At 40.0% G+C, this 144,179-nt stretch overlaps 1 protein-coding gene across 2 annotated transcripts; it reads right to left on the reverse strand.

The window, feature by feature from the left end:
• Nucleotides 1–18,797: 18,797 nt before the first annotated feature.
• LOC131229726 (protein ANTI-SILENCING 1) lies at nucleotides 18,798–73,976 on the reverse strand. Of its 2 annotated transcripts, XM_058225723.1 has the most exons (13): nucleotides 73,897–73,976; nucleotides 73,672–73,751; nucleotides 60,217–60,626; nucleotides 48,941–49,109; nucleotides 48,071–48,834; nucleotides 42,997–43,023; nucleotides 31,624–31,716; nucleotides 23,408–23,486; nucleotides 23,113–23,203; nucleotides 20,039–20,147; nucleotides 19,812–19,928; nucleotides 19,591–19,702; nucleotides 18,798–19,092 (listed from the first exon to the last, which is right to left on the reverse strand). In XM_058225723.1, the coding sequence occupies exons 3-12, from the start codon at nucleotides 60,577–60,579 to the stop codon at nucleotides 19,652–19,654; spliced, it is 1,863 nt and encodes a 620-aa protein (XP_058081706.1). In that variant the 5' UTR covers nucleotides 60,580–60,626; nucleotides 73,672–73,751; nucleotides 73,897–73,976; the 3' UTR covers nucleotides 18,798–19,092; nucleotides 19,591–19,651. The 2 variants fall into 2 exon arrangements, with proteins under 2 accessions (XP_058081706.1, XP_058081707.1); XM_058225724.1 differs by lacking the exon at nucleotides 31,624–31,716.
• Nucleotides 73,977–144,179: the final 70,203 nt, after the last annotated feature.

The following is a 144,179-nucleotide window of genomic DNA, read 5'->3' on the forward strand; positions in this document are numbered from 1 at the left end:
CATGGGTTTTGGATGGTTTGGATCCACATGATGGGCTCTGGTAAGGCCCATACGGTTGTGGTCGCATAAATGATTTTATAGGCTGCCCCTGCACACACAGCTCAAGTGGAGACACATGAGACATCATTAGGTGGCCCAACGTGGAAACATATGGAAAATTCAGGCTGCTTTACTCAGGTCCATATGACAAGACACAAGGTCTTCCACATTGAAAGTGCATGAGCATTTGGAAAGAAGGAAAATACAGAATGCTCACCATCGTCTTCTTCAAACTTGTAGTATATGTAACAATGGTGAATTAAATAGATATGCATAGTTTCTCCTTTCTGTGTTATTGTACATCCATGATCTTGCTATTAAAATCCAATAGAGCCTTGATGATGCATAAAACTCAAGAAGAGAAAGTCTCATCTTGATAGTCTTTTTGATATCGAATGGATTATCCTAAATTGCATAAGGATTTGGAAAGAAGGAAGATACAAAATGCTCATCATAGTCTTCTTCAAACTTCTAGCATAGGGAACAGTGGCAAATCAAATAGATATGCATAGTTTATCATTTCCTTGTGAATGTGCACATGCGATCTTGTTATGGGATGGACTGTGCAAAGCCGAGGCGTTCCCCACGTGGCTCATGTCAAGCTTTCCTCGAGAATAATGTCCCAAAACAGATGAGAAAAAGCAGGATATGTCTCATGTGTCTTATTCAAATCCAGTTGCGCTTTAATATATGGCATGGTCTCAGTATGAGATCGAATATTTCGTAACGTCTCGGAAAAATCCGTACAAAGGCCCGAGTACCACCTCAGGTAGAAATCACACAGGACCAAATCCTTTAGAAATTAGGCGGGAATTAACTAGTGTTAAACTAGCTTATCTGTGAAATTAACACTAATCACTTTAAATATGATCTGCAAGACCTAAATCGTGTAGAATCATTACCGCCGCATTACCTTAAAACTTAAGGTCAATCTCAAGTCCCGGTTGCTCTTGGGAGCGCTTCGAAACTCCGTATCGGACCTGGACCGCACGTCGAAAGTCCGGTAATTGCGAAACTATACAAATATGACCGCCTCGTTGGGCTTGACAACCATCCCGAAAATCAAGTCCTAATAGTATCCAGAAACGCACAACTTGAGCCCGGAGCGAAGTATGTGAGAAACACAAATACCTTTAAGAAATAAACTCAAACTTAAGTAAACTGAGTCATTCACTTGCAGGTCAAAATATAAAGATTCAGACCGTCAGAATCTGACCCAATTACACCCTTGGATCAGGGAAAATTTTCAACACATGTCAGTACATTTTGTGGCCCCGATCGAGTACTAGTGACCGTTGAACTGAAACTGGTCCGCCACGTTCGATCTGTAAATCCAATCGGACCGAAAACTCATCTTGACCTGGATCTAATGTCAGGAAACTTAAGTCCGACTGCACGCAGAAGAAGGGCCACCAAAAGTGCTCCGTTGGGCTGAAACAGATGCCCTTTGGATATAACCTAAGTATACCTTGGCCCTGGGGCCATTTCCATCAGACCTGGGCCTATATAAGGGCCTTAAACCCTCTCTCTCTCATCTCATACGAATTTGGGAAACCCTAGGAGAGAGAAGAGAGAAAAGAGAAGGAAAGAGAGAGGAAGTGAGAGAGGGTACTGGCGTTTGTTCTTGGGATTTAATCCTACCACTCCACACGCTTATCTATCGCGTCTGTAGCGATATTCTGGCATTTTCGACAGCGTACTTGGGTAAGAAAACCTAACCCTAATCTGTTTTAGGGTATCATATAGTGTTAGTGGTGAAATAGCTAACCTATTTCGTACTGTAGGTTGCCGTTGTGCCGTAAACAAAGACTCGGTATACAAACTGAGTTCGATACTTGTTTACCGGCATAAGGTGTGGACTATAAATGTTTAGGTTATGGTTTTCAAGGCTTTCAATGTCAGTAATGATTTATGACTAGCTTGATTGCTATCACATGTGCTTAGATACGAGGGCTTTCGTATAATACACATATATGTGAACTATGTTGATTTTAAATGCATTCCATGTGTTTGTTGAAATGTCTGAATGAGTATGGAATTATGATTTGTGCTTGCCATGATTTCTGATTGGGAATACTTGATTGTTGTACATATGGCAACTCCTATATGGAAGGATTTGCCATAATATGTGTTATAACTAATATATTACATGTATGTAATATGTGTAGTTTAAGTGTTTGATAAAATGTTTGAATGAGAAAATGCTTAATGTAATGTATCTAATGAGGATGTTGAGATAGGATTTTCGATCCCCTCATACGTAGTTACAGTTTCCAGTGTGAAGCCTATTTTACTACTATGTGATTATAGATGAAATGTTTATGTGTGATAACATGTGTATGATGTGATTGTTTAAATGCTTAAGTAAGATTTATATTTACACTAATTGTCACATGCTGTTATGGATTATTATATGTCAGCGAGATTATTGGAATGTGAGTGGGGCTACGATGTAGTCCAGGCAATCGGTAACAGATCCTGGGTTGGTGGCTGAGGTTGTTTCGCCACACCGGATGTGTTCAATGAATCCGAGTCGTACGTAGTTTGACGACAGTGGTTAGGCCACGCGGAATGCTTACGCACTCCATGTCGATCAAGTCAATGTGGGCTCGTACTGGTCGAGCTCGTCAAGTAACCCGATTGACCCAATGTATGTTCACCATGTATGGACGCTACTGCTTGAATCTAAGGTACCAAACTCACCAGTGGAAAACTCCTTTAACCTTGGTACCTCGATCTGCTAAGACTCATGAGCCGGGCATGGTGGTATGGGACACCGTGGTCGAGTTGTCAGCCTACGCTGGGGTGACGAGCCTCCCCGTAGTATCCAGTGAGCAACCCAGACTCGTGAGCCGAATACGGTGGTATGAGACACTATATTCGAGCTATCGGCCTATGTCCAGGTGACGAGCCATTCGTAGTAACCTCGAGCATACTCTAAGACTACGATAAGAACGAGTCTTTCCGTAGTAACTAAAGTATAAACTAGGCCTACACGATCAAGTGACGAGCCCTTTATAGTGACCTAGAACTACAACATCGTATGAGATTTGTTAGGACTAACGACCCTAAAATGGATCGTTGTTTAGGAATTGATATAGGGAGGTACCTTAGCTTCCCAATCTCTGTATGAATAAACCTAAGTAAGCAACCTAGCTAATCACGTTCATGCATTGCATTACGTGTGCAATACTTGTAACTATTTGACCTGGCAATGCGCTCATACTTTGGGGACCTAAAATGATTTATATATTTTATTCACTGATCACAGTCTTCCGCTTGTGTAAATTCAACTGTCCCTGGAGTATGATTTGCTGATTTAGCTTAATCTCATTCATGTTTATGTACTAACATGGATAACATCAAATTATCATTATCTATGTTACATAAGTGATGCGTTGGAACTTGGGAGTTGGGTACCTACTCGACCCCTAATTTTCAGGGTGTTACAAGTTGGTATCAGAGCATGATTTGGATTAAAATGGACCGGGGTTATGGTCGCATGATGTATGCTGACACATTTTGACGTAGAAGGGTGAGAGAAAACGTAGAAACAGGCTTCGGCTTCCCAGTTTCGCCAATTGACGAAATCAACCGAAATCGACCATAGAAATTGAACCTGTAGGCTTTTCCGATCACTTGAAATGATCCCAACACCCTTCTAGACCGTCAATCGATGGGTTTAAATGTAAATATAACTTGTCCCACACTCAACAAATTGAAAATATGTGAATGTGCAAAAGCTGAAACTCGAAATGACCCGAAACAGCTCAAAAGGGAGTCAGGGTCCAAACGGGGTACTTTAAGGGGGATCCAGAGTGGGACTCACACGTTTTTGGGACCCAGGGGGTAGGAAGACCTCGCCCCACTAGCGAACCCTCGCTAGAACAGCGAGGCCTCGCCGCTTGGCGGGCTTGGCCGGTGCGGGCCGTGGGGGTCGACGCCCCTAAGGCATTGTGGCCCACTATTTTGGGTTGGGGTGTTTTAAAATGCCCCCATAGCAGCCCCTCTTCATACCCCACCCCTCCTAGCTCTCCTTTTCTCAAGAAAACCCAAAATCTTCACTCAAATCTCCCCTCTATTCTCTCATTTTCTCATTTTCCTTCAAGATATACACCCCTCTACCATTTTCATCAAAACCCACCTCCTATCTCTCTCATTTCCTTTGATTTGAGTGCATAAATCTTTCATTTATGTCTCATATATCTCCAAGTCCAACAACCCATTCTATTTCCCCATATCATTCCACTTTCATGTCTCTTTTCGAGCTTGTGATGGCCATTTTCTCTATTTCCACGCTTCTTTCCCTCATGGGGAAGAAGAGAGCTCCTGTGGATGAACCCGGGCCTAGTCGCCCTACTCGTTCAAGGAGGCAGAGGGCCGCCCTGCAAGTTCAAGTATCGATCGGGAGATAAGGATGAAGTGGGATCTAGATCCTCAGGTTTCCCTCGAGAGGATCCTACTGGCGGATTTGTCTCATGGAAGATTTTAGGGTCGTAAGGTTCTTTTTGAAGCCCATGTGGATGAAAAACTCTTTAGAGAATATCTATTGATGGACCGCCTGTTGGGGCTGGGTGGGGTCCCATATTTGAGGGTGAGTACCGTGCAAATGTGGGCACTGTTCGAGCCTTCTACTCCCACATTCAAGAGCCTACGCTGGAGCCCTTGCAGTTCAAGATCCTAGTGGGTAGAGATCAGAAGGCCACAATCGACGCTAGGTTGATAGCTCGACTTATGAAAATGCTGCTTGGCGAGATCCATGTAAGTGAAAAGAATTTGAAGAGTGCACATGAAAGGGATTGCCGCACGCGTTTCCTTTGTGGCCGACAGCTTCATTAGCAACCAAACAATAGTCTCCTGGCGTCTAATATGACAGACGACTTCCGCCTGCTTCACACGTTTTCACATTCAACGTCTACCCTAGGTGGAGTAATCGCAGTGAGTGCACGCGTCTGATGATAGATTTTCTGTACCAAGTGGGACAAGGAGAGAAGTTGTGCGTGCTTACGTATGTTCTACGACAGATAGTTCTTACCGCACGCTCTACTAGATCGTCTGATTCGCTCTCATTCGGCCAACTCATATACATGATTGCACGTGAGTTTGGCTACAGACTTGGGGCGAAAATGCCAGTGCCGATCCATTACATCAACAAAACTACTCTCAATCAGATGAAAATTGGGCCATGACAGCGGCAAGCCCGACTTGAGGAGAGTGAGGACGAGACGGCTAGTGAGGAGTATGGAAGCGAGGAGGAAAGCAGAGAAGAGATAGAGGAGGAACAGGAAGAAGAGGAGGAGGCTCAGGACACGGATGAGAGCTCCCCTCCTACGACACGGGAGCATGACGCTGATCGGGCTGCTAGGAAAGCCCGTTTAGTTCGACTTGAGGAGGGCCAGGCTGCCCTGCGGCTGAAGATTATTGATACCCGAGCCCTCGTAAAATACAAGTTTAAGAAGGTGACTCGCACCTTGAAAGCTATCCTGTGCTGCCTGCAGGATAAGAGTGCCCCTCCTCCGTCGCTAGACTCGTATGTCTAGTCATCCATGCCTTCGCTTGTAGCTTGTTTTTGTTGTTGTTTTAGGATGTCTGTGTTTTAATATTAATGGGCCTCGTAGTGTAGTAGGTGGAAAGTGTGTTTATGTTTAGTAGTGGGCTTAGCATGGCCGCATGCGTTCCTGTCATAATTCATGTAGAACTTTATTCCATGTATTGTGACAAATTTTGTTAAATGAAATGCATGCCGTTTCTTTTACTATGAAGTGCGTTAAATACTTAAAGAATTGGGTATTGCTATGCTACATCTGACACGGGTTGCGCCCTATGCTATATTAGGGAAGGCCACCTAAGGCCACGCAGAGTACGGCACGTGATACACTTGACGAGTCGTTTGACGAGGCACCTCCCCTAAGCGATAGCCATACGGACCCCAGTTCGAGCCCGTCTCCCTCTGAGACTATGCCGGATTCTCAACCAGCCACTAGCCTCACTAATGGGTCGACACCTGTGGCACCAGAGCAGAACCGTGTGTCGACTTCAACGCCATGCATGCCCCAGTCTGCTCCTCTTACTGATAAATTAGAGTACATGATGCTCTTGATGCAGCAGTAGAATCAGCAGCAGCAACAGCAGTTCTTAACCTCCATGGTTGGTATCTTTGCCCAGAGTATGGGCGTGGCTCCACCTTCATCACCTATGCACCCTGCTAGGAACACGAATGTCAGCAGCACATATTCGAGAGATTCCAGCACTTGCAGCTTCCTACCTTCGCGGGTACTCACTGACCCGAGGAGGCCGAGTATTAGCTTGACCACATCTCTAAGATGCTAAGGTCGCTGCACTGCACTGAAGCAGAGCAGGTGGAGTTGGTCACCTTTATGTTTGAGAAGGAGGCCAGCCTTTGGTGGGATAGTGTCTTTCGGACTGTTACCTTCGGATATGTATGGACGTGGGCAGACTTTGAAACCCGTTTCCACGAGAAATACTATCCCCTTACTTATCACCACAAGAAGGAGAGTGAGTTCTTTCGCTTCCATCAGGGGGGCATGTCGGTGTCTAAGTATGAAAATAGACTCACGAAGCTGGACATATACGCTCTGTTGATATTGGCCGACAAGTCGATGCGTATGCGGTGATTTTCTGAGGGACTACGACCAGAGATCCGCTCAAAGATGTGTTGCGCTAGCATATCTACCTATGCTGAACTAGTGGACATGTCCCTGCGAGCTGAGCAGGATGGGGACAGGTTGTCCCGCATGAGGACGCCTATGGCTCCTCGGTAGCGTCCTGATCTTCCGAGTAGACCGTTCCTCGGCAAGAGGCCGCGCGCAGACTATCGCCGAGGCTGATGGCTTCACCTACCCTAGTGAGGCGACCTGATGTGTGGTGTGCCTACTGCAAGAGGCCTGACCACACAGAGGTGAACTGCTTCACCAGGATGAGAGATAGCGGCTTCTCATCACCCAAGAGGATCAATCGCCAGCTTCCCCAGGTTATATCAACACCACCTCTACGGTCGGCACCAGCTCATCCATCATTCCGGCCACCCGCACCTCGATCTAAGACACCTCAACAGCCTTTGGTATCTCAGCCCAACCGTTATCAGCAGGCGCGGGTACATACACTTACAGATGAGGCGTCTGATTTAGTGGCTACGGTGCCTCTAGCCTTCGAGGTCATGACCCACATTGAAGGTACTCCCATATTTCTGTCGGTGGACACCAAGTCCACTATTTCCTTGATATCATATTCTGCAGTCAAGCGCTTAGGGCTGACTATGACCCTGATGGTTGGGGTGAGAGTTTTCGTAGCACCGGGAACTTTTTCAGATGCCACCAAGTTGTGTAAGGGTTGCCTGATAGATCTAAGAAGAAGGACGATATGTATTGATCTGATTGTCACCACGATATACCATTTCAACGTCATCCTTGGTATAGATTGGCTTACTGAAATGAGGGCCGAGATCGACTGCGAAACCCGACTAGTGACAGCTCATGGACCTGACAACATGACTTTTACCTTTCCCGTGCAGGTCAGTTACCCTTTTCGAGTTCTTTGTTACACTTCCTTACTGAAGAAGAGCGGTGGTCGAACACTTGGGGACACACCAGTGGTTTGAGAGTTTGAGGACGTGTTCAGTAAGATACCTGGACTACCTCCTCGGCGCGAGATCGATTTCACTATCAACCTTGTGCCTAGTGCAACACCTATTTCATTACCGATGTATCGCACGCTTCCGTGCGAGATGGAGGAACTGAGGAAACAGATCGACGATCTGTTAGATGCTGGCTTCATACGGCCGAGTGTGTCTCCTTGGGGAGCACCCGTGTTGTTTGTGAAGAAGAAGGATGGGTCGTTGCGATTGTGCATTGATTATCGCAGGTTGAACCAGGTGACAGTGAAGAACAAGTATCCTCTGCCCAGGATAGACAATCTGTTTGGTCAGTTGAAGGGGGCACAATACTTCACGAAGATCGATTTACAGTCAGGGTATCACCAGTTGCACGTCAGGAATGAAGACGTGCAGAAGACGGCCTTCAGGACCAGTTTTGGATACTATGAGTTTCTTGTGATGTCATTCGGCCTTACGAATGCACCGGCCGTGTTCATGGACCTGATGAACAGGGTGTTTCAGCAGTTTCTGTTCCGATTTGTCATCGTGTTTATAGATGACATTCTAATATACTCTAAGAGTCGGGAAGAACACGAGGAACACCTGCAAGTAGTCTTGGGTACACTGAAGAAGAACCAGTTGTTCGCACAAGACAAGAAGTGTGACTTTTGGAAAGAAGAAGTCAAGTTCCTGGGACATGTGGTGTCCAAGGAAGGGATAGCCGTAGACCTTGCCAAGGTAGCCGCAGTTCAGGACTGGGAGCAGCCCGGTTCGGTTACTGAGGTGAGGAGTTTTCTTGGTCTGGCTGGGTACTACCGTCGATTTATTAAGGACTTCTCCAAGATTGCCAGACCGCTGTCTCAGTTGACATGGAAGGATCTGAAGTTCGCCTGAAATGAGAAGGCGGAAGCAGCTTTTAAGGAGCTGAAAGACAGGTTGACGTCTGCCCCTGTGCTAGTATTGCCAGATCAAGGGGTCAAGTATATTATATACACCGACGCGTCTCATGTCGGTTTGGGTTGTATCCTTATGCAGAAGGATAGGGTAATTGCCTACGCCTCAAGGCAGTTGAGGAAACACGAGGAAAACTATCCTACTCACCACCTAGAGTTAGCAGTCGTCATCTTTGCACTGAAGCTCTGGAGACATTACCTCTACGGAGAGGAGTTCGAGCTTTTTTACGACCACAAGAGCCTTAGGTACATATTCACTCAGAGGGACTTGAATATGAGGCAGCGACGATGGATGGAGACCCTGAAAGACTTCAAGCTCGAAGTCTCTTACCATCCTGGGAAGGCCAACCTTGTGGCAGACGCATTGAGCCGCAAGAAGGCATTGGCATTTGCGGCTCCACTGATGATAGCAGAGTGGGACATGGTAGAGTTTGTGTGAGACTTTGAGCAGAAACTCATGGTGGAGGAGTCGTATGAGGGCATCGCACATATTCGGGTACAGCTCCTCATTGATGACAGGATTATCGCGGCTTAAGCAGACGATGAGCTATTGGAAAAGATAAGAGAGCAGGTTAGTGCAGATGAGGACTCAGAATGGAGACTTGGCACGAATGGGGGTTTACGTTACCGTGGCCGCCTATGCGTCCCAAATCTTCTTGATTTGAGACATGAAGTTCTCGAGACTGCACATAATTCGAAGATGGTGATGCACCCTGGAAGTATGAAGATGTATAGCGATATGAAGAGATCGTACTGGTGGGACAACATGAAGGCCCACGTAGCGGATTACATGTCCTGTTGTCTCACATACCTGCAAGTCAAGGCAGAGCATCGCCGACCTCCTGGACTTCTTCAGCCCATGCCCATAGCTGAATGGAAGTGGGATTTCATCTCTATAGACTTTATCTCGGGATTACCGAAGATGAGGAAGGGTTATGATTCCATATGGGTGATCGTAGATCGGTTGACGAAATCGGCTCACTTCCTCCCGATTAAAGTTTCGAACTCAGCAGACGAGTTGGCCAGACTGTACATCAGGGAGATTGTGTGTCTGCATAGAGTTCCCTTGGAGATCGTGTCGGACCGAGACACGCGATTCACATCTATCTTTTGGACTCACATCCAGGAAGCAATGAGTGTGAAACTGAAATTCAGCACTGTGTTCCACTCACAGACTGATGGGCAGACGGAACGAGTGAATCAGATTTTAGAAGATATGTTGCGAGCTTACGTGTTAGATTTCAACGACAGTTGGGACGCTGTCTCCCGTATGCAGAGTTTACTTATAATAAAAGTTTTCAGACGAGTATTGGCATGGCTCCCTATGAGGCCCTGTATGGGCGCTCGTGTAGCGCGCACAGAGGTTGGCGAGAAGAACTTGATTGGCCCAGAGTTAGTTCAGGCGACCTCAGAGAAGATTGACATTATCAGGTGCCGACTTCTAGCAGTACAGAGCAGACAGAAGAGCTACGCTGATACGAGGCGGCGGCAGCTAAAGTTCGAGGTTGGGGACCATGTGTTCCTTAAAATTTTCTCCATGAAGGGAGTCCTTCGGTTTGGCAAGAAGGGGAAGCTCACGCCTAGATTCATTGGCCCATTCCAGATACTTAATCGAGTGAGGGCGGTAGCGTACCGCCTTGCTTTGTCCATTCCACTCGTAGGCGTGCACAACGTATTTCATGTATCTATGCTGAAGAAATACGTTCTCGATCCTTTCCACATTATCAGATGGGAGTAGGTACAGTTGAGCGAAGATGCTACCTATGTATTGCGACCGACGCATGTCCTGGACAGGAAAGAAAAGGTGTTGCGTAGCAAGGTTATCCCACTTGTGAAAGTGTCGTGGACACACCACACTGAAGAAGAGGCTACTTCTGAAACAGAAGCCGAAGTCCGAAAGAACTACCCTCAGATTCTCGAGAAGTACGAAAAGGTACTAATTTTGAGGATGAAATTTTTCTTTAAGGGGGGTAGATTGTAACATCTCGAAAAAATTCGTACAAAGGCCCGAGTACCACCTCAGGCAGAAATCACACAGGACTAAATCTTTAGAAATTAGGCGGGAATTAACTAGTGTTAAACTAGCTTATCTGTGAAATTAGCACTAATCACTTTAAATATGATCTGCAAGACCCAAAATCGTGCAGAATCATTACCACCGCATTACCTTAAAACTTAAGGTCAATCTCAAGTCTCGGTTACTCTTGGGAGCGCTTCGAAACTCCGTATCGGACCTGGACCGCACGTCGAAAGTCCGATAACTACGAAACTATATGAATATGACCGCCTCATTGGGCTTGAAAATCATCCCAGAAATTAAGTCCTAATAGTATCTAGAAACGCACAACTTGAGCCCGGAGCGAAGTGTGTGAGAAACGCGAATATCTTTAGAAAATGAACTGAACTTAAGTGAATTGAGTCGGTTCGCTTGCAAGCCAAATCTAAGAATTCTGACCGTTAGAATCTGACCCAATTACACCCTCGGATCAGGAAAAAATTTCCAACACCTGTCAGTACACTTTGTGGCCCCGATCGAGTACCGGTGACCGTTGAACTGAAACTGGTCCGCCACGGTCGATCTGTAAATCCAATCGGACCGAAAACTCAGCTTGACTTAGATCCAATGTCAAGGAGCTTAAGTCCGACCGCACGCAGAAGAAGGGCCACCAGAAGTGCTCCGTTGGACTGAAACAGATGCCCTTTGGATATAACTTAAGTATACCTTGGCCATGGGGCCATTTCCATCAGACCTGGGCCTATATAAGGGCCTTGAACCCTCTCTCTCTCATCTCATACGAATTTGGGAAACCCTAGGAGAGAGAAGAGAGAAAAGAGAAGGAAAGAGAGAGGAAGTGAGAGAGGGTACTAGCGTTTGTTCTTGGGATTTAATCCTACCACTCCACACGCTTATTTATCACGTCTGTAGGGATATTCCGGCATTTCCGACAGTGTACTTGGGTAAAAAACCTAACCCTAATCTGTTTTAGGGTATCATATAGTGTTAATGGTGAAATACCTAACCTATTTCGTACTGTAGGTTGCCGTTGTGCCGTAGACAAAGACTCGGTATACAAACTGAGTTCGATACTTGTTTACTAAAGGTGCGAACTATAAATGTTTAGGTTATGGTTTTCAAGGCTTTCAATGTCAGTAATGATTTATGACTGGCTTGATTGCTATCACATGTGCTTAGATATGAGGGTTTCCGTATAATACACATATATGTGAACTATGTTGATTTTAAATGCATTCCATGTGTTTGTTGAAATGTCTAAATGAGTATGAAATTATGATTTGTGCTTGCCATGATTTCTGATTGGGAATACTTGATTGCTGTACCTGTGGCAACTCCTATATGGAAGGATTTGTCATAATATGTGCTATAACTAATATATTACATGTACGTAATATGTGCAGTCTAAGTGTTTGATAAAATGCCTGAATGAGAAAATGTTTGATGTAATGTATCTAATGAGGGTGTTGAGATAGGATTTTCGATCCCCTCATACGTAGTTACAGTTTTCGGTGTAAAGCCTATCTTACTACTATGTGATTATAAATGAAGTGCTTATGTGTGATAACATTTGTATGATGTGGTTGTTTAAATGCTTAAGTAAGATTATATTTACACTAGTTGTCACATGCTGTTTTGGATTATTATATTTTAGTGCGATTGTTGAAATGTAAGTCGGGCTAAGATGTAGTCTAGGCAATCGGTAACAGATCCTGGGTTGGTGGCTGAGGTTGTTTCGTCACACCTGATGTGTTCGACGAATCCGAGTCGTACGTCATTTAACAGCAATGGTTAGGCCACGTGGAATGCTTACGCACTCCATGTCGATCAAGTCAATGTGCGCTCGTACCGGTCGAGCTCGTCAAGTAACCCGATTGACCCAATGTATATTCACCATGTATAGATGCTACTGCTTGAATCTAAGGTACCAAACTCACCAGTGAAAAATTCCTTTAACCTTAGTACCTTGATCCGCTAAGACTCATGAGCGGGGCATGGTGGTATGGGATACCGTGGTCGAGCTGTCGGCTTACGCTGGGGTGACGAGCCTCCCCGTAGTATCTAGTGAGCAACCCAGACTCGTGAGCCAAATACAGTGGTATGGGACATTGTATTCGAGCTGTCGGCATACGTCTAGCTGATGAGTCATTCGTAGTGACCTCGAGCATACTCTAAGACTGTGCAGAGATGACGAGTCTTTCCGTAGTAACTAGAGTATAAACTAGGCCTACACTGATCAGGTGACGAGCCCTTTGTAGTGACCTAGAACCGCAGCATCGTATGAGATTTGTTAGGACTGACGACCCTAGAATGGATCATTGTTTGAGAATTGATATATGGGAGGTACCTTAGCTTCCCAATCCTTCTGTATGAATAAACCTAAGCAACTTGGTTAATCACATTCATGCACCGCATTACGTGTGCGTTTGGCGTAACAGGTCAAGCACTGAGGAAGTGTTTCATGCCGTGATCATGAGATGAAGTCGCTGACGAAGCGCAGGCGAGGGCATGCATTATTATTTCATATCATTCTTGCATTAACAAGAGTACTTAGGACCTGATTGTTGTATTGCGTTATCATTACTACTTGACTGAATTGATAACATGTTAACCTTTGCTTTATTGTTCCATTGAGTTGATCACTCACTCCCACGTTACGGGAAGGTGTTTTAAACACCAACCAGACCCTGTTGTAGTTTCAGATGATGGCGCAGTCTGCGAGGCAGAGCTGGACTTTGAGGATAATGAGGAAGCATTCTCATATATGCAGTATTCAGGCGGGTTTCTATAGACCGTTCTGATCGACGGGGCTTCAGGGCTTATACTTGTAGTGGACCATAACCTTTGATATTTTGTATTTTGAAACAATACTTGTAACTATTTGACCTAGCAATGTGTGCATACTTTAGGGACCTATAATGGTTTATATATTTTATACTCTGATCACAGTCTTCCGCTTGTATAAATTCAACTGTCCCTGGAGTATGATTTGCTGATTTAGCTTAATCTCATTCATATTTTATGCACTAACATGGACAACATCAAATCATCATTATCTATGTTGCATAAGTGATGCGTTGGAACTCGAGAGTTGGGTACCTGCTCGACCCCCAATTTTTAGGGCGTTACAATTTCACATGCAGTCGGTATTATGAGCAGATACATGTCAAACCCTGGTAAGCAATATTGGGAAGCGGTGAAATGACTACTTCGATACATTCGATGTACAAAAGATTACGTTTTAACTTTTGAGAAGACTTGGGCCAAATTAGTTAGGTACGTGGATTCTGACTACGCAGGTAGTGTGGATTCCAGAAAATCTACTTCAGGTTACTCATTTGTACTAACGGGTGGAACAATTAGTTGGATGTCGAAACTTTAGTCCGTGGTGGCTCTTTTCACGACCGAAGCCGAGTATATGGCAGTGACGGAAGCATTTAAAGAAGGTGTTTGATTAAGAAGCATGATAAATCAGTTGGGGCTTCGGCAGGAGGCTGTGCCAGTTAACTGTGATAGTGAAAGCACTATCTATTTGGCTAAAAATTTTATTTATCACTCACGTACTAAACACATTGATGTTCGACAGGTGCTTGAAGAATGAGCCGTAACTCTAGAGAAGATTCACACCTGCGTAAATCCAGTGGACATGCTCACCAAGGTGGTTCCTTTAGAGAAGTTTAAGTTCTGTGCGACTTCTCTGGGCTTGGCAATGGTGTAAAAGGAAGACGAAGTGTGCACGAGAAGTGTTGATGGAACTATGATGCAGGACAGAGATAAGAGAAGTGGACAAGAAGCAATACGTTTGATAATTGAAGACATAAAGGAGATTGTTGTATTTGATTCTTAAATCGAGTTAGATACAGGGTCTGTCGATGCCATCGACAGTCTGTTCGATGTCACCTTTGATGGCATCAAACATTGCTCGATCCCATCGATTTTTTTGAATTTTCTTCAGTTGGTCGCTGAACTAACTGGTTACTTTTTAGATGACATCGATGCCATCGAAAGGATTAGTTCGATGCCATCGAGAATTTTCAAAAAATCATGTTTTGTCTCTGAACAATTGAGGTGTTAGTTCGATGTCATCGATGAGTGTTCGATGCCATCGAAGAATTAGTTTCAATGTCATTTATGAGTGTTCGATGGCATCGACAGATTCTGCGCAGATTTTTCGTAAAGATGAGAATTTGCAGATTTATTTTCAACTTCGTTTAGGATTCTTTCCAAACCTCTGTGTGTGTGTGTGTGAGGTATTCGGATAAACTTTTTTTCTTTGTAATTTTTGCTTTCATAGTGATCATCTATCACTGTGCCATGGGTTTTTTTTTTCCCAAAAGGGTTCTTCCACATTAAATTGTTGTGTTCTTCTTCCTTTTGCTTGATATTATTGGATTACTATCCTAGATTATTCTCTATTTGCTTCCGCGATCGCCCTAACACATATTTTGTTATCATCCCAAGAGTTTAAGAGCCTAACTTGAGACATTCCACTAATCTTTGTGCTTTCAGCATATTAGTTTGGTTTTTAACAATTAGCATTAGCTGGAGGACTAGAGAATAGTTATTATAGGTGGAAATGGCTACTTGGACAACCAGAGTGCAGCTCCTATAAATGAAAAGATCTACCTAAAAAAGAGGCCTAGTGAGTGCACTCATAGAGTTCACCCTTGGTTGCAGAGCTTGGTGGAATGTTAGGATCATAATAGCTTAAGAGCCTAACTTGACACATTCAGTTAGTCGTGAAGCTTTTGGTATATTGGTTAGGTCCCTAGCATGATTTTACTTCCCCCTTCTCACTTTCATTATGATTTTCCCTACAAAGTTTTGATGATGATGTTTTTTTAAAGAGACGAATCTAGGAGAAGAATAGGAAATGAAGCATAGCACACATTCTCCTTTTGAGTGGACGTGCCGTGGGTCTATGATGGTACTCTTCCTTTGTCCTCCGTTTAGAAAAGAAATTGTAAAAAAGTCCTGATGCATCAGTCCTATGGTGGTGGGACCCATCAGATCAACGGTATGGATTAGCTAAACATCGCTGCAATTGTACAAACTGATTCACCAGGATCCTACAATAATCTCCCAACCAAACTAGTCAAGAAGTCGAGAACACACTTAAATAGCAGTGGATCGCCCATATTAAATTTAGGGTCATGATTTAATGGGCTCGGTCATGTGAGGGGGCAAATACGTGTCAGACAACACATGTGTTGGAGATCTGGACCATTCATCAGATAGTGCACAATGCAAACATGCCAATGTACCACAAATCAGGATCAGGGTAGTACAATCATGAAGTGAACCATACATGTATAGTTGGACTTTCATTTCAACGGTCCATTTTTCTCTGACAACTCTTGTCTAGCTAACCTGATCGATCAGCGTATTATCTTCGAAAACGCTTGCGTAGTCAGGACGCGGATTTCCTGCGAAAGCCTTTCGCAGGAAGTTCCTGCGCAAGATTCTGTGTGGGGCCCACTACGATGTTTTTGAGAAAGCCACTCCGTCCATCCGTTTTAAGAGTTCATTTCAGGACATTTGACCAAAAATGAGGATGATCAAAAACTCAAGTGAGCCACGCGAGAGGAAATAGTGGGGATTTAGTGACCACCGTTGAAACATTTATATAGCTACAAAAGTTTTGTATCCGATTAATTTCTTGGGTTTTTCACTTAATCTCAGTGAAAATGACCTTATAAACGGTTTGGATGGAATATAAACATCAAGGTGGATCCTGGGAAGGTTTCAACGGTAGGAATTCCTTTCCCCACTGTTTCATCTGGTATGGCCCCCTTGAGTTTTGGATCCTAATCATTTTCGGTCTCATGTCCTAAACTGAGTTCATAAAACGGATGGACGGGTTAGATTTCTAATAAACATCACAATGGGCCCCATCTAGAATCCTTGCGCAGGAACTTCCTGCGAAAGGCTTTCGCAGGAAATCCGCATCCCTACACCACAGGGGGTGACCATTGGATGGCGTGGATGTACGACTTCATGTAGATAAGATCCAACCCGCACATCAGGTGGGCCACACCCTGTTAGGCCTTGATCCCGAACATCACATTGATCCAAAATTCAGGTGGGTCTCACCACAGGAACAGTATAAAATCTACCTGAAACTTCGAAGTTCATGTGGTGGACCACCAAATGCAAAAATAGAGTCATTTAAAGGGTACCTTCGTAGTAGGGAGAAGAGTCATGTGAATGGATTAGATGGCATATGTAAAGCATGGTGATTCCCATAAACAACTAACTATGGCGTCCCATCCCAACTCTTCCCTATTGTGTGGCCTAATAAGTTCTGGAACAGACCCAGTTTTTGGTTTCCAAGGTGAACAAGAGCAGGCGCACCTTACGGACGGTGTGGATCTCATGGACCTTCTCCCTCACGTGGTGTTCACTTAGTTGTAGGCACGTCTGTGTGACCATGAATGATCACAGTTTACCTTACTATGATAATGGCTTGGATCTCTCACACGTGCCGTTTGCCACCAGGATCCCTGACATTGTTCCAAACTGATTAGACGTTGGAGAGTCATTTGATACTCTGGCAGGGCACGACACTTGATAGGCAGCACTCAGAAATTGTGCACCTGGAGTAGATTATCTCAAGTTAAGCCGACTAAATTGTAGAACCCACTCTTCTAAAGTTACATTGATTAAGCAATCAAAACCTCTGATTGGTAGACACTTGTTTGTTAAAACAGGATGATTGAATATTTCATTTTTAACCGTCCAATAAATGTCCACAGTCAAATAATCAAATAAGCTTAAATTTTTGTTCATAACCAAGTGTGGCAATGGGCCAAGTAGCTTGCATTAACACATGAGCCCGATCAGGCATTGGGCCGGTATAGGCCTACTTGCTAGGCCTGTCGAACAGCCTTGGGCCACGTATGCATGGCACTTCATGAACTTTCATTTGAGGCTTGGGTCTAAATCACGAATTGCTATTTTAATCCCTACCCTATGGTTGGTTTTGTTCCTTCAAGATGTATATTACCTTGTGCAAATGTGGCCCCTTGATTAATGGATGGACTAGAACATTCAAGTGGAAAATAGGGGATTTATCAAGTCTCAATTTTTGTGGGTTGGTCCGGGCCTGTTATGCTTGGGCTGGGTTTGACCTAGCCTGACTCAGACCATTGCCTTCCTAGAACACATGCCTTGGAGAGTTTAATTTGAAATACTAGCATGCTACGCGTATCATCCATCATCTCTGCCAGAGTACCAAAGTTTTAAAAGAGAGATGATGCGTGCTGTTTTGATTCGGGCTCAGTTGGGTGGGCCTTGAAAGGATAAGAGTCCATTTTAAGTAGCCCGGTATCAAAACGTGAGATTGGGTTGGGAGCATGGTTTTAAGACTCGGATGAGAATTCTCCGAATCAACTCAGATAAAGGTAATACCCGATCCAGTTTCAACACAACAAGCTGTCCTGCTGATTCACTCGACTCGGGTGAGTCAAGGCAGTGAATGAATGAGACTTTGCAGAAGCACACAGGTAAAACACTCTGGGCCCCACTAGAAGAGGCATACAGATGCCTAAAGTGGCCACAATGTGGGATGCTAGCAATCCCAACCGCATGTATGAAGAAAATTGCAGTGGATGGTTCATGTGCCAATAATAATTGATGCATTATCGACCATTTTTTCCCCAACTTAACATGACTGATGTAAATCTCATCTTCAATCTCTCTGCACCATACTTCAAAAACCCAAAAAACTCAAAAAAGACTCCCACGTTCAGCGTGGACAGGTTGACTTGAGAAGACTAATTATAAAAATTGAAAATATTTAACATATTCGATATCGTAAAAGTTATGTAATAGTAGTTGAGATTGGGATTACCAATGTTGCTCCCAGCATATCTTATTTTAATTAAATCCAGCTAGCTAAGTGGAGTGACTCGGTTCAAGTCACACCAGGTCATGTCAAGTCAACCGAGCAACTAAGTCGCTTCGATAAGTCTCCCCCAAGCCTAGGTCAAGTCAAGCCTAGTATGGAGTTTCCAATAGACTTGATTCGAACCTGGGCTGAGTCGAGTCGGAGTCGGAGTCATGTCAAGTCGACTAAGCCAGTGAGTCCACGCAAATAATAATTGCACAACCTGCCTTGTTTGATTGAAACACCAAATCAGCAGTACGTTTTCATACATGCAACACAAGACAGACAATATGGTAAGAGAAATTGGCATTGAACTTAATTTCTAAGTTTACAAAATGAACTGCCAATGGTAAAAATATGCACGAGCATTCCCAAGGACCTGGAACCTCTGCAAAATCAGATCTGATTTCAAGATACAGCTTGACGCCAAAGGGAATATTTCGGTTGACGCTGTCCTATCCATTGATGCTAGACAGAGATCTTCTGTTTCGCAGACTAATCTTGAGCGTGTTAATAATCTCAAGGGAGCATGTTTCAAAAATGAAGGGTGGTCAACGGCATCCCTCTTTCTGCTCCCAAAAACCCCCTGTAGAAACACTCAGAACATTAGATCTGTGGGATGAAATTAAATTTTAGGATGATGTACTAAGGCCATGTTTGGAGAAACCATGGATTCCATGCCAAACAGCAGAAAAGGAAAAGGGTTTTCCTTCTATGCGACGATTTGTGTTGTTTAGATAGCAAAGAAAAGGTCACCCAACAATCATTACACTTCTAAGTAAATATTGTGAGAGCAATATGACATTTCCACTTGCTATCCAAACAAGAACTTAAAATTGGAATCCACATTTCAATAATTCTCATGGAAATCATTTGATAATTATTGTTTTTTTCCCATTCTTTTGCCCTAGATTTCACATATGCAAACATGCCTAGCAGAAAAGAACACATGTCTAAAACAAAATCAAAAGGATTTCAAGTGGACGACCATAGATGGTGGGAAGTCATGCCTGAACAGAAAGGTGTGGAAAAATAGCAAAACTAAAACAAATGAAACAAAAAAAAAAAAAATGGCTATACAAACCTCAGCAAATAGCATTAGTGATTTCTCTTGGCCACGAAAAGCCAATGATAGCATCGCTTGCTTACTTGCTTTTTAGACTGCTTCTCAGCTTTCTCAATTCCTCCCCTTGTTGCTACAAAAGACAAAACTCGTTTCAACTCCAAAAAAAAAAATCAAAAAATGAAAGATGGTCCAATAAAAAATATTGCTAAATGTGGAAAAAAAAAAAAAAAAAAAACAACCTTATACAAGTCCTTCCACCAGATGTCTGACTTTGCTTGTAACAACCTCCATTCCATGGCCATCTCGTATTCGATTGTGTTAGGCTGCGAACAATGGGATGTCGACACTGCTTTTTTCTGGAAAATACACAAGTGTTAAATGGAAGAAAAGAAAGGAAATGCCAAAAGCCAAAATGAAAGGGCTTATTTTAAAGAAGATTCACGAAAGGAGAAGCTGCAATAATCACCAACTCATCCCGTTGCATTTGGAATTTGATTTTGTCAATAAACAAATGGCCAAAAAATTGGGATTGCTTTCCTTGGACAACCGGGGTTCCTTTGCTAGCCACAAGTGGTCTGCAAACAAAACAAAATCCATGGTAATGACTCGATAAAGCTGTGGAATCATAACAGATCTCATGGACAGAATGGAAATTGGACAGCACATGTATATGATATCTGGATACTTCAAAATATAATTAAAATAAATAAGAAATCATGAAGTGACTATGCACAACTCATGATTTCTTTTTCTTTGGAGAGAAGGAAAATTATATTAAGAGAGACAAGAACAGAAATATCAACTAGAGGGAACCGAATTCAACACTCAATGTTGTTAGAGAGGTGTTAACAAGATTATACTTGTGAGCAGTAACAATTAGTTCCCATACCGATCCTACAAATTTTAATTCTGAGGATCAAGCATACAGGGACCAAACTCAGGCAACTCTTCAAAGAAAGGCACAAGAGTCTAATAGAAAGGTAATGTATATGTATGGTGTGTGGAGTGGCATCATTTTTCTGTGCAAGGTAAGGTGTGTGTGTGTGTGTGTGTGTAAACCTTGGACACTGGCACATTCATTGCCACTGAACAAGAGATTACCAGATAGGAAAAGGTTTCTCTCAACTCTATATGTAGAACAAAATGATAGAGTTTAATTTGCCCATGTCCCTGGTAGTAAAAATTGTCAGAAAACGTATACAAATAATAATTTAAAAAAAAAAAAAAACTAAATGGATTATACATACAGCGGATGTCAAAATATATAATAAAGCCAATGCTGTCAAAATCGTTATCGAATCACAAATCGTATTGAATTGCAAATCGTATTGTAAATAGTAAGAATTTTTTCTGATTTCTAGAAAATATCAAAACACCTGGAAAAAAAAAAGATCAAAAACTCATCAATCATCCATTTCCCATCAACATGCACCAAGAAAATTAATACATACCATGATATTATCAATTGAGAGCATCTATAGTAGATACAGTATACAATATCATGAAAGTAGAGAATTCTCATCTTTTTCCTATGTTTTGTTTCAAGATAACTTTTATAATTTTGTTTGAGGGAGGGAGAGAACGGATTATCCATGAAGAGGGAACGGATTCAATACTTGTGTTTTAGCAAGATTATCTGTGCAAGCAGTAACAATACCATCCTATGAATTTTAATTATGAGGATCAAGCTAACAAGATTATCCATGTGAGCACTAACAAGACCACCCTATAATTTTAATTCTGAGGACCAAGCATACATGATCCTCAATAATGGAACCAGACTTGGTAACAAAGTGCGTGCAGGGCGGGGAGAGGGGGGTTTAGGGGTGGGGTTGGTTTACAGTGGCATCAGTTTTTGTACAAGTTTAATGCCGTGTATATGGCACAGACATAAATAGACACATGCAAGTCATGATATGCCAGAAGGGTTACGTAATGGTCATAACTGTTATGGGGCCAAAATGGCCATTACAGAAAAAAACAACCTGCAACAGTCCCAAAACAGGTTTTTTTTTCACAAATAACAAGAGGCCATAACGGCCATTATGCCCCGTATTATAATGGCTGTTATGGACATAGTTACTGTTATGGAACACCTTGGTGCATGTACCACTTGTAAAAAATGTTGCTTGGACAGTGGCACATGCATCGCCACCAAACAACAAATTACCAGGTAGAAAAACAGTTTCACTCAACCCAACATGGAGAACAACATGATACGTATACATCCATAGGATGCTTCAACCCAACTGGTGGCTACTAAAACAACAGTAAATAACAAAAATAGTTTGAAGGGTCAGGAGAAAATAAATGTATAGGATTGTTTGATAGACTTGCTTTTCGAAACATAAGACGTCAGGGCACAATAAATGGATGGAGTGGATTGCTAATTCATCCTGCTGCCATGTGCACCATGCATCACACAGTTACTAGTACAACTGAAACAAACTACAAGGAAGACCTCCAAGATTCTTCACATTTCAAAATGCACCACCCCAGGTGGTGCATTTTGAAAGTCCCCTTCTGATGGAGGACAAGTAGCAACTTGCTCTAAAAGCTCGAATTGATAGAGCATGGCCAATCAATTCCTTTATCGTGTAGCCCAGGCCCCACATCGCATGAGTTGAGACATCGGCCGAACCCCCCTCGTGGGCCCCACTTAACATGAGTTCCGCTTCCCACGGATGGGGCCCACCTCACACAGAGCCAACCGCCTCACGCGGGCCGTGCACCCCAAGTGTGCCCCTGCATCCCACAGGCAACCCCACTCGAGCCTGGTGTGAAAATGCGCCTACATTAATCACATCCGGTGAGGAGTCTCGAACACGAGACCTCCCACTCTGATACCACTTTGATGCAGGACAACTAGCCACTTGCTCTAAAAGCTCGAACTGATAGAGCATGGCAAATCAAACCCTTTATCTCATTAGCCCAAGCCCCACATCACATGAGTAAGGACCTCGGCCGAACCTCCCTTGTGGGCCGCACTTCACATTGGTTCCGCTTCACATGAGCCACCCGCCTCCCACAGGCCGCCCACCCTGAGTGTGCCCCTGCATCCCACAGGCAACCCCACTCGAGCCCAAAGTGAAAATACCCCTGCATTACCTTCACTGAAATGGAACTTGTGAAAGGGAATCGCCACAAGCTTCAAGCTAACCAAAATAACCTATATTTTCACCTCGTCAATGTGTATCGAAATGTATTTTTAAAAAAAGTTTTCAGTGTTGATGTAGCTAACATTCAACTGTCTGATGTGTCTATGAGCATTGACGTCTGATGCAGAATCAGGTTTGTTAACACCAAAAACTCAAGTCTATATAAGAATATGCCAGTATTTCAACACTGAAAAAAATGTCTAAAAGTATGTGCCAGATAGATTTCTAGATCACAGATGAGAGTATAATGGTTCAGCCTTAAAAAAAAAAAAAAAAAATTACAGTAATGAGAGCATAAAATGTTCATGAAAAATGTGGACACCCTCAAGAAACTTCTCACTAGAATGATATGAAACATACAATATTTATGAAGCATGTATACCTTCCATTTGGTAGCATTAGGCATCCTTGATCTAACCTTCTGACTGCCATTTCTGCCGCTTCTTTTGTTTTAAAAATAACAAAAGCTCGACCTAGAACATCAACCAAGACAAAAAAACATAAACTTGCATCAGGCATTCAGAATGCAGTTCTTTAATTGAACATTTTGCATACACAAGTAAAATCGGACAACAAAATGGTGTGTCATTGACTATCCCAAGGAACAAAAACAAACAAGCACAATTTTACCGGGCAGAATGATTAAAAGTAGCCAGTCTTTTGCCAGATGGTCTTACCAGAATATGGGCTAGAAGTCATAGTCCGTTGTATCACTTTTGCAGTGCAATTTTCTCTAAATCCATGCCAAATTATATCCTGAAATATGAAACATAAAGATAATAAAATGAAATAAGCTGGAGCAAAGCCAACAACATGATGTAGGATCCATTACTCTATGCGACTTCAACATCGAAACATGAAGCTTGATGATTACAAAGATGAAACAAAAACTTTTGATCAAATACAAACCATGTGATGTACCATCCATCATTCAATGGATATAAACATAAGACAACCAAAGCAAAAAAGTAACGTAAATATGGATGGTTTTAATTACAATAATTTTAAAAAAATAATAAAAAAAGCAAAAAAGGTAAAACCCACAGTCACTTGATATAGAGTAATTTGAAAGTCCACGAAATGCCATTCAAATGTCATCATCATCACAGCCTTGTTGATGTAGAGCTGGTCGCGGACACTTTCATGTCCAAGATGGACCAAAGAAGACCCGATCGGAGGCAGAAGTGATCAGGACCGTCAGAACCCTAAAATAGGCATATCTCGCAAACCGGAATGAGTTATTCGACGTACCATATACGATTTTGGGGTAGGAGAAGCTACTTTAGCCACCCAACCCTGCTACGCCTGGTTGCCCACGTCGAATTTGCGAGATTCCATCAGATCGACGGTTGAAAGTCCATTTTAATTTCATTTTTACTATTATAGTAAGTTTTAGTTAGATCATAACTCTTGATCCTTTGAGCTTTAGGAGTCATGCCCAACATGAAAAGGGCTTAGAAAATTTAGGAGAATAACATGGTTAGGCCAAATTGGACACTTACTATTTTGGGCCGAAAAGCATGAAGTCTAGTAGAAATCATGACTGTCTATAAATAGTAAGTTTACTATTTATAGTAAGTCATGTTTTTTAGGGAGTTTGATTCTGAAACATTTTCCTAGGTTTGGTATCACTATTTAAAGGATTGTAAATTCGTTTTTATCATCAATCAATCTATTTTCGAATTTATTAGAATTTATTTCTATTTTCCATTTTCCCTCGTGGATTCAAGGAATCTCTGTGAGGAGTCTAGAGAAGCTCCGTGGATTCGGAGTAGTTATCCCCTTGAGGAAGACAGTGATTGACCTCATCACGTCCATCCCTGCATCACTTTTCCTAGTGGGGAGACCCTTCCGATTGGGGAGAAATATGGAGAAGGAAGACAGAAGTGGATCGCCATGGACGGAGAGAAGCAGGGGCACAACTTCCGTTCTTCGGCAAAGTACCGAACTCTACAAAGAATGTGTCTTCATGTTGGCGGTAGATTTGTGGTTGGTGAGTCTCGATCGGCTGAGATGGGGACACAATCTATATGATGTAGTGGGAGCACTTTCGTTCCATCCTTAGCTCCGAACCAAATTTTTGAGTAAGGGTCAGATGCCAAAGCTCCAACCGAAGAGAAACTTGTAGTAGGAAGGTATCAAAGGTTTTGAATAAGCTTCAGGACATGTGAAAGCATAACATCCTAGCATTTAATATTATAAATGATGCTTTTTTAAGACCTGAGGAATTAAATTCCATTTTAATTTTGAATTTGTACAAAGCGTTTCTTTCAGGTGTTGACACATGTCTATTTAATTATATTAATTCAATGGGATTTAAAATCAGAGAGACATCTAGAATAGAAAGTGATCAGTTTCTTCACACGCTTGCATCCTCCACATGTGTGAGAGATATGGTTTTCTCTGCTCGTGTGCTTAAGTTCTTCACGTGGAAGCTATATCTTAGTTATATATCCAGCAACATTGTGCCCTCAAACCAATATTTCCTTGTGGGAGCATATAACCGAATTAATTCATTGAAGGCGCGCGATGTCAGCAAGAACTCGGGAGGAAAGTCCAAAGTATGTGATTGAAGTTAATCAAGGCCTTCATTGATTGAAGAGGGAGTGTTGTTGGAATATCGAAATACGGATCAAGATGAACTCGAAAAGAATTTGTTGGATAAGGCGACCTCAATCACTCCTCTTTAGTACTCTCCAATGACATAACCAAGCTTTTCTAGCATGTCGACTTCAAGATACGGAGCATCAGGAAGAACAATTCACTTACATGGGTGAATGCACTTTAATGGCAGATCAACAGAGATGGTCAAAGGAGGTGATGGAGACAGTCGGAGGACTTATAGGGCTTTCATTTGGGGCAAGTGACGAAGATGCGTATGCGCTTCTACAATTTGTCAAACATAAAGGCTCATTCAATCAGCAAGAGGACCACATAGTAAAGAACAGGAAGACCCCCAGAGGATGGCAAGAACTTCAAGTTGGGAAGGTTCTATTCAGTATGATACGCCGAATAAGGTAGGTGGTCACAAGAGGGCTTGACGAGGTAAGATGGTTGATCAAAGATTGCTTTATCTTGGAATATTGGAGGTCTGGGATGCCTGGCTAAAAGAGCTTAGATATATAAGCTATGTAGAAAGAACAAGGTTGAGATCCTTACGATTTAAAAAACAAAGTTGTAGTCAATCGACAGAAGTATAATAGATTTTTTATGAGCGGCTTCAAATTAAGAATGGGCGTCTCTCGATGCTATTGGTTCTTCCAGTGGTATTGTTGTGGCTTGGAATTCTATGAAATGGAGAAAGGAGGATGAGAAGGTTGGAAAATTTTCGATTTCGGTTCTTTTACGTGATACTTCTTTAGGATTTCGTTGGGAATTTTTTCGTAAATGGTCCATGCACTCCTGCTCTGCATGAATTTCTATGGAAGGTAGCTTTCTGAAGTTTGTAAGAAATGGCATGAGCTGTGGATGGATGGAGGTGATTTTAACGTTGACAGATTTTTGCATAAGAAGTTAAGAGGGGGAAGGATTACTCGCAGTATGCAAAACTTTGCAGATTGGATGGGTTCACGTTGTCTAGTGGCAGTGTTGTCATGTGCGATCGCATATGCCATTTTTTTAGAAGGATTGCATATGCGATCCAAGATAGCATGCGATGGCATACTTTTCGTGCAATAAGTATGCAATCACATACTTTGCAAGTTGTGCTTTTTCTTTGGTAGATTGTAAATTGTATTTTAACAAAATATATAACTTATGTTATAGATGGTATAATAGTCTCAAACACTAAACTACAATGAAATAGGCAAAGGAACCCAATCCAATCAGTTGTAGTAATTAGGCATAGTTTTTTCTAGTTTTTTTACATTTTTTTCAATTTTTTTTAGATTTTTCCATTTTTTGCATATTTTTTAATTTTTCAAACAAAAATAAAAAGCTAGAGCAATATACAATCGCATATTCTAGTACGTGATGCCATATACGAACAGCATGTGCCAATTGCATACGATGGCATATGCAATTTGACGACATTGGTGGATATGCCATTGGGGGGAGCCAAGTTCACTTGGTCAAATGGTCGACAAAACCCGGTAATGTCAGTTAGATAGATTTCTGGTCTTTGCAGATTGGATTGATAAATTCCCTCTTGCTAGTCAGGAAAAGTTACCGAGATTTGTTTCTGATCATTACTGGAAGTAGCATGAAAGAATTGGGGACCTAGACCTTTTCAATTTGAGGCATCTTCATTATAGATCGAAGGTTTTCGGCAACTAGTTGTGGATTGGTGGACTTCTTTCAAGGTTGAAGGGTCACGACGGTTTTCGATTAAGCCAAAAACTCAAAATGTTGACAAAAAAGATAAATATCTAGAAGAAAGAAACTCTTGGGGCTCGTGAGTCAGTGTTTGAATTTGTTTTGCATGAAATTAATGCTATTGATACACTTGACGAATCTGGTCAGTTGACAATAGAAGGGGGTGCAAAGAGAGATGTTTTAAACCTCAATATTCTGAATTGTTAAAAGAAGAAATCAAGTTGCAGCAACGATCTCGAGCATTATGGCTGTCGGCTGAAAGAAGGTGACAAGGACATAATTTTTTCACCATATGGCTAGGGTAAGGGCTTGGGTTAACAAAATTAGTAGCATATGAGTTGAATGTCAAAGAATTACACCAAAAGAAGAGGTTTGCTCATCAATACTTCCATTCTATAAAAAAACTATTATCAACAGAGCAGTGGAATCGACCGTGGTTGGACAATCTGGATTTCTTCTCTCCGGAAGAGGCGGCAAGTCTTGAAAATCCTTTCTTTGAAGAAGTGTCAGTGACCATAGGTTCTATGGGTGGCGAGAAGGCTCCAGGTCCTGAGGATTTTTCTTCTTCTTCTTCTTCTTCTTTTTGTAAGTTTTGGCAAACGATGAAAGGATATGTTATGGACTTTTTTCATGAGTTCTATGAACAAGGTATCATTTCTAAACATTTGGGAGCCTCTTTTATTGCCCTTATCCCAAAACTTAAAGGTGCAGAAGAAATGAAAGATTTTCAACCCATCAGTTTTATGGGAGGATTGTACAAAATTTTAGCTACGGTGCTCGCTATAAGATTTCGTGGGGTATTATCAAAGGTGATATTTGAATATAAAGGAGCTTTTGTGATGGGAAGACATTCTTGACGGTGTCCTCATAGCAAATGAATGCATTCACTCAAGACATCAAGATGGGAGGGGTGGGTTGGTTTGCAAGTTAGACTTACAAAAGGCGTATGATCATATACATTGGGTATTTCTTGACTACATGCTTGCTAGACTTGGATGCAGACAAAAATGGACGTGTTGGATGCGATCTTGTGTTCAATTTGCGTATTTCTCGGTCTTGATAAATGGTTCACCTAAGAGATTTTTCAAATCTTACAAGGGAGTCAGGCAAGGAGATCCTTCATCTCCGTATCTTTTTATTGTAGTTGGGGAAGCCTTCAATGAGATGACGCAACAAGGAGAGGTGGCAGGTTTGATCAGTGGTTTCCAGGTAGCAACATTGGGTTTAGCATTAGTCACCTTCGATATGATGATGACACACCTATTTTTTGCAATGCCAATGAAAAGATTGTAGATAACCTTAGTCTGCCTTTGAAGTGGTTTCAGGACTTGGCATCAACATAAATAAATAAAAAAGTGAAATGTTGGGTATCATAATGGAGGAAGTGGAATAGCATAAATTTGCTTTGTTATTTGGGTGCAAAAAAAGGTTCTTTTCGGTCGACATACCTCTAGATGCCTCTTTATATAGGGAAACCTCCAAAAATTTAATGGGACAAAGTAATTGAGAAAGTGGAAAGGATGTAATCTATTTGGAAAAGCCGTCATTTATCTTTAGGAGGTCAACTCACCGTTATTAAAGCTACTTTTTTCTAATATGCTACTTTATGTCGTTTAAATGTCCGAAATCTATTTTAAGTAGATTGGAGAAATTGAGAAGAGACTTTATTTGGAGTGGGAGGGAAAATAAAAGAAAATTTCTTCTCAATTGGAAAAAGGTATCCAAACAAGTGGACAAGGGGGGCAGGCATTAGGGACTTGGGTCTTATGAATATAGCACTCATTGGCAAATGGTTATGGAGACTAGGATCTGAAGAGGGAACATTATAGCGGGGAATAATTGAAAATAAATATGGAATTCAAATGGGAGAATGGGGAGTTAAAGTGTTCTACCTTACATTGCACTTCTAATATTTGGAAAGCCATTGCCTCGATTGATCACATGTTTCATAAAGGAATTTATTTTTCTTTTGGATCCAGGAACGGAATTCGGTTTTGGGACGATGTTTGATGTGGTAGCAGATCTCTCATTGATAAACTCCCTAGATTGGCCAGAGTTGAGGTGGATAAATGGATAACAGTAGATCGTTGTTATTTTTTTAGTGATGATTGAGTGGTTCAGGCGCCTCCTTGTCAAAGGAATTTAAAGGATGACGAGATTGAAGAGTATGCAACATTAATGACTCGACTTGAATCCACTGTTCCTGCCCTTAATGAGAGTGATACAATGGTATGGTTTGCTCATATAGCTCAAGACAGTTTCCAGTTTGCTCCTGCTCTTTGTTGCAAGACCCATCACGTGTTTCCCACACTCATTTTCCTTCTCATCAGTGGACAATTTGCAAAGGAGGGCACTTCTCCTAAACATTTCTTTGGTGTAAGGAGGATGCGTTGTCATTTATCCATCCATTGTAATTATGCAAGATGAATCTAGAAGCATTCTTTGCTGTAATTTGTACCGAATGGGTGATGCCTAGAACTTTTTTTTTTTACACACACCCACACCACAAACTCACACCACATGGACACTTGATCCCACAATCCTAGTGTTGAACTGAGCCTATTTACCGCTAAACCATGGAGCCGAACCCTGATGCCCAGACCTGTCCTTGATCTTTTATGGGCCTGGCATTGGGGGGGGGGGGGGCGTGTGCTTGGGAAATCAACAAAAGCATCGTGGCGCTTATTAATCATGGCTATTTTTTGGGTAATTAGGGGGGCCCAGAAATGATCGTTGTTTTCATAATATGGATGTTTCGGTTGAGGATTGTATTTGTAAGATCACTCATTGCATTTTGGGATGGGTTCCATATGTAAAGTTGATGAACACTGTCCATCTCCATTCAGTGTTTCAACTGCAATTATGTTTCAGTATGTTTTTCTTTCTATTCTTTGCTCACTTCTTGCAAGTTTTTATCAAATTGTTGTTGTTTTGCTATATATATAATAAAATTTAAAAAAAAAAAGAAGAAAAAGAAAAAAAGCCTTGTCCCAGAGGCTTGGGGCCAGCTTCACAAATCATGGTTCACTAATCATGACATTCAAAATAGGAATTCTCATGATTGGAATCCGCTGGTGGGTCACTAGAAAGCAAGGTTAAATGTCTTTCAAATAGAGATAAAACATATTTGACCAAGACATGTTGTTCTGTTAAGATTCACCACATTGGTGAAGTAGATGAACCTTCATATACATCAGTGAATGTGCACGCTGATCCAAGCAGTCCATTAGAATAGAAGTCTAGGATAGGCCACTAACCACAGCTGAATTGATTGGATGGTATAAAAAATGCAAAAAAGTAGCCTACAGTGTCCCTTGGACGGCCAATAGGAGCCATCCACTGGAAGGTTCAAATAAACTGAAATCCGACGGGAGCTTGTTGGAGAACCGGTGGGGATATAGTCGGAGAAAACTAATCAGAAACTGTATAGGATGAATTGTGAAGGTGCACTGCGCTAACGAGAGATGTGATTCTGATAAAGCTGAAGACATTGTTCCTCCTCAGAATCCACATTTTCAAACTCTTTCCTTCCAGCATTTGATCATCAAACTTTCCTCCGGTAACTATTATTTGATGGGTGATTAAAAAGGATCACCCATGGGAATTGGCAAGTATCATGGAGAACATTTATGATCTTCGCTCAGATTTCGAATTCTATGCACAGCATGTGCATCAGAAAGCAAAGGCAGAGGCTGACACTCTTTGCAAGCAGGACGTTCTTAGAGACAACCCAACTGTTGGGCATTTGATTCCCCTAGAGTCGAGAGATTTTTCCGTGTTCTGTTTCAACTTTTCATTTCTCAGGGTTTATATAACAACATAAACTTTTACTGGCTCTAGATGGTCTTTTTTCTGCTTCTACTTTTCTCAATAATTTCATTAACAACTAAAAACAAAATCAACTCACAGTTTCCCCTACATCCATTTTTTTTTTTAAATGACAGTACAGAGATTAGATAAAAATTCAGTTGATGCCAGACGTAGTAATAAGTATAAACATATGATTAAGAAACTATGTGGACATTAAAATGGCAGAAAGACTAAAAGTACTTTCAGAACTCCTGTGATTGGGTTAATCAGAATCCTTCTATCCACTGTTAGAAAGATGTGGATTTTGACATATTTAAACTCATCCTGGTAAAGATTCAGAGGTCATGACTGTAATTTTTAGCAAGGTATCCAATAAGGTTAACAGTGGCCATAAGGGCTAGCTTTATGGCTGTTAGATGCGGGCCGTAATGACCATGTAACAGTCATTTTGTTTTTGAGGAAAAAGTTTATCAGCCCTGTATAGGCCGAAACACGCCCATTACAGCTGGTGTGTAACCGTTTTCAATTACCTTAATTTTTAGACAGGGACCTTGTTTAAAACATTTAATTATCATCTTAAGGCAATTTTTGCTTTCAATAACTAATTAGCCCAAAACAAATCACTAATTACATCATAAATTTTGGAAGTCTCTAAAACACTAGAAAAAAAATACCAGCTTGAAGCACATAGCAAAGATATCACATCAACTTCTTCAAAAACCAAAAGCTAAAGATATTTTATGAAGTTATTATGATTTATGATAGATACCTCGATTTCAGCAGAAGTGTATGATGGATCCAAATTTTCTAGCAGGAGAAGTGTCCCTTGCTTATGGGCATCCTCCATTCTCTCCTCCCAAGGCTGAAAGAATAAATAAATAAAAAGCCATGTGATAACCCTTTCTTTTTCTTTTTTTTTTTTGAATGATAAAAGCATGTGATAACTTGCTGCATGACCAAGCAAATGACAAAGATGGCCCCTAAAATTCATATCATGTTTGGGAGGGATCAAAAATATAGCAATAACTATATTCATTAACCAGCATTGAGCATCTCCATCAAAAGTACCACTAAGTATATATTATATTACTCAATTTGATTGTAGTGACTAGTGACATTCATCACCCGAAAAAAAAGAAAAAAAAAAAAACAAAGAAAATGCCTGCGTATATTGACGCCTTTAATTATCACATGCACAACACTTTTAAGACATTGTGTTAATTGTCGGCAAGTGGGGATCCAAACACAAGATGAAAGATTTTTAGCAAACAAAATTGTATCTAGTATGGGTTTCAACCCCGCTAGGAGCCAAACACAAATCCCTCGCAACACTCAAAAGACCACCTCGCAAAAGAAACAAAACAACTAACAGAACAGATTTCGTGCCTCCAGGGGCACTGCATCACTTCTCAACAACTACAAAGCACACAAAATCAAGGGATCAAAAACAGAGAATGGTTAAGGAGAATCATAAACTGAGGCCCACAAGCATGTTAAACTGGTGCACCGCATCGCTTCTCAACAACTACAAAGCACACGAAAAACAAGGGACTGAAAATAGAGTGAACAAGAAGAATCATAAACTGGGGATCACAAACACGTCATGCAAGAGGGCTATGAATCTCCTTGACATGAGACACATCTCCAGTTCTGGGAGAACAACACGTCTTGAGGCTGCATAGAATCCGGTCTCATATGCCAATCCAGCATAGCAGCCACAACTTTTCTTTAATTGTCTCTGAGTGCAATACCTTTTTTTTTCCAGATATTCTCCCATTTCTTCCTTTCAAAACTTAAAATTAAAAAAAAAAGTTGTTTCTTTTGACGAGCAGTGATGTATTACTTCACTGAAAATTGGGAGTTCATTTCTTTAATGGTTTTCGCACCTTTTTTTTTTTTTTTTTGTGGATTTCACTTCAGTGCTTCAGTTCTTATGGATTTGGCAATGACTATATTCTTCCTATCCCATCATCATCAAAACCTTATCCCTACTAATTGGGGTCGCCTACACTAATCCTTTTCCGCCATTCAACTTATCAAGGGCCATAACTTCAGTTAGACCAGAGGTCATCAAGTATTTACTTACTACCTCCACCCACATCCTTTCATGACTTCTCCTTGCCCTTTTAGAGCCTTCAATTTGCACTTGATCACTCCTAACCAGTGAAGTTCTTGGTCTCCATTGCACATGACCAAACCACATAAGCCTACTTTCCCTCATTTTATTACCGATTGGTGATACTCCCAAGTTCCCTGGAATGTACTCATTTCTAATTATATCCTTCCTCGTCTAGCCACTTGTCCATCTTAGCATTCTCATTTCAGCTACGCTCATCCTATGGAGATGTTGTTCCTTAACTGCCCAACGTTCTATCCCATAAAGCATGGCTGGTCTTATAGCTATCCTGTAAAATTTCCCTTTCAACTTGAGTGGTACACAACAGACACATTAAATTGGTGTTACACCCAAGTTCCCTGGAATGTACTCATTTCTAATTATATCCTTCCTCGTCTAGCCACTCGTCCATCTTAGGATTCTCATTTCAGCTATGCTCATCCTATGGAGATGTTGTTCCTTAACTGCCCAATGTTCTATCCCATAAAGCATGGCTGGTCTTATAGCTATCCTGTAAAATTTCCCTTTCAACTTGAGTGGTACACGACAGACACATTAAATTCCAAAGGCACATCTCCATTTCTTCCACCCCGCTTGAATTCTATGGCAACATTCTTCTCAATCTTTCCACTCTCATAAATTATCAACCCAAGATATTGAAAGTGGTTGTTTTGGGAAACTTCTTGGTCGGCAATCTTAACTAATTCCTCATTCTCACTACTATGTTATTAAAATTGGACTCTGTATGCTATGGCTTCTTAAATTCATGCAACATTTCAATATGTTTTCCCTTTATAACATTTCAATTGAAAAAGACCTACCTTTTTTTTAATGTCAAAGACTACTTTCACTAACACTTCTTTCTGTTTCACCATCCCATTTGCAAGAATTGTGATCGATGGATGTGATTTTTCAAGACATCATATTTTATTGTGTGCTTCAATATTTTTTAATGGCCTTTTTTGATCAACTTCGTGGTCAGCTATTTAAGGCAGATTGACTAACTTTTTCTCAGCACTGACAATTTATTTTGAAGCTTCATACAATGTGGAAGTGGCCCAAAAGAACGAGATTTCTCTTTAAAACTGATTTTAGGAAAATGAAGTGTGGATTACGGTGAAGGAAGTAGACTATTTGACCAGTTCGGGAGGACCGGCGGTGCATTGTAGAAGGTGGGTGTGGGCAGAAGTGTCAATTTTTGAGATGGAAGTCGTCCTGGTCTTTGATGCAGGGAATCCTTCTTGAGATCTAGTTCTCGGAGGTTTTCCGTGTAGTGGGTTCGTGCTTGGGCGAGGTGGTCGCCATTGACCAGGAGACAAAAACAGGTGCGGAGATTAGTGTAGCAAGCATTCTCATCAAGAGCAAGAAGGCGGTGGGGTTCCCAAACCATATTCAGTTGTCGGTAGGTTTGATTCCAATCACCCCCAAGGTGGTGCAAGGGAACCCTCTTCCCAATAGGGTGGGATTTGGAAGAGTAAGGAGGAAAAAGGGAGGTGGCGGAGTAGCGGTGGCCCGGGGGATGGAGTATCTTCTCCATGCACTTGCGGAGAACTATATGGACGAGAGGAGGCGTGGAAGACACCCATTGGTGGGCAGCTCGGTGCTGGTATAAAGACGGCTTGCGGATCAACACATAGACGATAGGTCGAGGAGACAGTAATCAAAGAGGCCGATTCTCTCGTTATGCCACGCCATTCAAGATTGGAGTACATGGTGGGACCCGAAGCGACATTGGCGGGGAGACATTTATTTCTCCTATCATGTGGGAAGGATTGGATGAGGATGAGAAGGGTGGTGGGCAGGAGTGAGCTAAGGATGGCCGCTCCTCCTGCCACTAGTTGGGGAGAAGCTCTCCTCCTATTGTGATGACATCAACGATGTTGAAGACTCGACACATGACAAGGAGATCATTGTCTTTGAGAATGAGATGGACTTCAAAGCAGCAACGTAGGATACTTCGCTGACTCAGGTAGGGAGAAATGGTCGACTTGGAGCTTGGTTGGCTTCCGAAGCAGTTGAGAGGAGATGGGTTGGGCATGAAGCTAACACCGAGATGGATCTTGAGGGTTTTGTCATGGATGAGGACGTGACACGTATTTCATAAACAGATAAGATCACTTGTCCATGGTGATTATAATCTCGCACTCATGCCGGTTTTCACTCGTGCGATGATGCCCCCTTCTCCTGGACGTCTCTTTCTTCTCTGGCACATGCGGCCCTCAGCCCTTTTATATATCTCATTACTTGCTTTCCCCTTGGGAGCCCTGTGGGACTTTTTCTGAAGGGGAAGATCGAGTGAATTCAATTGTTGTGTCTCCATCTCAAGGCGAGGGAGAGGGTGGCAACTTGGGTGCTTGCTCGAAGGAGATAGTCAAGGATAGACTAGCCCCTATGGAAGGTGAAAGCAAAGCTATTCTAAAGCTGGGAGCTCTAAGCTCAGAGTTCCTTCCTCTTGCTTGGTGCTCGGTCGGAGATCCAAAAGGAGTTTTGATGAAGGAATTACCAAATGGCAAGTTGTTGTTGAATGTCACTCCTCTTCAGTCAAGTGGACTTCTGGACAAGCTCATTCTATGTCTCTATTTCTTCTCAAGGACATAGTGTCGGGTTTTCTATCTATGAGTAAGGTGGACTCCTGGACAGGCTCATTCTCTCTCCCTATTTCTTCTCAAGGACATAGTGTCGGGTTTACTCTAGGTCTTCACGTCAGTTTATGGACCATGCCAGGCAGCGTAAGGAACCTATGTGGGGATGAGCTTCAATCTGTTCGGGCAAGATGATTGTGTCCTTGGTGCGTGGGAGGTGAATTCAAAGTCACTAGATTCCCTTTTTGAGAGACTAAATCATAGTAAGATCACTTCCAGTACGAGGGGTTTCTCGGATTAGGTATAACACAACGAAATAGTGGACCTCCCGATGGAGGGAGCTCTACACACATGGTCGAATAGTCAGGATAGTCTAGTTGTCTCATCTCAACAGATTTCTCGTATCAATGGATTGGTTTTACAAAGTTTCATATTTCCAAATAGGTTGGTGTGCCAAGACCAAATTCAGATCATGGACCGATCTTGCTGGATGTTGAGGAAGAGAATTGGGGTCCAAGACCCATTTGGTTTGAGCTATCTTGGTTAGAAGTTCAGGGGTTTTGCAAGACAATTTAGGATTGGTGGGCTTCTATTGAGGTGAATGGTACTGCAGGCTTTAAGTTGTGTCAAAAGCTGAAATTGTTGAAAAGTTTAATACACGGGAAAGGGAGGTCCTAGGGGTAAGGAGGCAGAGACAAATTTGATTCTTTCAAGAATCTAGGAATTGGATATTAAAGAGAAAGAGGTATATTATATGATGAAGTGAAAGTGAAAGATCAAAATTGAGCTTATCTTTTGTGAAGAGAGTTAAAGAAGAGATGCAATGGAGGCGAAGATCCCACATGATTTGGCTCAAAGAAGGAGACGAAGAATACAAAATCCTTCCATAATATTGCTAGTGCGAGAGCGAGAAATAACATGATAGGTGGTATTATGGTAAATGGCAACTAAGTGGAAGACAAAGCATATTTGTAGCTACATTGTCCAATTCTATAAACACCTACTTACTAGTGAAGGTTGGAAGCGGCCTTTGTTAGACAACCTGGACTTCAAAAGATTGTCGGATTCCCAAGCTATTGCTCTTAAAAGACTAGTGTTAGAAGAGGAAGTAAAAGAGGTTATGGACTCACTTGGCATGGGTTAAGGCCTCGAGGCGGACGGTTTTCTGATGGTCTTTTATCATGCATTCTAGAACAAAGTGAAGAATGATGTTGTTAGCTTTGTTCTAGAGTTCTTTGAGAGGAGGCGGTTCTCGAGAGAGTTGGGGGCTACATCTATTGCTATTATTCCAAAATTGAAGGAGTGGAAAATTTAAAAGACTTTAGGCCGATAAGCCTATTAGGATTTAGGGGGTCCATATAAGATCCTTGCTTCCAAATTCCAAGTGATTCTTCCTTCTATCATATCGGACAACCAAAGCGCTTTTGTGGCCAAGAGACAGATTTTGGATTGTACATTGCTTGCGCAGATTCCAAATTCAAAGAAGCAAATGCAAGGGTGGTTTGTACGTTAGATATTAAGAAAGCTTATGACCATGTGGATTGGGGTTTTCTTAATTATATGTTGGATCATCTAAGTTGCAGCCAAAAGTGAAGGTCCTCGATCCAAGAATGTATGAGTTTGACATCCTCTTCGATCCTTATTAATGGGTCTCCCTAAGGTTAGTGTTTGAAATATCGGTATCGTACCCTTGGGATACGGATACGTATCGGTTAGCACATGGGATATATCAGTTGTATCGCTGTTGTTGAAAACATTGGAAAATTGGTCAAATTTTTCAATGAAACTTCAATGGTTGTTAAAAAATATATCAATACACACTTATAAATCAAAACATTACAAAAAAATAAGTGGACTTAATACATTTTCTTTGTATGGGGTCCTAATCCACCGTTCTCTAACTGAATTGATGTAAGTATATTTAAAGTCTATTAATATAATTTATAAATGTAAGAAGACGTGAAAACACAAGCAATGCATTCAAAAGGAAAAGAATCACTAGACCAAGTTACATACATGCAATGTTCAAAATATCGATAATATCGGTATCGGCAATCAGCGATACGAAACCGCCTGAAAATACTAAAAAATTGCCAAACTTCCATTTATCGTGCGATATATCACGAAATATCATGAGAGATCGCTGATATATCGCACGGTAATGCCTAATATCGCATATTTTTGCGTAGGACTATAGCCAGGCGACATCCGGCGACATCTTATCCGCATCCCATCCAGAAATTCCAAAAATATATTAAAAAATTTACATATATAAATATATATATATATATATATATAAATCTCTTACCTGTTTAATCTGCCTAAGAGAGTAGCTTTCAACTCGATTTGGTGGCGGTCGACATATTTCCGGGTCATGTAAGAGAAATCTGTCGAAATCCGAAGAAATCTGAATATTTGGGCAAAATCCGGAGAAATCCTCTCCAAAATCCGGAGAAATCATCGCCGAGATCCAGAGAAATCATGGATTTGGGAGAGATTTTAGGGTTTCGGAAGGTCGGAACCCTCTCTTAGTCGAAAAAAAGGGATTTAGGAGAGATTTTAGGGTTACGGCCTTCCGGAACCCTCACTACGTCGAAAAAAGAGCATCCAAGCCCTTTTTACAGAATTTGGGTTGGTAGGTGTACGGCACACCATCGAGCTAACTGGTGTGTTGACGTCACCAAGTTCTGTGGGTCCCATCATAAGGTATGTGTTATATCCAAACCGTTCATCCATTTGGCGAGCTCATTATAAGGCTTGAGCTGAAAAATAAGACAGATCCAAAGATCAAGTGGACCACACTGCAAACAACAGTGGGAGATTAAACGTCTACCATTGAAACCCTTTTGAGGTCACAGAAGTTGTGGATCAATATGACATTTGTTTTTCCTCTTCATCCAGGTCTATGTAACCTCATGAACATATAGGCTGGAAAATAATAGTTATGGTGGGCCCTATGAATGTTTTAACAGTGAGAATCAATCACACTGCTTTTTGTGTTGTGGTCCACTTGATCTTTGGATATGACCCATTTCTTAGCTCATGATCTAAAATGATCTCTCCAAATGGTTGAACGGTGTGGATATAATAAATACATCATTGTGGGGCCCATATAACTTTGAGCTATCCGTACAACTACGCTTGTCTTGCCAGTGGTGGGAAGCAGATTGGATGGTAAAGCGTACTGAGTAAACTCTGTGGGGCCCACTATACTTCATGTATTTTATCCACTCCGTCCATCTATTTTACAAGATACTTTTACAGTTTTAGACCAAAAAATGAACATATCCAAAGCTCAAGTGGACCACACGACAGAAAATAGTGTGAATTAAACGTCTACCGTTGAAAAATCCTGGGGGGGCAAAGAAGTTTTGGATCAAGCTAATATTTGTTCTTTTCCTTCATCCATGTCTTTGTGATCTTATGAACAGGTTGGATGATATTTGTTCTTTTCCTTCACTATAGGCCCTAGGAAGGTTTCAATGGTGGAAATCAGTATTCCTCCTATTTCCTGCAGTATGGTCCATTTGAGCTTTGGATGTGTTTCAAATTTGCGCTCAACCCCTAAAATGAGGTGAAAAAATAGATGGACGGCGTGGATAAACCACGTACATTTATGGTGGGCCCAACAGAGTTTACTCAGTACGATAAGATCCAGTATAGTGCCAGGCGCGAATTAGGTGAGACCCCAGCCTCACCCAAGAACGCACAGCCCCTATTGTGGGGCCCGACTAGACGTGAGTATTCTGTATCCACTCCGTCCATCGTTTTTTCATATCATCTTACAGCATGATCTCGAGAATTAAGAAGATCCAATTATCAGGTGGACTATACTCAAGGAAACAGTGGTGGTTGAACACGGTGCCTTTAAAAACTTCTTAGGATGCACCTTGATTTTCCCTATATTTTATTAGGCACCTAATGGTCCTAATCTATTAATAACTTCACATAAGTTTCAATGAAGAAAAAAAATATTTATCAGCTTGATCCAAACTTGTGGCCAACTAATGGTCAATCACCATTGTTTCCTATGGTATGGTCCACTTGATTATTGGATCTGCTTCATTTTTTGGATAATGTCCTAAAATGATATTAAAAAATGGATGGACGGAGTGGATACTAAGTATAGTTGTCTTAGTTCAATCGAACAGCGCATAGCTTAGGACCCTATACAAAGGAAACCTATTATGTACACTTCTTTTTTGAGATTTTATGATTTAAAAATGTGTATTGTGGTCTTTTTAAATAATCCTTGAAGTTTCATTGAAAAATTCCACAATTTCCCCATGTTTCCCAAAAAGTGCAATAAATTACGCGATACAAACGATATATCCCGTGCGATAGCCAATATGTATCTATATCCCAATGGTGCGATACATTGCGCAATACTGATATTTCAAACATTACATACATGTTTGATTTTATGTTTGGACACGAAGTGCAACCGATTTTTTTTTAAATTTTCTTTTTAAATTTTCCGCGGCTCGGCACATCTCCTCCAAATCTCGAAATCGAAGCTCCCAATCCATGATTTTTCATGCAAAACATGAAAAATCATTGATTTGTAACAAGTTGAAAATTCATGGATTTGTAACAGGTTGACACTTATTTAACATGATTTACAGAAGAAGAAAAAAAGAACGAAAATGCTCACCAGATCAAACATGTGGGATATATCCCACTGCTTGTGCGTTTCATATCGCACAAGTGGGACACGATATATCGTGGGATATATCGGCCGATATCATCGATACTTAAAACACTGCCCAATGCTATTTCAAGGGCTCTACAGGGTTACATCAACGAGACCCTTTATCCCCCTTCTTGTTTATGGTGGTGGCTGAAGCTCTAGTAAAATGCTCCTTGAATGTTAAAAAGTGGACCTTATGTAGGTTTTCAAGGTGGCAGCATCAAGTCCCATGATTTCCAACCTCCAGTTTGCATATGCCACCATCTTGTTCTACAAGGCAAAAGTTGAAATGATTGACAACCTGTGGAAAATCATCAAATGCTTTGAAGTTGTTTTAGGTTTGAAGGTGAACTCATCGAAATGGTTGGTGTTTGTTGTCAAGGGAGGAGGTTAGCCAATTTGCAGAGACGTTCGAATATGGTATGGGCTCTTTTCCTTCCGCATATTTTGGCATGTCATTGTGCATAGGAAAGCCAACGAAGCGTCTTTGGGACAAAGTTGTTGAACCAAGCTTGCGGAATCAAGATTTCATGAACCAAGGTTTATTGAGTAAGTGGATTGGCAGTTCACCACGGAGGAAGTCTATCGAAGAATGCGATGGCTAGGAAGTATGGGACTAGCCCGAGGGGATGGGGGATTAAAGATTCATTGCTTTATAAAGCTTCGGGTTTATGGAAAGCAATTTTTTGATAGCGGGCAAGTTCAAAGGTGTCCTTTGCGATGGGGGGTCAAAGTCGTATTCAATTATGGGAGGATTTATGGCTAGGTGACTACATTCTTAAGGTGGCCTTCCCGAGTTTAACCTTCTTAATGCCAGATAAAAAAAATTTAGTTGCTCGATGTTTTTCCAAATCGGGCGGGAGGTAGTTTAGGCTCTCCTCCCTATCGAAGAGGTCTTTTGGATGAGGAAGTGGTAGTGTTCATCGGTCTTCTGGAAGGGATTAAGCTCGTTAAGTTTGAGGAGTTGGAGGACTCGGTGGTGGCAGGGTCATAGCTCAAGGAGATTCTTCGTCTAGTCCTACATTGTGCTTACTACCTCTCCCTCTCCTCCTAACCATGGATAATCAGATTAAGCGAGCATCGGTGCTTCCGAATACATGTATATCGAGTGCTTACTACCTCTCCCTCTCCTCCTAACCATGGATAATCTGATTAAGCGAGCATTGGTGCTTCCGAATATATGTATATCATGTGTATGAGGGACGCTAAGTCGGTGAATCAATTATTCCTCCATTGCTTATTTGCGAGGAAGATTTAGGTTTTCTTTATTTGGAAGCTCAGTGTTACTTGGGTGGTGCTAGTCTCGATTGCAAATCTTCTGGGGCTTGTGGCTCTAGCAGCTTTTATGGGCCATTTGGAGAGAGAGGAATAGGTAATGCTTCGAAAATAGAACCTAATCAGAAAGTTTAATTATTCAAAAGATTGCCTCTTGGGTGGTCGATTGGGGTTCTGACGTTAAGGATCTAGATGCTTGTGTTCTTCTTGCCCTCCTGGGCCTGTAATTTTATTTTTATTTTTTGTTCGCTTTGTATTCTTTCCCGTTTTCGTTTTGAAGCAACTTTTCATTAAAATTGTCACCTTCAACAAAAAAAAAAAGGAACACTATTAGATCGGGCCCGTGCAATAGAGAGAGAGAGAGAGAGAGAGAGAGAGAGAGAGAGAGAGGAAGTGGTTTGTGAGAGGTCGAAGGGAATGGAGAAGCAGTTGTAAAAAGGGAAAGGGATGATTTTGGTACTATTGCAAAGCGTGATGGCTGATACTCAAGTACTCTAGAATTGTACTTGTGGCATAAATTCACTTGATTAAACTGTCCAATACATGGAGAGCCCACAACAATCATTCAAAATTTAGATTGATATAACAATTCTAACCTCTAATTAAAGAGGATTTCTTTGTTGAATTCAGACAGTTAATTGTTTCATTCTTACCACCCATTAAGTGTCCACCAATCATCCAGTCGGAAAATTAAATCAATATAATTTCAGTTTAAGAGCGATCTAAATTTAAGACCCATGACTAGGACGGCTTATTTGAATTAATTATATGCACATGTACAATTTCTTTGTGCCTACATATTAACCATCATACTCTGCAAAGTATCAAAGTTTTTCTTGAGGTAAATAGCTGGATCAGAAGACCGTCCTACTAAATTATAAATTACCTAAATGGCTTCTATTTTGGCCCAAAATCCTTCTCATGTAATTTAATAATGCATAATTTTAGCAATTAAATAAGCTAACCGCATGCAAATTTTTGCACCTATCTACTCTCATTATATTTAGTAGAGATAATATTCAACAGTGGCAAATGTAGCATTCACCCAAAAATACTGACTTGTGTAGTAGACTATCTAATGGCATAGCTGTATCACAAGCCTTTGCGTTATTGTCAAATGGCGTTGGCATGGCTACAAAGAGTCTTCATAACCTTCATTTATATAAACTAATTAGCAAGCATTTACCAACTTTCTCCAAATATACTAGGATCACTTTTAGATTTGAAACAGACAACTGAAGAAGCACAAAACCAACCAAGCCAGAAAACTGGATCTGCTTAGAATTACTGAGATGCAGAAAATGTATAAGCCTATCAAATTAGACTGAAAAAAGCTAACTGAGTTTAGTAAAAATGACAATCGAAGCCATGAATCATCATATTAGTAAACAGAAATCACGCTTATTAAAACTTTTTCTTGAAGGTTCATGTGCAAAAATCAAGAACAGGCCATTTAATGTATGAGGAAAGACCACTTACAAGTCCTTTGAACCATTTGCTTCGATCCTGGAATAAAAAAAATTTTAAAGAAAAATGAAAAGAACAAAGAAAATTAGTAAGGGCAAGACCATAAGCACAACTTGCATGTTCAAAAAGCAAAAGCAGTTATGTACGCAACTGAGGCTTTAAATAAACTAACCATACTCATACACGATACACAATATTCTGCAACAAGAAAAACTTTTTTCAATACAAGATAGCTACAATACAGAGAGGACCAAAACCTTGTTGAAGAAAGAAATAAATAAACCAAATCACGGCATTCGACATCAGTGAAAGAATGCCAGCAATAATTGAAACATTTACCCAAGGAAAAGAAGCATGGGTTATGTAGCCACTCCAAGGGTTTAAGAACTACATAAATGATAAACACTCCACACACGCAAAAAAAAAAAAAAAATTTGAAAGCATGACAAAGCATGTAACTACATCTTGTGGTGCAAAGTCAATACTCACACATATCACAAGTTCTCTTCTGGTGACTGTCAAAAGGCTTCTTATATGCAAACATGTGCTCTGGCATAAGAATACCACCATACTCCAATTTATTGATGAGCTAAGACTTCTTTTTTTCTTTTCTTTTCTTTTCTTTTTTTTTTTTTTTGGGTGGGGTGGGCAAGATAACACTACCAGGGATTGAACCCTGGATCACTCACACACACTGCAGTCTCCACCAGCTCATCTAATGAGCAGTAGTTCTCTCTTTTAGCTTACAGAGCTTCTGCTGAGTCTAACTTGGATGGCAATTGTGGAAAGGTATGGCAAGCAGAAATATCTCTTGGATAAATGGGAGTTTGGAACGAAGTAAGCAGCCTAATGGAAAGTGGAGGGATGGCCATTAAAGACCCGTCTTTCATGAATTGTGCTCCTAGGCAAGTGTATGGAGATTTGGATACAAAGAAAATTCCCTAAACAACTATATAGGACAAATATGGCCACCATAAGCTCACCAGGAAGCTAGATGTTGTCACAGTTGTTCACTGTAGGACATACGCCCAGAGGTTATCTGGAGAAATGCACCCAATATGATCTTCCTCCCTCTAATCCATGGACCCCGAATCATGAGAAGCTCCCTCTAATGATGGCGATACACCTCCAACATCCTTGCAGAAAGACTCCCCTGTCTCAACTAGAGCTTCCTTCAGCAAACAAGGAGTGGACTGACTTCGGAATATAAGAAGCAGTTTAGTCATCCACATTAGGCACTAAACAATCGTGCCCAAAAAAAATAAGAATTAGCACGTGCAGGTGACAAGACAATAGCACCCGACCCATCCCCCACACGTCTCAGATTCCAGCCGCTCATCAGATGGCAAACGTAACGTGTCAACCCAAGAGAACCTTTTGCAGGTTCAATACCTGAGCCTCCACCTAAAACGCGGCTCGGGAGAAAGCACTCAGGCCCCGATGCTCTTGCAACCAGTGTTCAAAGCATCGGTATCGCTACAAGTTTCGCTGGCCGAGGATACAGAAACAATATCGATATCGTCGATAACTAAAAATGCGGGAAAACATGAGAAAAACGGTGGAATTTTCAGCGAAACTTCAAGAGATGTTACAATGTACATATTTGCATATTTAGAAATTAAAAAATTGCAAAAAGAATGCATACATAACAAGTTTCCATTTAATTGGACCTTAAAAGCATATGCTATTGTAAGAAATTAGTCCAACCATCCCATCCAGCCTATTTAACCATCCAACCTTTCATCCAAAAATCCATCTATATTGCAAAATATCAACAACACATGATATTTCACCAAGAAATCATCAACAATTGAAAAGGAATCTCAATATGACGCATGTTACGATATTGATAATATCGAGATATTATTATTAGTATCAATGACAAATTGAACACTACATACAGCCATGTGCCCATAAAAAAATTGAAATAAAAAAAATTCTACTTAACAAAATTATAATGATATCAATACGTTGGCAATATTACCTAAAATTTACATATTCAAAAATATTGGTTATACATTGGCGATATTGATGCATTGGCAATACAAGTGACACCTAGAATTTACATAGTTGAAAATATTGACGATTACATTAGCGATATTCTTAGTTGGCAATACCTAGCGATACATTGCTAATACCTGGAATTTCTGATACTATCAGCGTTATCGGTATCACTATTTAGTGTTTATCGATATCGTTGAGGCGGAGATAAAGATAACATCGATATTTTTCAATAATATCAGAGATAATTCAAAACACTGCCTGCAACACACATTTCCTTACCTACCTCAGCAGGATACGATCTCTCCTCACCTAATCTATCTCCACCAATCCCATCCTTCCACACACACCCTCCGTCATCTGCAATAGCGAAGCATCGAAGTTGTGTACCTTTCTCCAGTACAACCCAACCACTGTAACTGTCTGATGTAGGCAGTACCTCTCCTTCTCCAAATGTCACCCCAACAAAGTCGCCCCCCCCCCCCCCCCCCCCGGAGCTCCAATCATTCCTCTCCTACCACCATTGATATCGTATTAGGATCCCTCGAAGCCCTTTTTCTTTTAACACAAATTCTTGCTACCCCCACCTACTTTCCTTCTTCCATCACTTAATCGATGGCCACCACCTCACCTAAGTAGGAGCTCATTACAAAGAAGATGACTTGGAACCACGACTCTTAACAGAATCCCCCATACCAGAAACCATGACTCCTCTTTACCAAAGTGAGAATACACCTCTCACTTTTTTATCTTCTTAACTGCCCCAGCTCTGTGCATGGCTCCCGCAGACATCAGCACATCCAGATTCATCTCAAGACAAGCGTGGATCTAGACCTCATTTTCTTCTATTGGCTTGATCGTATAGTCATCGTTCGACCACCCGTATCTCTCTTTAATCCAGATTCTGACCGGAGATAGGGAGGCATTAGGAACAATCTCAGCAACTGCGGACATTTGCATTGTCTCTGGTCTTACCCGAATCTTTTGATTATCACTGGATCCTTCCACCGAGATCCACCCCTCTTCCTTTACTCTCATCTCCACCCTAAACGATTGACCTCAAACCTTCTCTACCAGCTACGATTGTCCTCGGGCCCACTACATCTTTAAAGGATGAGATGCTCCCCTCCCCGATTTTGATAAATCCTTCCTTTACAACTCAATTCCCACCTTTCTCCTATTCCACCTTGTTGTCTACATGTGCTTCTATTCTTTCCCCAGACATGTTTGTTCTCTCCCTGCTCTTGAGCTCAGATCCAAATCTCACCCTCCATGACATTAGCTGTTGACCTCCAAAACTTTCTCCATGAAGGAGCTTCACTGCCTGAGTTAACTCATCCTCAAAGCTCATTAGAACAAAGGTAAAACCACAATACACCACCATGAGATGATCCCAGGGGATTATTACCTCCATCACTGCTGCCTCTCTACTGAAGACCCTAGCGAAGTTGATCCAGAGCTAGCCCTCCAGAAAACCAGGGACAGAGGGTCGGAAATCCAAAGAGGTTACCCCAACACCATTCTTTTCCAACCCACTGTCATTCATGCTCCGCATATCTTTCCCTCCTTCCCCTTAATTCACACCCCTATCACACTTTTCTCCCTTATGACTCTACTCGATGCCTTCCCTTACGAAATTCCCTCAATCATTCCCATTTTCCATCAAACAAACATTATCCACTTTCCTCCGCCAATCTCGAGTAGACTTGGGATTGAAGATGGAGATGTACTCCAACCCCACTCGAAGATCGATGCTCTCTCTCAGATGCTTGACCCTCGATGCTCGCTCATGTAAGAATTAACAAATTAAGGCACATATTCATAACGTTCTTGAATCTTTTCACCCTCCACCACTCTATGGATCCTATTACACCTTCTAAGAGCATTTGCGATTCCATGGATGAACTTGGACCCAACCCAAATACTAAGGACTGGATTTGGGGCCAAATTACAAACCAGAATATTAAATGGGTTAGTCCAGATTGGCACATGTGAAGCATCTTGGGCCAGCAAACAACTATATATATAAATAGCAGATTCATATTAGCTCTGAATATAGGAAAAAAAAAAAAATTTGATAAATACATATATAATCAATCCAGCATTGCCATAGCTTTTCCCAACTATTAGTTCAGAATATAGAAAAGAAAAGCAAAAAAAAGAAGGGGGGGGATACAGATATAATCAATCCAGCATTGCCATAGCTTTTCCCGACTATTTGGCATCAGCATGTTTCAAACAGATAAGGTGTAACAAATTCTTTAAAATGGAGTGTCTTTGGTACATACAAAAGTAAGCCACCAGTCACAAATGAAGAAGATGATTCACATAAGATGCATTATGTCGAAAGCGACACAATGACGAGGATAAAAATCAAACTAGAAAGAAATATTTTCATCTTCTAGCAGAAAAAACAAACTAGCTCAATGATCGATGACTAAAGCAGATTTCAGACATTATATTGCATTTCCCACTGTTAAGAAAGAATCAATGATCTAAAAATCGATTCCTTCATTGAGAGAGAGACCCTCCCATTGCTAGTTTGTATAATTCAATAGAATTTCTGATTACCAAAAAAATTAATCTGCCTCTAATTCAGAGGTTCTAATCAATGTAGGTTTATCATTAGCTCGGAAAGCTCTAGCCGTTGAAAACAGCTCTGTTGGTTATAATTCAAAAATAAAAACATGCTTCCTCATACTTTGGAAGATAGGAATACAGGTGATGTTGCATCAACAATTCTAGGATCATAATATCGCACAAGCATTGCCACAACACTCATGCAATAAGAGGTGCTTCAATGATTCTTTCATGGTAAATGATACTCATTTTCCATTTAAAAAAAAGTAGCCATAAGTAAATAAAATGGGAAAAAAATGAAATGATGACATCAAGAGCTCCCGAAAACATAGATTAAAATAGCTAATAAAACAGAAACAACTATTTTCTAAGTTCTCAAATCAATTGAACTGTGGTAAACTATTATAGGTAGATCTACTTACACATAACATCAAATTAGTTAATAATCTGACATTCAAAATACAATCTCTACCTTGGAAGCAAACACTAGCAATTATTGACTTACAGCATCTGGCCTTCTGGTGACTTCCAATATTTGACCATCAGTTCTGATGTCCTTCTCTAGTGCAACTGCAGCAGTTTTATGCAATGTTCCATCAGACAGTTTGGCTTTCTTCTCTTCTGGCCTCACTTTCTTGGAAGTTCCCTTGTCCTGTCCAACAGAATTGTCAACTGACCTGACTTTTGATTTATCTTCAGAACTACTGGCAGGAGCTTCAGAAGTCTTGTCATACTCCTCATCAGATTCAACTCTTAGCTTCAGCACGCTATTGTCCGACTTCTCCTTATCAGTTGCTGACGGAGGAGAAACATTAGACTGCAACTCAGAAGGTTTAGCTGAATTATCAGTGACCTTCAATTTCTTGGAAGGCCTACTGTCAAGCTCATCTGAATCTTTAACAGGTTTCAGTTTCTCTTTATCTTCTGGCTGACTGACAGGAATTTTACCAGCCTTGCCCTCGTCCTTCTCAGAATTAGTTCTTTTTCTTGGTATGTTGTTGTCATCTGAGAATGGCTCCTCTGAAGTGCCCTTTCCAGAATTAACCAAAGAAGCTTTCGAGTCTGCATCTTTTACCACTGAACCTGTTGCACGAGCAGGCTTTTCATTGTTAGTTAGATTTTTCAGAGCTTCTGCTGAGTCTAACATGGATGGCAATTGTGGAACTGCATTGCTTGCAACCACTTTCCCATGATCATCTTTCCCAGTTACTTCAAGTTTCGGAATATCAGCAGATGTATGTCCTTCTTTCCTATTAAAAATATACCTGACTGGCACACATCAAAACAACAGAGTTTGTAAAACACACAATCCATTAGCACCTAATTAGAATTGAAGTCATAGGATAAGTGACGCATCCCAAAAAGATAAACATACCCTCAACACCAGCTATTTTATCTAAAAATTTATCAGATATTGTACAGTTCCCCACGTCAAATGTACGAAAGAAGATGAAGTCAGCCATTTTCATTTCTTCGTTCGAAGGTTGTGGATTTCTCTCGTCCTTTGATGTACAAATCACATTGCATTTTCCAGCAATGACTTCCTGAATTAATGTACATAGAACATTAGTTTCACACCTACACTTCAAGCATATACAACCCCTGTAACAGTTCAAAAAAAAAAAATTTGACCGAAAAATTCAGAAAAAATATCTAGAAAATCTAGAATCATGTAAATATTCCAAATCTGTATCCATTTTTTGTTTTGAACATGTTTATGGTAGCATAACGGTCCACTCTTTAATGAGAGTGTTGTATTGGGTTGTCTAGTGAATTTATGAACATGGTTGTCTCTAATGTTTACACATCACAATCAAGCATTAGAATTAGAAATTGGAAAAAATGCACATATACCACTTTTTTTTATAGTTTGAAAAAATTGTCCTCAGAGATTCTATTCATCCAAATTGCTTTAATCTACTATTGCAATCCTAAAAACTATAGTACAAGTGGCAAAAATCTATTGTAGAATGATGTAGTAAAGTTTTTGGAATGAGGAATGTGGAAAAGTAGGGGGGGACTTACATAGAAAAAATAAGTGGCCGTTTTTCAACTAGTATGGGAAATTGGTCATTATGCACTATAACGGCCAATGCGGTCCCAAAAAATCAACTGCCCCATTTCACCCTCATATCGCATAATAGTCACAGCCATTACCTATACATATCGGCCTTTACGGCCGTATCGTAACAAATACAAAACACCACCATGCCCTTAAATGAACTAGAAAACCAATGGATACCATGGATATACAACACATACATCACAGTGGGCCCCACGGTCAAGAAAACACCTACAAGTGCATAGAGCTGGGCATCGGACCGAGTCGGATCGGATTGGGTCCAACTCGATTCGGTCCGAAATCTACATGGGCTGACCCAAACTCAATCCGATCCAGGACTGAGTCCGGGACATCTGACTCGAACTGATCCGATGCACAGTTGGCCTAACCCGAACCGAGTCCGACTCAGTCAAGGAAACCGAGTCGGATCGGGTATGATTCGGATCGAATTTTTTAACAGTGAAAATCATTATCCTCGCTGCTATTTTCGGTGTGGTCCATTTGAGCTTTAGATATGATTCATTTTTTTCAAATGCTCTAAAATGATCACAAAAAATGGATAAACGGTATGGATATAATAAATACATCATTGTGGGGCCCATGTAATTTTGATCTCATTTGAGTCATTCGTATGACTCGGAGCTCGAGGCGCGTCTTCGCTCATCTTTGCACGAAACGTATCTACACCAGCTCTATATTAACGAGACGCGGATTAGATACTGACAGGTTGAGTAGAAGTGACGTCACCAAGTTCTGTGGGCCCCACTATGATGTATGTGTCGTATCCACACCATCCATCCATTTTGAGATATCATTTTAGGGCATGAGCCAAAGAATGATGCAGATAAAAAGCTATGGTGGACCCCACTACAGAAAACAGTGGTGAGAATGATTCCCACTGTTGAAACTATCCTAAGGCCCACCGTAATGTTTATTTGAAATCCAACTTGTTCAAAAGTTAAAAAAGACACGAAATAAGGGAAAACACAAATATCAGCTTGATCTAAAACTTTTGTGGCCTTTAGAAGTTTTTAATGGTGGAGGTCACTGTCCCCACTACTTTCTGTGCAGGGGTCCACTAGAGCTTTGGATTTAATCCATTCTTTGTATATTGCCCTGAAATGATCTCTCCAAATGGATGGAAGGTGTGGATACAAAACATACATCATGGTGGGGCCCACAGAACTTGGTAACGTCACTTTAGTAGGGACTCTCGCTGATCAACCTATCAGTAACTAATCCGCGCCCGTGTTGACGTGTTGTGCACGTAACTCAGTGGGCTCGTCTTTGCACGACACGTATCTACAACAGTTGGCAGCTGTAAGCTGCTGCCTGTGTTGACGCGTTGTGCACGTAACTCAGTGGGCTCTTATCGTACTGAGTAAACTCTATTCGGGCCCACCGTGAATGCATGTGGTTTATCCACGGCGTCCATTGTTTTTCCAGATCATTTTAGTGGTTGAACCCAAAATTGATGCATATCCAAAGCTCAAGTGGACCATACCACAGGAAAAGGCAGAAGTATTGATTTCCACCATTGAATCACTCCAGATCGGATCAGTCCGGATCAAATCCATTCGGTGCGGATTTCGGTTCGGATCTGTCCGGATTGACCACGATCCAAACTCGATCCGATGACCAGTCGGATCTGACTGATCCAACTCGAACCGCACCGATCCAGGCCTTCGGTTCGGTTTGGATCGAGTTAGTTTGTGCCCAACTCTACAAGTGCATGTAGCACCATACGCCATTGGAGTATTGAAAAAACATTTTAAAACCTAGTTGTGAACAATGTTGTCAAAATCATTATTGTATTGCAAATCGTAATAGGGGTTAAATCATATCAAATCGCAATTCTTATCGTAAATCATAGGATTTTTTTTATCTTCTTAAAAATATGAAAAATATTTATAAATATATAAAAATTAAAAACTCAAAAATCATCCTTTTACCATCAATATACACCAAGTAATACCATGTCATGATAGTGTTAAAGGTTCTTATCTTTTAAGTTTTTCTTGAATTTTTTCTTAAAAGCATATAAGGATCCTTTAATAATTTAAGTTCTTGTTAACTTTCTTAAATGTAAAATCACGTTGGAAAAGCGTCATTTGATTCTATAGACCGACGAAAAAAGATGTTTTTATTTCTAACCATCATTACACAATACATACAAACCAACATGATCGTAACCATCCATAAACACATTCCAAAAAAGTCATAAATCAATTCGGTGTTTCAACTAGTTAAGAAGTAAGAAATCATAAATAAATAAATAAAAATAAATAAAAAATGCTATGTGATTTGATGTTGAAGAGAGAATACGTCATTTAATCACTTATAAAGAACAAAATAAAATAATTTACCTTTTCTAAACGATTCCCTTTCTTAAGGGATTTTTATCTAAATGATTCTTAAGCCCCATCAATTTAAAAGACATAAAATGAAAGCCAAGTGAAGCTTAAAATAGAAGAGAACAAGTATAATTTCAATCGTCAATCAAGATTTGAATCGTAACTCATAAAATTCAAATCATAAAATCGTAGGATTCATATAAAAGGGATTTAAAGGTGGGATTCAAATTATTTTGCCTCAGATCCAACTCAAATCGTAGTATTTTGACAACACTGGCTGTGAAAGGGCAACATATGCACTTGCCTTTAAAAATGAGAGAGACAAAAGGGTAGGGGGAGGACAAAATAGGGAAAGAGACACACACACACACACACAGGGCAGCACTAGAGGAAAGAAGAAGAAGATTAAGCAACAGCAGTAACAGAAGAAGAGGTATGCATGTATCTTTTCTATTTTTAATCTTTTAAAAATACGTACAATTTTTCAACTTTTTTCATTCTCCTCCATTACGGGGTAACAGCCGTTATGCTGTAATAGCCATTACAGTCTAAAAATCCACCTTACCTATGTTTCGCCCCCTTATTGCATAAGGGTCACGGCCATTACCAACATGTAATGGCCGATACAAGCGTATCATAACCATTTTGGTACACCCTACCTCCATAAGCTCTTCCCCCAAACAGTCGAGATCCTAGCAACCCTGCATTGACTCCCAACAGTTTCCCCACATTCATAAATCTAGTGAGACATCTCAAAACAATGAGGAGAACGATTCTCCTTCCTCTCATGTCACCACATAAGATCTATCTACTCTTATGAGAGGTAAAGATCTGGTGAGAACAGAGGAGCCATTAGCTATTACCTTGATTCTTCCCATTATCAACCCTTCTTTGTAAATGGTTCTAGGATCAATTCCAACGCATCCGCAAAGCACGAAGTAATATCCAGAAAAGCCTCGCAATCCAATGCATGAAGAGGGAAGCCTAGAACCTTGATCTGCATTGCTTGGCCGGATGTACTAGCTTCCACTCTATAATATGAAATCTCAAAGAATGGGCCAATATCAATTGAAGCCTAGAACCCTGATCCACACCGCTTGGCCGGATGCTAACTTCCACTCTACACTATGAAATTGCAAAGAATGGGCCAACTCCAATTCTCCTCTTTTCTTATAAGAATTTGTTAGCCTACCTATCCATTAGAAGACTACATAGAAAAAAAAGTGAAGTTACGAGGGTGTTACGGTCATTAGAAGCCGATGCGGGTCATTTTACCCATAACAACTGTCACGACCCCAAAACGCATAATGGTTGGCACTATTACCGTTACACAACGGCCATTAAGGCCATTATGGCACCCCATGTTATTAAGTCCTTCACAACTATTTGAAACTTCCCCTCAAAGGCCTCCTAGGCTTTAGGAGGCAGAGATTGAGGCTGAAGGCCCTTTCCCCCTTCCGTCCTCTCCTAGCATATGATTTAGTAGCATCTGATCCATTAGATCTCTCCTCTAAATACCAGGCTCCCGATGGAATGTTATTCTCCTTTTGCCTCCATAAGGGTAATTAACTCATATCCATATCCCAAAGCCTTCATTGACTTTACATCTGGCATCCAACTTGGAGCTCCCAACAAGTCATTAGGCACATTAATTGCTTCTTCATCTTTGTTCAGATACCATAACTAGATTTAAGCAAAACTCTGGGGAGCCTCATTATTCTCTCGCAGGGGATAACTATCTCTTTTCTTGCTTTTTTCTTTTTCTTTTTTCCTTTTTTAAATTCCTCAAAAAGTGAAGTTTGTCGCCTTCTCTACATTCCAAAACAAAATCAACCACAAATACAAAGAATGGACCACGAAGATCTTTGATCTTCTATCTTCTTCTTCCTTCCACTCATTGGCACCAGAGTTCTCATTTCATTCTTGCTTAAAACTAAAATTTGCATTAGAAAGCATCAACCAGCTCTTCCTACAACAAAATCATTTGTAAATCCCTCTAGGGTGCATGCTTAATGTGGTACCTTTGAAACTTGTCATCCAACAAGTCATCAAGATTCCAAGATTTTTTTTAAAGATAACAACAATTTTATGAAGAATATTGCAAAAGCGACAAAAGAATACAAGGCACCCCAAATTTTTAATGAGAGAGAGAGAGAGATAGAGACAACATATTGGCATCTAAGGTTGCACTGACATGAACGGCCCACCCCGAAACAAGAAAGTTAACCTTCCCAATGACCTCCACACTAGGATCCTCATTGTGAAAGCAACACCCATTTAGAGCTCCCCAAATAAACCAAAAAAACAACCATTAAGATCAACCTCCACTTTGCTTTTACAACTCCCCCGAGGCCTATCCCAAAGAAGGCTTTCAACGGTCCCAAGCATCACCCAAGCTATCTTTAACAAGCCCATAAAATGCTCCCACACCCTTTTAGCAAAAGAGCAATACAAAAAAAAAAAAAAAAGTAAAAAAATAAATAAAATAAAATTCGATCTATTAGTTCAACATCTACCATACACATAAGACAAACATTACGGAGAACCAAGGATCTCATTTGTAAATTATTGACGGTAAGAATCCTCTTCCGGCCCAGCAACCAAACAAAAGCCACTACACGAGGGAGAGCCTCCATAGAACCAATAAAGAAATGAATAAGGCATGCCAAGGCAAAGCGGCAAGGTACCAATCAAGCCTAAAAGCAACCTAACGAAAAACCTTCCCAAGCTATGTGCCGCCCAAACCATCGAATCCCCCTTGCAAGGAGAATGACAAGCTTTTTGAAGAAGGCTAAACAATTCGGCAAATTCGATAGTCATCTTTAGACATACTGTGGCACAGAGGATTCCAAAAGGAATAGCAAGACACCATAAAAATGAAACCATTTGGAGCAAGAGAAAGGACTCTAGGAAAAAGATCTTGGCGAGCCCTATCATCGCACCAAATACCTACCCAGAATCGAATGTGAAGAACGTTCCCAAGTGTGAAATTAATCTCCTTGCGCATTAAATGCTCTGTTACCGGAATCGCCTTCCACATACTAGAAGCCATGTATAAGAAGGTCCTCTTAACAAACCACTCCCCCACCTACGTGCCATACTTGTGAGCCACAATCTCCCTCCATAACTTACCCCCCTCGAAACCAAAGCTCCAAACCCACTTGCCAAGAAGAGCTAGGTTCATATTCACGAATTTCGGCTCCTCCGTTGTCGATCAACTTGCAGACCTCATCTCATTTGAGGAGATGAAACTTTCTAACGTACTTGGCCCCTCTCCAAAAAATACCATCTCAGCTTTTCAAGCCGCACCAGCACTTATTTAGGGCATTTAAATAGAGACATGAAATAAACGAGCATATTGCAAAAAAGCCAACTTAACAAGTTAGGCGACTTGCCATGAACAAATATCCACACTTCCGCTTGTCAACTTCCTTTCAACCACCTTGTTGCAGAGATGCTTCATCGACTTCCCAATGCATAAAGGTAGGGAAAAGACACCGACTTACAATCGAAGGTGCAAGCAAGGTTGAATAAATCAGCATGGCTAAGATGGGTTCTCAGCATCTCGAACTTGAAAACATTGATCTTCAAACCCAACAGTCTCAAAACAGACTAGATTCTTACGGAGATTATCTACCGAACTCCATCATCTGACGCTAACTCTCTAAAAATGCCATTGTCCTTCCCTTTCCTAAGCATCATGCTAAGGGCCTCCCGATTACCACGAACAAATGGGGGAAGAGAGGGTCCCCTTGTCTTAGACCCCCTGACGCTTTGAAAAAACATTTCGATGACCAGTTAACAAAAATAGAGAAAGAAGCTAATTGAACGCAAGCCCTAATCCAACCCCTCGACTTTTCACTACACTCCAACCACATAAGCATATAATCGAGGAATTCCCAGTCGATATAGTTGTATGCCTTTTCAATAACCAATTTTCAAACTATTCCACTTCTCCCTTCGTCCAAAGTCAATGCACTTGTGAGCAATCAGTGCGCTATCCAAAATCTATCTATGAGCCACAAAGGCACCCTGATTTACGGAAATGACCTTACACATAATCCTCTTGAAGCGAGAATTTTAGCCAGAATTTGGTACGGCCCCCCAGTAAGACCAGTCGGCCTATATTCTTTAAGAAACTCTACCCCTTCTGACTTAGGGATCAAAGCCATGAAAGTCGTCCCCAACTTAAAAAGACATACGTCACCACAATTTTGTAATGAAATCCATAACATCTGTCCTAACCACCTTCCAAAACTTAGAATAGGAAAGCCATCTAGCCCAGGGCTCTCTCTGCACATGGATTGTAAAGAGTACCACCTTATCCTTCAAAAAAGGATCATCTAAAAAGGAGGCATCCACGCTAGGAAGCTTCGAGATTTCAAGAGTCCAACCGCGGCCTGTTCCACGATCGATGGATAAAAGCTCTGCGTAAAATTGAACAATAGCCCTACAAATCCTATCTATCCATGGTTCTTAAAGCATCCAAAATTAAACTAGATATTCTATTGTCGCGTGCCCTGGCACTAGCAATGTTGGGAAATACCTAGCGTTCTTATCTCCCACTTTTAACCAAATTGCTCTCAATCTTTGCCTACATTTAATCACCTCTTCTAATAAATCTAGCTAGTGGATTACGTCTGCCATCTTTTCATATTCTGCTTCTCAGGCCCCAAGCATCACTTTCTTCCAAATGATAATTTTATACTTCACAAGCTTAAGCTTTCTTCTCAACCTGAACCGCACATACCCTTCCACTGCGAACAAGGCCCGCCAATAAGCAACTAGTTGATTGAACCCGTCAATTTCAAACCTAAACGGCCTAGGTCCCCAATTCTCGTTAGTCACTTCAAGGACAATGGGACGATGGTCTGACCCTATTCTCGACAGGTAGAGCCGTACACGAGCAGCAAAAGCTCGGTAACTCGCTCGACTCGGCTCAAAAAAGTTCGACTCGACTCGGATCGAAGCTGAGTTTGAACCGAGTGGAGCTCAAAATGAGTTCAAGCCGAGTTCGATCTTGCCCCAACTCGACTCTGCTTGACTCGGTACAGGTATATATATCCTTCAAAAAAGAAAAACCCTACCCCACCTTTAGGTTTATTTGGGTGTTTTTTTATTTGGTTGCATAAAATCTCTCCATTTTTTTTATAATTACCATTGTTGGGTTTGATTGGATTTTGCAGCCGGTTTGGTAGTCCGCTTCTACAAACGATTGCAGCTGTATTGGTATTTGGAAAGATTTCTTTCTTTTCCTCTTTTTGTTTTTCTATTTTTGTTTTGCATGTTCTGATATTATTTTATTTTTTTTTAAATGATTGATCTCTCTCTCTGAATTGGAGTTTTGAATTTGGGTCTAAATCGATTTTGATGGTGATTGTAAGTCCTGGTGATGAAAGTTCCCTGATCGTCGATGTTATACTCATGGGATTCTATTAGATTCGTTTAGAATTTTGTAGTCAATTCCTAACCTAAGTGAGATTGTGATTATAGTATTTTTATATTTTGTAATTGGGTTGGATAACAAGTGGTTTTTGGCTCTTGTTTCTATTCATTGGGTTTTCTTTCAGCCGTTCTGAGAGATTGTTTTTGTATCTGATTGCAAGGTTTGGGGCGGGATTCGTCACGTTCTGAGTTGTTTGGATCATGGAGAAAGGAGAATCCTAAGGTCCAGGCATGGAACGGTAAACATGCAACCGCAAGTTTGCAAAGAGACTATTTCAAGATAATGTTTCATTTTTCTTAAGTCGTCAGCTCCAGGTAGAAAAGATTTTCTTTCTTTTCTTTTATTCTTTTGTTTTCTTTTTCTTTTCCTCCCTCTCTTCCTCCCTCTATGTCAGCTCGAAATCTGCTCGAACTCGGACGAGCCGAGCACGAGCTGCTGTTCCGAGCTCGAAGGCCGAGCCGAGCCAAGCACGAGCTGGGACTCGAGCAGTCCGAGTCAAGGACGAGCTGGGCAAAGCCCGGCTCGTGTACACCTCTATCAAGCCACACTGACAAACCAGAGGAAATCTATCCAATCAGTCCCCTGGGACAATGGTCAGACCCTATTCTCGACATATCGTGCCCACCCCCCCCCCCCCCCCAAAATAATGATAATAATAATAATAAAAACCTTAGACTTTTCATGAGAAAATCGCACCACATTATACACAAGGGCTGTACACAACAGTGAAAGCCCATGTAAAACCAAAGGAAATTTCAGAAAGAGAGGGAACCAAAGAAAAAAGTCGATCTTCTTCCATGCATCAGATCTCCACGGATGTTCCAAGACTATATAATCATTGGAAACCAACTTTATCCAACCTCAACCCAAGTCTCACCCAAACCATCATCCACTGGAAAATACAGCAAGCTCAAATTGGAAGAGAGTTCCACGCCTCCAGCCTCGGGCCGGCTCAAAGATGAGCATGCCCTCTTCGCACTCCCACAGAGCACCGAAGGACACCTGTCAACTCCCTGTCCTCCCCCCACCCACTCCACCAGTCCCCGCCTCGCATGCAACCCCTCCCTCCTTAAGAGCGCCGCGGGACCATCAAATTTGTACTCCATCAGCAATGAAGCTTTCGCCATGGCTGCCCAACGCACCACACGCCTCTCTTCTCTTCCAAACATCTCCCCATCTCAGCAAACACGACCCTAGGACCTTTTGCACAAGAAACTCGAAACGCCCATTTTTTATCATCGCAGTCACAAAGCTCGGGGTTGAAGAGGCCTTCTTCCTCCTAACGCAAACCCTCACCACCCCCAACTCTCCACTTTTTGTTTTTGGGTCGATAGCTACTAGTTTCCCCAAACATGCCGCGATCACAAAGAAAAAGTCGCGGAACCAAAATTCCAAAGGGGCGCCCCAGATCACAAACCAAACCACCTCCAAGTTGAAGTTGGAGAAATCTTCCCATTTGCGAATGTTTTTAATCGGCCCGACCCTATTGTAACACCTAGAAGAAAGCACCCTCTCCAAACCATCTGATCAAAGCCCTATCTAGATGTCATTGTTTCCAAATGGCTTAAGCGAATAGTACTCTGAAGCCAAGCCACAAAATTCTAACAGCCAGAGTTTGATAGAAGGAAGAGAGACATCATCTCCTATTTCATCAACTAAAGAGTTCCTCTCAACGTCTCCCACGATTTTTCAACAACCATCGGATTCACCCGAACCTGCTTTACATTCCCTTCATTTCCCAGCAGAACCATTTCCTCTCTATATTTTTTGGTCCCTTCTCGTGCCGAAGATTCTCCATTGGAGCCGTAGTCTCCACGTCAGAATTTCCCAAAACCTTTGTTGTTGTGTATGGTTGCGTCCCCCCAACAACTGCACCCCTATACAAAGAAGCAAAGGAAGCTCCTCTAACTTTCAAAGTGGTCCCCCACTCCAACATAGCCTCCCCACCCCCCTAAAAAAAAAAAAAAAAAAACATAGTCAGAAACTCGTCCAGCTTTCTTCTTCCTTCCCAATCTCTCTGTCTACACCAGCTTTCTCTATTAACAGTCGTCCATGCTCCCCCTCCCTAATCTGCATCTTCGTCGTGCACGTCATCCTTACCACCCTCCCCCACCGGATGCCTATACCCCCACTAATCCCCTACACCATTGCTCCTCTGTACATTTTCACAAGCGAGCTTCCCAACCCCCCTTCACTTACCTTCTTCCTACACCATTCCTTCACCGGCGTCATTCCTTATGCCAGAAATATTTCTTTATCATTGACAATGAGACTTTACTATTACTAATAACAATAATGTATTGATTTTAAATGCCAAGAAAAATAAGAACCTTCCTAGACAATTTTGAAGGGCAAATCTAAAGATAAAGCAACATGGTGTTTAATGTCTATCGTTACTTGAGCAGACAAGGGTAAAAACCTAACAAGAAAAACAAAATCTTAGTTTAAAACATATATATCTATGAATTAAATCCTCTTCCCAAAGAATGTACGATGTTACGGTACCTGAGGAAAAAATGATTGATGATGGATAATAACTTGTTATCAAGAAAATTAAAAATATAGGAAAATATAATACAGATCTCATTTTCACTTAAAATTTACCATAGACGAGACTAATAAACGATACAAGTGATGTGCTATTATGCCCCAACATACATCTAGTATGCCCTTGTTGACTCAAGGTCCACCAAAATTTGCGGAATTTGGATAAAAAAATAAACAATCCAACAATAAAAGTAGAGGAGAAAAGATCAAAAAATGAAGAGTTGATTCAAAGATCCAATTACCAGAGGATTCACATTGGCAAGCCCCATGCCTTCACCGCATGCCAAGAATATCTCGTTCTCAAGTGCGTGGTCATCTCCCAACCAATTGAGAAGCTCAATTGGGCGAAAAAACCAAAGGACCTTTATTTTCTTCTTACGATTTGGTTGCTCCCATAGTTTGATAAGCTTCCCGATGTAAGGCTCTGGCTCGCCTTCCTTGTATAAATATACACAATCATAAAGGACGTACTCGATCTCATCATAAGTGAATGATTCATAAAATTGGACTTCTTTTTTTGCCCCACCAACTCCTCTCTTTTTACCCCATTTGAATGTGGGATTATCTCCTTTATCTGTTTCTTCAAGATGAGGCATAGCTGGCATGTCTCCAGAGTGAAGTAGATAGACTCAACTTGGTTGTCTTTGAGAACCTAAAATAAAGAAATAACAAAAATCTTTATGGCGGTAGAGCGAAGATTGTAAAACAAAGTTCAAAATGCAACCATAAAGAATTCTAAAGAGATTTAACTATTGAAGGATATCAATAGTTTGATTGAAGTTGAGCAAGGATAACAGCAAAGATCCAAAAGAAAATTATAGAAGCATTGTGTTTGATCGAACATGGTATCAACTATCAAGGCCTTTCAAAGGCTTACACGCACTTAAATAGACCCAATTAACCCTGGTGAGAAGATTGTGTTCCAAAAAATGACTTAAGAAGTAAATGTACCCCAGGTGGCACAGAAGATAGAAAATATTGTCATGGTCGAACAAAAACTAAGTGCTCGGATACAAGATTAGGATGGTAAGACCATAAATGTATTATGAAACACGCCGGCAAAAAGAACCTAGTTGATGTCATCATGTAAAATGCCACAAAAAACAATAATGCATGTAACGTATCATGAGCATACATATTAATCCCCTCAAATCAAAGGACACAATTAGTAGACTTCCCAATCATGACACAAAACTTCGTGCAAAGGTTTTCAATAGAGTAATTACATCTTCCATGATGCCTCCCAACACCTCCTCTTCAAGCTCTGACATAACAAGGGTACAGTGAGATAAACAAGGGAAAATCCTTGAAGCTTTCTCTCCCGATATGGATGCGGCTATAAAAGGTTCCCATCGGTCCTTTGTTTTATTTTTCTACTTTGTTTCTTCTCGTTTTGATTTCTTTTCAGAGAAGAAGTGTTTCAAAGCCATTTCCGACAAGATCTACATCAGATTCAAAGATCAAATCCTTTTTCTTGCATTAAATTGAAGGATATAAGATACCGGGCTCGGTTTTGCAAAATTTGAAGGAAAAAAAAGGTATAAATATTTTGTTTGTTATTTTAAACTAGAATCCCATTAAAACAAGATTAAATCATTTCAATCAAATTGTGATTGATTTGAACTTGATTTGGGGTTTCATCTTCTTTTTTACGCGCGAATTTTTTGGAATTTTCATAAATAATTTTAAAATTACTTTTTTACTGATTGTTGTTATGATGCTCGAGGAGTCTTCTAATACTATGGATCGAATGATTTAGTCTCGATTTGGGGGTTTTTTTTTTTATTTACGCACAAACCTTCAATAAATTTCAAAAATAATAAATTTCATTTTTTTACAAATTGTTGTTATGATGCTTGAGTCTTCTAATACTATAGATCTAATGATTTCACACGCATTGATTAAAAAAATCTATATTTTTTTCTATTTCAGGGTTAATTTTTTAGAAAATTTCTGAATTTTTTTCAAAATTTGTTTTTATACAAATCATACAAATGATAGATCTAGGTTAATATATGTTTGTTTGAACATAGATCTACCATTTACAAGCAGATTTAAATTAGTTTCTTATATTCAACAAATTTTTATCCATTTTTTAGGTATTTTATGAAATTTTTCGGGAATGATAGATCCATGTTATTTAAACATAGATCTAATCGACATTTGATTGGAAGTGCATTGCATAACTTTTTTGGGGAAGGTCTCATCCTCAACGGCCGTGAATTTATATCGACAATTTATACCCAAAAAAAAAAAATCAACAACACACCTTACAATAGGTCAACCCGTCAAGACAACATTCTTACCAAAGAATGTTCAGATATACAATTGAAACCACACAAAATTATAGATTCTTGGATATCTCATTTTTTTCATATTTTTCTTCTTTTCTTTTTTCTTTTTCCTTTTTTTTTTTTTTTTGCTTTGATATGGGACAATACGACCTCGATACTGATACACGACGTCATATCGTATCAATTTATTTTGTTTTTGCCAGGCTGATACGCCTGCCAATACCGACATTCAAAATCATGGTGTTGGCATGCAATTGAACTAAATAGTAATCAAATTTCATACCACAAGTTCACAACCACTCAGTCAATAAATGTTAGTAGATGGCACTTGAATATATTGCAACAAGCGGATGTTTCCTAGATTAACATAAATCAAATTTGACAAAACGGCTGCCCATCAATGGTCTTGTCAAATTCCCAAAGCGTATTATGCTATGATCAGTATACCAACTGTTGTGCCACATCCTACCAGCACGCAAGACCTCGACATCAATTCTCATAAGAGGAAGAAACTTGCATCAACCATCCTTTGTTGACAAAATGAATGCCATTGGAAAGGGAAGCAATGCGATCTTTGATATTGTGAAGTCTTCCAGACACATTTGAGATTGAGGATTATGCTAACTTGGAAATTTTTTCTGTTGAGGTTGAAGGGTAATACTAATTAGTTAACATACATATGCACTTGATCTTTAGAGATTCTCTTTGCTTTCCTCATAACCTATTGCAGCATATGTGATCTTCGATAGGAAATTTTGTAATATGTCATTCTTCTCATAACCTAAGACTATTTTTAACATATACAATTTTTATGAACTTCAACATTAACTTTACTCGATCTGACATTAATTTAACTATCAATCATGTCAATCACACGTCTTTGTACCATCTAGAAGCAGTGGAGCAAACATTTCAACGTAGGCAAATGATTTCTTGTGGCTTGTTCAGTTGTCTAAACCTTCTCTATTTTGGGACATACATCATGGAATTGAGTGAGACTGATCCCTTAATAATCACAATCCACCAATGGCCTCCATATATATCTCAGATCCACTCCATTTGTAGGACAGCAAGAAACAACAAATTGCAGCACATGACAATGCAGAAATGGAACACATGTCCATGCCTAGTACAGTGGATGAGGTTAAATGAATGTAAGACTCCTGGCCCCAATTAATTTTGTCATCTGTTTTGACACGCAGGTACCACTGAGGTGTTAGCAGGTCTTGCCCGAGAGGGGAGGGGAAGAGAGAGAATAAAGAAAAAATTATGAATTTCAGCATCTAACTGCACTCAACCTAACATTGAATTTCCTATCAGCCGGTCTGTCAATCACATGGCTTTCTACCATCTAGAAGCAGTTGAGCATACATTCCAACATAAACAATATCTTGTGGCTTGTTTATTTGTCCCAACCTGCTTTTCGTTTTGGGACATTCACATGCATGGTTGACTGAGATGGATCCCTTAATGATCACGTTCTGCCAATGGCTTCCACATTTACCTCAAATCCGTCTCTTGGACAGCAAGAAACAACACATTGCAGCACATTACAATACAGAAGCTGAGTACTGTTCCATGTGTAGTACAATGGATGAGCTGAAATGAAAGTAGGCCTCCAGATTGTTGTCGTCCATTGTGAATGCATAAGTGCAATTGCAGTGTTAGCAGGTCATGTTTCTCATCCCCATCTATTGTGAAAGCATAAGTGCCATTGAGGTGTTAGCAGGTCTTGTTTCTCATCCCCCAACCCCAGCAGTGAACAACAGCACTCTTATGTTCGATAAAATCTAGACATCTGACTGCCTTAAAAGTTGAATCTCTCACATGGAGTGGTTAATAACCCTCCACAATATCTGTATTATGGGAAGAAGGAAATGGTTAACCAATTTTATGTCCATTGTGACCTTTTTTTTTGAGAGAGAGAGAGAAGTAAAATTTTACTAGAAACCGCCAAAAGCGGGAAAAGAATACAGCACAGCACAAGGCTACAACAAAAAAGAAAGATCAGCAGTCTTAGCTGTTTTAACATAAGGAGCCCACTCCGCAACAGCACTAATCACAGAATGAATCACCCTCTCAGCTGAAGACTTCTTGTTTTGAAAACACAGGTTGTTGCAGGCCTTCCATATGAACCACAAAATTCCCTGAATGACCAGCTGCCACTACGCTTTCGGAGTTTTGCCCCCTACACCCCCAAGCGAAGCCCACAACAAATGATCCACCGACTTCAGCATAACCCAGAAAATATGAAATTGGAGGAAATGATCCCACACTTTGCGGGCAAAGGGACAATGAATGAATAGGTGGTCAATTGATTCCACCTCCGCCATACACATTAAACGAATGTTCAGAATCATAAGAGACATTTTTTGGAGGCCATTTGACTTTTTTCTTCAAACTCCTTGGAACTTCATAGATGCTACCTAGTTCAGTTGCCAAATTGGTGGATGGCAGGTCCTGAACCCCATCCAAGCAAAGATGGAGAGTAATGAGGAGGCTGCTTCTTTTCAACATTATGCGGACCATATGGAAGGAGAGAGAAGCTACAATTTCTAGCGGTGAGACTGCGATGATGATATATTACATGAGTGAGAATGGCTTGTGGTAAGATTAAGTTCCCTGTAGTCGGAGGTTTTCATCTGGAGTCAAAATTAAGCCCTTATTTTTTGCACTTTTTAGAGATGAATTAATCTCTATTATTCAAGAAGCAATCCTTGGTTTATGTTGTTTGTCAATAGGGACTGGGCCGGCCAATGCTAAATTGCCATGTTTGGAAGGCAATAGTCTAGAGGTTTAAAATTAGCATATCCAAGAGAAGGTATCTGCAAAGAAACATTTAGCTTTGGAGGAAAGGCCTCATTTAGAATCAAAGGCCAGTGGTCAGAAGATTCCTCAAAGCAACATATAATTTCTATGCTTGGCATTTCTCAAAAAAAAAATAAGAAGAAGAAGAAGAAAGAAAGAAAGAAAAAGAAGAAAATCATTGCTTGGCTCTACAATTCAAAATGAAGGCGGGGTTGGATGAAGGAGAAATGCACATTAGAGCATTGTCTATCACCCACATGCCAATGAAACATAGAGGAAAATTAATGTGAAACGAATCCACATCCTCATCAGGCAAGTGGTTGGACCTCAAAACACACTTTCAAATGATGCCGGCTTGATTTTGATTGTGACCAGCACTACCTCGGACTTCAGTTCCACCTATTGAAGATCATTCAGTATACAATGTAGAGAAATATATGTATTTATGTATTCATCTGCACTGTTATTTGTGGCTTGCATTGTAACATGTATAAAAGGAGAGTCAATTAAGGCTAATACACAACATTCAGCCCTATACTCCGACCACAGTGCTCCATGGAAAATACCCATTGCGAGTATTGCAACCCGATGCTTCCTAATTCATTTTTCACCGAAAGTTTTTCATTGCACTTGTTCTGTTCACCTCTTAGGACCATCTCGGACCAAGCTACGCCCTCAAACTATCAAGTGTGTATTTTTAGGGTATTCGAACTCCCAAAAAGGCTACAAGTGTTACTGCCCTGTTAGCCAAAAAAGATATGTTTCAAAAGACGTTTTTCAAAAACACACCTTACTTCCACCTACAGGACAAAACAGTTGCATCCACTATTCCTCCTCCCCCTCCACTTATTGACCTTTCTTCAAATGAAGACGTCTACACTCAAAAACCTACTAAAGGGCTGACAGTATATTCCAGACAGAAGAAAGACCCAGTGTTGCCAAAGCAACACCACTCTCCTCCACCCTCCTAAGCAGATATCATGGAACTTCCAATTGCCTTTTGTAAAGGAACGAGGTCCTCCACTAACCATCCCATTGGTAATTGTGTTTCATACAAGTTTTATTAATGCAGGGGCATTTTAACACCAGACTCGAGTGGGGTAGCTTGTGGGATGCGGGGACACACTCGAGGTGGGCAGCCCGCGTGAGGCGGGTGGCTCGTGTGAGGTGGGCCTCACCTGTGTGAGCCGTGTGGCTCGTGTGAGGCAATACCCACGTGATTTGGGGCCCACAAGGGGGGTTCGGCCGAGGTCCTAACCGATGAGATGTTGAGCCTGGGCTATGAGATAAAGGGATTGATTCGCCATGCTTTAACAGTTCGAGCTTTTAGAGCAAGTGGTTAATTGTCCTGCATCATTCATTCTCTTTCCTATTAGTCGTATCTATGTTCCATATGCATTGTTTCTACTCCAACTAAGGTTGCAGATTCCATGGTTAATCCCAAATGGAAAGCTACTATGATATACAAAATGTCTACCTTAGAAACAAATAATGTGGGATTTAGTCGATCTCCCACCCAGGAAGTTTGTTGTTGGATGCAAATGGGTTTTCACCTAAAATGTAAGTCTGATGGCACTATTGACAGACATTCTGGTTTTCAAGGGCTTTACATAGAATATGGAGTTAATTATGAAGCATTCTATTCTCCATCATAGCTCATCATAATTGGCCCTTCACCAGCTTGATGTGAAGAATGCCTTCCTCCATGAAGAAATTTATACAGCTTTACTCCTGAATTTTGGCCTAAAGAAGAATGGCAAAGATTGCACTCTAAAAAGCCATCTATGTTCTCAAACAATCACCATGCGCTTGGTTCAAGAAGCTTGGCTATACAATTTCTCAAATAAGCTTTACATAAAATACCCATGATCATTTTGTATTTATAAAATAGGCATACAACTATGCTTGTCGTATGTGTTGGTATCATTCTCACTGGAACAAGCACAAATGAAATTCTAGTTAAAAAGTTTTTGGCCACCTTTATTGAGATGGACCTCGTACAACTAAAAAACTTTCACAGCATTGAGTTGCTCAGTTAAAAGTAGGGATTTTCTTAGACCAACGAAAATATGTGATCAATCTCCTATCTGGATCCGAGTTACTCGGTGCATAGCCTATCAATACACCGATTGAAGTAACTCATAAACCTCAAGACCGCCAATTGGAAGAAATTGGTAATCCCGGCATGTGTTAACTAGAGTTGTACACGAACCGAGTTAGCTCGGTTAACCCACTCGACTCGACTCGGAAAAGCTTGACTCGATTCAGCTCGAAACTGGGTTCAAGCTGATTTTTTGAAATCCATATTTCGAGCCAAATCCAAGCTAGACCAAGCTCAACTCAACTCAGCTTGGAACTTGACTCAATTCGAATCAATTCCACTCGAATCGGGTTCACTTAATACAAATATTTTGAATATATATATACATATGCTCAAAAGATCGAGCTCAAGCTCGGCTCGAACTCGACTCAAGCTGGCCCGAGCTGCTAACCGAGCTGATCTGGCCAGTCAGGCTTGAGTATCGAGCAAAGCCAAATTTCGAGTTGGGGTAGCCTATTGGCCGAGCCGAGCCGAGCCGAGCCGAGCTAGGCAAAGCTCGACTCGGTTCGACTCATGTATAGCTCCAATGTTAACGGTTGATTGGTCGCCTTATTTATATCAGCATTCCATGTCCCAATATTGTTAATGCCTTGGGGACTGTCAAGTAATTTAAGCAACATCCTTGTCATCACCATCTTGAGGCAATATACAAATTTCTCATATATTTAAAGGCTACTCCAGGGAGTGGTCTTCTTTATTGAAATCCTTCCATGATGCTGATGGGGCAGGATTGAAATCCGATCGCTACTCAACAACTGGATATTGCACATTTGTTAGGGGCAACCTTTTCCATGGAAAACTAAGACACGGTTGGTTGTCGCCCATTCTTATCACAAGGCTGAATATCGTGCAATGGCCCAAGCAACATGTGAATTAATATCATGCAATGGCCCAATCTGCATTGCGACTAATCCTGGTTTTCATGAACATACGAAGCATATCGAGGTTGATTGTTACTTTGTTCAAGAATTGGATGCCAAGTTTCCTCATACTCCATTTGTCATTCTGAAGGCTAGTTTGCAAACATTTTTACGAAGGCATCTTTGTCTCTTCGCTTCGGCTTCTTATTGGCCAACTTGATGCATGACATCCATGCACCATCTTGAAGGGGAATGTTAGAGTACACACATCTGTGCACGTGCAAAGTACCATTCAAGTGTGCAAGTGTATGCAATTCGGTGTGTGCACAGACTACCGTATTGAAGCTCCCAGAATTGTTTATCGTAGATCTCAATTATCTTGTATTTTAAAAGATTAGCTTGCATTTCAAGCTTTATCTTATCCCTGGAAACCAAAATAATATATATTTTTTTTTTTGAAAGATGATTTCATTAAGAAGAAAAAAGGAAAACAGCCTGCTGAGATGGCAGGAACCGAACTACAGACCTAAGAAGAAAAAATCGCAACCAAAAAGATCCTTAACATTCGAAGCCCACTCGATCATGTACCGTTTAGCCTTTGACGCAACCATCCCAGCATGGTTGAAGGAATTCCTGAAGCATCTATTGTTTCGTTCTCCCCAAACAGACCACCAGACGGCGAGAATGGCCGTTCTCCAAATAGAAGTCTTCACTTTTCCCAATTTCACTCCATGCCACGCCTGAAGAAGCTGGTTAACCTCGCTCAGGAAACACCAGTCTAAGTTGAACCGCATCAGAAAATCAGCCCAAATGGACTGAATAAAAGAACAGTGCAGGAGCAAGTGATCAAAAGACTCTTCAATCCGCATACAACAAAGGCAAATGTTGGGCAGAATCATCCCTTTCCTTCTTAGGTTATCGACAGTTAGGATTCCTTTTTTTCCGACCAACCAACTGAAAGCGAGAACTTTTGGGGAAGCTGGGTATTTCCAAAGGAAAGAAATATTTGCCTTGGGGATGGGCTGCTGCAAATGCATCTGATCATATAGGGATCGAACAGAAAAGGAGGAGGATTTATCAGGTCTCCAAAAAATGCTGTCCTCAGACGAAGGGGAAGGGGCAGCTGCATATATCCTCTCTAGAAGGCCCGCAAATTCTGGAATCTCCCAATCTTGGAGGCCCCTCCTACATTGCACGTTCCAAACAATTTTCCCAGCAATAAATATGACCTCCATTAACGAGGGGAATATTCTCTCTACTTTCTCTTTTTTTCTAGATACAAATGTTCTCCTTTTCCCTTCTTTTTTTTACACACACAACAACACCCCCATGCACTCACACCATAGTGGGATTTCACCACAATGAGTACTCGAACCCTTAACCTCGTGTTAAAACTCTTGTGAGTCTACCACCGAGGCATGAGTAAGGACCCAACCTTTTTCCTTTCTTTGACTTAACAAATTTCATGGGCACAATGATGATGGTGGCCGTATGGGTGGTATTGGCCATGTCAGTGGTAGTTTTCCTACTAGTGTTAAAATAAAATTTCTTGCTCTCATTGCGAACGACCTTTAGCATACGAGAAAGACATGACGGGTTCTTATTTGCCATCCTCGAAGGAAACCTTATTCTACAAGTGTTGACATCAAAAGACCTATTCACATAACTTGCATGTTACAAATTCTCAGAGTTGGTCACATCTATCATGGATAAAAATCCCTAGGTTGATCATCGTCTTATCATTCATGAGGGTGCTTTATTTCTACTACCTCCTGCAAATCAATCTACACATGGTGAAACCAGTGAGTGCAATATCGATAATATTGGCTGATATTATCAGTATCGCACGTGTTAGATATAGAACACCGAAGCTGCAAGACTTTCATAGGAAGTCGTTAAATTCAATTTGGAGGGTGAAGAATAGGCACCGGGTGGCTCTAGGCTGGATTGGATCTGTTGGGGGTATAATGGTGGCTTGGAACACAGAGATGAGCGTTAAAGAGGACTGATGGTGTGGCTCTTTCTCCATTTTTGTTGCTCCAAGGGATGTATCTTCAGGATTCATATGGCATATTCATTGCAATTTACGAGCCGTGTTTGGCAGTGCCTATGTTCTAGTTGTGGGAAGGGCTAACTATTGTAAGACAGAGGTGGAGGTTGCCATGATGTGTGGGGTTGACTCCAATGTGATCAGGTTCACCTATGCTAGGTCAAAGGGCAGTCGTGTTACTCAAAGCATGATGGATTTCTCTTATTGGTGAGTCATCACAAATTGGTTGATATCCTACCAAGAGGAGTCAGGTTCACCCAGTCGAATGGGCAAGAGGCAATATTATCTCGTCTTGACATATTTCTAGTTTGCCCGGATTGGATGGGGAGAGTTTCATTCAGTAACGAGGTCCCCCAAGGCCAGTATCCGATCATCAGCCAATCCTCCTTTGAGGTGGAAGAAAATTGGGGCAGACCCTTCGTATTCAAGCTTTTCTATCTAGAGGTGGAAAGCTTCTCAAACATAGTAAAGAAGTGGTGGTAGTCCTTTGAAGTGGAGGGTTATGCGGGGTTTAGAGAGAAGATTACTTCTAGGAAAAGGGAGTTTGGGGGGGATAATGAAGTAGAGGTTGACAATATTTTAAGGGACATCCAAGTTCTTGATGTCAAGGAAGAAGGGGGTTGTCTTTCGAAGGAAGAAAGAGCAAGACATGCCAAACTATCATTAGATTACACAAACCGAGTCTAAGAAGAGGAAATCAAGTATAAAAATCACGAGATGTGTGATTAAAAGGAGACAGCAACACGTGATTCTTCCATATTATTGTTAACGCCAAGGCACACTAGTGGATGGGGAAAGGATCGAAAAGAAAGACAATGTTTTAGAGACTATTGTGCAATATCACAAGAATTTGCTAACAAATGAAAGGTGGAAGCAACCGCACTTGGATAATTTGGGCCTTAACCAATTGTCTGGTGTGGAAGCTAAGTCCCTTGAAAGACCAATGACCAAAGAGGAAATCAAACAAGCAATGGGGTCATTGGGAAGGGATAAGGCTCTGGGGCCAGACGGATTCCAAATAGCCTTCTTCTAGGACTTTGGAGTATGGTGAAGGACTTGGTTAGCTTCTTTAAAGAATTCTTTGTGAAAGGGAAGTTGTCGATAGAGTTACAGGCTTCTTTCATTGCTATAATCCCAAAAGTTGAAGGAGCAGACGGTTTGAAAGAATTCAGGTGTATCGGTCTTATAGGGGAACTTATGAGCTTCTAGTAGAAGCCCTTGCTTCCAATATTCATGATAGTTCTTCCTACAATCATCTCGAATAACCAGACTGCTTTTGTAATGGAAGGTAGATACTAGATAGCACTTTGGTTGCTCATGAGTGTATCAACTTCATATATAGAGATGGCAACACGCACGTGGTATGCAAGCTGGATATTGAAGAGGCAAATGACCACGTAGATTGGGGTTTTTTTAGACTACATACTTGAGAGGTCGGTCTATGGGCACTAGGCAGAAATGGAAGGTATGTGTCCAAGAACGTGTTTGGTCGACAGCAATATTAATTCTCGTAAACGAGTCTCTCTTTAAGACGTCCAGAGGCCTAAGGCATATGACCCACTCTTCCCGTTTTTGTTTGTTATGGTAGGTGGAGCTCGTACATGGTTTTAGGGTGACAAATGAGGGTGTTCAAATCTCCTAGCTCCAGTCCATTAATGAACTATCCTTTAGTGAGAGGCTGACAAAGCTTTGGTGGATAATCCACGGAAAATAGTGAAGTGTTTTGAGGTTGTGACGGGCCTGAAGGTGGACATATCAAAGAGTTAGAAGTCGGGGACTCGCGTGTCTAACAAAGAGGTCTCAAGGATGGTGGATGTGTTTAGGTGTAGGGCCAGATGTTTTCCATCAAATTATCTCGCCCTACCTTTGTGAAGTGGGAAACTGGCCAAGCACCTATGAGATAAGGTAGTTGATAGGGGGGAGTGGAAGCTTACTATTTGGAAGAGTCAATACCTTTTGTTGGGAGGACAAATTACATTAATTATAGCCACCCTATCAAACATGCCCCTTCACTTCATGTCTCTTTTCAAATGTCCACAATTGATCCTGGATACGCTAGAGAAGTTAAGGCGTGACTTTCTGTAGGGAGGGGCCAAGGAAAATAAAAGTTTCATATGCTCAAATTGGAAGAGGTTTGCGAGCCAAGTGTTAAAGGGGGAACAAACATAAGGTGTTGGAAAATATGAACCTAGCTATGTTAGGAAAATGGTTACGGAGGCTTGGTCCAAAAGAACGGAGAACATGGCAGGAGGTAATAGCTAGCATGGGATTTATGAAGGGCCTCAAGTTTGTGAAAAGAAATTTCCAATGTGGCTCCGAAGTTTAAGGAGGGCGTGTCTTTCACCCTAGGGGAGAGAGGGCGTATTCGCTTTTGGAAAGATGTGCGATGTAGGATAGAGCGCTGCAAATGGACTTTCTTAGGTTAGCATGCCTATTTCCAGAGAGGACTGTCACAGTTGCCTGTTGTTATTACATTAGTGATGGTGTGGTGGTCGCATCTCCTCCATGCCATATGGGGGGATTTTGTTACACTTGTAAACCGGCTACAAGATTGTTACCCATCTTTGGGGGAGAGGGACAGGATGGTGTCGCATGCTCACAAGTCAAGGCGCTTCTTGATTCGCTTTTTCTACAATCTAATTTGGAAGTCATAATTGGGCAAGCAAAGTGTTCGTGCTTTTATTCCTAGCATTATGGAGCCCTCTTAGGGTCGTGACCTTTGTGTGGTTGGTGGGAATTAAGAGGGTTCTCAATCAACAATCTCCAAAACTGATCCATGAATCTCCCCGATGTTAATGTGATGTGCATGAACAGTGCGAAGTTGGTTGATCAACTCTACATTCATTGCCCTTTAGTCCGAAAGGAGTGGGAATCCTCTCTTCAACATTTCTTGGGTGATGTCAGAGTCAATTGTTTACTTCCTTCCAGCATGGCATTAGTGGGAGTGGGAAGGAAGGCACTTTAGGAGATTTGGCAGTCAGTCCAAATGGCAACTCTTTAGGCCATTTCAAGGAACGAAACAACTAGCACTTTCAAAATAGCAATTCTGTGGAGGATTTGGTGAGGAAGTTTAAGGTGGCTATGGTGGAGTGAGCTTCTAACTTGGAAGTCGTGGATGTTTGTAATTTGCTTTCTTTGTTTGGGCTGTAATTCTTTTCCTACCTTAACTTTTTCTTAGCTGGGCCTTCTTAATAAAATTTCGTCACCTTTCAAACAAAAAATAGTCTACATTTGATAGAATTAGTACCAAGCATTTGTTTGATTCGATGAAAAAAATAAGACAATATGTAAAAGAAAATTAACAAAAACTATACTAAAAGCATCTAAGAACTTCTAGCGAGGGCATACATGGTGACCACGAATTCCTCGAGTACAAGAAAACATTAGCATAACTATTTTAACCAAAAGAAAATTAACATAAGGTTAACTTTGTTGGTATTGAACAACCCCATATGTAACCAAGACCCCATGATGCCTCTAGTGAGGGCTTACATGGTAACCACGAATTCCTTCATTACAAGAGAACATTAATATAATTATTTAAAACCAAAATAAAAATTAAAAAGTAGCAAATAGAAGGATACCTTTGGCAGTATTGAACAACCCCATATGCAACCAAGACACCATGATGCCTCTCATGCAATATCCAACAAAAGGGCACTTCCTAGAAAGAGACAACAAAACTAACTCACCACAATATTGCAAAAAGTGTCTTTCAAAGAAACTAGGCACAAGCTGAGTGCAAGCACCCCTCAAATGCTCGAAATATGAGAAGCATTTTTTCCATTTTTAAGCAAATAGAAGGATACCTTTGGTAGTATTGAACAACCCCACATGCAACCAAGACACCATGATGCCTCTCATACAATATCCAACAAAAAGGCAATTCCTGGAAAGAGACAACAAACTAACTCACCACAATATTGTAAAAACTGTCTTTCAAAGAAACTAGGCACAAGCCAAGTGCAATCGAATGCTCGAAATATCGAGAAGCATTTTTTTCCACTTTAAGTTGTTTTATATCATACATGCTGCATATAGATACGTATTGATTTTTCAAATAGTTTTAGCTCTAAAAACAAATCTTATGACAATGAAATGAAACTAATTTACGAGATTACACCATTTAGACAGTTAATACAGATTGATTTTTTAGTAGTTTTAGCTCTAAAACTAATTTCAACATAGTGGAATGAAACTAGTTGAAAATTACACTTTAGACATTCAAATGGTTAGTGTTTAGATGCTAGTGTTCAATGTATCATCAGATGCCATCAGTAACTCAGGTCACCAATACGAAACTGGGGGGTATCCAAAAATTATAGTACTAAATTGATAAATCATCAATAAATACCAATCACAATATCAATATTATTGCAATATAACATCAAGAAGTATGTGTTCAAAATGCATAGTATTGATCAATATTAGGGACAACACAATAGCGATATTTGCGATGTTCGACAAAAGAAAAAATCCAAAAAAAAAAAAGAAAGAAAAGGCTTTTACTCAAATTGTTTTCAAGATTGTGTTTGTTTGTGTATTTGAACAACTCCACTTGGGTTATTTCACATCAAAACACAAATTTGGTGGAGAATGCAGAACTCGGGCCAAAAAATCCTCAAAAAAACTTGTTTGAATCCATTTTTTCAATAGATTAAGAAAACAAGTAAAATCCATATACATGCACAAGTTACACATATTGACATGGATTTCAAATAAGAAATTTCGATTTTGAAGGTGGAAAATAGGAGAAATTGGGATATTCCAAACTTTTGTCGTTTTCACCCTTTAAAATCATGGTGTGGAGTCTCTTGCTCGTTAGATGAGCTAGTAGAGACAGTGTGGTGTGTGAGAGTCATCCAGGGTTCAATACTTGGTAATTTACCTTTCAAAAAAATCATGGTGTCAAAAAGATGTGGTGATTGCTCGTTTTATTGCTCGTATTGCATGACATTTGATATGAACTCATTTTGACTATAACTATATCACACATTGGTTATTGCCGACAACACAATTTGATCACTAACACTGGAAAACTATTGTGCAAAGTTTTTCTTTGTTCGAAATGTTTTGAGTTTGTTAAACAGCCACATGGTGCTAATTTTAAGGGCCTATAAGAAGCCAAAATGAGAAGAAGAAGAAGAAAGATGAAAGAGAGAGAGAGAGAGAGAGAGAGAGGATATAGCAAGAACATGAGATGCTTAGAACCAGCCCTCTTATTTATAATACTAAAATCATGGGTGGGCCCTATGGGCCTTATTATATGGACTTATGAATGGGCCCTATAGGCCTTATTACATGGACTTGGGCCCTATTGGTCTTATTACATGGACTAGGACCCAATTGGCCTTATTCAACTATCAAACTTTCAACACTCTCCCTCAAGCTGGAGCATCCTAATGAGGCCCAGCTTGGAACAAGGGCTAACATAATCAAACCTAAAAAAGAAAGAAATTCTTCGCTAATATTCCCCATCAAACTCAAGGTGCTCTTAAAAGAGGAACTTGAATTTAAAGACGCACATAAAAAAATTTAAAAGCAAAAAAAAATAAAATAAAAAAGTAAAGGTTGTGGAGATGACTAGCACTGGCTGTGACAAGAGGCAAGCAAGCAGATGAGAAGTGAAGGCGACAAGAAAGCCAATTACTTCAGGCAAATAGGCACTTCTACAACTTCAATGATGTGAGCCATCGAAACAACCATCCAGCACAAACGAATTTGAATCAACTGTCCAACTCAACCAAGGCTGGTCCAACTGCCCAACGCATAAATCTAGACAACTATCCAAAACAAATAAGAATGGACTAACTGTCCAATATAAACAAACGAGTCTATATCAACTATTCATCTCAACCAAGACTAGGCCAACTGCTCAACAATCAGAAGTTCGAACAACTATCCGGAATAAATAAGAATAGACCGTCCAATATAAATAACGAGTTTGAGCCAACTGCTTAGAGTAGACAAGCCCATTACAATCATAAGTCTAAGCTAAGGCTGGGACAACCACCCAGTCCAAACAAGCCTTAACCAACTGTCTGGTACATAAACGGTTGGGCCAACTACCTAATATAAATATTGATTACATCACATATCTTGGCAAGGAAAGCCTGAAACGAAGAAGCTACAAAAGACAATCCAATAAAATACCTCCAACCTAGACATCCAATAATACATCCAATCATTCAGCAAAAGATAGCAAATCCCTCAAAAAAATTCTTCAAAAAGGGAATGGAATAAGGATTTTCAACTAGACAACAAAAAATCGGCAAAGGCTTCAACTGCATATCAAAGTGGCTTTAAATCTAAGAACACATGATACAAAACCCTAAAAAAATCCAGCCGTAAGCCATCCCCTTCTCACAAATCATGAGTCAATGAGGAAAAGGCCTTACGACTCTCAAAACTAAAAAAGAATGAAAAAAAGAAAAAGAAATGAAGGGTGAAGGTTAAAGGGTTAATAAGAGATTGCTGTTGTATAGAGAAGGAAAGAGGGAAAGAAGAAAAAAAGATTATGATGGGAAGAAAGGGAAACATCACTTATTGAGAAAGATTAGAAAAATAAAACTCGAAGTTATGAGGAAGAAGGAAAGGAAGAAAAAGAAGAAAAAGAAAAGGGAAGGAAACGAAGGGAACTCTTGTGGATTAGAAAAATATGCCTTCATAGAAAAAATTAGCAAACCCTATCCAAAGCAATACCTGCTTCAACAGAAAAAATCCATTAGACCCTAGCCAAAGCAACACAAAAATCTGCAGCAACGGAAAAAATTAGCAAACCCTAGCCAAGGTAACACAAAAATCTTCTTCAATAAATAAAAATAAAAAATAAGTAAACCCTAGCAAAGGTAACACAAAAAAATCAACAAGCCCTTCAGAAATTTTTAAAAAAAAAATTATATATTAAAAAGAAAAAAGAATTGTAGAAGAATAAGAAAAAAGAAGTGAAGGGAAAAGGAGAGAGAGAGAGAGAGAGAGAGAGAGAGAGAGAGAGAGAGAAGAGACAAAAACCTAAAAGAAGAAGAAACCCTAGGAGCACTTAGGCTTTGATACTGTGTTAAACGGCTACATGGTGCTAATCTTGAGGGCCCATGAGAAGCTACAATGAAAAGAAAAAAGAGAAGAAAGATGAAAGAGAGAAACAATGAGAAAGAGAGAGAAGAGAGATAGCAAGAACTTGAGATGCTTAGGGTGTATTGAAACCCTGGCCCTCTACTCTTATTTACAATAGTAAAACATGAATGGGCTTTATGAACCTTATTACATGGACTTGGGCCCTATGGGCCTTATTCAACTATCAAGCTTTCAACACTTCCCCCTAAAGCTGGAGCATCCTAATGACGCCCAGCTTGGAACAAGGGCTAATATAATCAAACTTAAGAAAGAAAGAAATTCTTCTCTAATGGAGTTCGGAGTGTGTAATCATGAATCTTTAACATCTCCCTAGCTTTGAAGAATTCCACTATTTTCCTTAAGATTCCCTGGTGTTTCCCTCAAATTGCGTGATACGTGATATTTCCTAATGTTTCCCGTGATATTCTCATATTCCAAGAGCGCAATATTAATATTTGGAACACAAATAGACGCCGCCTCAAAAACTTAAATCTACTCAAACAATTATTTTTTGGATTAATAGATGATTTTATTAAAGGCCCGCTTGAAAACAAGACGGGAAAAGAGACCACAAATAATTCCAATTAAACCAATCAATGTCAACACAATTTGAAGGAACAACCAAAAGTAAAATCCAAGGCAAATAAGCAAAAGCAAGTTATGGACCAAACTACTAATAAAACTAGTAATCAACTCATAATTATAATAATAAAACTAGTAATCAACTAATAATTAATCAAACAACTAAACTCACCATCATCATCATCTAAAAGCCTTATCCCAACTAATTGGGGTCAGCTACACAAATACTATTATGCCATTCTACTCTATCAAGGACCAAATCCTCAATTAAACCATATATCATCAAGTCTTTTCTTATTAATTCCACCCATGTCCTTTGGGCAAGGGGCTTCCCGTTACCCTTTTAGAGCCTTCAACGCATCTCAAACCAACTTACTCCTTCCAATAGGTGCAATCAAACAACTAAAGTAGTGATCATTAACCAAAAGCTAAAGCTACGAATGACATAAAAAGTTAAAGAAATCAATAAACCAATTCCCAACTCCCTTGACACAAATTTGAGGTTTACTTAAAATAAAAAAATAAAAGAAGAAGAAACGGAAGCTCAAATTGCTTTGACGAAGTCCAAATTAGAGATTTTAGAACACTACTGGAAGAAAGAAATCTAGGGAATAAAAAAAACCATGAAATTTGGGAGACCAAGGTATTTTTCGTAAATCAAAGCTCTAACCTAAAAGAAATGCAAATTTGTGCTCAAAGCCATGTTTAAAACCCCAATTTGAGAATGGGACCTGTGAACCAATATGTCTCGCCGACAAGACTAATTTGATTTCGACAAGTTGCTTGGATGATAAACTAAAATATTTCGAAAAAGCCACTCGGACAATACACTAAAATGCGGGGAAAAATAGAAAAAGATTTAAAAATAAGACGAAAGAAAATTTTGATGATCAGCAACTTTTCCAACCATGGTCAAAGGAGGTTTTGTAAGCCCCCTTTAAGTATATCAAACCATTAAATCCTTCCAGCCTTAAATCATTACCAGCATCATCAACTAAGCTTAATCCCAATTAATTGGGATCGGCTACATATATCTTATTTCGCCATTCCACTATATCAAGGGCCATAACTTCAGTTAGATCATAGGTCATCAACTCTTTTCTTACAACTACAACCACATCCTTTTCAGCCTTCCCTTGCCCTTTTAGAGCCTTCAAGTTCTACCAACTCACTCCTTTTAACCGGCATAGTTCTTGGTCTCTGTTACACATGACTAAAGCTCTAAGTCTACCTTCCCTTATCTTATTGGTGCTACTCCTAAGTTCCCTCAAATGCATTCATTTCTAATTCTATCCTTGTTCGTCTTGCCTCTCATCCATCTAAACATCCTCGTTTCAACTCCACTCATCCTATGAACGATGTTCCTTAGCCGCCCGACATTTTGTCTCATGCATTGCTGGTCTTATAGCTATCCTATAAAAGTTCCCTTTCAGTTTGAGTGGTACATGACAATCACATAAACTCCATAGGCAAATATACATTGCTTCCACCCTACTTGACCCTTATGGGCGACATCCTTCTCAACCTCACCGCTATCCTAAATAATAGACCCAGGATATTGAAAGTGGTCATTTTGGGAAGCTTTTTGGTCAGCAATCTTAATTAATTCCTTGCTTCCGCACCTAAAATTACGAAAGTTGCACTCTGCATACTCTGTTTTAGTCCAATTAATTTTAAATCCTTTATATTCTAACATGCTCCTCCATAAATCTAGTGTTGTTTTTACACCCTCCCTCATCTTGTCAACCAAAACTATGACATCTGCAAATAATATACACCATGGGATCTCTTCCTACAAATGTCTCATTAACTCAACTTATCCATAACCAATGCAAAGAGGTACAATGCTCAATGTTGATGGTGCAAGCCTACATTAATTGAGAACTCACTTGTCTCTCCACTAGTGGTCCTCACATTTGTTAACACTCCCTCATATATAACCTTAATCATGTCAATATATCTTCTTGAAATTCCTTTCTTTCCCAACACCCTCTAGGTTAACTCCCAAGCAACCCTATCGTATACTTTCTCTAAGTCAATAAAGACCATGTGGAGATCATTTTCCACCCTTAAATGGTCGCAAAAAAACCCAAAACACCCTTTATATATGGGAAATTATCTACTGCAAATGGTGGTTGTGGGCCCCATCGTGTTTGTCATTGACATCAACTCCATCCTTCGTGCACAAACTCATATAGGGAGCCATGGGCCCAAGAATCATGTTAGACCAAAACTCAAGTGGGCAACAATAGTAGGAATATTTGAGAGGGGGGCGCCCACCATTGATTTCATGGACGACCCACTATGTCATGCACATGCCATCCAATGCATTCAAATGAAACATCTAGCCTGTTAAACAAAACAAATAGCATTCAAACAAAATATATGGGCCGTTAAACAAAACAAATAGAATCAAAATAGATAATGGTCGTGCATTCGAGGAACGAAACAATGCCATGGTAAGGAACCTCCTTGTCCAATGGTAATAGGTAATTAGCTAGGCAACTTTGTACTCTTTTTATTCCAAAATGAGGTTGTTGAATGGATCCTACTAGCATTGTGTAACCTTTTTTGGAAAGGTGAAGCTTGCCATAGCACTACCAAATTTTCTCTTTAATTCAACCCCCTTCCATAAAATAATTCCACATATTTATAATAATAATAATAATAATAATAATAATAATAATAAAACGCATGCTACTGATTGGAAGGGCACAAAATTCATCAATTTGGAAAAGTTTTTAACTGCCAAATTCATGAATTATTTAAGCATTATGTTTGGTTAGCCTTTATTGATGAAGTCACTGCCCAATTAGCAAAAGTGGCATAAAACATGAATGAAACAATTTATAATTTAAAAGAAAAAAAGAAGTTCCTAATTTCTCCAATTCAAAAAAAGTTGGGAAATTACAGGCTTCCAAGGATTAAGCTTGAGAATCGTACCCCACCAACCACAAAACATCCATACCTAGTCATTGGTCAAATGGCCATGAATGATCTATCAAAAATGTTTGAGAGGGATAAGCAATCAAAGATGGACCCCACATGATGAAAGGTCCAAATAAATGACCATTTCTAGTATAATCGATATGAACTGTCAAGTTTCCGAGACATTGCTATGATCATTTGGGCCATCACACTGTGCCCACCAAGGTGTTCCGTAACCGTAACGGTAGCCGTAACGGCCACCACCATTACCTTTACGATACGAGGCATAATGGATGTTACGGCCCCATAACTGTCGTTACGGTCTCTCTTTTTTATTTTTTTAGTTATTGAAAAACCCTCGAAAAACATGTATCTACCCCGTAATATTGATTAAAAAGTATAAAAAAAACCTATATATGTCCCGTAATAAACCATTACGAGACTATTATGGCCTTTATAGGGGATGTAACGTGCCGTTAACGGCAATTACAGGTCATTTTTTTCCATAACGGCTGTTACGGCTGTTACGACCCCGTAATGTGTAACGGTTGCCACCATTACCTTTACGGCCCCGTAACAGCCTTTACAACACACCATGGTGCCCACAGTATCATTTTTTTTTTCAGATTTTGGGTTAGCAATTTGTTCTTTTAAATATTTTTTTCCAATTTTGGGTTACAACTCATTTGTCACACCCATGGTTTGGGCCATTTGCATTTGGCGCGATGAGACTAGCCTCAAGGTTATCAATTTGTGCTTTCTTTTTTCCAATGTCGTACCCACGGTTTGTGTCATTTGCGATTGGACCAAACCAATGCGATTAGATTAGTCATAAGTTGTCAACTTGATGTTTTTTATTTTTTCCAATCTTAAGGTTATCAATGTGCACATCTTATTGTTTCCAATATTGCAGTTACAACAAATTTGTCATACCTACGCCCCACCATGTGATTGGTCTCACCAAATGATCTCTCCCTTCTTTTCTCCACTTGCATTGCATGTGCCATTCCCCCAGTATGGACAATGCAAACGGTAGGCTCTGCGATGAAGATCAACTGGAACAATAATCTGGAACATCTGTTAATCAGGTGGGCCACACGGCTGGAATCAATGGAACCAACAATCTGACTCAACATACAGGCGTGGCCCACACAATGACAAAACCTTCCTGATTTTTGTGTCAATTGATCTACATGGTGGACCTACAATGCACAAGTTTTGAAATGGCCCAGCCACATGTGTAGGCCATCACTGCCAACACGGGTACAAAATAAAAAATAAATCAGCAACAGAAATACAAAATATAAAGAAACACCACTGTTGTATGGACCAATTGCAAACAGAGCAGACCATGGGTATGGGTATGATGCATAACCCCACGAATCAGAGTAAAAAATCAGAGGAAAGAAAAAAAAATAATACAAAGAACCCCAAATAAAAGATATAGCATGATTTATTACCATAATCCCAAAAATTAGAGGGAAAAAATAGAAAATAATACATAAAATAAATAAAATTGCATCACCTTGTCTTCTTCTCCTTCTTCTTCTTCTTCTTCGTCCTCCTCCTCCTCCTAACCCAAAAAAATAAAAAAATCAGCGGAAAAAACAAGAAAATACTACAAATAACCCCAAATAAAAGAAAATACCATTCAAAAATCAGAGAAAAATAAAAATACTACAAATAAAATAAATAAAAGTGCATTACCTTCTTCTTCTTCTTCCTAACCCAAAAATCAGAGAAAAAATAGGAAAAAAATCAAAGGAAAAACAGAAAAAGAAACAAGAACCACAACAAATAAAATAAATAATTACCTTCTTCCGCTTCTTCTTCTTCTACGTCAACTTCCTCCTCCGAATTAGGGTTCGCGAGCGAGCGAAGGAGCGAGAGAGATGTCCGGTGAGAGTGCGAGATTAGGGTTTCGCCGGAGGATTTTGTGTAAGCAGAGGGGTATAAGAGAGGGAAAACATTACCGTACCTCGCGCAGCTACATACGTGGGAAGCGGATTGGGTGGTGATACCAACACATCCCAGCGCTGTGGGGCTAATCTTCACGTATATGCTTCGTAGCCACGCCGTCCATCTGTTTTGTCAGTTCATTTTAATGTATCAACCAAAACATGAAGCAGATCAGATGCTCAAGTAGACCACACCATAGGAAATAGTGAGAATAATAACACCCACCGTTGAACCCTTTTTAAGCCTACTGTACTGTGGTGTGGTCCATTTGAGCTTTTTATCGCTTCAATTTTTGGTTGACGCCCTAAAATGAGCTGGCAAAATGGATGGACGGCGCTGATATGTAACACATACATGACAATGGGACCCGCATGTCACCATCCAATCCACTTCCACGTGGGAGAGTCTCTTAAAAACTAAATCCAACCCGTCCATCAGTTACATCACCTTGTTTGACCTTCGCTTCAAACATCAGCACAAGTGGCCACCTCATAAGTTCATTCCTAAAAACTCGGTAATCACTTTGTATGGTAAACGGATTGGCTACTCCCCCTCCCATCTGCCCAGTGGCTGCTGGTCGGTGCTGCGTGGGCCCCACCATGATGTATGTGTTTCATCCAGTTTTACAGGTCATTTTAGGGCTTGATACCAAAAATTAGAGGGATATAAATCTCAGGTGAACCACACCACAGGAAACAATAGTAATTGGGTATCTACCATTAAAATCCTTCTAAGGCCCACTGTACTGTTTATTTGACATCCAATCTGTTTATTAGGTCATGGAGGCCTAGATGAAGAGAAAAAACAAAAATCAGCTTCATCCAAAACTTTTATGGCCCTCAAAAGGTTTTTAATGGTCAACGCTCATTCAACACTGTTTCTTATAATGTGGTCCACTTGAGACTGGTATATACCTTATTTTTCGTCTAATACCATAAAATGATCTGTAAAAATAGATGTACGGAATGGATGAAACACATACATCATGGTGGGGCTCACATAGCACCGATCACAGCCATTGGCTGGTGGCAGTTGGAGTAGCCAATACGTTCCCTTTGTACGGCACAACACCAAAACCAACGGTAATGATCTATGCCAGGTTTTTCCAGCATCCGGCGTCCCGGACTCATGGATGGCCAGGTGAACATGATGCAGCGTACCCTCTAGACAGGTGTACCCTTTAAAAGGTAGCTCGCAGCGGAGCTCGTGCAAATGGTTACAAAATGACAAAAGTGCACTTGAAATGGCAATATCCAAGCCAGCGCACCATATGCTCTGATTTAGTAAAATCCCTGTCTTCTTCCAAAAGTGTATTCATGACCTGTAAAATTTAGGTTCAAGGATTGGTTGGCTGTTTGTAACACGAGATAAGTCAGTATTAAATTGCATTAGATGAAATTAACACCACTGTTAAAAAGTGATTATGTGTTTGAAAATATCATGGTATTTTGACCGTCTAATTTCACATTTGTGTTCAAAATTTTCAATTAGTAAAAACATTGTTTTACATGAAATCAATATTTTGTAAATGCTAGAATTGTGATTAATGGATCAAATTTTACAACTAATGTCGGTCATGTTGCACTCAATTCAATCAAAATAGATCACTCGTGTGATCAAAGGTTTAGATTTGTCATACGTGTGTGAGTAGGAAGTGCATGCAAATCAGAGTTTGCTTAACTCCCCATTTTTTGAGACAAATAGATTGAAGACCGAGATTGAAGATCCGAAGTCTTCTCGTCTACCAAAAATGTGCTCCACTCAATTGATTAATGATAGGAAATAAAGTTAATCACTCCTAATAAGTTTTTTTATATGGATTAAGGACTTATTCTTTCACTGACACTTTAAATTTAAAGTAATTTCCAAATGAACGAAGATACACACTCAAATTAAATGATACAAGATGTTGTCGATTTCATTAATATTGTTAGTGCACTTATTTATTAGAGAGTCAGTTGAGCTTTTTGAAGCTAAAGACCAAAGAAACATCAAGACTATAGCATCAAGTTGGTGAAAAATGCACACCCTAATTCATAGCTCAAGTGGTAGAATGAGTGAAAGATACCTTATTTCAACATTGAGGTCTTGGTATCGATTCCCTAGTGGGGGTGGCTAACAGTGAAGTGTGAACTAACAATGGGTGTACTAACAAGCTAAACACCCCCCTCCCCAAAAAAAGAAAAAAAAGAAAGTGAGTGAAAAACAAGTAAATAAGGTGCCTTGAGACCTTAACCTTGACTTAAAACAACTATTGAACATCTAAATGATCACGGCCTAATAGATAAACATTTGATTGTGCGATCGATTAAGCTGATTTCTTCCCTTTTTATCGTTGAAACTTAATTTCTTTATAGAGGCATATAGGCATTAGGTAAAATAATGGCTTTTTAGTAAGTTTGAGGTCCTAATGTATCACAATACTTACCAACACTTTTAGGCACTCGCCTAGAGGGATTCAAGTAATCTTGCATGTGTTTAATCACTCTAATGAGCATTAGCATTTCAAGCTCCTTATGAATATAATATTGTTTCCTTGCATTCTTTATATGATAGATATCAATCCAATAGGAAAACATTTGTCTTTCAAACCTCGAAAATGTCAATCTACGTTAATCTCCATTTAAAAATCAATTAAGCATTTAGTTATAAGATATTAAACCAAACCCCTCCTATTATCTTGGTAACTTCACTAAAGCATCAATTGCAATGTAGTAGATTTAAGTGGAAGAATACCAACTTTAATGATTGAGGGAGCACAAGGGGAGTTGATTAGAGTACGGGAGAGCATCGATCAAGCAGCACAACCGTGGCACATCAAAAGGGCTCAATTCAATAAGAGAATTGTCAACTACGAAATCTATACTCTCTTTCATTGTGTGAGATTGAGAGTGAGAGTTTGTGACCCAAACTCGAATAGGTTCTTGTGTAAGGTTGAATTTACCAGATACGAGTGTGTATGTGTTGGTCTCTATGTGAGCCTCCAGCTGGAGTAAACGTGTGTCCTTATACTAAAACCGAGGTTGTTAGTTAGCTGATAGAAAACAAACTAAAGTCTCTTACGAGAGCCTCCGGCGAGAGTGTATGTGTAGATCCTTGTGTATGGCTATAAAGGTTAGAGGTGAACTTATTGAAAATCTCCAATAATGAATACCAGTACACTCAAGGAGAGTGTTCGTTGGGAGCAGAGTAGGGAAATCGAACAACCATATATGCTTTGTGTGTCATGATTATGAACTATGTACATTCTATTATTACTTACATGTTTGATTAGTTAAATCATTTGAATGTTTGAATTAGAGTGTATGCTAGGCATCTAACTTGTAAAGCACACACAAGCTCACTATCTCTTATATACTAATTGTTTCATTGACATGTTTTGAATAGTCTATATGATTGGGCCCACTATTGACTTGGAAGTCTTAGTGTTAATTGTCTTATTTAATTTAATTGGTACATTGATATAATTAGGCAATTGTGTTTTTAAATTGCATAAATTTTAAGTGGTCTTATTCAACCCCCCCTACAGGTCCTAGCCATTCATTCTATAGCCTCACCAAGCTTTTATGTGTCGTGGTAGATAATCCACACAATTTCAATTGGTATGAGAGTTGGTTGCTCTTCAAGGATTTAAACTTCTAGAGTAAGATCCTAAAAAAGAGCTTTGGAATCATGTCTAACAATAGAGGATGTTGTGACACGAAGAGTTCATCTTTTGACTCTATGCATATAGGTAGATTTTTATAACAATCAAAAGAAACTCAGTGTCACATTTGCGAGGGTTATGGTCATGATGTATCCTCATGTCCAAATATATTGATGATATTGATGAAGCATGAGTTCAAAGGATGATGATATTGATGAAGTCAACTCTGAGCACGAAAGGACTACTACAAATGAACAAGCAATGGAATGGGCTAAGGTGTATTCATCTCAGTCACTTTATGTTTGTTTAGTTATAAAATATAAATATTGTTATAGCAATGGAATGGGCTATGATGATGAAATTTGCTTTTGAATTTCACTGAGAAGTTCAATTTATTCTGCCCAAATCACTATTGTTATTATCATGAGTTTCTGTTTGATGATTCTCTTGAATGTCTATGAACTTATGCACTATTAAGGTTTTAAAAAGCAGTCTAGGTTTAATTTTAATACTTCTTAACTCATTATAAATATTAAGTTAATTTCATTTGCCCATTATGCATCAGTTCGCATGAAACTAAAGTAAGCAGATTCACTTCCATCCAACTTCTGCAATGGACCAAGTGATATGCATTCCTCACTATTAGACAGGTCACATGTCTTGTATAGCCGATTCTATAGATAGACAATGTATAAGTATAAGATTTTGTATTTATCATTTTACCTTTTATAGTCGTTGTAAAACTCTATATATTCAACCATTCAGGGTTGTCTCAAATACACAGAAAAGCAAAGGAGAATCATTTTTCTCAAAGCCTTCATTGTTTTCGCTTTGTTTACATGGCATTAGAGCGATACTAATCCTAATCTGGCATCTTCTTCATCATCGGCACCACCGTCTGTCAGATCCGGCCCTCCCTTGTCAGATCCGGCCCTCCCCAAGCTTGTCCGATCTTCCCCAGGCCTGTCACCACGACCCTGTGCACGCACCTGCGCACGTCCCTGCGCACCTCTCTACTGCATCCGATCCCTGCGCACCTTTCTGCTGCATCTGATCCCTGTTGCATCATCTCCTGCTACATCCGATCCCTATTGCAGCATCTCCTGCTACACCTACTGGTGCACGTCCTAATCTGTTGATCTATTGATCTATTGTTGTCTACTATTGCCTCCGATCCTTGTTGATCTTTTGTTGGTTGTTGTTCTGATCTGTGGTTGCAAGGTACTTTCTTCTTTAGCATCGTTCTTATCTCTTCTTATCTATGGATAAAGACTCACGTACAGAGGGCCCACGATGTAGTTTCGATGGCACCAACTACAATTTATGGGCCATCCACTTTTAAAGTTTTCTTAAGGATCGTGGTTTGTGGGGACTGATTGATGGATCTGTTTGTCCCCGCTTCCACCAATGCCGACAGAATGGCTAATTGGGAAATGAAAAATGGACGGATTATTACCTGGATTCTCGATTCGATCGATTGATCAATAGCTGTTGGCCTCACACTGCTAAGGCTATATGGGAGCATCTCCAGACAATATATCACCAGAGTAATGCGGCTAGGTTATATCGCCTGGAACAAGATCTGGTTCACCTTACTTAGGGTAACAAAAGTATTCAAACTTTTTACTTTACAATGGTTACAATTAGGACAAAGATGGCTATGATGGATCCAGAATTCCCAAATGAGTTAAAAATATTCCACACAATGAGCGAAAGTGCGCAAGTTAGACAATTTCTTATTAAAACTGCGTTCGGAATTTGAGCACTGCAAGGCTGCTTTCCTGAACCGTATCCCAACTCCTTCAATGAATTCGGCTATTAATGATTTATTAGTTGAGGAACAATGACTGCAGGTCCTCTCTCATGGGACATCTTAGGGACCATCTAACCTGACACTTGTTGTATCCATCTCTGCACCAAACCGTGGTTCCACTCCTTTAACTTGTCGCGGCTGTAACAAAGTGGGCATGTCGTCACTCAGTGTAAAGATTAGTGCGCTCATTATCAAAGGACTAGTCATGGTATTCAGTATTGTCGTTCACGTGTCTACGCATCCTCATTCGGCCGTGGACGTGGTGGTCGAGGTAGTGACCGTGGTCGTGCTCTTTCTGTTACTTCTGCGACTACTTCCGACCATTCTGCTAGTGATACTACATTCACTGGTTCTGTTGAAGGTTTTCCTCACCTTTAACTCCTATGATGCTCCAGCAAATCGTGCAGGCCCTTTGTACGGCCGGTATGTCAGGTATAACATCATCTTCTCTATGGTTCTTCGATTCCAGTGCTTCAAATCATATGACTGGTGATGTATCACATCTTCGCAATATTCGTCCCTACACTGACAATCAGGCGATTTCTACTGCGATGGCACTAAACTACCCATTCAATCCGTTGGCTCCTTAACTTTCTCTCCTTCTGACCATCGCCAATTTAACCTTTGTGATGTGTTTCATGTCCCTAAACTCTCCTCAAATTTAATTTTTGTTAGTCAACTTACATCTAATAACTGCTTAGTTATATTTCTTCCAAATTGTTGTTTTGTGCAGGATCTGGTAACGGGGAAGGTACTTGGGAAGGGCAGGTGGCATGGATGTTTACACGTGTTGGACTTTCACCCATTCGTTACTACAGCTTATTGTTTCTTCTCTTCCTCTTCTTTGGATATTTGTTCGGCAAATAAAATGTGGAAACTTTGGCACTTTCGCCTAGATCATCCACATTCTGATCGTTTGATTCATCTCTTTTCTTCTGGCATGTTAGGAAAATTTATCTTAATAAAAGTGATTTGGATTATTCTTGTTCTTCCTGTTGCCTTTTAAAAAGTAAGTGTATTCCCTTTCCTCTAAGTACTACAAAATCATCATATATATTTGAACTGGTGCATACGGATGTCTGGGGCCCTTCCCCAATTATGTCTCTCTCTGGACTATGATATTATGTTATATTCATTGATGATTTCACCCGTTACACCTGGATTTACTTTCTGCACTCTAAGTCACAGGTGTTTGAAAAATTCAGTAAAAATTCAAACTCTCCGCTCTGACTCAAGGGGAGAGTATCTCTCCACAAATTTTCATGCATATCTTCAGGGTCATGGGATTACTCATTAGACCACCTGTTCTGATACTCCACAACAAAATGGGGTGGTTGAATGGAAAAATCGCCATATTGTTGAAACTACCAATACCTTAATAGCAGTTGTGAGTGCTCTTCATTCCTTCTGGGTAGAAGTTATGATGCATTCAGTCTACTTGATTAATCGGTTGCAAACCACTGTCCTCAATAGTAAGTCTCCCTACTTTATTCTCACCGGTTCACTTCCTACATATTTCACATTTCGTGTTTTTGGTTGTGTATGTTATGTTCATCTGGCATCACATGAATGTAACAAACATTCTCCAAAATTAGTCAAATGTATGTACTTAGGATTTGGAGAAACTTAGAAAGGTTTTCGTTACTATGATCCGGTCTCTCGTCGTATACGGGTATCACGGTATGTTGTTTTTCTTGAGCATATTGTCTTCCATTCATCCGTTTCTCCTCCGCCCACACCAGACTCTCCTGGTCTTACTATTTTTCCTAATATTCCGGTTGCATCGAGTACACCTCCTTGTCCACTGCAGGTTTATTCACGACGACCACGTATAGATCCATCACCTACTACTCTCCCTACTGTATTCGTAACGGATTCAGATCTTAATTTGGTACGTCGTTCCACTCGTGTACATTAACAGCTTGATCGCTTAATATACTCCATGTCTGCTATGAATACTACCCTGGATATTGTATCTATTCCTACTTCATACCATCAGGCAGCCAGTCATGATTGTTGGAAAAAGGCTATAGCAGAAGAACTTGCAACATTAGATGATAACCATATGTGAGACTTTGTTACTCGACCTACTGACCAACAATTAATTGGTAAGAAATGGATTTATTCTGTGAAACTCAAGCCTGACGGATCATTGGATCGATACAAAGTTCGGCTCATCGTTCAGGGATATAAACAGGAACACGAAATTGATTATGATGAGACATTCACTCCTGTGGCCAAGATGAAAACTGTTCGTACTCTTCCGGCAGTATCATCAGTTTGCTCTTGGCAAATCACTCAGATGGATGTGAAAAATGCTTTTCTTTATAGAGACCCTTAAGAAATAGTATATTTGAAACTTCCTCCTGGATCTTTAATATCCATGCCAATAAAGTCTGTCGTCTGAAGAAAGCTCTATACGGTTTCAAACAGGCCCCTCAAGCATGGTTCCAACGATTTCATGATGTTGTTACAGGAGCTGGCTTTACTCAAAGTGGTCATCATCCATCCTTATTTTTGCGCACCACTGAGCATGGAATCATTATTGTTCTCGTATATGTTGATGACCCACTTTTAACTGGTAGCGATGATACTGACATCTCGACATTAAGGAAAGTTCTAAAGTCATCTTTCAAGACGAAGGACCTGGGTCATCTGACATACTTTCTTGGACTTGAATTTTCACATTTTATACGTGGAATCCTGGTCAGCCAGTATAAATATACCAAGAATCTTCTTGCTTTGGCCTCCTTAACGGATCAGAAGACAGTTCGGACTCCCTTGGAACTTAACGTTCAATATGGTCGTGACGATGGTGAACTTCTTGTGGATCCCACATTATACCGCCGTTTGGTTGAGAGTCTGGTTTACTTAACAATGACTCACCCTGATATTGCCTATGCGGTCCAAGTTATTAGCCAATTTGTTTCTACTCCTTGAACTCTTCATATGACTGCAGTATTGAGCATCTTACGGTACCTATGTGAAACTCTGGATTGATATTTGTTCTTCTCCTTCACGGCCCCTCTGAACCTTCATGCTTATTCAGATGCTGATTGGGCCAGTTGTACTCTCAAACGCAGATCTACCACTGGCTATTGTGTTTTTCTCAGCACTTCTCTCATCTCTTGAAAGTGTAAAAAGAAGGCCACTGTTTCCAAATCAAGCACAGAAGCCGAGTATAGAGCAATGTCAGCAGCTTGTAGTGAAATTATCTGGTTCCGTGGACTTCTTTCTGACTTGGGCGTTCATTTACAAGATTCTACTCCACTCCACGTAGGTAATCTAAGTGTCATTCAGATTGCTTCTAATCCGATTTTTCATGAACAGACAAAGCATATTGAAGTTGACTGTCACTTCATCCGCGAGAAGTTTCAGTCTCTGCTCATTTCGCTACCACATGTCGCATCTCGTGATCAGATTGCCGACATTCTTACAAAGTCCCTCACTTTTGCATGACACTCATTTCTAGTTAGCAAACTATTACTTGTCGATGACCAGTATTAGTTTGAGGGGAGATGTTAGACAGGCCACATGCCTTGTATAGTCGATTCTATAGATAGACGATGTATAAGTAGAAGATTTTGTATTTATCATATTACCTTTTATAGTCGTTGTAAAACTCTATATATTCAACCCTTCAGGGTTGTCTCAAATACAGAGAAAAGCAAAGGAGAATCATTTTCCTCAAAGCCTTCATTGTTTTCGCTTTGTTTACACTTGCAACTAGTACAATTCAACAACCAATAAAGCCTAACAAATGCATATAATATTTATCAGATTCGATTACGCTTAAAATCATTGGAAATTGGCCTTTTTCTTTCTTTCATTCTTCTTCTTCTTTCTCTTTCAGAATTATGTAATCCAATTTATATTAGTAATCTTCAGTTCTGTATGACAAAATACAGTTCGTGATAATTTACAAACGTTTCCTTTTTATTCAATGGGCATGAATGCTTAAGAGGACATTGTTTTCCCATTCCTAGTAGACCATAATAATCAAAAGGGCATTTAACATTTTTAGAATTACATCTTTGCATGGATTTTTTAAGAAACTAGAATTGTTTGTCATTTTCTTTTCTAAAACTTTGCCAGATTATTTGTTCATTATTTGGTGCATTTTTAAGAAATGTAAGGCATCTTTCCAATTGAGAATGTCCTCACACCATTCGTTTGGTTTATTAATGTTTTTCAAATTTAATAAGATGGAAACAGGTGTTTATGTAAAAGCTTTCATCATTTGTTCTACTTAATGATAATTTCATATGGAAAGTAACACACTGGAAGCTTCCAACATTTTTACTACTGCAATAATCATATATATATATATATATATATATATATATATATATATATATATATATATATATATATATATATATATATTGTCATCAACTGATTATGGAGGCAAACAGCCTAGAACCTCTCCTGTATAACTTCGCTTTGAATTCTAATGTAACCGTCCAGACCAAAGCACTAGGTGCAATGTCCTGTAAGTAGATGGCATATGTTTGATTTAATTGCTACTTTATGGACATAAAATAGAGTTATTGTATGAGATTCTGAAAAGAATCTCATACTGTAACGCCCTGAAATTCGGGGGTCGAGCATAACTCAGCTCCCGAGTTCCAAAACATCACTTATGCAACATATTTAATGAAGGATGTATGTTGATTGTATTAGTGCATAAAACATGGAATAGATTAAGCCAAAACACAGATATGATTCAGGGATAAGTAAATAAAACAAGCGGAAGACTTATAGGAAAATATGTGTACATGTGTAAATCCCTGAAGTACATATACAAGTCAGGTCGAATAAAAGTGTTATTTAACAAAATTATAAGTATCAAGTTACATCATTTCAGATCCCAAAAAATAATCCCAGAGATCCCGCGCATCAGACCGAGGCTCGCTAGAACCCATCTGAAAACTGCATATAGGAGAAGGCAGCCTCGTCGTCATCCAGCTCCCGCTCTGCCTCAGATGTCGCATCCACATCTGCAACATCAGAGCCTAAGACAGAGTCTGGTGGGTGTTTAACACCGCCCCAGAAACGTGGGAGTGAGTGATCAACTCAGTGGAACAATAAGGCACTAGTTAACATGTTATCAGTTCAATCAAACAGTAATGATAAAGCAGGACAATTAAATAAATCCTAAGTACTCTTGTTAATGCAAGGATGTATGCAACATGATGCGTGCCCTCACGCGTACACCCTCAGCGTCTTCATCTTACGTTACGCATGACATCGCCTCAAAGTGCGCCACATCTACAAAGCACATGCAAATGCGGTGCATGGATATGATTACCGAGTTGTTATTAGTCCATTTCATACAGCAGGATTGGGAAGCTAAGATACTCTCCTCATATCACCATCCAAACCATGATCCATACTAGGGTCGTCAATCCTAGACATCTCATACGATCATATAGTTGAGGTCGTAGCAAAGGGCTCGTCACCAATCAATGCACGCCTTTCACGCCCTTACTACCACAGTTCGGCTCGTCACCTCCTTGCGGTATCCAGGTATGCTCGAGGTCACTACAAAGGGCTCGTCACCAATCAATGTAGGCCGACAGCACGAATATAGTGTCCCATACCACCATAATCGGCTCACAAGGTTAGTTGCTCACTGATCACTACGGGGAGGCTCGTCACCCCAGCGTAGGCCGACAGCTCGACCATGGTGTCCCATGCCACCATGTCCGGCTCATGAGTCTTAGCGGATCAAGTACCATAGTTAATAGGATTTCACTGGTGAGTTCGGTACCCTAGATTCAAACAATAGCGTCCATACATGGTAAACATACATCGGATAACTGGGTTACTTGACGAACTCGACTAACACGAGCGCACGTTGAATTGAACGACATAGAGTACGCAAACACTCCGCGTGGCCAAACCACTGCCGCCAACTCTAATACGGCTCGGGCTCGTCTAATACGTCCTACGTGACGAAAGCAATCTCAACCACGAACATAGGGTCAATTACCGATTTCCTGGACTAATGCATAGTCCCAAACACCTTACGCTACTACAGATACTCATATGGAATGTAAAACAGTAATGGAACAGCAACTCAAATCATGGTACATACACATCTGAAGAATATCAACTTAACATAAATGTAAGCATAGGAGATGCTTGAATTTAAATAACATGGAATGTAACTTGCATAAGGGAAATCATGCGCATCAATAGGAGTATTGAGAATCACTTCTCAACGCCCACAATTAGTGTAATTAGTTACACTTAAATCATTCATGCATTTCTACCAACACTTAGCATACATGGAACAACATACATGACGTATGTTGGAATACATGTACTTAGACAATTCCTTTTACCAAGGAGTTGTCATACATGCACCTAGCATACATACATGACAAATAATCATGGCAAACACAAGTGCATATTTTATACGTATACGGTACTTTATAAATACACATAGAGTACACAAATCTCAACATAGCACATGCATATCAGGAAAGCAATGTAAACTCAACATTTGGCATGTGAAATCTCATCCATAACAAGAATAAATTACTAACTGGGATTGAAAGCCTTGAAAACCATAACCTATACACTTAAAGTCCGCACCTTAAGCGAAGAAAGAACCACCGAACTGATTTAGACGAGTTGTCTTCGTCAACGGCGCTAGAATACCCTAAAACAAGGATATAAATGAGATACAATAACACCAAGACTAATCTAAGCTCTAACATAGGTTAGGGTTAGGTTAACTTACCCCAAAAGAACTCAGAACCGTCAGAAGAACGATTCAAAGCGAAGATTCAAAGATGAAGAAGAACAAGGAAGAATCCAAGATGATTCACCAACTTATCTCTCTCACTTTCTCTCTCTTTTCCACTCTCTTTCCAAGCTAGGGTTAGAGAAAATCGTATGGAAAAGAGAGCTAGGGTTTAAGGACTATAAATAGGCCTTTACTTGATGAAAATAACCCCAGGGTCAAGGTATACTTAGGTTATAACCAAAGTAAGCCTTTCTCGATCCAACGAAGCACTTCTGGTGGGCCTATAACCACGAAAGGTCGGACTTAAGCTCCTTGACCATGGATCTAGGTCAAGCTGAGTTTTCATACTGACCACACTCAATTCAACGGTCACGGAAACTCGATCAGGTCCACAAGCACTAGGATATGCCTGGGCCAACCATCCTGATTAGAGGGTGAAATTGGGTCAGAATCCAACGGTCAGATAGCTTAAAATCGTCGCGCAAGCGACACGACTTAGATTTCCATAAAAGCTTAATAAATTCCAACCGTTCTCACACTCTTCACTCCGAGCTCAAGCAAATCGACCCAGAACATCACATGGACTTGATTTTCGAGGAGATGGTCAAGCCCAACTCGGTGACCGCAACAGCCTAAGATCATCGCCATCGGACTTTCGACGTGCGGTCCAGGTTCGATCCAGATCTTCTAAAAATTCCCCAGAATAACTGGATTTAGCGATGGATCCCAGGTTTCAGAGTAACGTAGTGCTCACTAATCCACACATTTAGAGCCATGCAGATACAATTTAAAGTGATTGATGCGGATTTCACAAGCAATCGAGTAAAGTGCTAATTACCTCAAAACAACTACTTAAGGAAAGATTAGCACAGAAAATTCCAAGGTCGTTACACATACAGTTGACACTTATACCTCCCTTTTCGAAAGCTAGCAGCACTACTGATTGCTGAACCCATTGTATGTGGTAGCATCAGTAGCAAAGCGCTAGTTGCACCGCCATCAGTTGATCCAATGCCAGTTGACAATATTAGAGACTTTTAGGAATTGTGATAGGGAGCTAGTTATGATCTCGATCAAATCTCTTCAGCAGCTGATTCGGATCCTTCGGCAGAAGCACAAGTGGTCCGGAGCAGATTACGCTATTTCTTTCGCAGTCAATTAGAGATCATAAGATTCAGTTGAGTTTGTTGATCATGATAGCCATCCAAGCCACATAAGCATGGTTCCAAAATCAGGCAGATTCTGCCCTGCCGGCGGGAGAGAAAGCAGCCTCTGGAAATAATATATTGAGAAATTGAGTTTACCAAAGGAAGATTGATAGCTTTTCCAGTTCGGGTTGAGATCTCTACCCTTTGGTCTCTTCGTTATCTCTGCTACTGATGGTTTAGATGCTTTTGCTCGGACAACTAAAGAAACATATGGATTTTAAACTGCTTCCACCCCCGCTACTTGACTTTTGTCTGTGCCTATGTCCCTGCTACTGGATCATTCACCGACTATGCATACGGCTTTACAACCGGTCATGGATCCAGAACTGACGGGCTCTAGATCTCGATATGGAGAACGAATCGCATCTGAATCTACTACTTTTGATGCTCGGTTACAAAGTGGTGGTTATGCATTTGGATATTATTAATATCCTAATAAGCTTATAATATGTAATTGGAATGGTTCTATAATGCTTTTCAATAAGTTTATAAAAAGGTAAATTGGATAATGTTGTTCGTTGCATCCACCCTGTTCAGCTAAAAGGAACATAAGCAGTCTCTGAAGAATGCAATATGCTTTTTAGGAATGAGCATGCCCCAAGGTCCTTTTTATTCAATGATATAGAATTCAAAATGGATTTTATAGTATGCTTGCGGTGTGTTGTTGACAGGCATGTGATAGTTTTTTTAAACTATTCATCTCATTTATGTAAAATATGAGAGAGAGCCGGTTACATAATCATTGTCAAATCATATCAAGCCTTTAGATGAATAGAAAAAAATGATATTTCTCTTAGCTGATTAATTGTTGTTGAAACTGCCTTTCAAATTTTTATATTCAAGAAAAAGTACGAAAAAGATATGGCAACTGTAGCAAAGGGAGCTATCCAAGAGGCTACACATAATAAATCAGATATTATTTTTGTAAATACAGCTAGGTGGATGTAAGAAACTATCATCTAGGATATCTTTGGGGTTAGTTTGTTTTTATTCTCTTTTTCTCTTTTGGTAGTTGGAATATTTTCCATGAGTCTTGCATTTCTTCATTGATGTACATTTAGGTACTCAACTGCATAATTAAATGTTACATTTCAAGAAAATGAACAAGTAATGAGAGCACTTCCCAAGCTCATTTATTAAATAACCCAGATCTAGTTCTTTTTTGTTGGAGAGGCAATGTTGGGAAATGACGATATCGATCAATTATCAAAGCTTGATCAAGCTTAGTATTTGTTGCAAGTTTCTTGTACTCGTGTGCACATCTCTATCCACTTGATTGAGATCATGTTTAAGATTGATGAGATTTTTTCCCACAATTTTTTATGATTTATTTAGCTAATTGATGACACGTGTGGATTGAGCAATTTTCTTACCTTGTACAGAAATTAGCGGACCTTTTGAATGCACCTAACGCTAGATTGATTGATGGCATTGTACTCACAAAATTTGATACCATTGACAACAAAGGTATTTCATTGTAGGTTTTAAGAGCTTTGTTTAATGCCGGATGTATTTTGGAAATCGTATCTATATCTGGATTGAATCTTGTCAGTACAAAGGAAGCTTTGCTATTTCCTTTCTCCATTTGAAAATTGTATCTGTATTTGCAAAACTATGTGTCTTGAATTAAAGCAGTTTCATGATTATCGCTTATTTACTTCTGAATTTGAGCTAACTGTACAGTGTTTATGATCTAAGTAACCAATGGGTTCTTGGTTGTCTATTTATATGAAAATGCTTAATAGAGTATTTTAATTGTATTTTTGTTACAGAATGAAGTCAGGAGCGTTAATTGAAAATTGATGTTAAAGGCATGGATTTCATGATCCAAAGTCTCCAGAGCACGGGATGGACTCAAGAGAACCAATAATGAAGATTTTACACGCCTGAGATCCTGAGGAAAGCAAGGCAAAGGGGCCCGAAAAGGGTCCAGAATGCAAGATCACATGGTTCCCGCTATCCGATCAGTTCGAAACTTCATACATGGGATGAGGGCCGTAAATTAACCGTACATATTAAATTTCAGCCATTGAAGAGCTCGGGAAGTGGTCTAACGGCCAGATCAGCCCCTTAATTCATTAAGTGGGGCCCGTTGGATATCTGGATATACATCAATTTTGGTCCTGACGGTGGAAATAATATGAGAAAAAGGATGGACGGTGCGGATTTCTCGAAATCATCACAGTGGACCTATATCTATAGCGTGTGTACACAGTGCACATGTGCATTGCTTGAGCACCGAACGGACTAAAGTCGGTCAGCAGCGCTGACCCGACTTTCTTATTTCAAAAACGGAGATTTCCGTTTCAGCGCGCGTAACGGACGGAAATCCGTTTTTTACGGACCGCTATCGGTAGCACGTACGGTTAATCTAAACCGTTCATCGTGTAGAAGGGCTCAATATCTACAAAACCATGTTTTCCGTTTATGCTCATGCGTGCACACGTGCGTGATACAGAGGCCACAAACAGCCGTCTTGTGGACGCTCAAAACCGATTTTGTTCGATTTCTTCTCCTGGCGCGCCCACGCAAATTCAAAACCATCCATATTTGAACGAAATCTCGTCCTTTATCCAATGGACGGGGTGGATTTCCCGAAAAGCTTATGTGGGGCCCACCGAGCATCACAGCGGACGTGCGAAGGCTTACGCACATCCGCGAAGAACCGACTTTCGGGCGGTTGTGGCCCACCATCTTCGATCAGATGGAATGATCCGATCCGTCCATCGTGTAGAGGGCGTTGAGAGCTTCAAAACCATGTTGATATTCCTCGCCCATGCGTACACACGTGTGCGGTGCAGAGGCCAAAAGTAGACTGCCCCGGGCGTTCAAAATTGATCTTTTTGTATTTTCTTCTCTGGGCCGCACTAATGGACCTTCAAAACCACCTATTCTTGATTGAAATTTCGTCCTGAATCCAATGGACGGGGTAGATTTTCCAGAAAATGCCTCTGTGGGGCCCACCGATCACGGCTGTGAAAAATTACACTTCGAGTCCTTCTACGACTCTGCCACCGACCCCAGCCATCCAGCAGCGAGTTTTGGACGTGGGAAAGTCATTCAGAACGAGGGGATTCCAGATCTGGAGCAAGGAAGAGAAGAAAGAGAAGAAAGAGAAGAAAGAAGAGAGAGATCGATTGGTTTGGTGTTTAATTTTTATGAATTTTATTTAATATTTTTTCATGAATTTTATGGGTCACTAATCTCTCAGCCTAAGGCTGAGATGAAGCCCCTAATTTGATTAGCTCTTGTATTGGTTGATTTACTTTGAATTTCAATTAATTTGTTTCTTTCTTTAAGTGGGCTTTATGGGTTTAAATTCTATACTTCTCCATCTATGAACTTGATTAAAGTATATATATGGATGTTGTTTGGATGCTTATTATAGGTACTTGTGTCTGATCAAGAACAAGTTTCATATAGAGTAAGAAACAGTGTGCTTTAATGAATGTAGATTCAATGTACCCGACCAAGGATATGGGATATGTCATTCATGGCATTGCTTAAAGGAATTAGGCAGTTTGTATGCCCGATTAAGGACACAGATTGTGCTTTCTCTGTTTAAGTGGTATCAATCTAGATCAAGGTGAATCAAAAGACAAAACAAGGGTTAGGATAATTAGGGGTGGATTCGAAAGTCCTAGTGCCCTCTCTCGATTGAATTTTCTTCCCTGTTCTTAATTAATTTTATTACATAAAATTTTGCTTACTAATTCATTCCATTATTATTTTGATTAGTTAAGTAGAATCATAGATTTGAATTGTGACGACCAGTCCTCGTGGGAACGATCTCGTAATACGTCGTATCTACATCCGATTCGTATACTTGCGAGTTTAAAAATCATTTAAATCATGTTGGTTTAAATAAAACATCACTAGCCATACAGTGTTTGTTATTTAAGTAACCAATGGGTTCCTGGTTGTTTATTTTACTTTGTTTCTTAGCTATTTTGTAGCAGCAGGAGATTTCTTTGACTCCTAGATGTTTGCCTTTGTGTGCGCTTCAACCTGCTTTTCAACATGAGCTGGACAAACAGGAGATGCCCAGCTAATCAGAGCTAACTGTGTTAGTTGTTGCAAGCCCAATGAAACCAGACCTTGGTTTTGATGGGGTTTTCCTCCTTAGTTCAGAGGAGATGTGGTGCGGATCGGATGCCACAAATCTTAGCATTACCTCGCTACTCGACCAGTCGAGTGGTGCTAGACTTAAGGTCTAGCAAGCTATTTGTTTTGAAATTCCGTGGTGCTCGACCAGTCGACGGTCAGTCAATTGGTCGAGTAGGCTGCTTGACCAGTCGAGCACCCGGCTCCACTAGTTGAGAGTTACGCAGATTCAGTCTGGATTTGGTATAGACTGCATAAATTTGAGGCAATTTTCACAGAGGTACGAAAAAGAGTTTCCTAAACTATAAAGAGGGGTCCTAGGGTAATTCTAGGGCAATGCAAGGGTGTTTCCTAAAACTATACAAAGGGTTTCTAGAGGGTTTTAGGGATATCAAAAGGTGATAGAAGAAAGAGAGAGAGGAAGCTTGTGAAAGGGAGGATTCTGCTCGTAGATGTGATTTACTTCGCCGTCATGTCTCAGTGCTTCTACGTCCTAGTGATCGGTAAGATCTCTCCATTTTTATTATTCTCTTATTGTTCATCTACTCCTGCATGAGTGAAGAAGGTTTGATCCAAGTGGTGTGTGCTTGTGCTCAGTTGTAATATTCTACTTCATAGTGAATTGTTGCTCTGGACTAGGTCTCATGGTTTTTACCTCTTTGAGGGTTTTCCACGTGAAATCCCTTGTGTCATGTGGTTTATGCTTTGATTTATTTCATTACTTTATTATATCCCGTAATATTGAGGTTTTGGGAGGCGAGATCCCAAGGTTTTTGTGCAACGCTCCCAACAGGTTTTTCAAGTATGTTTCCTTGTAATACCTTATGTCTATAAGCAAATGTTGATACAGTAGGGTGCATCCATAGCTTGTTTAAAATTTTTTATATGGACATATAACTTTTTTGTTGGTATTGTACTTTTATGAATGGATTAAAATGAATGTTTATATTTGTTAAATGAATGATTGATTATACACAGGTTTATGAATGGATTAAAATGAATGATTTAGCCTCGGTTGTTGAGAACTAAGGTTAAAAGTTGAATTTTGCCTCATTTTTATTTGTAACAACAAGGGATTTCTTTGGCTTTTAAGATTTTTATTTTAAAATGGAATAGCTATGACTCTAGTTCGTAGCCATTGCTAGCTTCAGTTACGGATCTAGTCCCATTTGAAGGACAACATGGTTACAGATCTAGTTCGTAGTCATTGATAGATTTCACTACAAATTTAGTTTGTAGCTATTTTTTCCAGAGCAATGGCTACAGTATCAATAGACATGGACTTGTTATGGATAAAATCCACACCTATTGACTTGTAGCTACGGATTAAGTCCATAGCATTTTCTCCTCTTATGCTCCTACGGCTACAGAAATATTTGCTAAAGAACGTATTGCTATGGATTAGATCCGTAGCCATTGGTCTGTGACTATAGATTTAATCCATAACAATTGGTTCAAAAGCAATGGTTACGGGCTTGTTACGAACTATAACTGTAGCCATAGATCTTTAGCTACAGCCTTTATCCATAGCCTTTCACCCTTTTTCTGATAGTGAAGGCATTAAAATGGGACGAGTTTGAGAATTTTAAATCAAATTATGAAAATCCCATAGTGGTGGAGACGTTAGATCAATGTGCACCTTGATGGTCTCCAACACCTCCACTCTCCCTACAACTAAAGACATGGGAGAAGTATCTGACCATAACACCTCCAATGAAGAAGAGACATCCTCCTCAAATTGTAAAGAAGATGATGATGACGGAGATGTCGCTTTGCAAATGGCCTATGACATACTTTTTTAAAAATTATGAAAATGATAAAAATGTTGGGGTTAGTTAAGGCTGAAAAGATTCAACCAGCTACCTATTTAGAATAATTTAAATTTAAAAATACCACCTGCACACAAGAAAAGGAAAATCTTAACTATAACATTAAAGAGACTTTATAGAGATGTTCGGGTCTTGAATTACAACTTGACACGGTTGAATCTAAAAATCAAGACCTAAAACTTCAACTTAGCCAACTTAAATCTTTTCTTGTCGATGCCAAAGTTGCTTAAAATGAGCATGTAGGCAAATCTTTTAATACGGGTAAACCTTGTGAGGACAATAGAGGTCTTAGAAATAATATGATTATTCATGTTATAGCCTCTGTCTTGGTGGTGATCCAGAAGGACTCTACAGCTCAGGGAGCAAATACAAATCCTCTCACCTGTGTCACTTTTGTGGAAACATAACCCACTTAAGATTTGAATGCCGAATCTATAAAAAATGTTAATCCACTTCAATCCCAACCCGTATAGGTAAATTTATTCAGACTGAGAAAATGACACTCTAAGAATAATTCTCTTAGACAATCACTGAAAAATGAGAAGAAGTTCACATCCCCTAAAAAAATGCACAACCAGATGATGGAGTTGATGAAACAGGTTGCCCTATTAACTAAACATACTAGGAAAATCCTCATTCAGGGCAATAATCACAAGGGTAGGAAACATAAAAGAATATCTCATACCGAACATGGATCTTCGAGTAGATGCACCCAAGCGAGTACAATGTAGGAAAAGAAACCTCTCCCAATCCACTTCCATGTGGGAGTCTCTTGAAAACTACTTGAAGGTACATTAAATCCAATCTGTCCATCAATCACATCATCTCTTATATGTCCTTCGTTAAAAAAATCAGCTCAGTTGGGCCACCTTATAAGTTTATTCCTAAAAACCTCGATAATAACTTTGTATGACCCAACACAAACCAACTGTGAGTGTTCCATGCCAAGTTTTTCTAACATTTAGCATCCTGAGCTCATGGATGGTTAGTCGAATATGATGCAGTGTGCCCTATGGATAGGTGGATCTCCTAAAAGTTTGAGATACGCAACACTAGCTACACTATGGTAGTTCATAATAGAGTTCGTGCACATGGTTAGAAAATGACAAAATCCAAGCTGGCGCGCCACATGTTATGAGTTAGTCAAATATTGTTGTCTTCTTCCAAAGCATGTTCACACCCTGTAAAATTGAGATTTAATGATATGTTGGCCAGTTTGTAATGAGAGATTAGGTGGTATTGAATTGCATTAAGTGTAATTAAAACCACTATTACAAAGTGATCATATGTTTGAAAATATCATGGAATTTTGACCATCCAATCCCACATTTGAGTTCAAAATTTTTCATTAGGAAAAATCCTATTTTACATGAAATCAATGTGTTGTGGTCGTTATAATTGTGATCAATAGATCAGATTTCAAAACTAATGTCGGTTGTGTTGCACTCAATTTAATCAAGCTAGACCACTCATGTGATCGAGGGTCTAGATTTGTCACACATGTGTGTGAGTAGGATGTGCAGGCATGCCAGAGTCTACTTAACTCAAGGGTTGATTGAATTGTTGGTGTCCCCTTCTCCGAGACAAATAGATTAGAGACTGGGATCGAAGATCCAGAGTTCTCTTGGCTACCAAAATTGTAGCAATTAGTGAAAGAAAATGAAGCTAATCCTTCGAATGAGTTCTTTTTACCTTGTGACAATAGATGTGAGTTTACGGATTACACTTTTAGTTCAAAGCAATTCTCAAATAAACAAAGACGCACACTCAAATTAAATAAGGCAAAATGTTATCGATTTCATTCATATTCGGAAATGATTTTTAGTATAATTGACAAGTTGCGAGGCAACCAAATGCGTAAATAAAGGAAAATGATAAATACTAGATACGTCTATCGGAACAGATGAATCGAAGCAAGTGTGATCAACTAAATTAGAACTTAGATGAACACGATGTACAACTTAAGGTTACAAAGAGACTATCTCTACTCTTATGTTACTGTAGAAGGAATTGCTAGGTAGTAGTTATAAACTAAACTGAGTTGTGCTAAAAAGAAAAGACACATAAAAGATAAATTGATTTGTTTGGCATAAGGCCCCGAGCTCTTTTTCGATTGCTCCTTTTAGAGATTGTTGATGTGGTGAAACTCTCATTAGGGTTTCCTTGTTGCTTCTGAATCATTTGTACTGACGTCACTATTTTAGATATGGGAATCCCTTTGATTGCTCTAGAGCAAACAACTTTGATTAGAAAGGACTCTAGTTAGATTCAGACTCCCTAGCTTCTCAGACCTTCCTCTCATAGTCGATCCATTGCGGGGTGTTTAGGATCCTAATGGATTGATCCGGAAGAGACCCCTTTAAGAAATTGAGGTCGCTCATCTGTAGGTTCCTACCACCTTGATGGTTTGAAATGCTTGAAGGAATAAAGATAAGATCATCACATCAAGATCTCTCACACCTTTAATTAAGGATTGGTCAAACTAGATTTTAAATATGGTTCTCCCATTCTCTTGATTCCAATTAAGGTATGGGGAGGAAGGCCTAATCGGACCGATGCATCTATTTCTCCCAATTTAGGCCCAAGGCGTGCCTAGGTTCGCTTGAACACTGGTCTTATCTTTGGATCTTTATAAACTTTTCGAACACTACAGTCTCTTTGAACTTCTTTTGGAAGATCTCCCATTTTGGAAGGACTGCGAGAGAACCTCGTCGAGAGTATCATTGCCAAATCTGTGATAAGATACGTTCTCTTCGCAAGTCTCTTATAGACATGGTGGGCACGTTACCTCGTTAATGTGCATGATAATCATGGTCAGATGGTGTTACTCTCCAAAAGGTAGGCATAAGAACTTGTGCCTTTTTATTTAAAGTGGAATGCGTATCGCCAAAGGAAACGCGAACGATGATACTCTTGAGTAAGAGTGTGCTTTGTGTTAATTGTGATTACATTGTGTTAACATGCGGTGGCCCGTACTTGGCCCATGTTAGGGCATAAAAAATGGGTGTAAGCAATGCCCCCGCGTCCCTTCATATTGAAAGATACGGTGGGACATATGACAATTGGAGTTTTCAGCGGGCATTCCAATGTATGACATGGGGTGACACAGGGTTTGCGCTTTAACCATCGCATGGTATAACGAGACAGCGTATTTCATCGACATGATTGGCAGCTTTTATTGCGAATGCAAATTGTGATGTTTCAAGCTACTTATATACTATTATGTTTCCATCACGATCGGTACTCCCTCGTCCTTAGACCGTCTTCATTTCTCGTTTCACTCCCTTTCGAGTTTTTTCGTGCCATGGCTTCTTCTTCCAATGGTTCTTTCCCTAAGCAGCTACCATAGGCATTCCTGCCTCTGATTTTATTGGGCCAATTATTGCACAATTGGTTGATTATGTCCCAACGGACACTCTCACCCACTATGAAGCTGGTGAGTCGGACCAATATTTTCTTAGTCCCATTTTTGCTCTTACTCCAAGGGAGGATTTTTCTTGCCCTCTCTGTTTATTCCCTTTGCATATTTAGGAGAAACTCCTTCTACAGGTGCCCTCATTAAACTGGGTCGATTGAACCCAAGTACATCTCCTCATAGACTGTGGCCCTATCTTTCTCCTGACTGGATTGCCTGGTTGGACCATGTTAAGTATGCAGTCAAGGACAATTGGAGAACCATTGGTATCTTCAGTTGTATCCAACTCTTTAGGATCGAGATGGCCATGGAACTAGGTTTACTAGCATCGGCTGTCTACTTTAAGGATTCTTTGACTAACTGTTTCACTTCCCTCATGGCTTTATGAGTTCGATAGTCCTTGATGCCTGTGCACTAACTGGGCTCCCTGCCCTGGGTGAGTACATCGAATCATCTGTCACCTTGTCCTCTTCTACTTTCGATAACCAACATGTGAATGTCGTATAGTTCTATTATATACAGCAGGAAATGAAACAAGGTCATGTGTTGTATCAAGAGCATTATACTTCTTTTTTTTTTACCAATGTGGGTATGTTGGTTTGTTTTCTGTGTCCTAGTTGGTCAGACGACCAAGGCATATAGCGAGTTGGTTGAGTCATTGGCCACCAGTTGTCATCTAGCCCTTACCCCATTCGTTCTCTCTCATTTATATATGTCCCTTTATAGTCTCGCCACTACGAACCTATCAATGTGGGAGACTCTTGTGGCTTCTTTAATTGTGGCTCCATGAATATTCCCCCTCACTTTACTCTGAGACCTCTAGAGAAATTCCTTGAAGATTATTTGCTTATGGTTTTCATCGCCTGACATACTACTACATTAGGAAACTCTTATTCTGGGAACATTTGGACTTATCTCTGATCAACCTAAAGAAACTCCAGGATGAACATTTTTTTCCTTTTTCTAAAATGACCCATGGTTTAGATTGGCTTAGGTGCTTATGGCATGGTCCTCTTATTTATATCACTCTAGAACTGTCGTGCCAATTGTAGGCCAGCTTTCTGATTTCTTAAGACCTCCCTACTAGTGGAGCATTCTCGGTCCATGACCTTAATGTCAAGACTAGCATTGAATTCTACTTGACTACTTTATGCACACGCCAATTGGGTTTAGTTCAGGACATTCCCCTTCCTTTTTATTATGCCTCGCTGAATATCCATCCCTTGTCAAGGGAACTTCTTCACCATTGACATGGTCTTCGTATGATGCTTGATGGAAATCATAATGGGACTCCCAATAAATACTTCTTCAAGTAGCGAACTTGGCACACATTTTCCCAGACGACCCCTAAGTTGGCGAATCCGTGGGTGCAATCATCCCGACCGATCGAGGAGCTTTCACTAGTTTTGCTAGTCCTTCCGCTGGGGTAAGATATGTGCTATAGGGTGTTATTTCTCATTCTTTTGGTTGGTCAGTTTCTCAGAGTCCTCTTTCGAGTAATAATCACCCTAACCATGTGAAGAACACTTCTTCTGATAAGAAAAAATGGCCAATGGTTGAACTTCTGGTAAAAAAGTAGTCGGGCGTGAGTGGTTGTCCCACTACTAGAATTTTTCGCCCAGAATAAGGTGCCGGCTGAAGTGCCTATTACCCGACCGAATACCTTAGTTGCCTGTCCGTCCATTAGTTCACACACTATCACTTCTTCTAAGGGTAAACTATCTTCACCCCATTTTTTTCTTTTAGAATGTTGGGTCTTTCTAGCTCATCCATCCTTCTCTTCTCACTCACAGACCATGCCCTAGGTAAGAATATGAAACCCCTCCTTAAATGTCAATGAACTGAAGGGAGGATTATTTCATCTACACAGCCAGTCCTTTCACCTTCAAAGAAGCGAGTCGAGTGATCTCCCCAAGAGGAAGTGTTCGATGGAAGACTACAGCTGCTGGCCCAATCATTCTTTTTCTATCCTTTATATCTAAATTGGGTGAAGGCTTGACTTCTCTTGGAGCCCTTGAGCAAACTCCCAATTTAAGGGATCAAGCGCCTACTACTATAGTTATGGATCAATGCCTTTCATCCAATACTTTGCCCCTCTTATTATGTGGGGAATTTGCCATGGTTGAGGGTGATGAAAATGGCATTCTTGCCAATTGGGGAAAACATTTATAATGGGTTGTTTTTTCTTCTGCTAGTGATTTTATTGTTGTGACCCCAACTTTAGAACATGTTTCAAATGGCAAGGCCTCTATTGACGTTGATGGCCCAACTAGGTCGTCACTCTTGATTCGTGAGCCGCGTGTCGATGTTTCTGCCGACGTGTCTAGTGGTGATGAAGAGAGATCACACGATCTTTTCTCTTCATCATTTGCACACCTTGTTGACCTTAGCTTTACGGGGACCACCACTATTGAGCCCTTTAGTTACTTTGGGGGTCAGATGGTAACCTGAGGGATGTTTAATGGTCCACCCCCATGTAGGAGTGTTGATAATTTACAATAGTGCATTAACTAGTTCTATCGGCTCATCGTACTTGATTTAATCTCTTCTCGAGAACTTCCATACCAGACATTCTTAACGAGCTTCAACAAGCACTCAGGGCTAATGAACTATGGGGCTCTAGACTAACACATGCCGAGGATTTACCACTGGCCATGTTTGAGCACAAGGCCACCTGGGAATGAATGGATGACACTTCAGGCATATTTAACATGTAGAATCGGGCAGTAGAAGATTCCCTATCTTTGCAGAATGATTTTGTTTTCAATCAATCATGAGGAATTAATGCTTCAAAATGAGTCAAAGGAGATTGATGAGCAACTTCTAGTGCTGGCCCAAGAGATGGATGACCTAGTGCGGCATATGAAAAGCTTAGAAGTTGTGACCACTATAAAGCAAGAACATCGTGTCTGGGTTGTTGCACACTAGAAAGGGTGTTTGACAATAAGAAGTGAGTGCTCAAACAAGGCCAAGAAGCACTGCAATGGGTTCATTTGTTTGAAGCCAAGTTTCTTGCCTAGCAAGCCGAACAACTGGAGGCCTTGCGCTCACCTCGTGAAGCTGCGAGGGGTATTACTGAGCATCAACGAGCGGGTTTTGGCTTATGAAGGTGACAAAAAACCTTGGGCTCTTGTCTCTCTTTTTTTAGTTGATATGTGTATTTGGTATCAGCCTTAGGGTCGATTTTTATCAACTAAACATTGGTGGCGAGTGTATTTTCATGTGTGTCCACTTCATCCATATTTAAAATGAATACTCCCATGGTGCATGCTCAACTGCCTTTATTTATTAATAGTTCTTCAAGGTCTAAAATCCATGGGTGGACCGTGGTCAGTTGGTTGTACATTATTTAATTGAAACGAAAAGTAAATGTCTTAACCTATAGGTAAAATGCCTTATATTTGGCCTTTCGAGTCATCCTGTCGGCTACCTTTTTTCTTATATCTTAATAGTAACTAGGCGGCTAACACAATCGACGTCTTCGACCTTGCTTGCTTCCCGCCTAGTTTCTTTACAAAGACATCTTTAGCGATTTCAATCTTAGACCCCCCTAAACTGTTGTTCTGAGGCTGACAATTTTCTTTCGGGGTAGCCAACCTTGAGATGAAGATGACAACCTGCTGTTGTGTAGTTTGACTTGCCTCATAGTTCCTACGGGCAGCTCTATTCCTATGAAGGTGTGTCTTTTCCATCTTGGGTAGTCCTCCAGTCGGCTATTCATATTGATTTTACCCCTAGTAACTGCTCGTCTGCCCATGGTTAACGATGCTTAGAATGTGTCGCACGCATTCATCATACCTAGGTTTCGGACAAACCCCACAACGGGTTGTTCCTTAACTTCCTCTTGATTAACTATGAACCAAGGCCTCCATTAATTTCTTGCTTGATTGGATATCTTCCAGTCGATTGTTGTTGGGGCCAAAATGCCAGTGACTCATTCTTGGAATGCCTAACATGACGCTTTTGCCAACTAGTTGCTTGTCATGGTTGATAGGGTTGTGGCCCATTGGCAACTATTCTATTCTCATATAGAGTTTGGTGGGCCAGACACCCTTCTCCTATTAATACTAGTCCCGAGCATTCATCTAGAGTTGGTGTTTCTCATCGCAGGTTGGCCCTATTGGTGTGAAGGCATCTACCACTGTTGAGGGTTCCCTTGGGCTGGGGATGTTTTCACCTTATGTTAGGCCAGACTCATGCCTTGATTTGGATGCGATAACATCTTCTCTTGGCACCTACAATAGGTGTAAGTATGGGGTCAATCCTCAGACTCTTAAGATTCCAAGCTCTGAGAGTCTTGGTATTCAATCGGGTCCTTCCTTTTGTCTTTCTCAAACTGTTTCTTCATGTCGGTCATGCCTTTAGTCGACTCGTCTTTCCTAATCAACGTCATGGTCGTAGTTAAGCTTTTTCTAGTGGTGATGATTGGTAGTTTGTCAGAAGTCCCATCGGTCAGGAGTGGTGATTCATCTAGCTCAGTCTCCACTGGTTGAATTTTTCACGCTGGCTACCTAGCTTGGGTGATTCCAGGTGCATGATTGTACGTTTTTCCTTTACTTGGTCGATTCTTGTAAAGTCAATCTAGACAATGTTGATTGTGATTGTTTCATAAATGGGTGTGACATCGACTCCCATCACTTGCTCTTTCATCTTTGGAAAAATAAGCAATCATTTGTTTATATTATCATGCACTATGTTTCTAAACACATTGTATTTTTTAGTAAATATTTTCTAGTTCCATGCCATTTACAATAACTACCACTTTTGATATCAATTGCCATGTACACGAGTTGAGTCGAGTCGAGTATCGCCCTACTCGTACTCAGCTCTTAACGCCCGAATGCTGCTCGTACTCAGCTCTACTCAGCTAACGAGCATGGACTCCCTGCTCATACTCTACTCACCCGAGTACGAGCCAAGTACGAGTAGTAAACGAGCCGAGTCGAGTCTGAGTTTTTGACGTGAGTTCGAGTACGAGCAGAAATCGAGTCGAGTATAGTGCGAGTTTTCGAGGCGAGTTTGAGTCAATTGGAATTCGAAGTTAAACTAAACAATAAAATATATAAAATGCACATAATTTATGATTAAAAAACTTTGATAATTATATTAACATATTTACATTACACTATTCACTTCAAAATGATAATTTATAACTAAGAACCTCCATAAGAGGAGTGTCTTCCTATATTGTCATCTGATCCATCGGAACTGCTATATATTTTTTCATATACAAATTGGTTCACTTCCTCTGAGTTAGAAGGTGAAGAGATTTTTCCTTCGTGCTCTTCTACACTTTGAACTAGATTTTTCAAACTTGCTTTATGTGAAGAATTGTATGTAGTACTCAATGCCCTATAAATTCACCGAGACAAGTCAGGAATTTAAATTTGTTACTCTTTTTCTTCTTTTTGTTTGTCGTACTCGAGTAACTCGGCCCTACTTCAACATCGTGTTGTCTTTGACTCGAATATCACTGAAGTCTAAAAACATCTTCCATACAGCGTTTTAAGGCGAGTTGGAATTGTTCTTCCTCCAAAGCTTTTAATCTGGCTTCCTCCTCTACATCTTCTGTGGATGTCATTCGTGTACTAGATCCAAAAGCAGAAGGTTTGGATGGAGTGAAATGTTTTCTATTCGAATTTAACAGAGCTTGAAAAAGAATTTGGACATCCTTAGGAGCATTGGGGCATGGTTTTGCATCACCACCTCGACATGACAAGTGTAAGCGAATGCGATTAGTCTTGTTTACAAACTTTGAGCCACACAAACACATTTAATCTTTATTTTTCCAGACCTTAGTGGTGATTCAACTAGGGAAGCATAGTCCCAAATGTTTGTCGATGGCTCAGATGACGACATATCTACTTTCAATTTTTAATAAAAAAAATCAGAATATTGATAAATAAATTGAACTTGATATAGGAATAAAAGAAAACAATATAAATGTATCAAAAGTCAAAAATAAAAGCAAATGAATAGGCATATGTAAATAAATATCAAAGATTAAAAGTTTTTCAAACCACATTCCAAAATGACCAACACTTTTGTGTTTGCAGTTGCAGTGAAATAATATTACAAATCATTCAACATTCAACCAAAAAAAATTAAAAAATCGAAAATAATTACTGATCTGTAGATAGAGACTCGTCACGAATCTCAATCTCTTCTTCATCATCATCATCATCATTCATATCTCCTCCCCATATTGGGCGCAACCAATCTTGCGTACAAATCAACGCTGCAACTGTATTTGGGAAAGTGAGCTTCGATACTTGCTCACAACCCTTTCCCTGTGCTGAATGTGGATTCTTATGCCACTATTGAAATTGGTATTGATAATATGTCCCATGCCATCACAGATAATGTAGGGTATTTTGATTCACTAACCCTTATCTTCCACCATTCCAACACATCAAATTTGGATCGCACTACGATTGGCTCCTTGAGGTACATTTCTAACTCTAATTCTTTAGTATCAACTCCCATTCGTGTTTGTGCCAAGTATGATATGTATTCATTTAGCACATCTGGATTACCAGGTACAGAAATATCCGCATCTCTACTTTCTTCAACACCCATTGCAGGTAAAGTATTAACATACGATTTGTACAATTCTTCAAGGGCTTGACGAACCTTAGACGTTTCTGCTGCCGCTCTTTCAGGAGGATAATGCTTCATGAAAATAAAGCTAACCAACCCCATATTCCAACGAGGATCAAGAAAAACTGCCAAGGACATCAACAGATGACATTCGTCCCAGTATTTATCGAACTTCGTCTTCATACCAACTATCATCTGGCGTATGAAATCTGGACCCGCACTGGCATTTTTCTGTAGAGCATCCTTAATCTTCCAAAGAGACGGAAGAAACAGATTCGCGGTTGGATATTGATTCCCAGAAAAAATCTTCGTGCAATCGTAGAAAACTTTGAGAAATGTGTGAACTTGTTGTACTTTGGCCTAATCATCTGTGCTCGACAACCAAGAATACGTTCTGTCACGTGCCGCGTATTCAGAAAATGCAAGCTATAATTCCATTGCCGCATCTAACATTTCATAGGTCGAGTTCCAATGTGTACAGACATCCAACTTTAACATTTTTTTAGATGGCACATTCAAACGTTGGATGATGTCATTCCATACACTCAGTCTCGATGGCGACCCCCTATATATTTCACACTTTCTCTTATGTTCTCTATAGTGTTGTTAATTGCTTTAAGCCCTTATTGTACAATTAAATTTACAATATGGGTACAATATCTGACTTGGAATATTTTTCTTTTAAAAAATAAATTTCCTGTAGCCCTGAACTGGTTACATAAGCATGAAATGACACTGTCATTTGCTGAAGCATTGTCTAAAGTTATTGTTAAAATTTGCTTCTCAATGCCCCAGCCTTCTAGACAACTGTAGATGCAATTTGAAATAAGTAAACCAGTATGTGGAGGAAGAAGGTGTTTAAAGTTCAAAATTCTCTTGCATAGTTTTCAATCTTTATCAACATAGTGAGCGGTTAATGAAATGTATCATTTTCTTTGATTGGACGCCGTCCATAAATTAGAAGTCAAAGCTATTCTGGTCATTGAAGCCAAAACTTCTTTCAGTTTCATTTTCTCATTTACGTACATCTTCATGCTTTCTCTCTGCACTGTGACGCGGGAGACATTCTCAGCCCGAGGGTTAAGGAATTGACAGAAAGCACTAAACCCTTTACTTTCAATCATTCTAAAAGGTTTTTCTTTCAAAATCACTAATCTAGTAAACCACTCATTCAACTTCTCTTTGTCAAACTTATGAGTGGACACTACGCCTTGGGAGTCATCCCCTTCTGACTTCGTAAATGACATCGTTTATTAGTCGGGAGGAGGGAGTCTTGCTTTCTTAGGACACGTCTTCAAATGTCTAATTAGATGTGTCGTAGATCCTCCTGGAATCTTGCTGAATAACTCTTTGCAGTGATTACACTTTATCTTCTGTACACCGTTAGCTGTCACATCTTCGAAATCATCCCACACTGCTGATCTCTTCTTCTTCCCTTTGCACGCGGTTGATGTGTCTGTCTCTCTATTAGAGGAGATGTGGCCGATGCACCCATTCTAGGGGTATTTGGGCTTTCGTCTTGACTAGCCATTTATAAAATAAAGTTCTCGATATGTTATATGGCTATACCTAGGGTCCTAGATGGGTAGACCGCTGAATGGCATAATTACTTAACTATCTAAATCAGTCACCCATTCATAGTTAGATAGATTGTAATGCTTCATTTTTCAATTTAAATGTTATGCCGAAATTTCAGTAGCATCTTCCCTTATCTCTCAAGAATATATTAATCTTGTATTTGATTCCCATGTCAATCATCAACATAAAGTGTGGACATTTGACGACAGAAATAAATACATGAAATATATCCAGAGAGAAAAAGAAGAGACGAAACTAGAATAGGCATATGTATTTAAATTGGAATAAATGAAGACATTACAATCTATCTAACCCTGAACTGTCCAAAAAGGGACAATTTGAGAATTTCTATGCATCCAAGAACACATTGAATCTATGTCTGGCAACATAGAAATCCTCAAATGGGCAACTGATTATCTTATACTACAAGTCTACAACTAGAACAATACAAATAATTCATATCTATGCAAATAAAGGAGCATGCTGAAATTGACATTTATCATCTATCTAACTAATAACAAAATGTCAAATAAAAAACCAAAGGTATCTTAAAGTGGTAGCATTTAACATTAATAAAGTAACAAGTAAACTGTCATTTATAAAGTAAATTAAGAAACATATAAAACATAATTATTTTAGGGCACGGTATCAAGGGAAAACATAAATAGTAATTGCCCGCTTATTCCTTAAAAAACCTAAGACCTAGCTTAATAGATGGCTAAAAATGAATCTATCTCATTTTATTTAATAGTAATTACGTATTAGAGATATGAATATTTAATACATAATTAGTTTAATAACCCATGATGGGAAACACTTTGTGAAAAACTCAGCCCTATCCACTTATTAAGTGGATCACATTTAAAGATCTTTATAAATAAAAGCCACTCTGACTTTGATAGGCCCACCATGATATTAATTGAAGACCCACGATAGGTTTAGAAACAAACAAACAAACAAAATGATGACTTGTAATTCAGATGGGCCACACTAAAGTAAACAATTGGGAGTGAGATGTTCACCGTTGATTAAACAATTTCTATATTAATAATTTCTAACATATATTAAACAATTTCTATATTAACATATCAGGTTAATCCCAAAACTATATTTTGACCATAGAGGATCAAATTGAATATTTTGACCTGGACCCACATGGCCAATTTGAGACCGAGGGCAGGCTAGGAATTTTGATGGCTAGCTAGCCTGAAGCCATCAAGATCCATCTAGATCTTCAACTCCCATCACCTTTGATTGGGTTCATGTTAGTTGGTTACTTTGTAAGTGTCACATGAGACTTATTTACTACAGCCATGTGAAATCTCTTACCCCACCTGATAAATGATGTAGACATTAGGTCTGCCAGGCTCACCCAGATGCTTACTTTTCTTCCGACAACATGTGATGACCCAAACCGCCCATTTAGAACAACTAAATAAAGTTGGTACATAAATAAAAATCTCATTAATTAGAAATGTTCATACAATGTTTCTTAGGATCAGTGTTCCATAAATGCAATTTCTAACTCACCCTTGTAGGATGATCTTCAATCACTTACAAGCATTTCAAGGGCCTAACCTACCGTTAGGAGTCATGGTTTGGTGATTCAAAATGTTAATATGGTGGGACTTACAATGGATGGTCCATGCACAAAAATCCCAAGAGTGTTTGGTCATTTTCTTTGTTTAATGGCTCTTTTGCCAGTGTGGATTTGAAATCATGCAGAATGGGGGTGGATCTTATGGTTTGTGTCGAATCGAGCCCATTTGAAATCATAACCTTTTGAAGGATTTGGATCACAAATCCCTCCAATTCTTTGTTTCTAAATGACCAAAACACAGTATATCTGGCCCCAAAAATACATTGGATTCCATGCTTCCAAATAAGCCTTAAGTAGTTCTTCATTGATGGTTGTGGACGGATATCACCATTTTGACATCCAAAAGATGTGCCTAGGCTGTTGGCAGTATACAATAAGATGATTCAGCCCAAAGGTTGTATAGCTTGTGTAATTGATTTTCACTTTGTACACTACAGGTTTAGTAATCCAACTAATATAACTTGGCTGAAAAATCCTAGCTATAGAATATTTACCTTTCATGTGTAAATGGAAACTGAACTTAGCAATTCACCATGATATCAAGAGAAAACACAAATATCAGGTTAATCTCAAACTATATTAACAATTTCTAACATACATTAGCAATAAAAAATAAAAAAATCAACCCCACACCTTACCGGGCGAGCAGAAAAGGGACGACCGACAGCTGCGTGCAGGGCAGGGCGATGACGGACGACGGGACGAGTGGCAACCTGATAAGGACGAGCTGTGGCACCGGACGAGTGGCAGGGATGAGCTTCGTCTTTGGACAGGGGCACCGGATAGGCCACAGGGACGAACGGCAGGGTCTAGCACCACCGGACAGGGGACATGGACGAGTGAGAGAGAGAGAGAGAGGGAAGAGGAGGGATGGCCGGATGGGCGCTGGGAGAGGGAGGGGGGAGAGAGAGAGAGAGAGAGAGAGAGAGAGAGAGAGAGAGAGTTTTTTCGAATGCTCGCTGGGAGGGAAGGGTTTGGGCGCTGCTTGAAAAGGATAGGCGGCGTCGTGGGGGTAGGGTTTGGGCGCTGCTGGAAAATGACGGGTGGGGTAGGGTTTTTTTTTCCGGGTGGACTTATATACACGGGTACAAGTCGAGTACCGAGTCAAGTACCTCTAGACTTGTACTTTACTCGTAATCGAAACGAGTCGTGGAAACCCGCTCGTACTCGGCTCTAACTCAGACGAGTTGAGTACGAGTCGAGTCGAGCGAGTACTCGAGCCTTAGTCTGCTCGTGTACAGCTCTAATTGCCATAGATATTTGGTGTACAGAAAATTTGAGGAACTTGCTTTGAAGCAAAGTGTCAAAGATCTCCTCATCCTTGAAATGTTGTTTAGGAAGTCTTAAATCATTCAGAAAGAGGGCGGGATTTGTTTCATATTCTGATTGTGATTCTTCCAAGGCTATATATTTGGGTGTAATTAGAGTTGGGAGGTAATTCCAAGGCTTTCTAATTCGTTCTAGGGTTTGAAGTAGAGGTGTGCATCGAGTCGAGTCGAGTCGGTCTGGTTTGGGTCCAACTCGATTCGATTTGAATTTTTCAAGTAACTGACCTGAACTCGATCAAATCCGGGACTGAGTCCCAGTCAGCTGACTCAATATCTGATGCACTGCTGGCCTGATCCGAACCGAGTCCGACTCAGTTAGGGAAACCGAGTCGGATCGGGTTGGGTACGATTCGGATTGAGTCTTCTGACCAACGAGTCAGGGTCAGACCACCGGCGAGCTAGGGTGGGGCTCTGCAGCTGAGCCAGTGGGGTCTTAACCTCGGCCAAACCGCCAACGAGCCAAGGCAGGACCCACCCAAGCTAGTGTAGTCCACCAGCGAGCCAGGGCGGGGCACCACTTGAAAATACATAAAAAATAAAAAAAATAAAAATAAATGGAACCTACCTGATGGATGGAGGAAGATGAATGATGAAGATGGGTTGCCGGGCTGCTGAGTGGGTACGGCGCCACTCAATCGGGTAGAGAAGAAGAGGGGTAGGGATGAGTTTGGGTTTTCGTTCGGGTATAGATCAGAAGAGGGGTAGTAAAAAAGTAAAAAAAACTCTTTATAGGACCTGACCAGATCGGATCAGATCCCGGATCAGTTCAGATTGGCCACTGACTCGAACTCGACTTGTTGTGCGGTCAGATCTGGGTGGGCCTACTCAATCCGACCCAATCCTAGCCTTCGATCCGGTCGAATCCGTTGGTTTGGGTTAGATCCTGCCCAACTCTAGTTTCAAGTGTGTAGCTTGGGTTGATTCGAGGTTGTTTGACTCGAGTAATCTCTCTATTTTTGTAATTTTTTGCTTTCATAGTGATATCTGTCTCTGTGCCGTGGTTTTTTCTCTAAAGGGTTTTTCCACGTTAAAATTCAGAGTGTTTGCATTGTGCTTTCTTGGTGCGATTGGATTACCATACTTGATTCATCTCTATGTGCTTCCGTGGTCCCCCAACAAGTGGTATCAGAGCAATCATTAGAGTGCATGCTTGAATATGAAAGTGAGTATCAATTGTTGTCAATCCTAAGTTTGATGTTGAGAAATACTCTGGGGAAAATAATTTTGAATTATTAAAGGTCAAGATGACTAGCTTGTTGATTCATCAAGGATTTGATGAGGCCTTAAGAAGCGACCCAAATCTATGGATGATGATGAATTGTACAAATTGGATATGAAAGTGAAATCCTCAATCCAATTGTGCTTAACGGATGAGGTTCTCTATAATGTCTTGAGGGAGAAAACCGTAGCAAGTTTGTGGGCGAAGTTAGAGGACTCCCTTAAAAATTGCCTGTACTTGAAGCTGCAGCTGTTCTACTTCAAGATGGCAGATGGAGGAGATGTTGAAGCCCTTATTAGCAATTTTAACAAGATGATATGCAAATTACTGGATGTGGAGGTAATGACCGATGAAGAAGATCAAGCATGTATATTGTTGAATTCTCTCACTACTTCGTATGAGTATTTTAAAGATACCTTGTGCACTGGTAACATGACCCTTAGTGTTGATACCATTATTTCAGCCCTTCAGGGAAATGCAATGAGAAAGAAGAACAGTAGCATAGGGGCCTCCAGTGATGCTTTGTTAACGAGAGGTAGAAATTCTGAGCAAGACACAAGATCCTCTAGATTAAGATCCAAATCTAAGGGCAAGTTAAAGTGCTGGAATTGTGGGATGTCAAGGTATATGAAGAAGGATTGTACAAATCCTAAAGTAAAGAAAGATAACATAGAGTCTTCTTCCAGGGAGGCTAATACTGGCATGTCTGATGAAGAGACAAGCAGAGGTGATATGTTGTCAATGTCTATGATTGAACACTTACACAATGATTATAGAGATAAGTGGATTCTTGACATAGGGGCTTCATATCACATGACTCCTAATCGGAGTTGGTTCGCCAGTTACAAGGAGTGCGATGGTGGACAGGTATTTATGGGCAATGACAATGCCTGTAACGTTGTGGCTATTAGTACTGTCTGTACAAGATGTTTGATGAAATAGAGCGTACCTTGACTAAGGTGAGGCACGTTTATGACATGAAAAAGAATTTGATTTATCTTGGTGCACTCGAAGCAATAGGGTGTAAGTTCACCGGTTTTAATGGGATCCTTAAGGTTTAAAAAGGGGCGCTTGTAGTCATGAAAGCACAGAGGCACGAAAATCTTTATATGCTTATCGGGAGCACTTCAACAGGTGGAGCTACAGTGGTTGTAGTGGATTTCATGTCTGCACATATGTGGCATGCACGTCTAGGCCACATGAGCGAGTGAGGCATGAAGGTACTTTCCGATCATTGTTTAATTCTTAGTTTTAAAAGTCTTAATTTAAATATATGTGAGCATTGTATATATGGTAAACATTCTAGGTCATCTTTTAAATCTGGAAAACATGTATGTAAGAGTGTGCTTGACTATGTGCATTCTAATGTATGGGGACTATCACCTGTGGTTTTCGCTAGAGAGTTGTCATGGTTTGTCACATTCATTAATGATTACTCTAGGAAAGTTTGGATTTATTTCAAGAAACATAAATCCGAGGTTTTTACCAATTTGAAACAATGAAATGCCATGGTCGAAAAGCAGTCAGGGTGAAAGGTAAAGGTATTAAGGACAGAAAATGGTGGTGAGTTTACTTCAGGTGAATTTAATCAATTTTGTAAGGATGAAGAGATCATTAGGCACAATACAGCGTGCCATACACCAGAGCAAAATGGTGTGTCTGAGCGGATGAATCAGACTCTCTTGGATTAGTAATGCTCAGTTGGACAAGGACCCATGGACTAAGGCCATTAACATGACCTTTTATTTGGTGAACCAGTCTCCTTCAATGGCTATCGAATGTAAAATTTCAGATGAAGTATGGAGTGACCATAAAGTAGACTACTCAAATTTGTGCATTTTTTGTTGTAAAGTTTACTCTCATGTACTGTCAGTTGTGAGAGATAAGCTATACCATAGAGTTAAAAAGTATATCTTTGTTGGCTATGGTGATGGTGTGAAGGGATACAGGCCGTATGACTAAGTCGCACGGAAAATCATTATTAGTAGGGACGTCAAATTCAACGAAGGCTCCCTGTTCTATAAGAATGATCAAGAGGAGAAACAAGAATCAGAAAGGTTGGTTGTGAACGTTCATATTGGCACATGTGATACTTAGGCTGAGATAGATGCGCAGACAGAGGTATATGAAGAGGTGGAGTAGCCACCTAGGAGAAATCTGCCACGAGATTGTAGACTACCGGACGAGGGGGACCCTCCTACTATTCAAGAGGCGACAATGGACAATGAGATGGACTCTTTGTACAAGAACAATACATGGAAGCTGGTGGAGTTCCCAGTGGGTTGAAAAGTGATCAAATGTAAGTGGATCTTTAAGAAGAAACATGATAGATATAAAGCAAGGTTGGTAGTGAAGGGTTATACTCAGAGAGAAGGCATTGACTTCACAGAGATATTCTCGCCGGTTGTAAAGCAAGTGTCTATCAGATTCGTGTTGGCACCAGTTGCCCAATACGATCTCGAACTGGAACAGATGGACTTGAATATTGCATTCTTGTATGGGAAATTGGAAGAGTAGATCTACATTAAGCAACCAGAAGGCTACGAAGTTAAAGGGGCAGAGAACAAGGTTTACCGGTTAATAAGGTCGTTGTACGGCCTGAAACAATCGCCTGGGTAGTGGAATAAAAAATTTGACTCTTTCATGTTGAGTAAAAAATTTACTAAGAGTGAATACAATCATTGTGCCTATTATAAAATACTGAGTGATGACAAGTTTGTTATCTTGGCATTGTATGTTGATGATATGTTGATCCCCAGTCATGACATGTCTGCTATTAATGTACTGAAGACTCAATTATTTAGGACATTCGAGATGAAAGATCTAGGGGCTATAAAGAGGGTTCTCAGCATAGATATTTACAGAGACAAGAAGAGGAGTAAGCTTTGGTTATCTCATGTCGAATACCTTAAGAAAATATTGATTAAGTATGCGATAGACAAAGTAAAGTTGGTTAACATTTCCCATAGGTCCACTTCAAGCTTTCTTTAGATCAATGTCCTAAAATAGATGAGAAAAAGCAGGATATGTCTCATGTGCCTTATTTGAATATATGCCATGGTCTGTACTAAATCGGATATTTCACAGGCAATCAGTGTTGTGGGCAGATATATGTCAAACCCCAGCAAGCAACATTGGAAAGCGGTGAAATAGCTACTTCGATACATTCGAGATACAAAAGATAACGTCTTAACTTTTGAGAAGACAGGGGCCAAGTTAGTTGGGTATGTAGATTCAGATTATGTAAGCAGTATGGATTCTAGAAAGTGAACTTCATGCTACACGTTTGTATTATTGGGTGGAGCAATTAATTGGATGTCTAAGCTTCAGTCCGCGGTGGCTCTTTCCATGATCGAAGCAGAGTATATAGTAGTGACAGAAGCATTCAAAGAAGGTGTTTGGTTGAGAGGCATGATAAATCAATTGGGGCTTCAGTAGGAGGCCGTGCCAGTTAATTGTGATAGCGAGAGTACTATCAATTTGACTAAAAAGTATGTTTAACATTCACATAATAAACACATTAATGTTCATCACCATTTTATCCAACATGTACTTGAAGGAGGTATGAATCTGGAGAAGATTCACACTAGCGTGAATCCTACGAACATGCTCATCAATGTGGTTCCTAGAAGTTCAAGTTATGTGTGACTTCTTTGAGCTTGACGAAGACATAAAAAATAGGACAGAGTGTGCACGAGAAGTGATGGTGGAGCTATGATGTAAGACAGAAATGAGAGAAAAGGATAAGAAGCTACCTTTTGATGATTGAAGACATGATGGAGATTATTGTTTATGAAGTCTTAAATCATTTAGAAACAGAGTGAGATTTGTTTGCTATTCTGATTGTGATTCTTCCAAAGGCTATATATTTGGGTATAATCAGGATTGAGAGGTAATTCCAAGGCTTTCTAATTCGTTTTAGGGTTTTAAGGGTATAAATTGGGGTGATTCGAGGTTGTTCAATTGGGTAATCTCTTTATCATTTTGTGTCGTGGTTTTTTCCCGAAAGGGTTTTTCCATGTTAAAATTCAGTGTTTGCATTGTGCTTTCTTAGTGCGATTGGATTACCATACTTGATTCATCTCTTTGTGCTTCCGTGGTCCTCTAACATGAAAATATCGAAGGTATATATATGTGCGGCCTCAGGCGTCCCCTTTTTTGGGTTTACCACGTCCCTTCTTTAGAGTTGGACATTCACATGGTCTTATCCTGACAGTTTTGGCTATGACCACCTCGAAAGCGGTGTCATAGTCTTTGTTCAGTCGTGCGAGGACTATGTCTACCATGACCAGTTTATAATTGGGTCACGATAAAACGTGCCCTTGGACGCGCTCATTTATTGTTACTCTCCATGAGGATTCATTCGTACCTGGTGGCTCTGGTCGATAATTCAAATAGGTCACCAAAATACACTCCTTCAAACTTCTTGCAAAGCTTGAAACTCATGTCTTCTAAGGCCAATCTAACGAATTCGACCTTGGGGAGGATCAACAGGTAGCAGCTTTTTCTCCTTAAATCGAGCGAGTTTAGCACTCCTGTGCTAGTTATCTCAACCTAGAGAGGTCATCCATAGATACTTCCAGCTCAGTGTGATAGAATTGCATATGGAATTTCTCTTCCATTTTGGCCAATGTCTGGACCGAGTCAGTCGATAGGTTGATGCATCGGGTAAAATAGTTTCCTTAAGTGAATTCCTGAATAGTTTAAGCTTCGGGAAGGTTTTATGGGATGCCTCATCACATTGCATTATGAAGCGGCCGATATGTTCTCTGGTAGAGGTCTCACTGTCCCTTGAAAATAATGTGAATTCTAAAAACTTGAACCTCTAAGGAATTCATAATTTCAGTCAATCTACTTAGGGTACGGTTTCCTTTAGGTTGGCCGAACGATAATTCGACCGTTTGCTTATGTTGTACTCATGAATGAGATCAATGATATCGTCCCAACTGAGTAGCCTTTGGGAGCCTAACAGATCATCTTGGGTGGGGCATCCATGTGATCGTCCCATATTTGGGTTTGCGGCCGTATTTGCAATGACCACTAGATATGGCGCAATTGGGAGTTGCCCCTTAGGCGTTTCTACCCTTTGGTAGCCGTTATTGGGAATAGACGGTTGAAGATTCCCCTGGGTTGTCCTTGGTAAGGTGGAATCACGATTGGAGGTTGCCTCCCCAAGTGGCTTGACCCTTTTGTAGTAGGGGTGTGTTATTGAAGGGCAGGCATGTCCACCCTTTGATATAAGGCCAATGATGTTTGGAGTTGCCCCCTTTAGTAATCGGCCATTTGGATTGCATAGTAATTTATTAGGCCTCTCTGAGTTTGGACCTCAAATGGCTCGATCGCATTATCATATGATGTTGACTGGGTAACTAGTTGTCCCCTCGAGTTTTTGGGCCAGCTGATTTGACTCTCGAAAGGATAATAACTCAGCTAGTCAGGGTAATATGGCTATCTAATCAATCGTCTCAGTTGTTCCTCAGCACCAATGAGGGCGATAAAGGATGAGATTGCAGTTCGATCTAAATGGCTCTAGTTGGGAGCACAGTAGGTTATTCCTCGTCTATCCGACAGGATGGAGTAGAAGAGAATGCCCATCAATGGGTTTAAGTCTCGCGATGAGACTTTGAGTCGATTTCTTGCTTATCTCAAGCTGTAATCTACACATATTAGTAACTTGTTCCATACATTTCATGAATTGTTCGAAGAATGCAATAGAGTCACCAGAGTTATGTCGGGAAGATGACCCCGCTTCAACCTCCATTATGGGGTCCTGTGGTTCTACATTTAGTTGCTCTTCCACATCATCGACTACAAAACTAGCCTTCTCGATTTGGGAGTCATCCTTATTCTATTGAGAAATTTATAGAACTTCGTTGGGTCACACTGGGCATGTCAGAAATAGTGTTACACCCAATTCAATCAAACTGGACCACTCATGCGATCGATCGTCTAGGTTTGAAACATGTGTGTGTGAGTAGGATGCGCAAGCGTGCCAGAGTCTGCTTGACTTAAAGGTTGATTGAATTATTTGTTTCCCCTTCTCCAAGACAGACAGATTGGAAACAGGGATCGAAGATCAAGAGTCCTCTCTTCCATCAAAATTATAATCCGCTCAGGCGATTAGTAAAAGGAAGGGAGGCTAATCGGAACTTATATGATCACGGTCCACAACTTAAGGTTGCAGAAAGACTATTTATACTACTAAGGTATTGTCGTGGGAGCTACTAGGCAGCAGCTGTAAACTAGACTAATCGGAACTTATATGATCACGGTCCACAACTTAAGGTTGTAGAAAGACTATTTATACTACTAAGGTATTGTTGCGGGAGTTGCTAGGTAGTAGCTGTAAACTAAGCTAAGCTATGTTAGGGAAAAAAGATAAATAAAAGATAAATTGATGTATTTGACATAAGGCCTTGATCTCTTCTTTGATTACTCCTTTTATAAATTGTTAAGGTGGTGAAACCCTTGTTAGGGTTTCCTCGTTGCTTACGGATCCTTCGTGCTCATGTTGCTATTCTAGTATGGGAATCCCTTTGATTGCTCTAGAACAGATGACTTGGATTGGGAAGAACTCCAGTGAGATTTGGACTCCTTGGCTTTTTGAATCTTCTTCTCATATCTAATTTGTCGAGGTGTCTAGGATCCTCATGAGCTGATCCTTAAGGGACCCCTTTAAGAAATTGAGGTCGCTCATCCACCAGATCCTGCCGCTTTGATAGTTTGGAATGCTTGAAGGAATATATGGATAAGATCCATAACATTAAGATCTCTCTCACATTTGATCGAGGATTGGTCAAACTAGATTTCCGATCTAGTTCTCCCATTCTCTTGATTCTGATTAAGGTATTGGGGGGGGGGGGGGGGTCTGATCGGATTGATGCATCTATTTCTCCAGACTTGGGCCTAAGTCGTGCTTAGGTTCACTTGGACACTGGTCTAATCTTCGAATCTTCAAAAGCTTTTCAAATGCTAGAGTCTCTTCGAATGTCTCTGGGAAGATCTATAATTTCTAAGGACTGTGCGAGATGACCTCGTTGAGAGTATCATTGTTAGATTAGTGATAAGTTCTGTTCTCTTAATGGGTCTCTTATAGATGTGGTGGGCCATTGCCTTATTAATGGGCATGATAATCATGGTAATGAGGCATATGATAATTTGCTCTCCAAAAGGTAGGCATAAGGGCTCGCACCTTCGCATGTAAAGCAGAATGCGTATCACCGAAGGAAACATGAACAACAATACTCTCGAGTGATAGTGTCTTTTACGCTAGTTGGGTTACATATAGTCAACACGTGGCGGCCTGTAGTTAGCCTACGTTGGGGCATCGAGAATGGGTGTAAATAGGTCCCCTATATTCGTATGCAACTTGAGTATCACATGTAAAGGGTACACATAGATGGATGGCATGGATAAAACACATGCATCAACGCAGGGCCTATAAATGTAGTGGATTTCAAAATTCACCAAAAATCCTATTGTACTCTTCCTGGGATTAGAAGGTCAAATACCTGAATTAATCCAATAATTCTCATCAATTCTGAATGTCGAATGGAATGTATATTGAACCAAATGCAATTCCATACCATTGAATCCCATGTTCTAAACATGATCTCATGACATGTTTGAGTCAAAGGCGAATCGATGGAATGTAGGGGAAAGCAAAAGCGTAATACAAGAATAAGGCAAACTAACATCAAAATTGAGAAGACAAACCCCTTGCATCGTTTTATATTCCATGAGTATTGATTTCCATGGTCATACATCCTGGTGGCAATCGATTACTTAAAAAGTGGGTAAAAGTTCATTTTCTCTTTGTTTACAAAAGCAACATCTTATATCACCATACTTACATCACACTTGATAAGATTCCTGAAGAAGAACATTATCAGCCACTACGAAGTCCCTTAATTCATCATCACAAACAATGGGATGCCATTCATGGCTTAGCAAGTAGAAGACTTCCTTTAACAATTCAAGATTAGAATACATTGGTCCAGTCCTTACTGAACACATATTAATGGCGTGGTCTAGGCCACCAACAAGACGCCCATTCGCATTATTGAAAAGAAAGTAAAAACATATCGTGATTGGTTAGAAATGCTTTTGTATGCACTCTGGGCTTATCAGACATTTGTATACACTGCAATGGGCACTACTCCACATGAATGAAGGATGCGCAACTAGTTGAGGTTGAAATCCCTTTGTTGTGCTATAGACACCCTACATAAATCAAAAGATATTATTCTTGAACCGTCTAGCTATACCCAGATAAAATTGCACATGGCTCCTCTATTTGCCATTGGACATTTGAAAAAAATTAAGGCGTAGGATCTCTGACTTGTTGCTGATAAAATTATTGGACTTGATCAAGAGATTTCCAACCCTTGGCCGCTCAATCGGAACTAGTAATCAACACCCAACAGGATCCACGACCATGTAACATTTCGATGAAACTGCACCCATTTACCAAATGACTCATTGAAAACTAGCCCGAAAAGAGACATTGACACCTAAATTCCCCTCCAAAGGCAATAAATGACTCAGATTGCTGAATCACATGCCTTGTAGACTTAGGTCCAGATAAAAAGATAACATGGAAAATGAAATGTTATAGAAATGCCAATGGGCTAAAAACACAAGGTTAGCAAACTGATGGCTACTTAGTACCCTTTCCACTAGCCCCATATGTAGATCCTCATGCACATATCTTATGGTGGTGAAAAATTAACAAGTGTCCATTGTTGGCTCACCATGAGTTGATGGTGTCACTTTAAAAATTTAGCCCTCCAGCAGTTAAGGAGGAGGGTAGGAACATGAAGAAATATAAGGGCTTAGAATATGGCAATGGAAAGAGACAGGGTCCTCATCCAGCCAAAATGCTCGAGAAATCCCACGCCAATGTCATGGCCCTACCCAACTCAGTGAAATCAGCTCTGAAAAGCTAGCCCATCAAAGGAAGACAGTTGGATCAGTAGTAATGTCAGAATTAGGGACACCTGACCATCCCTTTTGAACAAAAAGTGTGTTCGATTTCACTTTTTCTTTCTCACATCTCAGTCAAGCTCAAAACACACTATGTTCCACACATCCTTAGCATATTATCCTTCATCATTAACATGCTTGTTTGTTCTAATTCTATGCATATTTTCATTTATCTGGTTCGTATACCTAGGTTTGCTTGACTTTGTGAAGGAAGGCTAGAATTCTCTCTATTTTTACTTGGCCAATCCTCTTAAAGGGCTATGCAAAGAATGACTAGATATATAAATTGCTATAGAATTAAATCTACTTGAAAGTCATTCATCTCTTAAAGTAAAGACCGCACAATGTGCGGGGAAAAAGAGGGTGCCTAACCCCTTCATTTTTTTGTCATTGAGACCCATATATAGATTTTGCAGTTGTAGGCCAATCACCGAAGCCATTTAGGTTAAAAGATTCCACCATCCTTCGACCTCAAGATATGCTCATTGATTGTAACTGACTAGAGATTTAATCAAGCTTGGTTGGCTAATAACAACTCTAAAAATCTTTAGTGTACCATTTCTTAGCTACCTTTAAAGGAATTACACAACCAATGAAATAAGGGATTGCCAAATCAAATCATAAACACATCACGCCATATTAAGAGTAGTGTGGGCGCGACCTTCCTCCCTCTCTCCTTACGATGGATTGTGTCAGAACGGGAGTCGAGCCTGTGGGCAACGTCCACATAATGATAACTCCATTGGGAAATGCTAATAGCCACTATCGAGAGTCTGAATTTAAATATGGAATTTGTCTTTCAAGGAAATTATATCACCTGCATGCTATTATCCAGTAATCACTAGTTTGATTATTTTTTTTCACATCTATACTGACTATCCAGTAATACTGCTTTGTGCTAAATTGTGAATTCACCAACTTTCTAGAAAATACTGGTCCTATTTACTTTCCCATCTTTACTTTTAATTATTCCAATGCATACTAATTTCGTGTTTACATTTTTTATGTAGTTAACCTTTTTGTATTTGCTTATTATATTGAAAAAAGAAAAAAGAAAAAAAACGAATTGAAAAAAGAAGTCAAATTGATTGCAAATCATTAGAAAAAAGGTAAACTGGTTTATAACCATTGCGCTTAAAAACTACTTACAAATCCGCCGCCCTTCAAAGTTAATGCTTGCATACCAAAGCATTATCTAAACTCGTGCCCAGGCAACCATGTCAGTTTAAGGGGATATTCAGGCATTTTACCCTAGATTCGCCCATTTATTAGGCCCTTCAACCTACTACCACCCCCTCAATAGCCAACTTGGCCCACAACCTAAACAGGTTAGAGGACATAGTGACCCGCCTTCTCTAAGTAGGAGTTGCCACATCCATCCATAGCGCACATCAACATATCATTCACATAGATCTTTCCGATCCAACCATTAACAGTTCCAACCCATGCCTTCCAATGAGAACCATGTTCATTTTCACTCCCCTCAGTCGTAGTAAGGCAAACTCCAATACATCCTCTCCCTAACGGGAGTCGGCAGCAAGTCCTAGCAGAGGGCCAGTTACTTGTCTACTTCCCTCCCCCTAATGAGAGCTAGTCAATGCCTTGACAGACACATTCTATCCAATCTCAACTAGTCAATTCCAGCAACCTCTCCCCAATGGGAGCTCTTTTCAATTCTAGTAAGAACATCCGTGGTCTTTAGCTTCTAGTCAACTCTAATATTTACATCATAACTAAGCTCGACCTTTACTTTTGGCCGATATATATCCTGATAGTCAACCTCGCCACTTAGTGGTGATTTCTCTCAAACATTCCCTTTCAAGCAAAATCCTCCCATTAGGAGTACATAAACAACACAAATATTTACCATTATGAGGAAGAGACAAATCACGTTCTGCAAGGGACACAACTAACTCCTCCTTAACCATCTAAAATCCACCAACTTTGAGAACATTTTGAGGATTAACTCAGGGACCTGAGAAATGAACTCTAAAAACAACATGGAGTGGAACTCTCCTCCACCAAATTCAAGGACCTTTGTCTTTTTTCGGATGTTAGGGTATCGACAAATTTCGAGATACCAAATTCCAAAGATACGATATCATGGGATGTCCCATTGCCCACTTGAAAGCCTTATGTGACAAGTTGGATGCCATGGTAGGAGATAACAGAGCCATGCTATGTCTGTTTCAAAAGTATTTAAGAGGCTACATGCTCAATTGGTATACATCGTTAGATTATCATAGGACCAAGACTTGGGAACACCTGTCCCAGGCATTCATAGACCGCTTCACATATAACCTGAATACCATTCCTTGAAGGGTAGACCTGACTGCCCTTAGGTAGAGAAAAGATGAGTCATTGTCCGCCTTTGTTAGAAAGTGGAGAGCCATGAATGCGAGAATAAAAATGCATATCGACAATGAGGAACAAATCTTCATGATTGTTCACTCAGCTAATTCGAATATATCAGGTTACATGATCTTGTACTCAAATGTCAAATTTTCCCAACTAATCCAAGTAGGGGAGCAGGTGAAAGCTAGAATAAGAATGACATAATTGTACCATAGCCCCCTAGTTTGTCTGCACAAAAAGAAAATTTTGAAGAAAAACAAGCAAGTATAGAGTTAGGAACATGGACACAACTACTCCTAACCTGATCGAAACTAACAATCTCATCACTGTTGCACAAGGGGCACCAACTGATCCTCCACACTCACTTAGAGAGAGACTTGACTTTGGATAGGTGCAAGTACTAAGCAGGACTTGGACTTTGGAACTTCAAGTACATGAGCTTCTAAGGTGAGCCTCACTTGCTTAAAAATTTCGCCCCCTTCATTGGAAGGACCATGCACTAGGGATCTTAATGAAGGGAAATGCCTTGCGTTATGCATTAGGGCATCTTGAATATAAGTTTTGACACTATGCACTGAGCATTATTGTTATAGCTGAACACAAACCAAGCCAAATCGATTAGATCGCTCAGTTTGGTCTAATTTAGCTTGGCTTGGTTCGGCTCGAATAGCCTATTCAGGCTAGGCCGAGCTAGAAATCCCAGCTCGTTTCAAAATCGGGTCGAGCCCAAGCTGTATGCAACCCATTTGGTTTAGCTTGAACCTTGGTTTGGTTCAATCGAGGATGAGGGTGAGGGAGAGAACGGGACTCAAGATGAGTTTACAGTAGACATATATGCAGGATGGAAGTGTTTATTTAGTTGTTTTGTTTTATTACTTGTATTATTGAATATTTAAATGTTTGGTATTGCCTTAACTTTTCTTTAGTTTATCATAGATTCTGATTTATAAGCTTGTTTCATAAAATTTTGATTTCATTGTTCACATATTTTTCACTTTACTTCTTTTATCTACAATTACGAAATTAAATCAAACCAATTAAATAAGGTAAACTCGATCCCACCAAAAAAATAGAACTCGAATTAGCTCGAAATTGGTTCGAAACCAGTTAGAACTCGAATCGACTTGAACTTGGCTTGAGTTTGGCTTGATTTGATTACCAAACTGGGTTGAGCTAACCATGTCAGCTCGATGATCAAGTCGAGTCGAACTCGAGCCATGCCCCTTGGCTGAATGAGCCAAGCTAAGTTAGGGCAAAGTTTGGTCCGGTTAAGCTCATGTATAGTTGTAGTTATTGGATCGAGCTTTAGGCATAGGCTTAAACTTATTAACAACATCTACACACAGGAGCAAAGTTATCTTTTAGCCTACAAAAGGGGCTTAGGTGTAGACAACACACAATGGACCTCTTAACATGGTGTCCTTGACTAGATACAGGTCCCTTTACAATCAATGCCCAATGCAAATGGTCTCATCACCTGATGATAGGAGCTGGAAAATTATTTTCACCTGTCTTTAAAATGTGAGCTCCGATATTATTACTGTGATGACGATTCATAATTGTGTACACCATGTTCACTATGAGCCTGTTTGTTCTAAACACTCAAAAGACAAAGAACTATGAACCAAGAAATGTTATGTACCACGCAAAATGTTACCTATTCTAATTTTTACCTTTTAACCAATAGTTTTCTCAGGAATATAATTAAGGGCTTATGCCAAACCACAGCCTAGAATGTAACAACCTTAGATATTAATGAAAGCCACTCGACATAACTTTTTTTGGGTGCATGGCATGTAGGCATTCTAATAGCTTATAAATAGAGTTCAAATACTTGGTTATTCTCTAATGCAAGCAGTGATTCCTTAAGGCTTGTTTGTCTTGACAAAATCCTGGTAAATTAAAGAAATTATGTCACCATCATTATTTTGCTCTAGCCAAATCAAATATGGGAATGATTGGTCAAATGCATATGCATTTAAAGTACGAGTAAAGAAATTTGTAATCATTATAATTTTTTCATGTAATTATTATGAAAATTTTAAATCAAACGAGATCAGTGTATTTTGGTAATGGCTTAATATTGAAATAATGTAAAAAAATGCTATCATCATGATTTACCGAGGGTAAACAAAGTGAAAGAATTGACGATCAAATGTAGCCAATGTAAGGAGAGGCAAAGTAATTTGCAATCACTACACATTTCATTTACATTACTATAGAAATAGGTGAACTTGACAGCCCTTAACATAATTAAAAGACCACAAACTCCCCACCCCACCCCACCCCACTCCACGTGACTATTGAATATTTACTTTCTTATGCCTTGCTAACTAATAAGCTATTGATGCCATTGCCACTTAAAGTCATATACGTGATACCAACTACTATCATATGAGACGCCTAACATTAAACAACTACTGAAAATGTCAAAATATTACTTCAAACTCTAAATCATAAAAATACATTATATCTCAACTAGTTTTAGAGATATAAGTTCGAAATGACCATTATCATCTCTACATTATCGGTTTTAGTGAATCTTTTTTCAAATTTGTCCAGGAATTCCCTTGCATTATCTTTCTCTGTTATACCTAGAGCATTTAATGATCTTTAAAATTAGCTTATTTATATGCTTTCACCTTTCGTGCTGGAAAATTTCATTAACAAAGTTTGATTTGGTGGGTTTAAGAGGTTGCCCCTCTCTTAAGGCCAAGCCTAAGTTCATACACCTAAAGGGTGATTTCGAGTGTTTCCTTTCATTCTTGAAAGTTAGAACTAATAATGAATGAAATGTTATTCCATTGTAAAATAATTGATTCGATATTCATAACCGTAACAGGAGGTACAAAATTTACATTGCAAAATAAATCAAATCATACTTTAAACATGAATTGAGGAATATTTTTTCATGTAAAAACTTTACTTTATTGGTGGGTCATTCGATTAGATCATCTAGGATGGTAGGCCTAAACATCAAATTTGGTGTAAACCTAATATATCATTGTGACCTCTTCCTTTAGGCCGAAATTGCAACTCGCGAGTGGTTCTCATAATATGAGATTAACTAAATGCTAATAATACAAGATGAAGTAGCACAATACTTTTATTGCAAGATGGACCATTTGATCTCGTATTAGTAACACCATCCACCCCACCCTACTTTATTCCCACGAAACGACAAATTACTTTAGATCGAAGACCGTTTATTTAGAATCAAATGACACAATACTAATCCTTAAGACATAACGCATACATCATGTCCTCTGATTCTAAGAACCGATATGCATCCTCAGTTGTGGCCACTTTGATGGAACATGCAACTAATCCTATTGATCAATCTCTAGAAATAAGGATTCTACCCAATTCTGCCCTTAATGCATATCCCCAATGCCCCTAGATAAATAGTTTGATTGAAGCCACTTTGCCAAATTATGGGCTCTTAGAGTGTTAATGGTAATAGGGACATAATTTTTCTAAAGCCATTAGTTAAGATGAGCAATTTAAGCCTAAGTGATCACTCTATTTTAATAGATTTATGCACAACCTGCATCCCTAATTTAGTTTAAATATAATTTAGACACATTTACTTGTCAACCCGTTGGACCATTATGAGAAGAATTTAACCAATTAGTATTGATTTTATTGGGTTAGTCCAAGTGAACATATTCTACTCATTACTTTAACTAAAATTTTCAAGGTATATATTACAACCTATTATAAACCTGGATTATCATAACTCAAATTATAATCATCTAGTTGTGAAGCGGCCAATGCATGTTAAAAGAAATAACTAACTAATGAAACGCTCAAGACCCCAAACAAAACATGTTGCCATGATTGTCTTCTTGAGGTAGAATGGATCCAAATTTACGATTTATAAAAGTAGTGATCATGTCATCATAGCCGTAGCAAGCGCCGAGACTACTTAAGTCTTACTATTGCATCCAAAGTAAAAAAATGTCCAACTGTCATGCAAAACAACGAATGGCGGATGGATTTTTGAAAATTCATTCGTTGTACAATTGGGCTTTATGGCAGGATGGTCATTGGGAATAATAATCCATTCATGGTTGAGTTTCGTGGTAAGTCAGTCATGACTAGACGATTGACTATTTGATACTCAGCTAATTACTTCATGGGAGAAATGGTCAGCCAGGTGAAAACTTGTTCTTCACTTCATTTCCTCACTTCGTAGGCATGGTTGTCATGATTCAACCACTTGTTCATCTCTTTATCGGGCTTCATGCGAGATAGTAGTTAAATGATATCCTGTTTGTTGCTTCAATCAAACTTTATAGGAGATGGATAGTTGATAGAATCTCAAGGCATGTGGCAAGATCGCCCTGTTGACCATCCGTTCAAGACCTAGAGATCTTCTTAGGTTTGGCGATGTAATTATGGACATAGGGTGGTAAGCTAAATAATTCTAATATAATCGATTTGGGTTTGTTTACAACATGACACTGGCTAAAAGTGGAAGAGTTAGATTGAATAATAATTACGAGAAGTGTCCATAGCGGACAAAGGATAGACAATGTGGCGTTGAAAGAGTAATATTGTATTGGAGTAGTATGGGCCTCGAGCTCTTCATTCTCTACTGAATTTATAAGTGTAAGGCAGTTTAATGGAGACTAGTATTAGAATCGACCTCTATGATCTTCTTTGGATTAATTGGCCAATTAACAGACGTAACCAATTATACTTCTAACACAAGATAAGTTTTTAAGATCTTTCTATAATCGGCCAATCATTTGGCAAGAGTAACTAATTATATTTTTAACTTGAAATAAGTTTTCATGATAATCAACTGAATTTCAGACATGCGTGGCTAATTATATTTTCTCATGTGTTGCCATTGATCGCTACCTTAGCTAGTTGTGTATTTTAGAGCATTTCGGGTATATCTCCACATAAGCGTAGCTACTTTCCTTCTATCATGTGTTATGAGAAGGATTGCAATCTGTTAAAGAAGCATTTGTGAATGTTCTCTTTGACCATTACGGAGCCCATGGGCACTCTTTTTTTTGTCATGTGTCTTGTGACAGCTTTTACTTAAACGTTTGACATGTGTCTCCTGACAACAACTTTCCTTGTGTTTCACGATCTTCTCCTGCAGATCACATCGGTCGTAAGGATCTCATCTTAATTTTCCGTATGATAGTGCTGCCATGTGTGGGCTTGTCAGTTGTTGGATTTGACGCTGTCAGATCAGTGTTAACTAACACCATTAACTAACATTTTTTTTTTATTTCGGATCTCGGCTCAGATTGAATATAACAACAAGTGTAATGCACATTATTATATTTATATACTAGCAATCATATAGTAGTAGTGATATAAGTATACAATCAGTCACATATATGTGCATTTTATCATAGCATTTAGGCTCATGTATGAATGATTAGATATGGATGGGTTTGATGTCCAAAATTGTACCCTATCCAGTGCAACAATTTGTTGGTGCATATATAATGAAAGATTATTATTGATTTATGCAGAGATTTTGGCCCCAAATCATAATATATTAGTAAATGGTCCTGTTCCAAATATGGGCCTTGTATGAAAAACTGAGGTTGATCATTGCACTGAGTATGAGCCCCTTTATACAATCCATATGGACACACAATGTGGACTGCAGTCAGCCAGTTCATATGCGCACACGCCCTTATTTCTGCTATTGGGCCAAGTGCATTTGGTTAATAGTTGGATGGTGGTGATGTGTTATTATCACTATCCATAGCTTGTGCATAATATGATCCAAGATAGATTGTTGCCATGTCATTAAAGCTATTTGGGAGGGGTGGGGCTCAATTCAAGCACACATGCCCATTTATCAAGGTCCACAAAGATGTTCTTTCTTCCCCGACCTCTTTTCATATTTAATTAGAACACTAGTGTTACTGAAAGTAAAGAGAAAACGATTCTCCTTTGGTTTTCTGTATTTCAGACAACCCTAAAAGGTTGAATATATAGAGATATACAACATCTATACAAGTAAAAAAATAAAATCAGAATCAACTATACAAGGAAAAAGATAAAATCAGAATAAATTATCTATACATGGAAACAAGACACATTTCCTGTCTAACATCCCCCCTCAAACTAATGCTGGTCATCGACAAGTAATAGTTTGCCAACGAGATATGAGTGACGTGTAAAAGTGAGGGACTTCGTGAGAATGTCTGCAATCTGATCATGGGATGCGACAAGAGGAAGAGAAATGAGCCGAGACTGAAATTTCTCTTGGATGAAGAGATAGTCAACTTCAATGTGCTTTGTCCGTTCATGGAAAACAGAGTTAGAGGCAATCTGAATGGCACTTAAATTATCTACAAGGAGTGGAGTAGGATTCTGTAGATGAACGCCCAAGTCGAAAAGAAGTCCACGTAACCAGATAAGCTCACTACATGCAGCTAACATCACTCGATACTTAGCTTTCGTACTTGATTTGGAAACAGTGGCCTGCTTCTTACACTTCCAAGAGATGAGAGAAGTACCAAGAAAAACACAGTAGCCAGTGGTGGATCTGCGTGTAAGAGTATAACTGGCCCAGTCAGCATCCGAATAAGCACGAAGGTCCAGAGTAGCCGTGGAGGAGATGAACAGTGATCGATCCAGAGTTTCACATAGGTACCGTAGGATGCGCAACGCTGCAGTCATATAAAGAGTCTGAAGAGTAGAAACAAACTGGCTGACAACGTGGACAACGTAGGCAATATCAGGGCGAGTCATTGTTAAGTAAACTAGACTCCTAACCAAACGGTAGTATAATGTGGGCTTTGCAAGGAGATCACCATCGTTACAGCCATATTGAACGTTAAGTTCTAAGGGAGTCTGAACTGTCTTCTGATCAGTCAATGAGGCCAAGGCGAGAAGATCCTTGGCATATTTACGCTAGTTGAGAATGTGAGAATTCAAGTCCAAGAAAGTATGTCAGATGTCTAAGGTCTTTCATCTTGAAGGATGATTTCAGAACTTCCTTTAATGCCGAGTGCCAGTAACATCGCTATCAGTCAGAAGTAGGTCGTCAACATAGACGAGAACAATAACAATTCCACGATCAGTGGTGCACAAGAATAAGGATGGATCATGACCACTTTGAGTAAAGCCAACACCTGTAACAATATCATGAAAGCGTTGGAACCATGCCCGAGGGGCCTGTTTGAGACCGTATAGAGCTTTCTTTAGGCGACAGACCTTATTAGCAGGGATTAAAGACCTAGGAGGAGATTTTAAATATACTGTTTCTTGGGCCTGGGAATGGTCGGATGGGCCTGAGGATGGTTAAACAGGGGTTGGGGATGGTTGGACGGAGGTTGGGGATGATTGGACGCAGCAGGAGTGTAGAAGGAGGTGCCGGAACAGGGTTTTTTGACGTAGGAGGGGCCGGATCTGTCAAGAGGTGGTGCTGGTGATGAAGGAGGTGTCAGATCAGGATCGGTATAGCTCCGATACCATGAAAGCAAAGAGAAAATGATTCTCCTTTGGTTTTCTGTATTTCAGACAACCCTAAAAGGTTGAATATATAGAGATATACAACATCTATACTAGGAAAAAGATAAAATCAGAATCAACTATACAAGGAAAAAGATAAAATCAGAATCAATTATCTATACATGGAAACAAGACACGTTTCCTGTCTAACAGTTATTGCCATCGTGTAGTTGCATGATATCACGAATTTTTCGGGACCCCTCATGATAGATGTTGGATTTTGGTGATGTACTGAAAAGGGTGAGAGTTTTTATTTTCACCATGTTAGCTATGAACATTGGTATCATGACTATAGGCAATTGCCATCACTATTGTTGCCGCCATTACCAGAGAAGAAGAGAGGAAAGAGACGGAATGGGAGCTGCTAGAGCTTGATTAACTCTGACTGATGCATACCATGGCTCTGATATCAAATGCAAATGTAGATACACATCAAATACAGATTGCATGCATCTGCCAAATAGATTTTTGATTTGAGCACACACACTTGATTCCACCATTATTGGTTATGGAGTTTACCAAAGAAAGGTTAAATTGCTGACTCTCAAGTTTTTCACTTCGTCTCACCAACTCCTAACCACATTTTCTCTCAACCATAAGAGAAGAAAGGCTTGCCAGCTCCATCAAAGATGTATCCATGAAGATTGCAATCATCATATGTTCATTGGAAAGAAAGGAATAAAAGAAAGAAGAGCGCCTTTGGAATCAAGTGAGTGGAGAGGGGACCAAAGCTATATCTATGCATGTGTACATATATTTATACCTTTCGATTGGATGTGGAAAACCTATACATTATCAGATTCCACTATCAAATCCTCCTTCTCCATGTCCGTTCGAGAGGGAAAAGAGTCCTTGCAATTTCTTCCTCTTTAATAATAAGAAATATGGTACTCCATGGGTACAACTTTTACTATATACACTACTCCTTTGTGGGCCTCCACCCGATGTCCATTTAAATAATACAAACCATCGATTTTATTGCCCACTTAAATAATGTTGTGTGTGGCCCAATATTTTTTACAATTTATACTTGCTAACATTTTGAAGCAACCCAGAACAACTTTTATCATTGTTCAAATGCTTAACAAATATCACCAACAAAAGCTCTATCTGCAGAGAAATATCACCAATAAAAGCTTCATTATTCTGTAGAACCATGAAATCCACATTAGGTATCACTGAACTTGCATTTGAATTGAACCTTGGGTAAGTGAAATGGACTCCTGCCTAAGGGAGAATTGGCAATGATATAACTTAGTGTACTCATAAATCTAGGCACACAGAGTAGTTTCTAAGAAAACCTTACTGTTGGTTTCCATGTGGGACCCACCATGCTGTTTATATGCCATCCAACCGATTCATTGTGCGTGCCCCACATGGATGAAGGGACTATTGTTAATGTCTCAAATCTTTCAGCAACAGGGTCTGTCGATGTCATTGACAGACCATTCGATGCCATCGAGAAAATATGAAAATCCCATGTTAGTTGCTGGACACCTTGTGGTGTCCTACTCGATGCCATCGACAGGTCGTCGATGCCATTGAAGTCCCATCAAAGATGCCATCAGAAAAATATAAAAAATTCATGTTTAGTTACTGAAATGTTTTGGTGTTTAACTCGATTACATCACGGGTGTTCAATGCCATTGACGGTTTGTCGATGCCACCGAAGTGACATCAAATGTGTCCTTGAGCGCATGTGCAAAATTTCGTAAGTGCAGGATTTGTCTTCGATTCTGTTGTGATTCTTACATATGTTAATATATGGGTATAATCGAGATTTAGGGTATTAAATCAAGAGGTCGTTCTAATTTGTTCATAGGGTTTTAAGAGCATAGCTTGGCTTGTAAGGGAGATTCAAGGCTTGTTCGGATTGGGTAATCTCTATCTCATATAATTTTCTGCTTTCTTAGTGCATCATTGTTTCTTCGTGCCGTGGTTTTTTCCCGGAAGGGTTTTTCCACAAAAAAATTGGTTTGTTTATGTTTGAACTTTGTTATGTGTTTAAAGTACTTTGCTTGATTCATCTCTATGTGCTTTTACAGTTCCCCAGTAAGTGGTATCAGAGCTTAACGTTGGAACGTAGTTGAATATGAAAGTATAATATCAATGGCTTCTAATCCTAAGTTCGATGTTGAGAAATATTTCAAGAAAAATAAATTTAAAGTATGGAAGGTCAAGATGACCGGTCTCCTAGTTCAATAAGAATTGGATGATGTACTCCTTGAGAAGCGGTCAAAATCTATGACAAATGATGAATTGAACAAGATAGATAAGAAAATGAGAACCTCTATCCAATTGTGCCTAATGGATGAGGTCCTCTATGATGTCATGAGAGAGAAAATTGCAGCAAGTACATGGCGAGATTAGGGGATATCTACACAAAGAAATCTCTTAAGAATCGCTTGTACTTGAAGCTTTGGTTGTTCAATCTAAAGATGGCAGATGGGCTGATGTTGAGGTTCACATTAGTAACTTTAATAAGTTAATTTGCAAATTGCTGGATGTGAGGAAACAATGAAATATGAAGATCAGGCATACATCCTGTTGAATTCTCTCTCGACTTCGTATGAGTCATTTGAGGACTCATTGTGCACCGGTGACTGACCATTATCATTGATATAGTTATCTCAGCCCTTCATGGAAAGATGATGAGAAAGAAAAGCGGTGAAGTAGGTGCCTTGTAATGACCCTCAATTTTTATTGTGAATTTGAACTTCAAAACAGGATCGACCACCTCCACTTAGAACTAACTAAATCTCCAAGTACAACCCTTTGCAAGAATAGAATCGGACTGACCTTTAGTTAGGGCAATTCATAAACCCCGTACTAGGAACGTGTGGCTCAGATCATCGCATGGGCCTACCTTTAAAGTCCTACTGGAACTAAAACAACTACAGAATATAATATATTTTGCACCTATCAACGAAAACCCTCCTAGGATGGCCCACCAAACCTTTAGAACGTATTAAAGGCCAATAGTGGACCTTCCAAGAATAATGTACGGTATCGATCAGCTTAGATCGTGACGCGGACCTCGCATCTGATCAGTGCATGTGCATAGATAGTATGCACATGATGCACACGAGACCAACGCGTCAGGTCAAAGGAGCTTTGGCCCGATGAAAAATGAAAATCTCAGATTTTCAAACAAAATTCCCGCCCTACGCTGATTCAAACCGGGCCGTCTGTTTGACGATGCAAACGACCATCCTTCCAAATACGGAAGCTTGATCTAGACCGTCCATCTAATGGGTAGGGACCCACCAACCCTAACCTTGCTTAGTTTCGCAATTGAAAATCACCCGCACAAGCTCGGGCATCGACAGGTCAGGCATTTTGGAGGGAAAATGCTGGCGTGAGGAGAAGTTATGAGTCCGCTGCCTGGCTAGCAAATCCAGTCATTCGGAGTCATCGAACTCCATCCACGTGCACAAAGAAAATCCGCATCAGCCCTACGATTGCCGGAAATGGATCCCTATGTAAGGAAAGTCGGAAGAATAACTTCCATTTTGGGATGGAATGATCTCCACCCTCCTCCGAATTTTGAAAGCTTCCCACGAGCAGATCCTAGTCATCCACGCTAGGCTGTTAGAAATCTCGTAGTAAAGCTGAGATTTTGGCGAGATGCCGCATCGGCACGAGTCACCGCCTCTCCCGGATTAGTGTCATAACCAACGGTCCTTACTCACTGTTGCGTGGGCCATACATGCCTTCTGGGCATCATCCAAACCGTTTGGATGCATCAGATTAACAGATTAATCGACCATTGCAAAATTGCCATGATTGTCGGGTCATCTTCCCCGATCTGACTGTCAGCAACGGATCTTGATGGATGATCTTTTCTCCAATCCAAGATGTTCATCGTGTGGCCCATCCCACTTAAAACTCATCAGAGAATGTTATTGGGCCCTTGCAGAGATTCCATGACTTGAGAGAATCTTGACAATGTGTTTCCCTTGGCAGCTATGCATTAATAACACACTAATCTTTAAGATTAGCCGTAGAAAGACCCAGAAGCGGAAACGGCTATAAGTAGCCGGGTTATTAGGGCGAATCTCAAGACCAGATAAGATAGAAATAAAAATAGTAAGAAAGGAGAGAGAAAGAGCGAGTTTAGGCGCCGCTGAGGCGAGTTGCAGATTGCGTTGCAACCGAACTCAGTTGAGTCGTTCATCTTTTGAGAAGGAATAGAGAGAGAAGAGAGGAGAGTGATAGAGAGAAAGGAGAATGGCAGCCATTGTAACGAGTTTCCAGCCGGTCGTCTGAAATTTCTCAAGCTCACCTCAGGCCCTACTCGTTCAGCTCCAGTCCGATCTAGGGATCGATTTGACCACTCAGTGCTGAGTTTCTGGGACGCTGGATGAGTTCACGAACCTAGTCGTTCCCGAAATCAGCATTCCGATTTGATCAAACACGTCATGAGAATTGCCTTATCCTCCTACATTAGCAGAGAGAACCATTCCCTGAAACAAGTATAATGCTTAACCAGTCCCTGCAAACTCTGCTTCAAATAGTCTATTAACGTGCTGGCTTAGTGACCGTTTTCAAAATCAGATTTATAAATTCAGTCAGCCGTCGTAGAAAGCGTGTTCAGGTTGCAATCTTATCAGCATTAGAAGATAGTCTCTGCCAGGTATAACGACCAAACTTAGTCATTTGATTAGCTCTATATTCAACTTGTGGGTGAGTAAACTCAGTAGATATCCAATTGAGTCAACTCTATACTCAATAGCGGGCTGACTCGGTCAGTTTCCCGACTGAGTCATGCTGACTCCAATCATCTTGGGATGATTTGGGTAGCATTAGACTCATTGGAGTCATTAATCAGGCCTTGTAGTTAATAAAATTCTTATAAACAAACTCAACTAGTTGTTAGTTGAGAACCCCCAACCGAGTCAACTCGGTCGTGACTCACTAGAAGCTTACAGGTGTTGTTTACAACTGATAACCTCGAAGAACATTTTCCTTCAATCAAATTCAATCAAGTAAGTGAAACCAACCTCAAAGCAACCATAGTCCATTCATTAGATAGGATATTAATTCTTAATTCAATGAATTAGGAACTCATAAGCTCACTTGGGAGAAAATTCAAAACAAGGGAGGCATCCATTCAAGGTGAGGGATATCCCACATGGCTTCCTCACTTCATTGAATTCCAATATAGTTTAAGTTTAAGGTGTTGTAAGTATGTAGATTGTGGTTCCTTTAATCTTAAATTGACATTTTAATCATGTAGGAAGGTTTTAAACTGGATTACTCTAACCTATCTTATAAGAATCGTATTACAAACATCATGCCACATTTGGAATTACTTATGTACATGCATACTTCTACTAGTCATACTAAGAGGCAATAGATCTTATTTCTATGATTAGTTGTTCCATTAACTCCTTACATATGTTAGATTAATTGTGAATTAAATTTAATGAAGTACTAGAATATTACAAATAAGAACTTGGATCTTTAGATCTTCTCATTGTATGTGGTAGACAAGAGTTATTTTAAATAACTTCTATCATACAAATCTTATGATTGATAACCATGTGACTAGAATTTTAGAATTCCATTCTTTATCCTGGAAATTTCTAAATGTGTACAGTCTTTTTAATGGAGGAAAGAGTCATGATGCCTCTATTCCTTTCATCTCATAGAATGTACAATGAGTAGAATATTCCCTTTCTTAAGATATGTAGGGAAATTGTTACTAACCTAGTATGTTTGAAATATCATAAGTGTGGGCCCTATACATGCTAGATTAGTCATCATTTGAACCAAATGAAAACTTAAAGTATTATAAATGATAGCTTGGCCCTTAAATTCTTATTTGAATGTTATGAACACAAGCTAGTGCGTTATTTCCCTCTTTAATTGAAACCTAGCCTTACATCCTCTATTATATTTAGGTAATTGTTGATTTAGGGCATAATCCTGCTAGAAATGACTAGGGCTATGACATTTCATTTCGTCCTATCTTACAATTAAGGTTGGGTGTAGAATCTTGTCTTCCATGAGAAGTAATTTGTTACTAATATATTAAGCTTAGAATGACATGTCTACGGGCCTCCCATGGACCTTGAGAAAGTAAATGACTTTATATTGAGCTCATGTTTAAATGCTTGATATCCTATTGTTAGACCCCAAGCCTTGATCCTATCTATGAAAGCAATCTTGTAAATCTTATGGAATGTGCATGAGTCTCATGGTGCATGACATCCACGCATGACATATGAGTTTTTCCGAGTGCTCAATGTAAGCCACATTCTGCTTGACTTATTGAAAGTTTTAATACTTTAGTTTAACTCACAGAATATGTGCATTTGGGTCACTTTGGGCGCTCTCCCTTTTCATGAGGCTTTTTTGAGATTAGATACTCCTCGGGTGTACCCCGTATATTTTTCCAGGAGATATCCTTGGACGCATTCACCCGCATGGTCTTTTCTGGGTGGCTAGCTCTCCTTAGGTATACCTGTGTGTATTTTTTTGTGTGACTAGTTCTCCTTGGGCGACCCTTTTATTTTGACAACTGGATGTGTATCCTCAGATCTGTGACTTGAGCATACATTCATACACCCATACATTCATTTATAATTTCACGATTTATCTCCTTGTAATTCGAATATGTTGATTTGAACTATTTTGGATAAATTGATGTGTATGAATCTTTGCGGGAAATCCCCACTAAGTTTTCACTCACCCAATCATGTGGTTGCACCAAATTGATGCAGGAATGATGACAGGTGGAGACCCTTACGATTGAACTCCTGGTGTGACCGAGGAGGAGTACGGTGAGGAAGAACTGTACGATAATGGTGTCGAGCCGCTAGAGCAGCATTAGAGACTTGAGATTTACTGCTTTACATTTGTTTATCTTTGCAGTCTGTAATTAAATCCCATGCTGAGGGATCTTGCTCTATTTTCTTGCTTCCATTCACATTTGTTAAACTCTTTTACTAGTTTATACGGTAGTTATCTTTCGATGTTATGGAATGTTTAGAAATTAGATGAATGGTAGTGTCGTTTCATGACTTAACCCTTGGGTTCTCGTACTTGAGTGATTATCCTCAGGTTATGAGAATCAGGGTGTTACATGCCTCCACTGATGGATTGGTTATGAGGAGATAAAATTCTGAGTGATACAATAGGTCTTATTGATCGAGGTCCGAATCCAAGGGCAATGGCAAAGGAAAGTTGAAGTGTTAGAATTGTGGGATATCTGGGTACATGAAGAAGGATTGTTAGAATCCTAAGGCAAGAAAAGAGAATTCAGAGGCTTCTTCCTATGAGGCCAACATTGTCGAGTCTGATGAAGGTACGAGTGGTTATGATGTGTTGTCAGTGTCCATGGTTGGCCACTTATACGATCAATGTAAAGACGAGTGGATTTTGGATACTAGGGCATCATATCACATGACTTCTTATCGGAGTTGGTTCACCAGTTACAGAGAGTGTAATGATGACCATATATTTATAGGCAATGATAATGCATGTAATGTGATAGGTGTTGGATGGGTGTACATCAAGATGTTTGATGGCATGGAGTGTACCTTAACTAAAGTGATACATGTTCCTGATA

The sequence above is a fragment of the Magnolia sinica genome, chromosome 16, assembly GCF_029962835.1.
Source record: "Magnolia sinica isolate HGM2019 chromosome 16, MsV1, whole genome shotgun sequence".
Taxonomy (NCBI): Eukaryota; Viridiplantae; Streptophyta; class Magnoliopsida; order Magnoliales; family Magnoliaceae; genus Magnolia; species Magnolia sinica.

Excerpts from the sequence above, each read along its gene's own strand:
- LOC131229726 (XM_058225723.1), bottom strand. The coding sequence starts at position 60,579 with ATGCCAGCTATGCCTCATCTTGAAGAAACAGATAAAGGAGATAATCCC. Across the intron at positions 31,717-42,996 it reads GCAAATGGTTCAAAGGACTT|CCTTGGGAGGAGAGAATGGA; the intron begins GTAAGTGGTCTT and ends TTATTCTTTCAG. Across the intron at positions 20,148-23,112 it reads CTAATGCTACCAAATGGAAG|ACCACTTGTGGCTAGCAAAG; the intron begins GTATACATGCTT and ends TTTTGTTTGCAG.